This window comes from Argiope bruennichi, chromosome X1 (genome assembly GCF_947563725.1).
Source record: "Argiope bruennichi chromosome X1, qqArgBrue1.1, whole genome shotgun sequence".
Taxonomy (NCBI): Eukaryota; Metazoa; Arthropoda; class Arachnida; order Araneae; family Araneidae; genus Argiope; species Argiope bruennichi.
This window is the reverse complement of record NC_079162.1, coordinates 1,371,445-1,515,623: the sequence shown is the minus strand read 5'-3', so window position 1 is coordinate 1,515,623 and position 144,179 is coordinate 1,371,445. Positions and strand designations below refer to the sequence as shown.

At 32.3% G+C, this 144,179-nt stretch overlaps 3 protein-coding genes and 1 long non-coding RNA gene across 6 annotated transcripts; all 4 read left to right on the top strand.

The window, feature by feature from the left end:
• Positions 1 to 33,228: 33,228 nt before the first annotated feature.
• LOC129958768 (uncharacterized) lies at positions 33,229 to 89,416 on the top strand. 3 transcript variants are annotated; one of them, XR_008783302.1, is made up of 16 exons: positions 33,229 to 33,294; positions 42,141 to 42,171; positions 43,300 to 43,352; positions 44,759 to 44,824; positions 50,264 to 50,338; positions 53,313 to 53,334; positions 54,961 to 55,002; positions 57,314 to 57,355; positions 57,459 to 57,484; positions 58,496 to 58,541; positions 63,477 to 63,499; positions 68,104 to 68,356; positions 70,181 to 70,261; positions 76,778 to 77,046; positions 87,958 to 88,020; positions 89,269 to 89,416. XR_008783302.1 is itself a non-coding variant. In XM_056071441.1 (12 exons), exons 2-12 carry the CDS (start codon positions 42,141 to 42,143, stop codon positions 68,134 to 68,136), a joined length of 459 nt encoding a protein of 152 aa, XP_055927416.1. In that variant the 5' UTR covers positions 33,229 to 33,294; the 3' UTR covers positions 68,137 to 68,829. The 3 variants fall into 3 exon arrangements, 2 of the variants coding, with proteins under 2 accessions (XP_055927416.1, XP_055927415.1); XM_056071441.1 differs by lacking the exons at positions 70,181 to 70,261; positions 76,778 to 77,046; positions 87,958 to 88,020; positions 89,269 to 89,416 and having other exon boundaries at positions 68,104 to 68,829; XM_056071440.1 differs by lacking the exons at positions 68,104 to 68,356; positions 70,181 to 70,261; positions 76,778 to 77,046; positions 87,958 to 88,020; positions 89,269 to 89,416 and having other exon boundaries at positions 63,477 to 63,561.
• A 32-nt stretch (positions 89,417 to 89,448) lies between these two features.
• On the top strand, positions 89,449 to 99,157 carry LOC129958767 (uncharacterized). The gene is made up of 3 exons (XR_008783301.1): positions 89,449 to 89,530; positions 97,714 to 97,860; positions 98,771 to 99,157. It is a non-coding gene; the product is annotated as an uncharacterized LOC129958767 (long non-coding RNA).
• A 29,142-nt stretch (positions 99,158 to 128,299) lies between these two features.
• Positions 128,300 to 129,034, top strand: LOC129958420 (uncharacterized). The gene has a single exon (XM_056070905.1). It carries the CDS (start codon positions 128,300 to 128,302, stop codon positions 129,032 to 129,034), a length of 735 nt encoding a protein of 244 aa, XP_055926880.1.
• Positions 129,035 to 132,887: 3,853 nt separating this feature from the next.
• LOC129958419 (uncharacterized) lies at positions 132,888 to 133,976 on the top strand. The gene has a single exon (XM_056070904.1). The coding sequence runs from the start codon at positions 132,888 to 132,890 to the stop codon at positions 133,974 to 133,976; it is 1,089 nt and encodes a 362-aa protein (XP_055926879.1).
• Positions 133,977 to 144,179: the final 10,203 nt, after the last annotated feature.

The window sequence follows — 144,179 nt, the reverse complement described above, 5'->3', positions numbered from 1 at the left end:
GACCTGGTCTTGCATTAAAAAAGATGAATAATGATTTTTTCGCAAATTTTGCTCTTCAATATACAGCGCGAAAGAAACTGATTAAAATAGAACAAGAAGTAATCGCAAATATTAAGATGGGACTCATTTTAAGTATTATTCTATCATTCAAATCTACTATAGCAAAATAATATTTCGATGGAAAATTTGGTTAATTAGTGACTAATAATTTCGCAACATGAATTTAAAAAGACAGAAAGAAGGTTAGTTGTATTAACGGTAGTCTCAAGCAATTGGCACACATATCACATTTTTGCAGTGAATTAAACTGAAAAATTCCTGCGATATTTAAAACAATAGATTAAATATTTGACGTTCGAAGGTGTTTAAATTTTATTAGAAAATATATTTATCCAAGCTTTGAAGAATCCTGAATATTATTAAATTTATGAGATTTTTTTCTACAATTATGATCGATAAACTTCTTTAAATTTATGATTATAAACAGCTAGTTTGTTTTAAGTCGCCTTTCAAATAAAAACATTGTTTACCAACGGATTCTAAAATCCTCCGTGCTTTTGCGCATGCGTTAGGATGGGTTTAATTCGACAAAATAGAGGTGAAAAGAAAGGAGGATGATATCTATACTTATAATAAAGCTCAATGTGTGTGTGTGTGTGTGTGTGTGTGTTGGCGCTCTACAGGCCAGACCGTTTGACATACAGCTACCAAATTTGGTACATGTATACCTTGGAGGTTGGGAATGTGCACCTGGGGTTTCTTTTTTCGAATTTTTAATTAGAATTTTAATTATTAATTAAAAACTAACTTTCCCGCCAAAAAAATCTTCCATTTTCCCCACCGCCAACTTTTCCGCCAAAAAAATCTTCCATTATCCCCAGCGCCAAACGAGAAAGTCTTCAGTTTTTTTTCTCCCAACAGTAATGAGGCTAGGGTTAAAATTTTTCGGCGGATTATTTCAATCGGTTCTGTTTATTTTCTTAATGTTTGATGCATTTAAAATTAAACATTGTTAATGAATCAATCTTTCAGATTCATTCTGAAGTACTTTTGAATTAAAATAAAACAGAATAAAGGAAATTAAAAATTTCTAATCCGCATAGCGTTATCCCAACTGGCGTAGAAAAAATCACGTATTTGCGTTACGTAACCGGCGAAGAAAATTCACGCATGCGCATTCTGTTCTGATTGTTGCCATGACAACGTTATCAATGGATGATTTAAATTATTTTTGGGTTAGTTGCATGCGTTTGTAAGTAAATTGTATTTATGTTAGTTATATATTTTTTGTATATACTTATAGTTTTAAGTACATCGTTTTTTAAGTAGTTTTTTAAAAACCTGTTTTCAACCGTTTATTTTAAACGATTCGTTTTATTTTCTTAGTGTTTGATTCTTTTAAATTTAAACATTGTTAATTAATCGATCTGCTCATAATGAATCTAAGAAAATTTTGTTGACCAACTCTTGAGATATTACATAAATTAAAAAAGATATTCTTTAGTGCCCATAAAGTTTAAACGCTGAGTGACTATTTTCAGTAATCAGATTATAAAAAAATGCTTTGTTTCAGTAAAAAATATTATTATATTAATTGAAGATAAATTCTTTCCACTTTAATTTAAAGCATAAATTCTACGGGTGCTAACAGAAAATGAGAGAGATACACATTACGTTATGACTGAAGGCCTTTATAATATTATGAATGAATTATATGATAATCAAAATTTGAAGTTTTAAAATATTTTGATGAAGAAGCTATTAAAGTAGAAATTGCATAAAATATTTAATTATTAAAATTTTAACGAACATTAAGATTGGCGAACCGGCTGGTCGCCAAAGGCGGCTAGTTTAACAATAAAGTAAATTCTGGAAATGCGCACATCATTTTGCGTCTAACCCCTTAGTGAGATAGAATCATCGAATAATAGTCGTCTCAGAATACTGAAACGAACAGTAATACAATTCAGCCTTATCTTTGTCAAATAAGACTGAAGAGAACAGTTTATTATTACTTACAGCACATTATGAAACAAAAATAAGATTCGTGTCACATATATAATAATTTAATAAATATTGTTAATTTACAGAAAATCCAGTTTGCTCAAAAAGTTCTGAAAGCTTAATGTCATATTGATAATAAAATTTAGTAACAAAAAACTTCCTATCATTCCAAACTAGACATTTTTATAATAGTGATGCATTTAAAAGTTAAATTATTTCGTTTAATAAAATTTAGCACATCAGTATTTTTTCAATTTTTAATTATTGTAAAAGTATTACTAATAATAAAATTTATATATTTAAAGAAAGTGCACACACTGCATCATGTGCAAAAAAATAACGCTATATAACAAGACATTAAAAATATGCAATAAAGGCAATTTTTTCCTGAATCACTGTTTAGACAGTTTAAATTGTAAAAATCGCATTAATTATTGAAAACTGAAATGATTGATTTTTGGTTCAAACAATTAATAGATTGATAGCCTTAATGCCTCAAAATCCAACAATGAATACTTGTATATTTGCACCATTTCATTCAACAAAGAATTATCATTTCAAATAGCAAAAATCACAATTTTAGCATAAAAAACATTGTAACTCAGGTTTCCATACATTAGATCATTTGAACATGTTGAAATACATAGTCTTCTGATTCGATTATAATAGTCTTCAGATTATAGTAATTATAAAGAGTGATTCAATATTTTTACATCCATTTCCGCAAAATTTTCGTGGCAGTCAATGTGCTACAAGCGTCATAAACTTGAAATTGTTATAAAAAGAATATAAATATATAGTATGTTTTATAAACTAAGCACAAAATTTATGAAACATAAAGGAAATATCAAAATACACTGGTTACAAGTATAAGCATTTTAAAGAAGAGGGAATGGAATTTTCTTTTTCATTTTTTATTTTCTTTTTCTAATGATCATTTTTTTTTTTGCATTTTTTTTAAATTTCTTTTTTCTTTTTTTTCTTTTCTTTTTTTTTCTTTCATTTTTTTAAAATTTTCTTTCTTTTTTTTATATTTTTTGAATATTTCTCATTTCCCCCTTAAACATCATAAATACAAGTTAGAAATGCACAATAACAGCTACGAAATAACTACATTTATATTAGATTCTTCCACAAGTAACGTGACAAAGTTTTACCCCATATTGCACAATTTATTTTTTCAATCACAACTGTGTAAACAAATGTAAATGAATAGTTAGAATACATTGCAAATATTAACTTGTCGGCTTAGTTATTTAAAATTGATTTTTTAAAGCAAAACGAACTCAAATTCTTATAAATTAAACTAAGATTTCTTTGTATATAAGATTCCCTACACCTAATTTAAAATGTAACAAATTTTTTAAAATCATAATAAAAATATAAATGAATGAAAAATTTTAAATAATGTAAATAATTATGCAATATAGGGTTAATATATGAATTTTAATAAATAATATTTCATTAATCTGAACACAAATCATTACCATTTACAATAAAATGGGAAATAATGTGGTCAGATTTCTAGGAATAATGTTTTTTAGTTTAGCTGTCCTGCATGATTTTAATTTTCAATGCAACTTTTCATTCAAATATTTTTATCGATTTATAAACGTATTTCTGACTTGCAGGAAATACATAATGAAAAAACAATGAAATTCAGGAAAAGAGAAATTTTCTGAAATATCTAGAAGTTTCTTTTTTTAATTTTATTAGAAGCCCTCTATGAAAATGAATGTTAATAGAATTAATAAATTTCAATATAATTCGAATAGAATAAACTTCGATATCAATTAAAGTATTTCCTGTTTTATTAAAAGGAAATATTTTAAATGCAAGATTATAAACAAGCCTAAAATTCTGGCCTGTCCCATGCAGTCCGTTTGAACAGGCAACATTAAAAGATGTTCATGTCACTTGCACATGTTTGAAATTAATGTTGATTTGAGACTGAGACTCCAAAACATGCAAAGATTCTTAATATCTTGCATTTCCCCTAAATGGTAAGTTTTGGAAACGAATTAAAATTCCAAAGTATAAATCGGCTGGAATAGGTTTTATAGATTATGACTTGAGCAGATATACATAGTAAAAAGTCGGTTAACTTTGTGAACAGTTAAAAAAATATTTAATTAATGATTTTAATATTACATACTAGATTTTTTTAAATGATTACTTAAAAATATATAAAATTTATCAAAGAAAGTATCATAAAATGATTTTTTTTTTCATTTTCAGAAAAACATTTGCTGAAATGTTCATTATGTAAAACAGATTAATTCTTTTCGAATTAAACAGACATCGGAGTTATTTGTTGCACCAGCGCAATACAACTGCATTTTTCAAGTATTATCTCCCAATATTAAGAATATTTTAACGAACATTTTCTTTCAATTTCATACTAATTCTATGCTAAAAATATTTTTTTTATTACGAGTTTATAGCAAATTATTTTATAAAATCATTATTACGCTATTACACATAGTATTCATCCGAAATTGCAGCATCATAAATATATAATATGGTCAACAAGTATAAATACTATGAATATATGATATGGTCATTATCGCACATAAATCAGCAATATTTATACAAGCAGAGCAAAATTATTCGAAGAAGCAATGTTCACAGAAAACATCTTTTACAGTCTACAATACTAGGTTGAACACTGCAGCATTCAACTAAATAATGCAAAAAGAAGAACTACTTTATGAGACTGCTAGTGTGCCAAGTCCACTCCACAAGCATGGAAAAGTGCGATTAATTTGTCCGTAATGATGGAACATATATTTTTTGAAGAGATTGAAAAATAGCATTTTCAACGGATGCATAAATAAATTTTCGATGCAACGCTTTCGTTTTGATAATGCAATTTTAAGCGTTCAGAATCATTTCACTTCACAAACTTTCAGTGGTCGATACAATGCATTCGACTAATGAATAGCAGAAAGATGTGGCATTAACAGTTGCCTCCCACCAAATTGCCCGTCTTTCTTTTCAAGAATAGTTTTTTCTCGCCGTTTCCGCTTAAAGGATTCTAATTTACAGGCAATTTCGTCAACTAGTTGAGAAGTTCAAACTTGTAATTTTAAGACTGATCATCTGCTGGTGAAAGAAGGCCGATTTATTTCTACATACACGTAGAAATAGATTATGGATGTTGACCTGAGAGGATGGCTTTTAGAGTTCCCAGATGAATTAAGAGAAGATTTAACTGTGAAGAATCAGTCTTGAGCCTGGAAACTTATCTGCAGTAGATTTTATTCATGCAGCAGTTTCTTTCCTTTACATTAAAGTAGTTTTTTTTTTTTTTTTTTTTTTTTTTTTTTTTTTTTTTCAGCTGTGCAAGAGGATTTATTTTTAATTGTAGACAAAGATTTTTTAGTTTCTTCTTGCAAGATTTTTTTTTTTTTTTTTTAGTTTCTTCTTGCAAGATTTTTTTTTATTTGCAACAGTTTATTAGAGCCAACAGTTTTTCACTTGCAACAGTTCAGCGAAGGCAAGAGTTTTTTTTTCTTTTTCAGTTGCAACAACTCATCAAAGGCAAGTTTTTTTTTTTTTATTTGCAACAGTTCATCAAAGGCAAGTTTTTTTTTATTTGCAACAGTTCATCAAAGGCAAGTTTTTTTTTTTATTTGCAACAGTTCATCAAAGGCAAGTTTTTTTTTTTTTATTTGCAACAGTTCATCAAAGGCAAGTTTTTTTTTTTTATTTGCAACAGTTCATCAAAGGCAAGTTTTTTTTTTTTATTTGCAACAGTTCATCAAAGGCAAGTTTTTATTTTATTTGCAACAGTTCATCAAAGGCAAGTTTTTATTTTATTTGCAACAGTTCATCAAAGGCAAGTTTTTATTTTATTTGCAACAGTTCATCAAAGGCAAGTTTTTATTTTATTTGCAACAGTTCATCAAAGGCAAGTTTTTATTTTATTTGCAACAGTTCATCAAAGGCAAGTTTTTATTTTATTTGCAACAGTTCATCAAAGGCAAGTTTTTATTTTATTTGCAACAGTTCATCAAAGGCAAGTTTTTATTTTATTTGCAACAGTTCATCAAAGGCAAGTTTTTTTTTTTTTTTACTTGCAATGGTTAATCGAAGGAAGAGGTTTTTTCCCCTTGCAACAGCCATCATCACTTGATCACGACATATTCGATATATAGTTTATAATGGGTGGACATTCCATTAACCAATAAAGCCTTCACCAATTCATATATCTGATATCACTAACCTTCTCACATAATGCATTATAAGTTGAAGAGAAGACAAGAAAGTAAAGAAAGTAGTATTTGTGGTACTGAATAACATTCGAAATCGTGTTTGTTTTTTCCTTCCTTCTCTTCTTAAGTTGCATATTCGTTCGTGCTCACTTGTGGAAAAGCTGGTAATTTTGAAACATTATGCTCATGCGCATCACTTCTACGCATCAATACAAAACATTAGCGGCGTAAGTTCAGTTCATGTCACAATTAACTGGTAACCATGACAAATTTATTTCCATTACCGTAGGTGAATAACTGGTAAGGTACACTGATGCAGTCAAAGAAGAACTTTACAGTAATGAGAGTTCTTTTCCAATAATCGTTTTACTACTACTTGCAAAAATCATAAGTTTAGTGTTATATATACAATTGCAGAACAGAAACTAATTTGTACATTTAATTGAACATTTGAAATATACAGAAACAATTTTGATGCTGCAATTTTTAAAAGAGAAATATAAAGTACTATATTCATTTCACATGTATTTAACTTAAAATTTGGTTATCTGAATTATTAGAAATGCTATTTTTATTTAAAAAAATTATTTATCACCAAACACCTTCTATAAAATAAACAGAATTTCCAAAAAAAAACATCTTTTTTTACTGGGGAATAATCACATTTGATAAATATCCTTTGTATATTATTTGTATAATTATGATAAACAATAGTTTTTATTTCAAGACAATGTTTCGGAAACTTCATAGAAATGCTTAATGCACTGGTGCAAAAAACTATAATGTAAATTTAATTTCCTTTATAAATAATATTTTTGGAGTCTCAATGGTACGAGGAAAAATAATTACACATAATATAATTATATAATCAGTAATATAATTAATACATATAACATTCTCTAATTCAACGAACATAAAATATTGCAGAAACTATAAACGTAAAGCTTCGCACATAACATACACATATAATTTATATCATTCATCGATACAAACACTTTGATAATTTTTTCCACTTTCAAATTTACAATAAGTTTGCATTTCTAGATCAAATAATTATGGAATATACATTTACAATATGCATTTAATTGGTGCAATATACATTTAATAGTGCAAAATACATTAAGTAAAAAATAATTTCAAATAAAAAATATTAGATACAAGAAAACATTTAATAAAAAAAATTAAAAAATTAGATCAGAAGTTTCTTTAACATTTTTATATCCAATTACTAATTTTAAATATTAATATCTAAAATCACTTTTTAAAGTTCTTAAAAGTAAACTTTCGTAATTATTACTACTTCATGAGCAAACTAGCATTCATTTCATGAGACAAATGTCCTAATTTCAATTATTAATTTTAAAAATGCATAGAATTATTTATAATTATTATTAACCGAGTCATAATTAATAATAATAAATAGCAATCAATAACTTCTTTAATGTGCTGTAAGAATATTTAATCAATTTCATGAAGTCTTAACATACCTGCTTGTACTTATAAAATGAAATAATGCAGCAAACAAATAAACATTTGTTTTCTTTAGCAATTTAGATTTCATATTTGAGCTAATTCATTCCCATAATCCATAAAAATGAAATTGTGATCATAGAGAAAAATTTTCAGGATAACACATTTTTTTTGCAATAAATTCGAAACCGATATTTTAAACCAAAAATAAAATCTCACCTAAGCTTACTAATCATATTTTTGTCACACTATTCATTTCCGCAATTTTATATTCCTATATTTAAGGATGTCTCCTGGGACTTAAAATTGTATTTCCTATTGCTGTAATGACTGAAGAGATCTATTTATCATCAGCATTAAATGTACCATATTTAATTTTCAAGACATTTCCGTTATATCCATCTCGACAAAATTGCTCACAAATTCAAAATAAGGCAGTCGAAAATTTTATAAGCATAGAAAATTTCAATTCTATTACATGAATTTGAAGACAGTCCATTATAGTAAAATAGCCTTTGTTTAGCATTAAATACTGAAGTTCACTGCAAAAATGTTACAAAACAGATGAACATTCTAAATTGAATAAATTGTTGGAAGTTAAGCCAAATTTTGTAAGGATCACAAATTAAAATACAAAAACTAATAGAAGTACAAAAAAAATTGCTCAAGATTATCATTAGTTAACTTGATAATGATAAGATTTCCCACAATTTCGAACGTTTTCTTAAATCAAATACGAATACGTTCCATTATACGTTCAATGAGATATTTTCATGGAAATGAATGTTAATAATTCTTATAATCCACATCAGCGAATTACTTCAGCCTATAAAATTTCGGGAAGATGAAATCACTAACAAAGGAATACTTTAAGTATATTATTTACACATATTTCATTTTTGAGATTCATCCAAATATTAAATATATATCATTGTAATAATATAAATCATTGAGTCCCATCCAGATTTTTTAGACTTTAAAATTTTATAAATTAACAATTGACGAAAAAATGTTCTGTTAAAAAATAATTTCTATATCGAGATTCATCTTAACATTAAAATTTTAAGAAAAAATTACTATGCTTGATGAGTAAACCAGAAAAGGAATTTAGACAGGCAAGAATCGTTAAAACTACAATGAAATAATACGTCCTTTCTAGTTGTATAAATCCTGTCATCTAAGTTTCTTGTAAAAAAATATGATGCTAGAAAATCGCAGAATTATATTTGTAGAAATTTGATCAATGGTTGACATACACATGAGCAGAATCATTAATGTACTGAAGAAAATATGACGAAACTTACAACAGAACCGTTTCTTTAATTAACAAATGAGTCATGTTAACTAATAGTTACAGTATTTTCATGATTAACCCATCGACATTTGATATTTTTAAGATTTCGTTGCTAATGCGATTTGAAAACACGGCAAATTGAAAAGATGTCATTTAGATATTAGAAGAGAATTACCTTTGTTCGATTAAGTGATGGAATTAACATACTAATGAGAAACTAAATTGCGTATTTTTTTTTCAAATATGGAAATGTTTTAGTTTTGCACTAAAATCACAACGGAGGCAATTGCTATTACATATTTAGATTCATTGGCAGCCTTGTAAGATTTCCTTGCTTAGAATAGCCTTCGACTTATTTTTTTTATCTGTTTCACGGAAAACATGTATCGTGAAGTCAATAACTTCGATCGGTCGGTAGTTGGGAAATTGTTCTCCTAAAATTTGATTAAAATATATTTTATGGTTGAAAAAGAAGCCATAAAAATTAAAAGTAAATATAGATGCGCCATATTTTATACAGTAATCATGACTTTTAGTAATTGGTTGCAGTATTGACAAGATTCTTCATTTTTAGATTAAAGCTATGAAGAAAAATAAAGGTTGCTCGCAAGTCTTTTTGAGTAAATATATTATAATTATATAGCGGTTCCGATCATTTAGGCGCGTTTATTTCTTTTTAAAGATACGCTTGAATTCAAGGGAAACAATGCTACCATTCATCATTGAACTATTAGCATTTTTTTTAATTGTCTTGATGGAGTGAGAAATTGCTGCTCTTCTTTATAATAATATCCTACATAAGAACACAAGGATTATTTTGAAATAAATTTCGTAATTCTACATCGTGAACAGATGCCGTGGACGATACCTGAGCAAATTCCCCTCCAAACACAACGATTTGAAGGTAGGTGTGGATGTTAAACCTGACGTCCAAGGTCACCATGTCCACATATGTCAGAAATTAGATTTCGGACCTAGGACTTATGAAAGTCGATAATGTACTAGTCTATTTCTATTAAGTTCAATACTTATTTTTGTTATCAATGCGCAATCCTTAATATTTTGCTATCCGATATCGTTTTTACCCGGTTTATATATGAAATGAATATTGAAGCTAAAACTAGTTTCTTCTCCCCCCAAGAGACTCCCAAGGAAATGTTGAGAAAGGTTTCTTGGAATAAAACAGAAAACACCTTTTCTTAGAATTTTCTTTTTAAAGATCGCGAAATTTTGGTTTGGAATGGATCGAGTCTTTAGTGATGAACTTGATACCTAAATTATTCATTATGATCTTAATTTCCATAATAAAATTGAAAAACTGTACATTTTATTTGAATTTTGTTAGGTATTCAATCTTTGTCGGATTTCAGGCGAACCATGTTATCTATTTAGTTTTCCACTTAGTCAAAATACGCTTTTATATCTGTTAATGGCTATGCTTGAAAATTATCTTTTCGAATTTTCTACTGTTATTCGGGTTATTTACACTATAAAACGGTAAGATCTTTTCAATATCATTAGGGGGAAACTCTAGATATAAGGGAAAATAAGGAAAAGCAGAGATTGAATCGGAAAACGGAACTCTCTCAGCTAATCTGGGACAATGAGAGGTTTGAATACAGACAGAAATAAGATTTTCCAAACGCATTACTGATGGACATTCTACTGGATACAAAAATACTCCACTAAATGGTACTTTCCAGTTAACAGTAATTCAAATGAATAAAAGTAAGATATCCAGGTAAAATAATTTTAAAAATTATATTTTTAAATTAAAAATTAAATATTAGTGGCTTAATTCATTTTATTCATTAAGGATGATAAATGTAAGAAGTGCCAGAAGCGAAAATGTCAAAAAATCGCAAATATCTGCTTTTGCACATATCTAGGTATTTAAAAAAATTTAGGATTTTAATTCCCCCTCATGTGAAACTTCTTTTTGTTTCTGAAACAATAAATTAGTTTTAAATGCATTTAATACTTTCGGCGTCTAATTCACCCTGTAAAGAATATCTATCTTTATAGTCCGCTGAGAATTATTTAGAGATCTAATTTTTTTTTTCGTTTATGACATTATAAGGTATCATTTATATGCATGCAAGTGCAAAAACGAATCACAGATCAAAGCCTGTATGGTACATATCAGTCAGCGTGTAAGGCGTTACTTTAAAACTGCGAAAAACGGAAAGAATTTTTTCAAGGATTTGCTATAAAAACGTGAACGACCCATTTTAACTATTTATATATTTAAATTGATGATTCATGCATTTTAATATCGGACGTTACCAATTTTAGGGGTTTTTCTTTGCACTTAAATTTAGTTGCGCATAATAACTGATATTTATAACTCATTGATCATTTTGCACATCATTTAGTAACATTCATGTGTGAGTTCCTTCAGTTTTTTAAAAATAAAACCGATTCTGATTTTCGACTAGTTAAACAAACATGAATAATTATAACATTTTTAAAAAGACATCACATTAATGCTTTCAAATTTAAAGGTAGAATTCGACCTTTAAAATTATCTTAAAAATGAAGGTGGGTGGTAACAATAGATATGTCACAAAGAAAAATAGTATCGCATTTTTTTTTAAATTGGGGGTAACAGTTATTTTTAAAACATCTTTATCTAATTTTCACAGCATAACATCTGGAAAGATTAATAACAAAAATGGCAGCATACACAATTAATCTATTTCCAGAAAAATCAAATTACTCTTGAGAATAATCTCAGAAATTCGCCTACATATCCATACTAAAAATTAGTTTAGATAAGAAACGAACGTTGTATAAGAAATTCTTTTGAAAGTTTCGCATTGCATCATACCTAATTGAAGCATTTTTGAAAGACTTAAATTTCGAAGCTAGAACAGAAGTTATTGTCATAGTTTTTGAACTACAAAAATATATTAACATCTGGAATAAGATATTATGTAAAAAATCTTATGAAAGAATTATACTTTTCCATAATCGTTTTCATCGTGGGTTTTAACCTCATATCAGTATAACCTATTCCATTCAAGTGCCATACATTTCAATACTTCTGAAAATGTTTGAAATTTTATCCCTACAATTTTGGGAAATACAAAATGTTCACTTTGATAAATATTCTGAAATGGAAAAAGAATCTAGATCACTACAAGAACATTTTCTGTTGAACAGCAAATCGAATTGTAAATGAACGGAGCATTACTTTCGAGCTCATGTTGTTCAATGGCAAAAAAGAACTGAAGTAAACGCAAGAAATGAATCAAATCAAAAATAAAATTTAAAAAACCAAAGTGATTATGGTTGCATGTTTAAACTTTGCAACGACATCATTTCGAAAAATGTGCACATAATTCAAGCAAAGGAATAAAACATTATCATTAAGTGACAAGGCCTTACAAATCATCATCTCGATGCCTGACAATTATACACCAAAGAAAAACAATTTTCACGAAGGCATAACATCTAAAACAAAATCTAAAACAATTCCCATTTCAAACTCCAGTTTAAAGCATCTACTAAAGAGAACAGAAGATCCCTTAGATTTACATTTTCAAGAAAACAAGAAGCAACGTTTATTTCTCTTCAATATTTTTATTTAACATCAAAAGATTCAGTGGGGCAGAAAAACTGAATTTACTTTACTGAACTTTAACCAAAAAATTATAATTTATTCTTTTTATTCCGGACAGATTTAAATTTCAATTGAAGAAATACGAAAATTTTCGAAGCTCGTCAACTAAAGCATCAAAATATTAATTTATCAGAATGGAAACAAAGCTTAAAATATATAAATAAAATTTATATATTTTATCTTCTACACAACACATTATTTCACGTATCCATCCAATGAACATGTCTAAATTATTATACCCCGAGGAGATAGCACAAAAAACAGGAGTTATGCAGGCTATAAAAAATACGAATTCAAAATTGCAATGCATGTAAGAGTTTCCGAAACGAGGTAAGATTTTGTTTTAATCTCAAACTTCAGATCAGAGAGAATAACCTCTCCATCAAAGAATTAAAAACATATAAACGTATCAAAAAATAAGAATCCAAATAATGCATTTTGATTAAAACTTTGTCATATTCATTAATTAAACCATTCCGCCATGATTTTCATGAATTTGATTTGATTCGATTTTTCTTTAATATAACTTCGAATAGGCAGGTTCTGTACATAAATAAAACAAATAAACATCGCCCACTATTTTAAACTAAGAATTTAGACCAAGTTTTTGTGTAAGAATATAGACAATAATTTTAAAGATTTTTTAAAGACTCAATTTAATGATATCATCTAAAATATTACACGAGGCTTGAAAAAATTTAGTTGTAGATAACAGTCATTCTAAATGTAAATCAATATTTAGTACAACGTCAGAAGGTTAATAATGTATTTTACTGTCGTAACTGAAAAAAGTGAAAATAGTGGAATACTTTCGAAGTCAATATATATATTTCTAACTTGTCAGCTGGCACATATTTGACTATTCGTTAGATTGAGAAGTCAATGCACAGTCACTTCAAAAATTTATATTTTTTGAAATAATGCAAGGAATTTAAAATTTTATTTTTCAATATTTCACCATATTAAAAAAAATCCTACATATATTTAAAAGAGTTTTAAATGATTTTTCAATATTTTTGAAAAAAATTTCAAAATTTTTCGTAGTTTAATTTTTTTTCACACTATCATTTTAAATTTAGTTAATTTCTAATTTATATAATTTAGAAAATTTTACTTTAAAAAATCTACGTGTTACATTAAATAAGCAGAAAGCGATTAATATTCCTGCTATAAGATCTCATTTAATACATTTTATTTGAACTGAGTGCTTTCATAATCTTATTAAAAAAATTTACAAGACACTAATAAACATTGTATATTAGACATATCATCACCTAATTTAATAATAAGCATGAATGATCAAAAATATTGTGCATTCTCATTGATAATTCAACTGTTATATAATTTTGATTAATTTAATTAATGACCAGTGATGGTCTTACATCTATTAAATTTTGAAGCATATTGATAATTAATAATATTCAGCTTTTATCATTTTATTTTATTTATTACTAGCCGCCTTTGGCGACCAGCAGGTTCGCCAATCTTAATGTCCGTTAAAATTTTAATAATTAAATATTTTATGCAATTTCTACTTTAATAGCTTCTTCATCAAAATATTTTAAAACTTCAAATTTTGATTATCATATAATTCATTCATAATATTATAAAGGCCTTCAGTCATAACGTAATATGTATCTCTCTCATTTTCTGTTAGCACCCGTAGAATTTATGCTTTAAATTAAAGTGGAAAGAATTTATCTTCAATTAATATAATAATATTTTTTACTGAAACAAAGCATTTTTTTATAATCTGATTACTGAAAATAGAGTCACTCAGCGTTTAAACTTTATGGGCACTAAAGAATATCTTTTTTAATTTATGTAATATCTCAAGAGTTGGTCAACAAAATTTTCTTAGATTCATTATGAGCAGATCGATTAATTAACAATGTTTAAATTTAAATGCATCAAACACTAAGAAAATAAAACGAATCGATTAAAATAAACGGTTGAAAACAGGTTTTAAAAAAACTACTTAAAAAACGATGTACTTAAAACTATAAGTATATACAAAAAATATATAACTAACATAAATACAATTTACTTACAAACGCATGCAACTAACCCAAAAATAATTTAAATCCATTGATAACGTTGTCATGGCAACAATCAGAACAGAATGCGCATGCGTGAATTTTCTTCGCCGGTTACGTAACGCAAATACGTGATTTTTTTCTACGCCAGTTGGGGTAACGCTATGCGGATTAGAAATTTTTAATTTCCTTTATTCTGTTTTATTTTAATTCAAAAGTACTTCAGAATGAATCTGAAAGATTGATTCATTAACAATGTTTAATTTTAAATTCATCAAACATTAAGAAAATAAACAGAACCGATTGAAATAATCCGCCGAAAAATTTTAACCCTAGCCTCATTACTGTTGGGAGAAAAAAAACTGAAGCCTTTCTCGTTTGGCGCTGGGGATAATGGAAGATTTTTTTGGCGGGAAAGTTAGTTTTTAATTAATAATTAAAATTCTAATTAAAAATTCGAAAAAAGAAACCCCAGGTGCACATTCCCAACCTCCAAGGTATACATGTACCAAATTTGGTAGCTGTATGTCAAACGGTCTGGCCTGTAGAGCGCCAACACACACACACACACACATTGAGCTTTATTATAAGTATAGATTAAAACATTATTGCTCGAAAAGCTTAGCATTGTTACCTGAGAGAGGTTAGTTATTTCAATTCTGTGCTATTTCCAGAAACATTTTTTCAAATTACGTTATTTAAAATCACAAACAAATCGTTAATTAAAAAATAAATAAAGTTTGTTTTTTACCATGTTCTAAATTTCAGAAAGAAAACCAGTTTTCTAATTTCAATAAAATACTGTACATCGTTTAACGGATTGGTATAAACTAAAACGCTTAATTAACTTTGATTATTAAGCATTTAATTTTATTAATACAAAGACTAACTACTAATATATTTTGATATATAAAGATACTCTAATATATTATAAAGAATTTTTAAGATAATACTAATATGTTACAAGTTGGCATTGAGAATAGGTTTTAAAATTAAATAGTTAAGCTAATAAAAGTGAAAATTCATACTTAAATTGCTTATCTTGCTTATTAATTATTATGTTCTTAATGCATGAGATTTAAATGCATACAAATAAGCGTTTGATTTAAAAAACTTAATCGTCTGACATTCTAACTAAGTATTAAGAATAATATGTTTATATTAATACCGTGTTTAAAAGTAAAACTGAATAGAATAAATCGAATAAATGCATTTAATATTTTTTTACTGGAGTTCTGATAAACAAAATGAGTTCCAGGTTTTTCAGTAGATTCTGCAGTGTCCTTAGAATAAAAGTGGTGCAATTTTACATTTTTCTTTATTATCTTTTACATTAATACTAGACAATTTGGTCTACGATTATTGAATTAAAGATTTCTCCTTTAGTAGTCGAGGAGAAGCAAGATTAAAGCTGAAAATTTATAAAAAGGAAAACGTATAAATGAAGCTTTGAATCGTCAATACGAAATACATTGTTAGAATGGTAACAAATGAATCAGAACTGCTATGAGATAACATAAATGGCAAACGTAAAGAACGATATTTTATAATCTCATTTTTTGCTTTGTAACTTGAAGATTTTAAGTTTTTATTCAAAACTGATTGAAATGAATATTTAAAAAGTGAATAAAATAGTTGGCATCCATTTTCCGTATTCTATTAATTTCAAACTGCACGATGTGACTCGATTATGGTATTTTAGATGTCATGAGAAAACATCATTCAACTATCAAATTCCCACGAAATAACTATGTGTACATATTATATCAAGCGCAAATACCTGAATGGAATGAATTTCCGAAAAATTCCAATGCTTCATTTCAAACCGAATGATTTGGTTCATTTTAATTCAGACTTCCCAAAAATTCTTTACAAATGATTATAATATTTACTATAAAATATTTCAACCTCTCTAGCTGTTGGCTATAATATTTTGTTGATACACATTACAGCAACTTTCTGTTATTGAAATTCCAATACTGACTCGCCCAATACGCTAAAATCAATTTCTTTTAAAAGTTATTCGTTTATTCGATCGAGATGAGTCATTGCTATCCCTAGCATGAGCATTGTATTAATTAGGATGTATTATTTAAAGGCAATAACTCCAAATTTTACAAGTAAAAACCAGTGCTTAACTAATGCTAGTTCTGAGACAGATTAAGAAACGCAATGACATTCCTATTTATTCGTCTTTTCAAACTTTTTTTTTTACTGAAAAAGCTTCAACTCATTTTTTTCTCATCACTCAAAATTTTTGCTACTCGAAATATGGAACACAATAAAATTCACAACATTTCAAGTACGAATGGAAATGAGATGTGAGTTTTCAGGCTTTTTATAGTTTAATTGGCTTCATAACTTCATTGTACAACAAAAAATTTCTGAAGACTGTATCTGTTTAAAATATATAAATTTTATTCAAGCACTAAAAAAAGCATATGCAGGAACTACAGTCTTGGCAAGATGGTGAATTTTTAACACTCCATTCCCTCTAAAAGAACGAAAATCTGTTGGTGCAGCCTTTCCACAACCTATGAAAACCACATCTGAATCCATTTTATAATCAAGTGTTTAATCCAGAGCTGGAAACTTTTGTGAGCATTTCATTCTTACACAAGCGTGATGCGATTTGATATGCTTCATGTTTACCGACCTCTTCAGGCAAATATTGTGCTTTAACTACATAAAAGCTTAATTAAGTGATTCACATTCGTACACTAGTAAGACTTGTGTACTTAAAGATGAAAGACATCGCATTTTTATCAATGATAATATTAACTGCCGGTTTAAAATTCAAAAATTTGTTCTTTTATAATATTAATTTTGAATCCGAATTCATTTTGAAATCATATTAATTAAAGCCACAATTATCCAATACGTTGAAGGCTATTTTAAATAGGGTGCAATCTGATATGTACTATTTATAACAAATGAATGAAGTAGAGCTTCTGATACTAAGTCATAAATTTTCTAAAGCTCTAGTACAATACCTTTTCGAGTATTCGGATTTTCAATTAGGCAAATGATTAGAATTGCTGAGTTTCAGGAATGATGGGGGGGGGGGCAGAATGCAGGTAGGTCTATTAAAAATATACATCATTGTAAATAAATTCGTCAAAAGAATAAATTCCATGAACTATAAAATATTAGGGCTATAATGTTTGTTAACACTAAATCCCTAAAATCATAAAATAAAGTTGAGAATAATTATTTGAATCTTAATTATTAATTGGTTATGGCATATTCAATTTTACAAGTCTTATAAAATAATTTTTAAAATTACATTTGTTTGAAATTTATTATTTCTTCATAATAAAAGTTCGTTCTTTTGATCTGATATAGCTTTAACCTTCTTACTGCCGCATTTTTAAAATCACTATTTAAATGCTGCGTTTGCTAACAAATTCAATTTTTTAAAGAATGGAACTGCTGTTATATGGCACCCGATAATGATATGATACGATTCAAATCTGTAACAGTAAAAAAGATAAGCACATGAAGATAAAAAAATAACGGGATGCAGTAAAATACTGACTGAATTACAACCTGCGAAAATGAGGGATAAGCATCCGAATGATGAGGGTCAACATCTAAAATATAACCTTTGAAAGAAAATAACTCGAAATATTTTTTATTCAACAAAATATCTGTCTTTAGAATAATTCAGTTCTGAAATTTTAAGAAAATATGCATATAAAACTGAGCTATTGACTTCTGAATTGAACACGAAAATTAGTGAAAGCTGAGTTGTTTGGATGGCAAAAAATTAATCTATGTATTGCCACGAAGCTATTTAAAAAATTAACAATGATAAGTCAAAAGTTCTGCTAAATGTCTCACTAAATTTGCTAGTTTTTAATGAGGGGGTTATAATTATTATTGGAACAACAAAATGCCTGCATCCGCCCCCCCCCACGATTTTAAACAATTCGGGCGATTGCATATTTATCGGCTATGATACACATTTCATTGTTAAACAGTAGTTAAACCCGATCCCATTATTAAGTTAAACTGGCTTTAAGTTAACAGAGGCGGCATTAGCAAGGGGGCATTTACTCTGTTGGCAACCACTTCCCTCTCCCCGTCTGCGAGAAATTTAAGAGTTCCATCATTTCAGAATGGTTATGGAGAGCTGAGTATTAACGATTATAACAATTTAAAAACCATCTTAAAGTTAATATACTGTATACAATCGAAACATCCGAATAAGGTTTAAGAGGTTAGACTACATTTGGCAAATTGATAAGCTGTCAAATCAATAGGATGTCGCTTTTATCGATAATCTTTGGTTGGACGTTTGATATCACCGATAATTTTTGGTTGGCGTTTTTTGGACAACGACGTCAGGTCCGCAGATTTTCCGCAGAAAAGAATCTGAGTATCTGAATTAAAAAAAAAAGGCCAAATAATATTTAATGTCCTTTAACTAAATTGAATTATTATGAATTATTTTAAAGAGAAATAAGAGAAAATAAGCTTGCCCTCTTGTTGGATTTATCGTGCTCCCCCCACCGTAGACTATCTTCTGCCGCCGCCTCTGAGTTACCCCCCCCCCCATCGTGTATGTTTCACCACTCTTGGCCAAGACTGCAGGGGAGAAATAATCTATACCGTTCAATTCCCTGCAAATGTGATGAATATTCATTGCATACATTTCATTTGCTGAGCGGAGATGCAAGAACAGAAACTGTGGTCTGCCGAGCATTGTAGGATTCGTTCCCAGTCACAAGGAATGTCGTGGTGGGTGAATCCCCCGAAACGCTCGAAGAACGATAGTGATGGGGCGGAGTCAGAAGTCGAATCGAGACATGAATCAGAGGGATAGAACTCCCTCAACATTGAACATGCACAGTTAAGCAATTGCATTAAAACATTCACAAGTGCATAAATGTATATTTATAAATATAATTTCATTATAAAAACATACAAAGCTATAATTACAAAATTCAGAATTCAAAAACCTTTGCATTTTGAAGGCAATTTCTTTTGGTCTAATATCTTACAAATGTCGCAGTTAACGTCATATTTGACTTAAATTTTAAATAGATTGTTTTTAACAAATGCATTCCATATTCAATACAGGTGATTCATAGTCTATAACAATAACTGTTGTTCGTTCATTTTCTTTTAAATCGTTTAGATGAAAAAAAATACATAGTGTTTAAATTAATATTCTTTTAACTAAGTTTTTTTAAAAGCAATATTGAAACAAAATAAATTTTTCCAAAAATTACAATCTAAAAATAGATTGTTTCAAAATTTAAAATCACAATTACTCATTCTATTTGAATTAATGAATATGGTTGATATTCTTGCAAATATAAACAATATGATAAATAGATAATGCACAGTAGATTTCAAACCGTAACTACTTTGATTTTGAGAGATTAACCCTCTCGATTCCAGCGGGGCGGTTTGGAGCGGCTGTTAGCCGTTTTAGGGGAGATGGGTATTAAAAGAGGCTACTCTACTGAACACTCAATGAGGTCCTCGTTATCTTCGACAATCGCGGCTTTTTCACAGTAGTTTCCCCTCTGCCTTAGGGCGGTAGGGGTTGAGGAGGAATTCACTAAATAGGTTGTTGGCGTACATTTTGTATTTTGAAAGGGTTTTAGTTTCTATTTTCACGTGTTGTTAGCTCAAAATTGGAAAGATTTTATGGCCATTTATAAAAGAAATGTTCCACTGAAGTTCTCTGGTAACGATGAATGTTATACAAGGATACCGACACGTTGTTTATTTTTCGGACAAGCATCAGAAGCCCTTTTCAGTAGTAAGACTATTGTAATGATATAAAGACAAACCATTGCATTGTCAATGCGGCCTATTCACATCGTAGTTTTCTCACAAAATGGGTAGCGACACTTGTTACTATGAAAGGAAGTCGTTTTACACTCCAAGCATCTTATTCTTTCATCAAAGGACTGTCGGAAATTCCGAGGCCGTGTACAAACTACCGCTTTTAAAATAGAATTAAAAGACAAAAAAAAAAAAAAAAAAAAAAAAAATTGGGAGTATTCTTTATCGCCCTCTTCAAAGAGTGAGATAAGTTATATAAATACGGAGTTCCTTTTTAGAATGCCATTCTGAAAATTTCTCTTCAGATGTGAATTTCTACTCTTTATTTTATGTACTGTGAATCGGGTGTTTGGATTATCAGAGTAATTTTTCTGTTGAAACGCTTATTATTTCTTCATTATGAGTAAAAGAAATCGTGAACACACTGAAGAAGAAATTAAAGCAATTTTACTTGATTCTGATGAAAGTGACAGTGATCTATTAGCGAAGATGATGGTTGGCCAAAAAATGATACTTTAGCTGATCTCTCATTTATTCTAAGCAAAGAAGCAGGAGATGAAACTAACGAGTGTCAGGTGAACGAGAGAGATAGAGATGAGGAGTAAAAAATGTTATATAATGTATATATTATCAAAAATTTGCAAATGATTCCCTCGTGTGTAAATTTGTGGAAGTTTAATATGAAGCTTTCGTTCAAAAATTTATCTTGTCTTAACAATACTATAGAAAACTTCACATAACATTTTAAAATCAGAAATTCAGCTTGAAAAATTCAACATGACAGTTCATACTAAAAAAGTAATATTTATGATTAATGTAATTTTAAATGTGTTAAATCTTCATATTTAGTTTATGAAGAATAATGTTTTAGTAAAATGTTCTGGCTGAAAACTGAAGGAATGTATTTTCGAAATATATTTCACTGAGTAATTTTTCCCCCGAATTTTATTTCATAAATTTTTGTATTTCATTATTAAATGAAGTTTTAAAAATATGTTATCTCATCTATCGAAACAATTTGATAGATGAGATATATAACGTTTGACGTAATATATTCCCTTGGTAAGAAAAAAATTTTAATAGTTATATTTTAAAAGATTAGTAAAAATGAGTGGCAAAATAAAGATATTTTTGGAATTTATATTCACCCTACATTCTTTTTCGATTATTTAATGTAAAAGCAAGAATGCGTAAGGTTTTGGGGGAAAAAAATGTGAAAACTTCTTTAAAAATTTAATTAAAGTTCTAAAACTTTTCTCTTAGTATCACTATCGAAAATGAAAAATAATATTTTAAATTTAAAAATTCAATAAAGATAATCGTTTATACTAAAAAAAATGCCAAAGACAATAATAAAAAAAAAAAAATCTTAGCTGAGTGTCGAAAGAACATATTTTCGAAACATCTTTCAAAAAGAGCAATAACATTTTTTTTATCCAACGATTGTTTTTATTTCGGTATTAAATGAAGATTTAAAACATTATCTTGTTTATCACTGAAAAGCATTGACATCTATACTATGTAAAAAAATGTACTAATTGCATCGATATATGTATAATGTATGTTTTACATTACTATGTAAAAAATTTTTACATGGTAATATATGACATATTATTTAATTTTGGCAACAAAAAATGTAAAAGCCTATTGAGAAGTAAATGAAACATAAAGAGGTTTTTGAAATTGCTAGTAAAGCCAGTTTTTATTTAAATGGTTTGGAAGCCTAACATGAAACTTACAAAAAAAAAAAAAAAAACTATTTTCTAAATTATAGAATAAATTTCAAATTTTTTGTAAAAAAAAAAATACCCCACAAAGATGATGAGCGAAACATTTCACACTAAAAAATATAAATACATTAGAATAAAACTCTTAAGCTGATGGAAAATGAATCTCGTTGCCGAAAACCGCAAGGCAATTATTCAAGGTAGAGCGTCGACAGTTTTATTACTTCAGAGTGCGGGGGGTAACTGCCCCTCAGCTAGTAAGAGTCCATGTCTTTCAGAGACCCGCTGAGAAAGTCTGGATGTTAAAGGGAGTGCCACTTGAAAAGTGCTTGGATTTTAAAGAGTTAAAGGGCGAACCTTAAATTTGGTTTTCTAAACTGTCAGAGTCCGAGCCATGACCATTGAGGAAATATGTGGCGTATCTTCGATTCTATGAATATGAAGTTAAAAGGACAAAAATCAAGTTTCGCGACGTTTTAACAGTTACTGCTATTGCATTCCAAGATTCATAAAGTAATTCCAGTGCATTAAGAGGTTAAATATTTTTAAGTTTGAATTTAACAATGTAGAAAATAATTTTATGAACGTGCTAAAATGAAATAAAAAGCATATGCATATATATTATACCTAAAATAAGCATTAAAATATCTTAAGACTTCCTAAACAATCGTATTAGATCAAAAAAATCTACAGATTCAAGATTCTCATATGATATTGCAGAATTGATTAAAAATATTGTATAGCATTTTATAATATACCGATGGCACGAATTTGCAAACTTCCGAGTCTAGATATCGACAACATAACTCACAAGCAACTTGCAAAAAAAAAAAGGTACATATATTATATCCATACCAGCATTTAGAAATTATAAAAATTGTTAGAATAGAGTGTTTAGTTGATATTTTTAAATTTAAGTTTCTAATAAAATCAATGTATTATACTGTAAAGTAAATAGCAGGATTCTCATAAGAAGCAAAAAAAAAAACTGTTTTCGCATAGCCAGAACCAGTTTTAATATTAGTTTACAATGCTAGGTTTTTTCCAATCTTTACATTTTGTACTACATAATTAATAGCATCATAAAAATATTTTCAAATAAAAAACGAATGCATTTTAAATGCTTTAGTTATATATCAAATAAAACATTTAAAACTTCTACTATTCAATCATTATTATTAAAATTTCAGCATTTTAATAAAATATAAATAAATATATGTTCAAGTTAAAACGTAAGTAACAAATAATATTTAATATCAATTACTAATTTTTTCCAATAATCCAATAGTTTTATTATTGGATTTTATTATTATTTATTATATTTAACCCAATAGTTTTATTATTAGATTAAGACATGGTTTGTTTAGTTATATTAACGTCCCGTTTTAAAGCAACACTAGGAGTATTTGGATTAATGCATGGATTCAGACAATGACTAAAAATGATTAAAATTTAGAATCTAACTCATTACTTTTAGACAAGCTGTGATATAAAATACCAATAATTTATGGGTAATACCGAATTAAATTCTTTTATATTGGAATTACCTACTCTCTGGTAACTTGAAAGTTCGATTAATAAATTTGAGAGCCACCAATTCCATTACAAAGAGATAAGCAAACGTTCATTACGCACAAATTTAGCACTTTCTCTTATATTGTCTGCAATGTAAAATATTTATCTCTGGTCATCTTCATTGTTCTTATTTACACAATTAAAAACATTTTATTAACAACTTACGCAATTACAAATTTGAACCGCGTTTGAGATTGACACGTTATACTGAAGACTGCTTTTATCAAGATTTAATAAAAAATATTTTACAAAATTTCAGAGTTTTAAAACATTAATCAAATGGTCATATTTGATATGCTATGTTAATAGAATTTTCATTTAATTTAAGCTCAAATAAGCTATCGCGGAGAAATAGAAAAAGTATCATAAAAGAAAGGATTGAAAAGTGAACAGGAAAAGTTACTTCATTCACTTAAAAGAAAATATATGGATGCCAGTCGAAGACGTTAAGTTGCGAAAAGCCCAAGAAAAACACACCATAATTTTGTGAACACACTTTAAGCGACAACCCCATGTGAAAGACATAAAAGAAACTTAATAAACTCCTGGTGTTTTACAAGAGCAGCTATAAAATATTTCATTTTTCCACTTACACCTAATAATATAATTGCTGTTTAAAAAGATCTGACAATTTAATATTTTTCATTTCGTATACTAAAAGATTTTTTTTAATCTTTATTTAAAAAATGTCAAGAAGTGAAAACTCATGAAAATGGATTTTTTAAATCTTCCAAATAATTTTCCAAACAGGAATTTATAAAATGTTTAAAACGTTTAACTGTACAGATGTAAATTTTGACGCTAGGGATTTGCAGTTTATGTTAAAATTTGTTGCTCTAATACAATATTCAAGATCCGCTACTGTTAAAAAAGTGGAGTTAAAATTATTCTTCGAAAATGAACGGACATTCATGTTTGCTAAATATTTTATACTGAGCCGTCAAGAATTGGGCCTTCAAAATGCACAGGTGTTTAAAAGTACATTATAAAGTTTGTAAAAACAAGGATACTTACCTAAATATCTAAAAAAATATTAACCATTAAGGGTTACTTACCATTATTAGAATTAATCTTTAACAATTATAATAAATAATGATTTCAACTTGATTATTGGTTAGTTATTTTAAAAACAATATCTGGAAAAAGAAAGCTAGAAAAAATACCTTAAGGTGCTAAAAATGTTCATTTGTTCTCACCTTCCCCCCCCCCCCAATTTTTTTCATGATTAAAAAAATACACGAGCAAGATAGCAATTTTGCACTTATTCTTGAAAACTTTCAAAGCTGTTAAAATGCAATCCAAATGAACTACTTTTAATGACTTGATATGTGCTATTATCCAATTATGCACTAAGAAAAAAAACTCCACAAATAAGAAATAAATTTACAGATGCAATTCTCTCAAGGAAGTCCATGAAACTAGAAATACATAAAAAACACATTTACCATAAAGGTGACTGCTTTTCCAGTCAAATTTATGTCAGCCTTTGTTTATAACTTCATGAATGTTACTTAGAATAGGTTCCAACCTTCTGTCATAGTTAGTTTGAAAAATTCATTCGTACTAAATAAACAAAACTTATACAAATGAACAAATATTTAAGTTACACTGAAATCTGAAATCAAGAAAATAAAATGAAAAGATTTAGTCTATTTGATTATTCGATATATTTTATATTTGATGTTCTCGGAACGATTACTAAAAATGAAAATTCATCTAATATAATTCACACGTTTATGATAAATGTTGCTGATTATTAAGAACTAGTGATCGCTTGAAGCTTTCTATTAACACGAATCAGTTGCAAGAACCGAATAAAAAATATCAGAACAATTAAAATACACAAGCATTAATACTCCAAACTGCTTCTAAAATCAAATTATTAATTGTAAACAGTCACATATTGATGTACAATTTGTAAAATTGTATATAAACTACCGAAAAGGCAATTAGAACATTTTACAAGAGAAGCCCAAAGAAATTCTAAAGGGTCATGCATCGCATCCTATTTTTTTCTAACTCAATTTTTGACAACATTTTTTATTTTTTATTTCTGTAAGAAATGTGATCAGGAAATAAGTAAAAACCTTAAAACCAACTAAATTGAATTTATCACAAGATACAAAATTAACTTATTAACTAGAGGTACAAAATTGTAGTCGATACAAAATCCCTGAATCTCGTTTTGATGCATTCACAAATTTTAAATGCTACTTTTGTGCAATATAATTAAATGCTTTATCGGAAATTGCAGTCAAATAATATTATATCATAACTTCCCACATCTTATCAATGGCAGTACATGGAGTCTACGACCATATTTTCTATTTAATAGATACGATACATAGGATGAATAAAGAGATCTAGTTGGGTTTTACAGATATTTACACTCGTTTTAAATGAATTTGAGCATCATTTTGAGATGGACCTCATAAATTCAAACCGTGGTCAAATGACTAGAATGGATTCTGAGAATGCACTCGTTTCTCCAAACTTCCGCGTCACTTCAGCGGTGTGGCATTTGATTCCGCTTATTTGAATACAGACCAGACTTACACGACAGTTCTTCAGTGGAATGGAGTTTCAAACCTAGTCGCGAAGCTCCAATAATGAATATTCTGAGAAATCGAAATTTTAAATCACTGACAGAAAAAAATATTCGATTCAGTTTAGAGATTCTTAGATTCTTTTAAAAAAATGCTTCTAAAAATATTAGCACAGTTCAAAACTTTCAGAGATAAAACAGTTCGAATTTATTATTCAAGCCCTTTTTAAGTGATTTAAAGAATTAATATAAACATTTCTTAGACATTTTTAACAAAATTTCATAAATTTTTGGCATAATTTTAAAAAAATTAAACATTTTAATGTGATATCACTATCATGTCTTTTAGATGAAACGCAATCCATATTTAATATATAATTTATCTTAATACTAAAGGAGAAACTGTATATGTCAATCCACTGGCATATTAGATCCAACTATTTGACCAAATTTAATCAAACTTGACACTAATCGATTTTGGATGGCAGGAAGTTACACCTTAAAGCAATTTTTTTTAATTTCAGTTTTAATGAATCAAATTAATAGAAATCTCTTGTCTTAGACTTCTGAACTTCTGAAAACATTACTACACAAAAATAACAGTGTAACATTTTTTTTTTTTTTAATTTAAAGATAGTGTGACAAAAAAGTTCTCTTCAATGATAGATAGTTGAACAATGTTTCCAATTTTAACAACTTTTTGAGAATATTTTTGGATGCCATTAAATTGCCTATTATTCCATTTGATCGCATTGTTCGAATTAACTTGCCTATTATTCCATTCACTGTTCGAATATAAATTGCCTGTTTCGTTGTTCCATTATTCAATGAACTTGATGGATTCACTAGCTGCGATTTTAAATTTATATATAAAATTCCTGTTTATAAATATTTACGAAAAAAAAAATCGTTTATATTAGCTTACGATATTAACTGCTTCTTTCATTTATCATTTCACTTTCATTGAAAGAGCGCATTCATATTTTGCAATCTGCCTGCATTTGTATTGCCACTATTTCAAAAAACGGTATTAAATTCTGGAGAAGTTCATTACTAAAACTTTATTTCGTAAATGATTTACATGATTTACTTTTAAAAGAACATTATAGTAATTTTCTTAAGTTTTTGATGAATGGTAAAGTTTATTCTCTCTCAATTTCTCCAACTTCCACAGTACGTAAGAAGACAGTCACACTAATATGACCACACTAAAGAAACGATTTATTAAATATTTTTATTTATTCGTTTAAATCTGAATTTCATATGAATTTTGTTAATTATCTACAACCAACTGATTTTTTTACTCTGATTTTGTTTCAAATTTGCATTCTAAATCGACTAGAGATTTTTATTCGTTTCGACACGATTTGAGTTGATGGCTGCAGCAATTATGCAATTCGGAATCTACCAATTAATCTATTTTAATGCACGTAATTATTTAAAAAAATAATACATGTATTAAAATTACAGGAAAAAATGCTCAGAAATTTATATCACAAAAAAACTAATTTTTTAAACTTTAAAAAGTTTGTGTCAATATAATCTTTAGAAATATTGTGGAATAATGATAAAATTGAAGATAATTTTAATTAAAAATAATTAAAATATTAAAACGGCTCTTCCGAATGAGCACATACTATTCAAAAATATTTGTAAAATTAGGTAGTTTTAGAGGCTAATCTCGTATGGTGTCGTTTACCAATAAAGCAAAAGTTTTAAAAAATTACGTTGAATTTAATTAAAAATAAACATTTAATAAGAATTGATAACATATTCAATACAAGAATTACAATAGCCTCTCACGAGTCTAAAATAATTTAAAAATAAAAGCACATAACCTAATAAGGAACAACTAGTATACATAGGAATTAAATTTTGTTCATGAATCATTTTTAGAGTAGCATTTACTAAAATAGTTACCTTGTTATAAGTCGGTAATTAGTATAGTGAAATATATTCTTTTAAAAACTGAGTCTAGATTTTCTTATTGGATATTATTGTTGTGATTGAAAAATAATTCTGTAAATGCTAGTAATCAATTCATTTACTATTAATGCTCCAGGATTAATGACCTTTTATTTTACTAATTATATTTGATAAAAAGTGCTTTAATAATTAATAAGTCGTTTTTCTTCAAACAGCATGGCTGGCATTTCAAATATTTTATAATATATTAAATTAGTATAAATAAAATTTACATACATAAACAAATTTCAATCAATTTCTTTTCATAATCTTTTATAAAAATTATCAAAATTCGTTGAATATAATTTTATTTCTGTTTTTAAATAAGACGGTAAATTCACACTGATTAGCCGAGCTTTTGATTGATTTTAAGTAAAATTTGAAAATGTGTGTTCACCAAACTATACCGATAAAAAAAGTGATTGAAAGACCAAATGCAAAAATGTTATTAACTTATTAATTATTTAGTTAACTTAAAAACTTACGCGATAATTCTTTAAAAAGAGCTCCATGCATTAAAGCTATAAATTTTCGATCATTCCCAAGTCTCGAAAATAATGACATAAAAAAAAATGTGATCCTATGAACTTTAACACCAATTTACAGCAGAAGGTTATTTTCTTAAGTCCAAAATAAAATTCTGTAAATGCTAGTAACTGTAATTGTAGTGCAATTCATCAATAGAAATGTGGATTCGAAATTTCACACCTGTAGGATTAAGGTCAAGATTTATTACGAAAATGTCATCTTTACGAACATGAAATAAATAAATCTGATATGGAAGCTTCAAATACATCATCAAAATTTGAAATCAGATTTTTTAACATTTTCAAAATATCAAAAAAAAAAAAAAAAAAATGGTAAAAGTGAATTTTAGTGTGCACCCAGCTGCGCCAACAATGCCAAGTCGCCAATAAAGATGGCGGACAAAATAAACAAATACTTCCGCAGAACAGTTACGGTTACTATTTCCCGCCATCTAATTAGAACTTTTTACTGATAAGCATTTTTTTTTTTCATACTGCCCGGTGCCTTCTACAGATGCCTTCGGCATCTGTAGATGGCACCGGGCAGAATTTTTTAACTTAAAAAAAAACATCCTACGGCTTCGCTAGCAGCGGGAGCGGGAACCTAGTAGCTTCGCTAGCACATTGAACATAAAGACTGTGTGGAAAACAGAAACAGTACATAACCAAGAGAAAAGAAAAAACGGAGAAATAAGCAATCGGAACATTCTCCATACAAAATTTCAAACAAACATACTTTCTCCACCTTCATCAACTTGTAAAAAAATATATTCCACTCACCTTCCATCCATTCTGCCGGTTCGATATCAAACCATTCTCAATACAAAATTTCAAACAAGCATCCTTTCCTAATTTCATTAACTCGTAAAATATATATGTATGCATATTTAAGTCGCCCTTCATCCATTCTACAGGTTCAAAATAATCCCGACATAACAAATTATGAAGGGAACCAACCGTTATAACACCAAAAGAATTACGAGAACTGCGAAGAATTCCATTTGCAGCTGTCTTTGAAAGTGAGAATGCAGACGATTTTTTTAAAGCGAATACTGACAATTAAAAATTGCAAAAGAATAAATATTTTCTGTTCGTATTCACATTCAAAAAAGAAAGAAGAAAATAACTTTTAATTATAAGCTTAAATTTCTTTATTTAATAAATTTTAATTATAATAAAGAACAAAAGTAAAATCTTTAATCGATATTTTTTTAATATTTTTAATTTAACATTTTTCATAATTTAATTGTAGTTTAAGTACAACTCAACCATTGCAAAAAGTAGTAAACAAAACAGCAGTACGGTTGCTATAAGAGGGATCCGATGGGTTGCAATATTGGCGATAATCGGCTGGTGCACACTAATCTTCACTCAGGCCAAAAAATTATAAAATGCTTAAAAAAGCGCGAAGCGATAAAGCGTTATGCGTTTCATTTAATCTCAATACTTTCAACAAATTCTGCAAGAAATATTAATCATTTTCCTCAGACCATTATTATCAATCCAAAATTTTTAGGTCATTAAAACATTCTAATTACGAATTACATGCAATCCTTTAAATCAGGCAAATAATAATCGAAATCAATGTAGACACTTTATATGCAAAAAAAAAAAAAAAAAAGAAAAGAAAATAAACACATTCTGCAAACAACTAGTAACGTATCAAACTTAACTAAAATAAACTACATCAATTCAAATTTTAACTTACAACAAATGCTCATAGAAACAAATATACAGCTCGTAACGATAATTTTTTTAAGAGTGAATCAAGAAACAAAAAAGTACCGACGCATAAAAAAAGCAAAGAAACTTACCGAATGAATTTTGTTAAAATAACAGCAACGTCAGCCTATATACGAAATTATTAAGTTGAAATGTATAATCCATTTTATAAAACACAGAATCGCTGACAGTTTGCTTTCCCATCGAACGACGAACTGAAAAAAAGTTTCAAGATTCAACTGCCCATGTGATGCGCGCGCATTTATGATAATTTTTGACGCCGACTCTGGGAAATAGAAAGCAAAGAAGACTAAAAACAAGCAGGTGGTTTGAAAAATGCTAAACAAAGTGGATCTCAGATCGGAATTGCCCTCTCTCCCTCTCTTTTTTTATTTATTTTTTAATCCTGAAAGTTATTATTCGTAAATGAATTGGAAAACAATGAAAACTCCGATTTTTTTTAATCCGTTTAGAAAGTTTTTCTGTTAAAAGATAATTCGATGGAACATTTATTTTGGAATTTTAAGTTTTCAAAAGCCGGCGTCCTGTCATAGGGATAATGCATCTTCCCCCTGATCTGGGCGTCCCGGGTTCGAATCCCGGTTCGGGCATGACGGTTGAAGAACGCAGAAAATACTGCAATTATGAATTGAGGGATTCGAACCACCGAAAAGACTTCGTTTCTATGTAGTAGCAGCGATTTCTTTTGCCGTATTTTTCGTATTTTGGATGGAAATTTGCATGTGAATGTGAGATAATGATGTTTGAAATTAATAAACTTAAATTCCGGTTCAAATTGCGTACTTTTCAGAAAAACACTCAAAACAAAGATTTTTCTCTTTCGAAAAAAAAAAAAAAAATCAACACTTAAATACACTATCTTTTAAAGTAGCAATTTATATAGAAAATGTTGACCTTTACAATTTTAAGCAATTTAAAATAAAATCACGAAAATTCTAACGTATCCTTTTTTCTTCCCTTTTGAAATTATTGCCTTTAGCGAATTCCAATACTTTTTATTCAAGAACTAGAATTTTTCAAACGTTGGTAAACATCATAAACAATTTTCTCGGATCAACTATTTCAAGTTTCACGATCGACTTTTCGAAATAGTACATGAAATAGCCAAAAATCCTGTTGTCTGCCCGAAACTGTTCAACTCCTTACCTCTGACACTTTAGTTTAGTTATATTAACGTCCCGTTGTAAAGCAACACTAGGGCTATTTTGGGACGGATCTCGTAATTTTGAACCATGGTCAGATGACGAGGACGACTCCTGAGCTAGCACCCCCCCTCTCCACACCACACCACACCAGTGGGAGGAAGTTTGGCATGACGGATTTAACGTGCAACAGACCCCCTCACACAACGGTTCTTTGGTAGAATCGGGTCTCGAACCTGAAACCCTACTTTTCACAAGCCGAGACCTTACCACCAGGCCACCGCGGCCTCTTACCTCTGACACATCAATTGAGGAACGAAGATTAATTTGGTTAGCATTTACTACTTTGCTTTGATTGAAAAAAGTTGTAATATTTTTTATTTCCTAATTGCTTCTTTTGATCGTATTCAAAACAAGGCGGTTTTGTATGGTTATAGCATGGTTAGCATTCCGAACTCTATCGGTGCAAGCTGGATCTCCAATGTTGAGTTGCACATCTAACAAGGGGAGGGCATGGGCTGGAAAATTGAGTTCGGGATGAGCTGTAATATAAGGATAAAAATATTAAAGCGCAATAGCGAAACGATTTTTAGAAAATAAACTTCAAACTTTTGTATTAGCTTACATACAATTAAATCGTCGCCAACGCTGAGCAGCCGATTAGTACAGTAGTCGCCAAGAGGTCTGTATCGCCGGTAAATTTAAAAAAAAAAAACAAATTTTTTTTTTTTTTTTTTTTTTTTTTTGCAAAATTATTTGTAATTCGTTAACTCTTCTTTTTATGCAAAAACAAATATTTATTCTCCCAAAATTTGAAGGTTGGCTTTTAAGTAGGAAAATAACAAATATGATTGGGTATTTTTCAAAATTACTTAAATTAACAATTCAGTGGCTAATCAGAATTGTAGCTGAAGTAGTCGTTTAGAAATCGGGAAGTCAGGATTCAACCTCAGATATTTTTTTTAATTTCAAACTATCAATTTGCAAATGTATCTAATTTAAGTTATACGTTTTTTATACAAAAATAAATGTTCATTCAACTAATACTTGAATGATAAAGACAATTTAATTTTTAACATGTGAAACAATTATAAATGCAATTTTAAAGCTGATAAATTTAAATTACTGTAGCCATTTTAAAATCGTCGAAAGTTGTAATTGTTGGATTTTGTGAGTCAGAAATTATTTACTGTTCAACCGTGTACTATGTCTCCGAAATGAAAGAGAGCAGATGAAAATTTATAAAACATTTATTTTAGCAAACGTTTCTTACTTTGATAACCGAAAAGAAATAGTAGAAAGCAGGTGTTAATCTATTGAATTCATAGACAGATGAATCACAAATTTTGATGATTGTGCAGTTCCATCGAAGACTATGAAAACAAAGCCTTTTCCAAACATATTCTTATCGCCATGTGATCATAGCCAAGGCGATGAAAATTAAATAAAGATGCCCCTACTCATGTTAGGGTTACTCTAATCGAATAAAAAGTTTATACTTTGAAGATTCTCGTTATTGCAAATCGACTTTGTTCGTTTGTGCTCTTACTATAATTCTTTGTGCTATATTAATGCTATTTTTGAATTAATTTGAATTCCATCATTTTTGAAAATTTGTAAAAGTAAGTAAAATTTAACCACCCTTCATTCACAAAATAAGTTTCATCAAGATATGAAATTAGCTATCCATACTCCATATTTATATCTGAATGATAGTTTTGTAGATTTTTGTTACTTTCCATTTCGTAATTCAGAACAACTATGTTTAGCTAAAAGGCTTTTAACTGATTCGAACTTACAATTTTAATTAGTTCATTTTTTCATGTTAATGTAATATTTGAAATGTTGTATTCCTCGATTTCCAGTTTTTATATGATGATGCATGCCATTAAGTGCCAATTGATTAAAAGGATATTTTGCATTTTTTAGCATCGTGCGGAATCGTAGGTTTATAATTTTTATTGATATAACAAACCGCAGTCCGATTCTTATTTATCGGTATTACCGTATAATCGGTTATGTGTTTTGATTTCAAATGGTAATTCCAGTCAAATCAATGCACTACATCCCTCCGGTCAACTTGCTCTTAGATTTCTAGTAAATTAGTGCTCTCTCTTGTAAAATAATTTCCCTTCATTCATATCTGATGGCATATTAAAAAGCTCCTCCGACCTCTGTTTAATGCGAGATCGACACGCGTTTTTGAACTAAAAACAATAAAGCACCGAGAAACTGCACGAAATAAATATTAGTTAAGATATATATGGATATTAACTTATTTGGTGTTTCTTGGTGTTCTTAATTTTTAATAAACTTTATTGAGTCCTTTAGACTACTGCGATTTGCGTATCTGTTTTAAATATTTGTTGATATTTGTGTCTTTTTGCTTATTGGAATTTTCTGCTTTAAAAACAAAAAGGTTTCTTGCATTAATTTTGTTTAAATTTTTTTCCTTAATGTATAAATAGTTCCATTTCGTATAAAAACCGAAAAACTTCAAAGATTCTATATATAGCTCGTTTATTATGTTTTATATATTTATCGTTTATATTATTACTCTTTTATATATATTATTACTCGTTTATATGTTATATATATAATACAGAAAAGCTTCGGATTATCGAAAAGTAATTTAAACTTGACTATGTCAAGAAATTTAAGGCATTTTATTTTATCTGTATCAGTCGATGATTAACATTTCCAATTTCGCGATTTGGCCCCCGAAAAGTAATTTCGTATTTGCCACAATAATTCACTTTTAAATTATAGTATTGAATGATTTATAATTCCAGTATCTTCTTCCCAACGCTTCATTAGTTGTATTCCGCGTCATCAATGTGACGCAACTCTACTTATGCTCTCAATGAGTCTCCTCATTCAAGATTTATTTTGTTGACTGTTTAAATGGAAGTTTATAAATAGTTCTACAGCCATTGATATTCCATTCCTTCTTTTATTAGATTATTTGCAGTTGGAAGGTAATTAGATGCAATGAAAGTTTTAGAATTATTGAATTTAGATTGAGAATTTCAGAATGTAGATGTATTAAATTATTCATTGCTCATTTCATTACTTAAAAATAATAAAATTGTAAAAGTGACAAAACATAATGAACGAGCTAGTGGTCTGAATATCTATATTTATTCGGGATTACTGTAATATATAAAACCTTTTTTTTTTTTTTTTTTACTGAAACCATGTATTTTTTTTATATGAAAGCAGAGCCTTTCGGCATTGAAGTCGTCACTGCAGAATAGTTTTCGTAATTTATGTATTTTAAAGAGTTATTCAACAAAAATTTCTGATTCACCGTAAAATTCTACTTTCAAAATATTTAAATGATATAAATAAAAATATATTTTATTTCTTTCAATAAACTTTATAATTTTTTCATAAATACGTTTAAATTTTACAGTCCTTTTGTATTAAGAAATTATATTCTGCCAAGTATTCTTTACACTTTGACGTTTAAATAGATAAATAAACATTTCTATCTTCTGCTATCAAATTTGACTGATTTATGAAATTTCTATATATCAATTTTAGAACAATCAACATTTTCCTAATCATAGGCCAATCACTGTTGAGAAACACTGGCAGAAGATTAGTGTTTCTTCTTTAAGACGGTCGATGAAGTGGCCTGAAATTGCCAATTTTTATCGAAAAGTGATTTATTTAGTTGATTGGAGTTCAATAATTTTTATTTAAAATATTGGTATCTAAAGTATATTTTGTTAAATATGATTCAAAGGGCAGATGGCCTATGTAAAAATTTAAAATTTGTAATCCATCGAAGCATTTATTGACTCAAGTTGCAAAAATTAGTCGATTTAGACCATTTTGTTAATAGATGTATGCCCCAAATTAGCTGATGGGCGATGATTATTGTTATTATTATTTATACATTGAACTATGCTTACCTTAAATTAAACGGTTTCAATTGAATTAATAATCTAGATGTTGTAAAAGATCATAAAAAAACTTTTCCTCCATTTTTATTTTTTAGAAAATATTATAATTCAAATTTTTTTCACTTCATACAGATATGTGCTGAAAATTGCACTTTTGTATGTTTAATTTGCAATAATTGTGGATTTATTTCTCAATGTGATAGCAACACGTTGATAAAAGCTAATTTTACCCTTAAGAATTTTCCCCTTATTTTTTCCCATTCCCTTTCCAGATTAAGTTTTATTATTATTTCGTGAGAAATATATTAAAAAAATTCGTTGAAAATCGAAACTTAATTTATAAGTTGGTATTTATTTTATTATTTATTAATTTATTGGTATTATTACAAAGATAATCTTTTGAACATTAATTTGATGCAAAAATTTTGTGCTGTAATATTTTCGGACATTATTGCAGAAAAACACTGAAATTGCGCTTAATGTTTAATTAAAATTCTAATTAAAAATTCAAAAATTGCTCCGAGGTTTCCCATTCCCAGCCTTCAAAGCATACACATGCCAAATTTGGTGGCTGTTGGTCGAACGGTCTGACCTGTAGAGCGAGCGCGCGTGCACACACATAGAGCTTTATTATAAGTATATAGATAAGTGTTTGCAAGAAAACTGTTTAGCTTGAAATATCCTTTTATTTGTACAAATTTGTATCACATTTGTATGCAATTTTTTTCTATTCTTACAATTCTGAAATTGCTATTAAAATACAATGAATTGTGTAAGGACTATAATAAATTTTAAAAATTACCGTTATAGCATGTCTTTTTTATTATTGAATAATTGCTAAGTGCTTGCATGGAGACTTTATACTGAAGATACAAAAACTGTTAAAGGAAAATCTTTTTTTTTTCCTTCTTGCAAATAAAGCAATGACATAGCTGTAGGTTCTGGACTAGTATAAAATAAAATTTATAGAAGAAACTATTTTTTATGCAATTAATTAGAGGATATAGTGTTAATTATTTTGTGAAACAAATTTTTTATGAATAAGAATAACGTCTTTTTATTAATAAGCCAGATTAAATGTTCAATGTCAAATCTATTTTCAGAATAATAGTTAATGACCAAGTTTATGATTACCGTTATTATATAGTTTAATGAAAACTCATTTGCCTACCTTTCGTCTTCAAGGCTCTATCCACCTGTATTTTTTGTCTTTTCATTCAGCAAATTTTGAATTAGGTCATCAAATTCGATTCTTCTAGCTACGCTTTTTTCAAACAATGAAGTGGCTAAACCAGAGAACCGCCTCGTTCTCTGTGGATGGGAAACAATTCTTAGTTTGAGGTTCGAAAAACTCCTCCAACAGAATGTTAAATTGAGAAAAATCTCAATAATACTAAATTGAGATCGAAACAAAGTCGAAAATTTCATATTCACCTGCAAACAAAGTCGCGTTAATACAAAACCGACAATTTTTGACTTTTTTCCCCACAACTAATTATGTTTTGTACTCGAAAGGATCATTTAAGATACCATGCTAGAACTCATTATAATCAGAGTAATTATGCAACTTAAACTTTCTATTTTTTAAAAAAAATTTTTTTTGAAAATCGGATATGTACGTACATTAAAAAGCCTGTTACGTAAAGGCAACTCAAACATTCTCAGTCAACATCCATTTTCACTGCACTAAAGTTAATTTATAATCTTGATAGTTAAAAGCAAGCGCATATAATATTGCAAAAAATTACAGCAAATTTTTTTTCAAAATAAATAAATAAATCACTTTACGATTTAAAAGAAAAAAATATTTTTATATAAAGCTTTGCAGTGAGCCCTTACGTCAAAGGAAATATGCGTCTGCGCAACACTTTTGTACTAAAGGCTGAAAAATAACTCTTCATTTGCACCTCTGTCAGTGCAAAAAGTTCAAAATACCCCGAAGTGCATTGCGGCGTTTCCTTTTTAAATCTGTGCAGGAATTAAATTCGATTTTACTAAGGACCAACACTTGCACACTTGTGAAAATTCCCAATAGTTTGGAAGATATCGACCATAACAACTACTCTGGTAAAATTTTCAAGTTTACAAAACTAGTTTATCTAATGCAGGGATTAACTCCAGTAAGAGTTACGCGTTGTTTCGGTGTATTCGTCTAAAAAGTGCAATCGAATGAAATAGAATAATTAAGAGAATTTTTGTGTTATTTTAAAATTAAAAATAAAACAATAATTCTAATAATTTTTAAATCGCTCTCTAAAATATTTTAGTTTAATTATTGATAATGAATTCAGAGGAATTTTAGAATTTCCTGAAATATTTTTGTTCTTTGATTGCCATTTGAATGCATTTTTTTACCAAGTCCTTACACAAAATCATCGAGCTTTAACACGTGGAATTCTCCGAGCAATGCTTGGTACATGTTGGTTTATATGCATTTCAAACGATGTTTTCATTTTCAAAAACAAAAAAGGAAAATATTGTTATGGCGAAAATATCGACTTCCATATTTCGATAAGTATACGACGTTTATATCATTCTCCCTCCCCCACACGAGCTCAAAAATTGCATTTTTTAATTATGTGTATGAAAATGAACCGATGTATTTTCAGTTATACTAATGAAATTCGATATGCTGTTTATACAAAGTGCGTCTAAGAGAAGTCGTGTGTATGCGAACGTAATTCAAAGACGCATCTCTCTGTATAAGTGAAATTTGTTATACAATTTCATCATAAAAGTGAGATCTATGCTTAAGAATTACAAATTTTTAATTCTGAAGTGTTCCTACTTAAAATGACTCAGAGAATTGCACTGAAAAGGATGATACTCGGATTTTCCATATTATATTACATAGTAAAAATGTATTAGTAGCAGCATTATACACGAATAATATTGGGAAGTAATGAAATATTTTTAAGCTGATAGTTGATTTGCAGGCTTTATTACTCCCCCCCCCCCCCACCCTGCGTCCCGTCCTCCGCTGATACCACTGAGAAAATTCACTCTTTGTAAAGTGTTATTTTGTGTAAGTAAGCTAAAGTATCGAAGGATGGTTGTTTTGCCCTTTCAAAAAGGGCTTCGAAACTGAGCATTCTAATACCTTTAACCCTTTGCATTCGGTGAGATAATTTGATGCATAATTATTCATTTAATTCATGGATCTGTTTATTAGACCAAAAAATAAATACATACAAATGTTTTATTGTAGATTTAATTTTTAGGGAAACTCATCTTTTTAACATTCTGTAGGTATTTATAACAATTGTAATTAAATAAAATGTCAATGATGCGCCATCTTGAATGAGGACTGAGAGAAGACATTTGAATGCAAACGGTTAAATGTCGTCGTATTTTATTAATTCAATATTTTTTGGCCGTTATTCTTTCTGCGAATTTCCTGATATATATAAAAAAAATCGATGTTCTCAAAATGCAACGGCTGATTGAATCAAGGATTGAATTAGCCGAAAATCAAAGGAATTTTCAGTGGTTCGAAATTTAAGGATTTTTTTGACAATAAAATTGAAGTTCTCCTTTGAAGTGATTGCTTTTTCCGTTTTATGATAAAAATAATATTATACGAAATTGAAGATATTCCCAAAAATTTGATCATCAATGTAAACTGTTTTCTACACGTTCAAGGACAATAGGTTTTGCACATCACTTATATTAACAGATCGTTTACGAAAACGAGTTAACACGTTCTCTTTCAAAAGAAAGGATCACGCATCTTTTAATGGAAAACTCGTATTAGAAGGCATAAAAATGACGCATTATATTGCATTTTACAAATACTTCACGATTCATAGAATCAGGTTCTTAGGACGCAAAATAAATCGGAGGACATGAAGCGGTAAATCTATTTGCCGTTCCTTACATTGCTTCAATATCGTTTAGATAATAATGACGCATTTGTCGAATTCGACAATACTTAAGATGGGAAAAAATTTCAGAACTTTAATATATTATAACAATTTTTTCAAAACTTTGATATTGGAAATTTTATTATTTTTATTACAATCAAGAATTAAATAGAAAATTTTTTTAAAAAAATCTGAATGTTTATACGTGAAACGTAATTTCGTGTATAAGTAGAAAAACTGCTTTTCCTTCTAAATTAACGAAAACTACCCACAATCAATTTTTTAAATTATATATAATATCACGAAATTCGTAAATGTTGGATATATACGACTTAATTTGAAAAAAGTGTGCAACATGCCTCCCCCCCCCCAAAAAAAAAAAAAATTCCTAGTTTGTAAGTTAAAGAATTCCTCTTTATACAGAATTCTGAAGAGTGAAAAATTGTAAAGGATAAGATTCAAAATTGACGAAAGACAGAATTTTTCCCTTGTACCGTGATTCACAGATCACTAGAACATCTCGCTGTCATTAAGGTATCGAGAACGAGCACACAAATTCTGCAGAATAAAATCGCAATGATAAGTTTTCAATTGTTAAATCTTCTAGGAAGTATATTATTTCGCCAAAAATTCAAACTGGTTCTGAATTTTCGACTTGGCTGTATCTTTTGCAATCCGACTTGCCACATGTTTGCAACAAATGTTATAGCTTTTAACTAGCCAGTACCCCAACAAGTCATTTACATGTGTAAGCAACCACAATTTACAAAAACAAGCTGTATTGGAATAATTTTAAAATATAGCTTGAGATTAAATGCAAAAGGTGGTTGCTACGCTGCGAGGGAGGGGCCTCTTTCTAACTGAATTGTAATAGAAAAAAATGACAGGTAAATGATGCAATCCATGTTTAACCGAACATACATGTACAAGAGCATTTCAAAATCGATAAATAATGGCATTACAGCATGTCTTTTACAATGGCAAGTAGGAAAGCAGTCTCCGGAGTGTTCAAAGACTTGAAACTGTCTAGGTTTCAAATTTTTTATAGAGATTAATTGTTGTTGCGACATTGGAAATTTTCATTGTATTAAAATATGCGTTGTACATTTTATCCTTTCATGTTCAATAGCAAAAATGATGTGCTTCTTCAAGTATGACCTGCCTTTTAAATTTGCTAACAACTTTATGGAGGACCTTTTTGAAATAGATTCTATGTGAATACGAACATATTTGAACTCAATGTATAGGCCATTTTAGAGAACCGAGATTTTACAATACCATCTTCATGTAAACATATTTGCTCATTTAAATTCATACATTTACGTATTCAAACGATTCGAAATTGACAGTTATAGAAAAAAATATTAGGACCTCAACTATACCGAAATAAACCTATTTATTTTAGTGAAGTTCATTTTTACTTTCTCGCATGTGAAATATACAATTTTTGAAAATACTGTAATCATTACAAATATTCGAACTCAATATTCAGACTTGCAAGAATTGAGAAAGGGCATATTTGAATTGTCCTTAATTTGAAATTGTAAAATATATCTATACAAGTACCGGTAAACACTATAATTCAAAATGAATGAGCTATATGGATGAAATTTGTGATGAAAAGCATTCGGTGAAGATGAATATCATCATTGAATGTTCGTCACATTTGTAGATTTCTGAAAAATTTATAATGAAATTCATTCAAAGTCTGTTTGACCAGCTGTCCGATTGCAAATGAATGTGATATTTAGGAAAGGGTAAAGAGCTAGATAGATAAAATTTGGTATCCAAGTTAAATATAAAATGTTGGGAGGTATAAAACTTTGAAAGAAATCCATCCATCTTTCTTTTCATTCGTCTGTATGCTAACGCAATTACTTAAAGGAAATTTGTGTGATCGTGCGACTACAATTTTAGCTCTGTGCCAAGTTTTGGTTTCAATCGGTTCGGAAACATTCAGCTTTCTGGCACTTGTATTGTATTGCTAATGATTAATCGTCACTAAAATGTCCAGTCATCGCATTCTAGATGCAAGCCAAATGTCAGTACTCTGAAATTATTTTTTCGCCATTTAATTATTACACAAGTACCGATACTCTAGCACGAAGCTCACAACTGACGTATATGGGATTCAATATTTGAGCACTCGCCCTTTCTTTTACGCCCTTTCACAGGGTATGCGTTATGATAGGCATAATATCTTCTTTAGGGAGTATGCGAGAAGGTTTCGAGGAGATCACTGCCCTGGTTATCCGTGATAGAATTTTATTTTAATATCTGAAACACGAATTCCTAATGAATAAGCCAGACTAAATGCCTCAACTGAATTGAAAGTTAGGTGAAGTAGAAATTACTAAAGAAATATTTGCAGGTATGCTTTAATGTAAAACAAATTTTTATTCCTTCAGTTGAATTAATTTAAAATATTTTTCGTTCAAATATTTGAAAGCAAAATCTAAATATTTCTGGTTCAGAGACTGGTGAATTGTGCTTATGAAATTCGAAAACGTTTATCGGGCACAAAATTTGGCAGGAAAAAAAAGTGTAATGCAAATTTTGAATGCAAAATATCATTATAATTATTCTTCTCCATTTCTGTTTATCATAAATTTAGTTTCTAATAAACTAAGATATTTCGAACTTAATGTATCTGAATATATATTTATTCCTTAAACAAAATATTTTGTCTTTCAGATGAGTTCCGACAAAAATGATGGAAATGGACGTAAGTCACCTTCATTTCTTTCAATTTCACTTCTCATTTTTTTAAATATTTTTGCATGATTGTTTTTCACTTCTGAAAGTTGTCTTGCGTTATTATATATAATTATCTACCACAGTTTTTTTTTCTTGTCTTACGCTGTGAAATCTTTCCACAAATTTATTTAAATTCTATTGACGATCTGTTATATCGGTTTAGCAAAAATAAGTATTGATGCGTTATCAAAATCTGAACAATGAAATGTCTTGAAGCAAGTTCTGTCTGCGTAGCTTTGAAAAAGAAAAAACTATCATTAATTTTTAAGTTTTTGGAGGATAAAATCTTCTAATAAAAACAATACTTAAAAAAATAAAAACCCTCATCAAAACCTCATCAAAAATAAAAACGTCACATCATGAAAGATAAAATTAAATGAATTTTCACCTTTTCTCAATCCTGTGATTCCTAGATTTTCTTGAGGTGTCTGTAATTGATAACAATCAAAATCGTTCGAAGCGGTTTTCTCTCCTAAGGGATAAAAAGAAGTCCAAAAAAATTGCCATCTGAAATTGTTTAATATGACGAAATGATAGCTCTAATTTGAATCATCGTTCACTCTTCAATAATAAGTTGTAAGGAGATGAAAATTCAACCACGCTCCTCCTATGAACAGGATGGCCCATTCAGGAGATCGGGCGATATTTTCACCCTTTACTAGCTTTTGTGTGGATTTAAACAAGGGTTTTAAATTACTCTCGGATGAGCGGAGCACCTCTGTGTATCAGGGATCGCACGGGAATGGCATCGGGTTTAAGTGTTCTCTTTTGGGAGCGGTTGCTCCATAGGGTTTCAACAGTCAAAAGTTTGGCTTTATCACCGATGGCTAGTTTCAGACCTTGCACACATCTTGGTAGACTCGGTTCATATGGGCTTTCACTAAGAAATCGTTAATTAAATGAATCGAACCATTAGTGGCGTCGCACCATAATGAGAAAGTGAATCGAGTGTGGCATGAGAACCTTTCCATCTGATTCGAGATAAACAATAGTAAACTGAAGAATAAAAGAACTTTTGATTTAGTAATTTAACAGACACGATTAAAAATTTGTGTTAATATTTCTGGCATTCCTTATAGAATTCTTGTCTTTGCAGAGGGGGACAGAAGAGAATCTTCCGAAGAAGATCCACAACGGTCCAGACATGCGGTAAGTCGAAGCCAATTTTATTATGCTTATTCCCTTCTCCACTTGAACCCTTTAAAGGGCCATTTTTTTCTAGTCATATTATGTTAAAATATTTTTAGGCTTGAAATTAGAATAAGGAAAGGGATTCATTTAGCTTATTAGATAAATTTAATTTCATTAATTAATTTGGTTCATTAATAAAGTAACAAATAAAGGCGCACCATTTTGTCTGAGATAAAGAACTGAAGCATCTAAAATTCTGTCCTACTAAAAAAATGTGTCAGAACTTCCAACCTACATAATTTCATACAAAGATTGATAAATTTGGTGGGAAGCTTACTTTCCATGGCCCTAGAAAGGGTTAAGAGAACTCGTTAAAAATATTTGCAATTCATGATAGTCGGGACAGATCATCAGATTTATATATGAATTTATAATCGGGTTATATATTATCAGATTGATATACTTATATATACACTTATAGCTTTGCAGTAAACTGATTCAATTGAATACATGCTTTTCAGTATTAACAAATAACAAGAAGAAATGTCTTGAATCGCATTTCAGAAACCATTTAAAGGCCTAAAAAAGTCAGTAATCTGGGCGAATAAGCTAGTTGCTGAATGAAGTTTTATGAATGCTTACAAAAATGGTCCATAGAAACCAAATTTTAACACTATTCTGTTCACATGTCTAATTGGGATTCTTTTGTTTGACTTCGGTAGATCGTTTTGGTTATGTTTAGATCAGATAGTTTTTTTGGAGGTCACCAACGTAGTGTCACCGGATTGTACAGTGTGACCTATTTTAATTTTCAAGAAATTTTGATGGTTTCTTGCTGATCGATTTTAAATATTCGCAACACATCCGATTGGTTAATTTTTTTTTTCCTTTGCTTAACTAAATGCCTTAATTTCCAAAATTGAAAAACAAATTCTTTCAAACTTTAATTTATGTCACAATGTATCTTTCCAAAACATCTAGTGTGCCAAAATAATATTTGAGTCCTTTCCTTGAATGTTTTGTGGCCTATAATTTAAGTATGAAATCGCTTGAAAATCTTTTTCTTCAACTTTTTCAGTTTAATAAATCTTGCAATTCTAAACTTTATTAGCCATGAATTTAGGATGAATTCCCTTCAATAACAAATACAAGTTGGACGCTTTTAATTTTTCAATTCATGTAGTTGATCCTTTATTTCCCTTTGTCTTTATACCTGAATTTTGGTAAGCATCCTGTCATTTAAAAACCATAGAGAAGCAATTTTTTGAACTAATTACCAGTTCAAAAAAACAATTACCATTTTTTTAAATCGATCACCAATCGATTAACATTTAATCAGATTGTAGTTTTCTTCGTGTGTTGTTGTGATTTGCTTAATTCGAATGTTTAAAACTGTAATAATATATTTATCTTTTTATTTTCAGCCTTATGACATCAGGCGATTTTTGAGGAGGCGAACGGGCACAGGTGGTCGACCAAGACCAGCCCGGGTATGTTTCTTGCTCTCGTACTTTTTATTCTTGATCCTATAAACGGACATAAAAATACTAAAGCTGATTTCTCTACATGAATAGCTTTGTCATTTTCCTGTTGAAAGTGCTGGAAGAAGTTTTACAATACCAGAAAATTAAGTAAAATTTGGCACTCTAAAATTTGCTTTCTTTGTATGCATCAGCTCGAATTAAAATTGTTCACAAGAAGTTCATGATCATAAAAATATTGCAGCCTAGTATTTTACTAAGGCTGTAAATTATGACTCAAAATAATGTGTTAATTTAACTATAAAGTAAAACAACCTCATATTGAAAAAACTCGAATTAATTAATCTTGAATAAATTAAAATTTACAATAATTGGCAAGAATGAAAGTGTGTAAGTATGGAACATTATCTTGTATGGATTAAAAGTTACTGTAGTGCTATTTTAAATTTCGTACCGTGTCTCTGGATTTAATGCTTACATATTTTACTGCATCTTTCGGGAACTTTATGGGGAATAATTTAAGTGTTAGAAGACATCTACACAAACTGCATAAAGATATAAACATTGAGAATCTTAAAAAGTAATTCTGCTATGATTTCATTAAATCTCTAAATTCGTAATTTCTCTTAATTCTCACCATGATGGAAGAATATATAGTGGTATATAGTCCAATATATAGTGGCCAATAAAAAAAATAATGGGACACATCTGTAACTTTGCTCTTTATTATCGCATCTTCATAAAACTGGTTTCGATGAAATTGGCCCAAGTTGACAAATTTGTTTGGATTGACACATTGACTAATTAAAATGGTTAATATCTCGAAATTTTCCCATTGCGCCTACCAATCATTTTAACTCAATCAATAACTTGTCACGAAGTTTGTCACCACAGATTCTCACCAGCATCTGCTGAAACTTTCTGGAGTTACGAAGTTTCGAAAAATGACACGTCTAATTTAAAATGAATAAAAAAAAAAAATATCGCATATACCTTGAAAATTATTTCTGATTTTTTTTATGGATGGGTGGCTCATTTAAAGAGCATAATTTTATTCATTAATGAGTGAATAAAATTTACAAATTAAAAAAAATTACTATTTTTTAAAAAATTTTAAACACTATTGTGGTAAATTTTCTGACGTTACAATTCATTTTATGGGAAAGCAAAGCTGGAATATTTAAACATCGAATTCCTAAAATTACATGCATATCTGTAAAAGTTTTTGAAACATTTTCAAAAAATGCAACTGCAAACTTCCCATCGTTGATTGGTAACAACAATGTGACATGCTGCTTGTTGTAGGGCTGTTATTTCTAATTTTCTATAGATCTGCATATCATAATGGGGAATTTTACGTATTATAAAATCACTAGATAATTTCCAAATCGGATGATTTTATCCAAAACATTTTATTTATCGGATTATATTTTATCGAATCATTCATATTTAATTTTTCTAAATATTGATAATCAATAAATAATTGGGCAAGTAATGTAAATTTAAGAATTTTTATGTAGAATTTAAGCATTAATCATATAATCTATATACTTCCGATTTCAGTTAACATAAGGATTTGAAATAGGGCCGATAAAAGTTGTCTTGTTTATAAAAAGCCCTCAAAGATTGTTACAAGTTTCTGTTTTCCAAATAGTAAAGTAATACTAACCGTAAATGAAAGAGAATGCCGTTTTATGATTAAGGTACTCTATTGATTGTAATCACAATCTTATCAGAATTTAAAGTTGATTATATAATTTTTTCGGAAATACGCAAATTAAGAAAGTTTAACTTCAAGGAATTAAATCATTAAATCTAAGTGAAATGGTAGTCAAACAATTATCACAAAGATTGAAATAAAAGAATTTTTATCTTTACTTTTTTCCGTCGCAGTAACAAGACCGCGTGCTTTCGACTGATAACCACATTTTTAAACAGTTTCGTTTTATAAATTTGGAATATAGATAAACAAGTAAAGATTCTCATGCAAATTATAAGTGGAGTCCATTAAACCGGTTTTAGAATTTTCCTCTAATCCGACTCGGACGTGGATTTTTTTTCCTCTTTCAAATGCATTAGTTTTTGTATTCCTCTCAAGGCTGAATCAGCGATCTATTAATGAATCTATCATTTTATATAGCTAAAAATCTGCACCCTTATTCTTTTACGTTAATTTAATGTGTGATTAGAAAGAGTAATGCAAATATCATTCTCGTGTAAACTAGACATTCAATACCTTGTTTTAACACATCTCATTGCGTAACGATGATTAAAATAAATTTTTTAAAAAGGACGAAAATTATACAGCCGTAAAAGAAGTATATATTTTTTCTTAAAATCTGATAATTCGTAGTTTATATATCATACAGTTCTGCTATTTGAGTACCCGCACTTCTTTCTGTGGGTTTTGGTTCCAGTAATAGAATTCAAACTGGGAGATGCAATATAACAAAGCCCGTATGCAAATTAATAGTTAATTTGTTTCTTTTTTTTTCCTTTAATGCTTTCTACAAGTGATTACCTTCCGTGGCCGTATTCAAATTGTGACTATATTGCAGATGAATATTCTTATTGAAAATATTCAAAAATTGATATTTTAGTTACTTTATGAAGTAAAAATGAATTTCTTATTGCTTTTAGACATTAACTCTTGGATTAGAAAATCGACACAGGAGTACCATTTTAGTGCCAAAACTGCATGCCAAATTTCATGCGTCTCGATTGTTGCATTTCTGAGCAATCTCATTTGAACGCTCGGGAATTGACAGACAGGTAGTCAACCATTGGCCAATGAATTGACCCAAAATTTGAAACAGATCTTTAAGTTTTATGATAAAACCATATATCAGATGTCATATATAAGACATAATACTAATTTTCACAACTCTAACCAGTACTATTTTTGAATTTCCGTTTTCACAGACAAGCGGATATAGTTCCAAATAAGTTTTTTGCTTCTTGGAATTCCAAAACATGAAGATTCTCTTAATTCACGGAGACAAATTATTAGCCCATTACAATGCATAGTGTTGTATATTTCGCATACGACAAAATAAGAATTTAATTCTAGCGAATAAAAAAAATTATATATAAAATTTCAGTGAATGGCTTCAGCGCCATAAATATCTTCCGTATGCGTTTTTTAAAACCGGAAGTCAATTTCCTTTTGTGAATCAACCTTTATTCCAACCTCAATACCTAAGGTATTCTGTAATTTCAAATCCTAAACTTGCTTATTCTATTGATCTTATAAACATATTGTTGAAATCAATTGAAAATCAAAAGTACTTCTTATCTTAATGAATTTTCTATCTGATTCACAATCGCTCATACCTGAAAACAAAATATCTTCTTTTAAATAAAGGCTGATAAATTCATTGGCGTAAAATGCCATTATGCGAATTATTTTTCTACCAATGAAGTAAAATTTCACTTGAAAAATTTCACCTGCTTTAACCCTAGAAAATCCATGTTTTTCACATGGCAAGTTGTATGTTGCATGCTCACGAGTCGGACGGCCACAAAATTTATTTTTTTAGCTGAAGATGGGGAAAAATAAATACTGTTTATCTTAAGACACTCGGAAAATAAAGTTTAAAAAATGGAATAAATATTATTTATACTTCACCTTTATATATCATTCAATTTCTATAAATCACTGTCGAAAAGAAAAGAAATATCATTATTTCTATCTTTCCTAATCAAATAAGATAGTGATTCAAACGATTTCAAAATTATTTCTTCTGCGGCAGGAACACACCGGGTACTAGCTAGTTCACAATTAAAATTTCTGAGTGTCATTAAAATGTCTAAAATTGAAGCGAATTCAAAAAATATTTTGAAAACTTATGTTTAATTTATGCTTAAGCTTTGAAAACTATGCTTAAATTTCCAATTGCAACTTTCTATATTATTTGAAAATGAATATCCATGTTAAAGATCTGACTTATCTGAATTTGTTCAATTTTTTGGAATATCGATGGAATAAAACCGAAGAATGCATTTTTTGCTTTTTGTAAATGTACAAAAATTATATCTACATGGTCCAGTCACATTAATGATTCGCAAGACAGCTGCGAAACGTGCAGAAAGTCACTTAGATTCCTCAAGGTGTTCACTGAGATGTTGAACCATGCCAGTTCCAGTGCCGTGGCCAGCTGCTCTAGGTTACGCGGTGAGGATCCATGGAGCGAACAAGCCTATCGCGATGATACCACAGATACTCGATTGGGTTCAAGTCCGGGGAATTTGCTGGCCAAGGGAGTACGGTAAACTCGTCCCGGTGCTCTTCGAACCACGCACGTAATCTGTGAGCTTTATAACTCGTCGCATTGTGCTGCTGGTTAGATTCGCAATTTTGTGAAAATGTGATTCTGAATAAAAATGAGATTATTTTTTGCGACCGTATCCATTCTATTCATCTAATGAAATGGTATTTAGTGTCGTTTATCAAAATTCAATTCAATTTTAAATTCAGCTGCATCTTGAGCTTTAAGTTTAAATGCATCTTAAGGTTAAATGGAAAGATTGCTGAATATTGCTGTTTGGATTACCACGGCACAATAAAAAGAATGAAAAAGTTTTAAAACTTTCGAAAGAGGAGTAAAAGAAAACGGAAGTACCTTTTTTTTCTCTCAAATATTCACTTTTACTGCCACAATAAATATTTATTATATAATAATTTTGCCACAATAAATCGCGAAAGAACCGGATTTAATGAGTTTTGAAATCCGATTTTCAAATACATTTTTCAGGCATTTATTGCTGACGACTGTTTGCTGAGGTTATAAGCTAAAATCTGAAACGTTTCTGAAAATTAAAGGCGACGCATATTTAAATTCTTGTTTAGAAAATCATGTATACTAATCTAAGTATCAACATCAAAAGTTTGTTCTCCCTCAGTCAGTCCGAGTTGCCAAGTTTCTTCAAATTTTGTAAAATTAAATTATTAAGAATGCAACTTTTATAATGTGTATACAGGCAACGTTTACCAATTTGAAATGGTAAATGAAAGAAATATTTTCTTTCTCAGGAAAAAGGTTATGCAAACGCTTTACGCTTTTTGTGTAAACAGCGAAATATTTAGTGACACATAAATCAATGCAATGCATAAGGGGCAATAATTATTGCCACTGAATGAAAAGGTCAAATCCTTTCAGTAATATTTTGTGTTCCATACTTGATGAGAATGGCACTGCTGTACTTTGTTTTACGATTAATTATGTAATATAGAAGCAATGGATTTAATAGTATGAATTTTTATAAATTTCAAAATAAAAATTGGATATCCCGAATTTTTTGGGGAATCTTGAGCAAAATAATAAAAAAAAATAACAAATGGGATAACCGAAATTGGAAAGAAAGTGGGATACGGATTTTCATGTACCCACTTCATGGTGGATTAAAAAATTGAGGAAATTATCACTAAATGGCATATTATTCTTACAGGGAGCACAAAGAGAGGCTCCACCAATTGGATTTGAGGAGCAGAGAAGAACCACACGTGAGGAGGTTCGAGCTGAGGTAAGACTTTCCGCCTTCTCCTAAGTAACCATGCTAGATCTTTTGCTTTTCAGTTTCTGCATATTGCTATTTCGTCCTTTGTTTTTCATTAATTCATGAGAATGTCTCTTACTGCATTACTTCTTGGGACCAGAATATATCGATGTTTCTTTTTCTAAGTGAATTTTAATTCGTACTTTACATTCATGGCTATTTTTTAAAATATTTATTGCACAATCGTGGGCGGAAAAAAAGAGCCATAGAACTTTATCTGTAGAACATCGTATGTGAAAACTAAAAATATTGTTTTAAAGTGAATAAAAATATATACTAAAAGACAACGCGTTCTAAGATACTCGTAGAAGATCGTCAGCAGAGTTCGTATAACTCTAATTCTTTGACTACACACTTATTTGAAGCGCATTTAATTATTTGAACACGTGAAGGCAGTGGCTTTTACGTAAGGATTCGTTTTTTTTTTTTCTTATTCAGAATATATACTTATGCTTGATACTGAGTTGACTTAAGCTAATTAGAATTATAGAAAGAAAAAAAAAAAAATACGGAACATTCTGATACGTCAAATGTACCCAAAGGGTTAAACCCTTAAGCGTCGTTATGAATAAATTCCCAGTGAGTATCTATTTTAGTTAATATACTTTGATTAAAAAGGGAGGTATTGAATATTTTTCGTTAAGGAATATTTTCCATATTTATAAGGGCAAAGTTTAGCATTCTCCTGACCTCGGGTCTTTTCCTTGTGACACTTCAAAAGTATCTGTAATGTTGCAATTTACATGTTGAAATCAATTCCTACAGAATGCATGACAATAGAATGAGAATATTACCTATGAACATTGCTGAGAGAAGTTGGATTCTTTTTCCCAAAGAATTATTAAAGAGTACTGAAAATGTTGTTTAAATCACACCGAGTCCGAGTCACCATTACGCTCAAAATAGTAAAATGTAAAGTATCATTCATGAGTGAAGTAATTGAGAAATAGAGGGGAAAAAATTCTTTTTGAGCTGTAATTTTGTATTTCTTTATCGTATGTGCTATTCCTAACCTCAATGCTTACCACTCAAAAACAGACGTTAAACAATTAACTTCTTGATTTTATGAGTAGAAAAAAAATTAGAGCATTTCATTCGACGATAAATAGAAAATCGGTATTCTTCTATGCTTTGACGACCATTTTGTGTAGAACACTGCTTCTTAATTGCAAAAGATTTCAGTACATGAAGACCTTTATGCATTATATAAGCATGCTATAAACACGGAATTCAAATTGCATAACATCACCCAGTTGTATATGTGTGTTTTAATGCATCAGTCCACTTGGATTAGCTTAATCTTTTTATTCTTGATTAACAAATGATGAATTTTACAAATGAGAATCTGATAATAAAGAAGGAATTTATATTACATGAAGATGGACAGTTGATATTGTTTAAAGGACCTTTCCCACCTATGTGTGGTACACAGGCATTTGCAGAGGAATTCTTCTTCGCAAGAATTCCAGTTTCGGCCCTTTTTCAGAGTTTCACGTCTTCTCGATTTCCGGTCGCACCTTTCTCGGCGGACGTCAGTTCTCTCCCCCTGTCCAGTGAACTCTGAACTCTGCCCTCCGACTGCTAGCTATCACCGGAAGAACGCAGAGCGCCCTCTCGTGGAGTTAATATACCACATATATACATCTTTAATTTACATCAATGTGTAGTTAAGATAGCGATTCATCACTTATTTTGCTGCTTCTAATAAATGAATAGAAATTTGAACGCAGGAAATAATAAGTATAAATATATTAGTATAGGTATAATATTACGATGTATATTTACGAGGATAATTATTTCAGAGAAAGTCCTTTCAGAAGTAACTAGCTTTAAGGATTTTTCCATTATTAAATAGAAACTTTTTGATTAAATTAACTAGGCATTGAAATGTAGCATTCATCAAGCAAATGTATAAATGGAGTAACAAAATCAGTAAAACATATAAATCGTAATAATACGACCAAATGCAAGTTATCAAAAACATAATAATTTATACTTAAAAGTCTAAAAATAAATGTTGCTTTAATTTTTATATTCGCTCTTAAAAGTCCGTAATTTTTCAAAAGATACAAGAACAAATTTATAAATCGGTATTAATTATATAACTGAGATAAAACAAATTAAACGCAAGTATTTAAAGTCATTTTTAATCCTGCCTGCTCTGTAAACATTAAATCTTTAAAAAAAGTAATAACACACACTCAAACATTCGAATGAAATTCATTTTTATCTTGTAATAAAACATTTGTTTACCAAAAGAAATTCTAACAAAGGTTTGTTTTCCAAGAAGTTTATTTTGACATTCAAGTACACTTTTATTTTATTTTTATTTGATCTGTTCCATCATTTATTTAAATATTAAGTAAAAAGTGATTTCACTCATAAAAGGGAACGCCAATAAATATTTCGCAAATTATTTGGAGTTCTTCGTTTTTGCACGTGCTAGGAATTCGTATCGGACTTGTGCATCTAAAAAATACGAAATAGCCAATCGAATGCCTGAATTTTTCTATTCTATTTACGATTATATACAATATTATAATAATCGGAAATACGGCAGTTTCATTTCATGGGGACTTTTATAAAAAAATTTTTAGCACATAAACAAGTTTAAATAAATAGCCTTTTCTTTGATTGCAAAATATGAGCCCTTTGTGTATCAATTGTAAAGGGAAATAATTTTTGCAGAATGTTTATAAAAATAGTTGCAATCCTATAAATGCAATTTGCAATTCTTGATTGCAATTAGGTTTTTATTTGAAGCAATTCTTTTTTTTTTGTGCAGCTTTCAAAATGATCTATAAAATATTTTTTCATTATTAAACAGATGAATAATCTATTTAAATTTTTAGCTCGGAATATAATTCATATAAGAGTTTAATTTTATAATTCATATGTTTTATTTTTGAGTATCTGATAATTTTTTTCTTTTTTGTTGCAGCCTCCCGTGTTGGGACAGCTAGGTAAGATCCCCATCTTGCTTTGTTAGGTTTTTCAGCCCTTTTCGGAACACACGCAGAGTTGAATCGAATATAAATTTGACAAGTTATCCTGTTATCAATTTTGCTAATTTAAAAAAAAATTGCTTTTAATATCTCCATATTTATTTTCCGCACCCATAAATAATTAAATTATATTTTGGACACATATTGAAATAAGGGTAAGAAATGTTTTCATCGGTTTTTCCATAAATTTTTCAGTTTCCTTCCTTTTTTAGCCCATTTTTTTCCATATATAAAACCTATTTGCAAATAATGCGATAAATAAACGTCTATTTGTCTATTATAACATATCTTTCTAAATGGGCTGCAGTATGGTATTTGTGTGTGCCCTACTGCTGTCCACTTCTATATCAACGCTTAATTTATATATCGCTCTCTATCAACTAGTTTCAACGGTAAAATATTACAAATTTTTAAAGACATTTAATGAAACGATAAAAATTTTTGCATTTAGTAGAATTTCATCCAAAAAAGAAATCTGAAATAATTATTGCACAAAATATATTTATATATTATCATAAAGATAAGAGTTCTTTTTTTAAAAAATAACTTAATTACCTAAAATTTTTTTTTAATTTTGAAAAGTTTATAAAAATTAATGCTAAGCGCAATTTCCAGTAATATTTTCTATCGAACTCAAACCAGTTTTGTTTCGTTAAAACCCGCATTCGCGTGTTTTTTCCACTTATAAAATTAAGAATAAATCTCTTTTTTTCTTTGAACATTTTTAAAAAAAACTTCCTCCTTTATTTAGAGGAATGCACATTTTTTATTCTGTATGCATAACAGTCAATGACATTAATTAAATAATTCTTCATGTGGAGTTCCTTTGATTTTTTTTTTTTTTTCCAAAATTATTGAAGTCTTTGGTCACTAAGAATTTTGGAAAGGAAAAAAAAAAAAAAGAGAATGATACTTTGGGAAATAGAAATGGGACTCAATAGTAATAAACAGCCATAAGAAGGCATTCTTGTTATCGCTCTAGAAATGATAGAGAGCGGGAAAAAAGGAATATCTTAGCTTGTTACAGAGAGAGAGAGAGAGAAATGAAAATCAACATAAGACGCAATAAAAAAAAAATCTGTTTTAGAAATAACAGTGTTATTTACGAATGCAAAATATTTGTAATCGAACCTACATATTTCGGCTAGTTATGCCGAAAAGAGTTTTCATACGTGAAAGTATTTAATTCAATAAATATCAATATTTTACAAATGTATATTTTTTTTCATGGCCAGGAAGTTAAATTAAATGAAAATGATACTTCTGCACAGTCACAAGGTAAATGTGGCTTTTAATAAAAAAATGACCAACATGATTCATTTAGCATTTGTTACTTTGATCAAAATACCTGTTCAGAATTCCTAATTACATTCCAAATCACCTATAGTAGTTGTAAATTTTGAGATGCTATATATTATTTTAACGAAAAGAAACCCTACGCATTTTTTATACATTAAATATATCTGTTATGGCAAATGTAATAAAGCGGCGATTATTGTTACTCTGCATAATCGCATTTGCTGTAGCGTAATCTATATTTTTCTGTTATTTTCAGTGTGAGTAATAATTCTTTTCTTGATCTAGGACCGTCCGCCAGCGCGGTCTTTCAGGGGCCCTGGGTATCAGGTAAGTTTGATTATCCAATATATTTTTCTTGCAAATAATTAATTTCCAAAGATTATTTTCCCCTTTCAAGATTTGTTAAGTGACTCTACTATTGAGTTCCTCAAAGCAAGATGCAAAAGAATTGCGCAGGTTTTAAATGTTTTTTAAACGTAATTCTTCTATAACACAAAACTCTCTCATTTTACCGTTTCCCTGTAGTAAAATTCGCTCAAATTTGCACAGTCAAAACTGGAACTCCTTTAAAAGCAGAAGGTATAAGGCACCATAGAATTGAGATATAAATGGAGGGAGCTAATTTCTAGTTTCTAGAAATAATCGTACCCAACATGAGTCGTATGACTGGGGAGAATTTTAAAGAAAGAATACCTTTCTTGGCTCCATATCGCAAATCTTGGCATACTCAAAAACTGTTGCGCACCATTTTGCTTCCCGATATTGGGTCCGCTCATTTCCTGAATTTTTTTCTTCTTGTTTTTAGATTATCATTCTTTGAAGACTAAGCATACTGGCTTCGTACATAATGGTTTCTTTTTCTTAACATCAGTAACTGAATGTGTTGATTTTAAATCGTGTTTAGTTTTTTACTTTGTTTTTTGCATTAATTAAAAATGGTTATACTTCTTTAAGTAACATTTTAATTATTTATCTAAAAACTCTTAATTTTCCAGTACATGTTCAAATACTTTGATAAGAAAAAAGAATGTATTATGATATAAAGTTATATTAATAAGAAAAATTGTATGAATCTACAAAAATGTACAAAAACTACCAATCTGTATGCCAATTATATATATATAATCTGTAATTAAGTAGTGAGATTGCAAGTTTTTTCTTTAGAGGAGCATCGTAAAGGAAAACTGTCCTGTATGGTAAACATTGTTTTGCAAAAGTAAGATACTGATTGTAACGTAACAGGATAATTGCAAAGTAAATTAAGGTTAAATGACAGTTCTTTAGCATAAATAACTCAAACTGCTGTTTGGTCACATTTTTAATATTTCTATAACTTAAAATCAGTTTTTAAAAATTTTGTTTTTGGTTTTAATTCTGCCAGTAACTTTGCTTCTAAAAATTGCAGAAACAAAAGTTAAACCGTTTTGGAATCTTAAATGTATTGGCTTTAATACAAATTAATACAAATATTCGAAATTTTTACGAAAACGTTATTTTTTAGGTTATGAGCACATTGTAAATCATTAATAAATGTTTATGGATGAAACTTTTGTCTGAATGTCAAGATAACATCTTTTTGCCTTTAACATTTACTGATTTTTACATTATATGTTAGTTTCTTTTTAGATTTAAATTAAAATATATAAAAACGTGCAATTATTACTTGAACATTTATAAAATTTTAACATTTTCAATAAAACATACGTTTTAGTTTCACTATTTCATTAACAATGATTATTTAATGTTATTCACGGCATAAAAAAATTGGATATTTATAGTAAAACAGAACTACATATTAGAAATAATAAGGAAATTTATTTGTATTAAAATAATTACACAATTATTAATCAGTCAATATGGTTTATATGTACATACGTATTAGTGGAAAAAATAATCACCCCAAGCTTGCAGCTATGCTCATGCAACAGATTTGAGATTAAAATAAAGCATCAAAATATAATGCAGTTATATCAGTTTAAATGAAGCTTAGTAACAAGTTAATTAAATTAAATACAAATAATATACAAATAGAGGTATGAAATATCATTCAGTTATAACATCAAAATCACCGAGTGATCCAAGTTGCAAATTTTAAATTGATTTAAAATCAAACGGATATAAATAGTATATGTCTATTGTGCATAACTGTGAAATGATACAGGACTATCCTATGAAGCTCTTTCTTTTCATACAGTTGCACAGCAAAAATGAACCATGGATTAAATAAGCTTTCAAACTTAACAATTAACAATTTTTTTTTTTATCGAGCGTATAAGTAATTGTTTGATAAGATTCTTTTTCTTTAGCAGTAAATGTCTGATCCTATTATTTTATTAATGTATAAACGCCATTACTATCTTTGAAAATACCAGTTAGTGTATCAAAAAACTTCCTTTTCAATTCTGAAAAACCAAATATTTTTACGAATAATTTGTATAAATATTATAAATGGACGTGAACGATCAGAATAAATTTTCAGAAAACGTTTTTTAGTGTCCCTTTACAATTTGAATCGGATTCTTTATTGATGCTACTTTATTTTCTAATAAGATAACTACTTTCTTAAGGGAGAATTCTCCTGTGAAAATTCTTTTTTTGTTGTAGTTGTTGCATATTCTCAAAGATTTTGTTATTTTAGATGCCCCAGCCACAGAGTCACCTCCTGTAGTGGGAGCCACAAGTAAGCATATTCATTTGTTTGTCAATTCATTTATTTTATTGTCAATTCATTTTTGTTCTCAAATTTAGCGAGTACGATTTTTAAAAATTGTCCTCTTTTGCAGGAACACTACAGGAGATTCTGGACCAGGTAACTATGCTTTATTTTCTTCCGTATATTTTTGTTTCAGCCATTTATAAAATGAAAAGGCAGTTTGCAAAATATCTTATACATACAGTATTTTTTAAATTCGAGCTTGTTCAGCTTCTAAGATCGGTACTGCTAATGGAAAACAATCAAAATAATTAAAAAGAAATCTGAAACGTTGCTTGCTTTGTCTTGTTACATAGAAAAAGGATAAACTGCTTTTATACATGGAATTTAATAACAGAGTTCAAAGGATGACGCATAAAACACAATGAACTAACTCATAATAAGCAAAAGGGAGAAATCCCTTTGAGAAAGGGAATGCATCATGGAGAAGCATTCCTTTAATTCTTTTATTCGAAATTCATGGGTGCAGTGAACATTCGGAGCAAAGTTTCTTAATTTTTGAGCCACTGCCATGAATCTTGGATTTAAAAAAAAAATATCGTGCTGCTACTGCAAAAAAAAAAAAAAAAAAAAAAAAAGGCAAATGTTTAGTATTTTATATAGGAAATGAATAAATATGTTTCAATTAATCCATGAACATTACATTTTGATATTTTATAAATATTTATTTCCTTAATTCCTTTTAGTTCTTGAAAAGTATGTAAAATATTGCACAAACTAAAATTGCAATTTTTCATTTTTTAATCGATATAAAAAGTAATGAATGATTTGTGTGCAAAATTTTATAATAATTGAAACTTGATGCACAGGGGTCGTTTCAAAGTATGGATGTCGTCATAAAATTTATTTTTAAAAAGAAATCATTGAATATAACGTAATTGGATGTAATCTAGAAAGTGCCACATAAAGTTAGTTTCCCATGGACTTCAATATACTAAAACCTTCCCCAATAAATGCCCTACAAAATGGTACAAATATCTCCAATATCAGTTAACTGTTTTTCGAGTTCAAACATACAGACGCTTTCAGGAGAGTTCATCGTATACTATGTATAGATTTGTGTTCATGTGTTAATTTCAATCAACTAAATCTTTATTTTTTTTTCAGCTGCCAGATCCCATTTCTGCTGTTCCAGAGCAACGGCCACCTCTGCGTAAGTGTCCTTGTTTTTAGCGATACAAAGTTTCAACTAGATGTCCTTTATTTCAGAAATGGTTTAATTTTTTATTGCAAAGTAGTTAAAACTGCAAAAACGTCTTGTAACGTTCGCCAGTTGCTTAAAAGGAAGCAAAATAGTGGGAATATTTCTTGTCGACTTCGTCGCATGCTTTGCATTCCATTTCGAGACGGAAATAAAATATGTATTTCCTATCCCCATCTTTTCGCTCATCTTGTGGGAACTCCGATAGATAGGATTTGGGTGTCAAGGCCACGTATCAAGATCCATTTATGTACATTTTTATTAAAAGCTTTACGTGCGCAACAGTGTAGACAGTTGACTCTTTGGCATTACATTTCAAAAACTAACACTGATTCATAAATTTGGGTTTTTTTTTGTTAAACCATATGCCAAGTTTGAAACTTATCTTTTATAGGAATATTTAATTATCAAGTCGTTGGGCAGGCAGACAACTTTCCAGCGATATAATAAATGAAACGAACAAAAATTTTTAAGCAAAAAATTTATTAAAATATAATTTTGGTATAACGAGTTATCGTGATACCAAACACACTCAAGACCAGTTTTTTCCAAACAAAATTGTATGTCTCCACAATAATAAGGCGTGCTTTGATTTTCTGCTTCGTTTCTAACCTGTTTTTTGGGATTTGCAAGATTTTATGTGACGTCTTGTTTATAGAATGACCTGCAGAAAAACTGCAATATAAATAAATTTGATTTTATCTTTTAAACATATTTATTTTAATGCGGTTAAAAGTTTTCCTATCTTCTACTTCTTAGTCTTAAGGTAATTATCATAGTTCTCGTAAATGCACAAGCGTGTAAAATTTCAGATCGCTAGATCTACACAAATAAGTGGAAAATCTATTATAAAATTCTATCTCTGCAAATATATGAAATAGCAAGTGTCTTTAATTAAGTGACAAGATTTTGTTATTGACTACAAACGAAGTTTTTTTTTAAAGAAAATAATAAACTGTTGTGCATTACATGAAAGAGACGGTAATTTATTTGATCGAATAAAAAAATCAATTTAGCAGCCAGACGGTATTATTTTAGGAATTACACATTTAAGATCCATTATTCAATTAGATCTCGCCACTTTTTTTAATCCATAGGTCACTCGAGTTCATATTCATTGAATTATACAAACTCTAAAGGGAATATAAATAAACACTTAACCCCCCCCCAGGATACACCTTTGATAGCAACTGCCATCGAACTCGTTGCTCTCGAATAAAATTTATATTAAAAAATACAGTCACTTTGATAGTTAACAAGAAAAAAAAAAAGACATTTGAGAAGCAAAGTGTCTTTGACGATTTCGCTTAAAAGGTGAGTTTCCACTGAGAAATTTATCTTCGCGTGCAAAAGCAACTGTGAAGCATTAGGTCTTTTAATGAAGTATCGTAATTTCACTTGATCGAAAACTTTTTCGATTATTAATTTTCATCCGAAATATTTATAAACGTTCTTTTTTATAGTTGAATTGTTTTATCAAAGCGATAATTCAGCAGTAGTTGCTTTACTGAAATATCTGAATCGGAATAGGATGCGAAAAATGTCCATTGAAAATCATTCTTTAATGGAGTTGAAATTTGAAAAGAAAAAAAGTTCGTTTAATGTTTATTTTGGAGAAGGGGGGGGGGACCTTTTCCCGCAGAAACCATATCGAAGTTCGCTTATTTCGATGTTCCAAAAGCAAGAGCACAATTTCTGAAGTACAGGCTAGCACGAAGTCCATCGTGTTTCAAAAGGATTGGATAGCCTTTTCTACTGCTATGTTGCGCGGCAAGGTACATCCATACGATTTCAAGTCTCGACATCAGTTCATACTTCAGTTTCTTTTTGTCTTTGAGGTTGTTTCAGAATGACCTTGAAATATCATCTGGATTGAAGAAGCCTGCTTTCATTTGGAGGGTTCGATGACTGTTGGCAACTGCCGAATTTGAGAATCTTCATGTTCAATCTTGTAGATTTCATTGCAATCCTCAAATGCAACGGAGTCGTGTGGTAACTGGGAAATCTTGGGTATGTCGATTATAAGCGACCTTCGTTGTGACATTCTGGAACTAGGAATGGAGAAAAAAGTGCGCAAAGATTTTTTGAGCCGGATGATAGTAGGATTTAGGATGTTCTTTTGTAATTTTTGAAGGCGTGTCATCAGCCACCAGTTTTGCGATCTGTGGCCTCCCTGATCTCTAGATTGCAATCCATGCGGCTTTTGACTATGGGAGCATTTGAAACATCTTTATCTAATCGTTAAAATGACATTTCACGACTTGTTCTTAGCATTTCTATAGAGCAGACTTGCCAACCCTGGTGTTGTTAGGGCAGTGGAAGTGACACCTCTATCCCCAGAGCTCATTGCTGGTGGAACACTATTTTACGATCTCTATTAGTAGATGAAAATGCTGCCTGCCGTCTTGAAACATTTTCTATAGTAAAGAACTTCAGAATTGATCGTAAATGCTAAATGTGCAATTTTAAAGCGTCCTCTGGTGACGACATTTTGAACTAAATTATTATTAGATCAATAAAATTCCCATCCTTTCATTGGTCCTATTAAATTTCGTAACTTCCTGAACAATAGTTGTAGTATGCTTTGTAATAGGACCGTTTAACTATGAACATCCTGTATATCAAATAAAATATGTACAAAAAAAAAAGTAAATTTGGCCGAAATTTCATTTGAATTATTTAAAAATATTTTAGGAAATGATAGAATAAAAGCACATTGCAAACAGTGTAAAGTAAACCTAGTCTTAATCGAACAGTATATCTCTCGAATTGAGTATGAATTTCAATGTTGATGAGGATTATTTTCGATTCTCATTTACATCTTGTTAATACAACTGTTGTTGAGCACACTTCTTTCATTGGCATTCTTTTAATTATAAAATTTGAATAGAGATTTTAAAATTTATTGAAGTTAACGTTGTAATATATTATGAGATAATAAAGGACTAGGAGATCTCCGCTATTAGCAGAAGATATTGTACGATATCTTTACAATGTTATCCAACATTTTGAATACTCGCCAGTATCGCATAGATATCATAATAACGTCGTTGGGCATTTTCTACTAATAGGGTTGACTTGCTCGCTTGCAAGTCATTTAAGAAATGATAGAAAGTCAAATTTTAGAGAATTTTCTACTTTTTGGTTGCGCCAAGTGGAATTATAGGCAGCTGCTGTCTCACTCGAAAATCAATAAAGAAAAAGAACTGCAGAGACTATGTCATCTTAATTCTACACCTTAAGAAAATAAATAGGAATCAATGGTTCATCTATCCTAAACATTGATTACCCTCAAACAGAACTAATCATATTTATTAAAGTTTGTTCGGTAAATTTTTGTGCCACCTGAAATACTTATTGTTTAATCTAACCTAAATGACAATAATTAACTGTTTTTATGAAATCAAAAATTTATTGAAGTTTTACTCCGGGGACTTGGAAAAATATTAGATTTAGTAATAGGCCAAGACGAATTAAGAAGTTTCAAAACTTCTTCTCTAAATCTTTCTTTCTTTAAACACAGAGGTTTCTTCAGGAATATAATAACATTATTGAACGTTTATCTGTAATATAAAATGCCATTCAGCAAGAATCTCTTTATTTTGATAGTTCTGTTCTAATAACGCAGGATGGTTGAAGATGTCCATTCCTGTAGATTTTTTTTATTTTAAGCTTTACAGGAAATACAAAGGGGAACATACTGCAAAAGCTTATTTGTGGCCCAATTTCGATATTATTTCAGCACTTAGTATCTTATTACACAAAGTTACGCATTCGAATACCATTGTTATTTTATATTCTAATTTTAATATTCAAATGCATGATTTTCTCGTTAAAGTCTCGAGTCAGTTCCTCTGAATTTCTGAATGATTCCAATAATTCTTGTGAAAGAAAACGGTGTTAATGCGCATTTCATGCGTTGTCTTCCAAGCAATAGTGTGCACACAAATTTCTTATCAAATGAATGATACTTTACAATTTCGAAATGGAGTTTTCCTTGTTTTTAGAGTGAACACTGGTTCCTAATGTCGCTTCGAGATGGCTCTGGAATTACCGGGCAGCCACTTTAACCAGCCTACACTACAATCATGTTAAGTGCTACTGCTACACTTACATAGAGAGTAGAGAATATATGCATCTTATCGATGAATATATATATATATATATATTATAAATGAAAAGTATGAAATAAATTCAATACACCTTTTTCGTTTTACAAATCCCATAGGTAAGACGGAATATTTGTAATCAATGATAAGTAAAATTTTTTCAAGTCTAAGAACAAGGCGTTGGTTTGTGCAGAAGTTTTACCTAGAAAAATGACTCGTTCATTATACGTATTCGAAAAATTGTACTCGTTTATTTTTAATGAACTCTCCTTTTTCTGATTATAACAATAGAATTTTGGAATCTCTATTTTTTTTAGCCTCCTGATGAGTTGGGGTTTACAAATCTGATATTTATAATCTGTAATAATTTTGTATTTTTCATGGCAGTATTCTATCTAAAATTTACAGAATTTACCAATTAATTTAGCAAATTAAAATTTCATGTAATGCATCAGCCACTTGATAATGAAGATTCCGAAATATTTATAACATTTAATTACAAAGTAAAAAATTAAAAGCAGAAAATAAGAGTAATTTCATTAGTGTACTTGGTACTTTTTAGTACACTGATGAAAGCATGTTGTAAAACATAATTATAATTTTAATTTTGTTATCGGAATTTAATATTCACTGAAATCCTTTAATGGAAATACATTCATTTACTGACTTTTAGAAATTGTTTTCCTATATTTATATAATTCCAGTATATTAGTGTCATTCTTTAATTTTCAAAAGCTTTTTAAAAAAAAATACTTATAAATGTTTGTTTATTTTCCAGGGGGTGACTCGGATTTGTTGCAGGTATGTATAAATGTTGCAATAAAACTTTTTACACTAAAATTTGCTTACTAAAATTTTTTCATTCCGTCAATAAAGTAAATGAATTCTTTGTGTAATTAGAGCGGATGATTATCACATAATAAAATGTAGCTTTTTCTGTTGATCTGGAGAAACAGTATTTAAAAATATGGTTATGGTTCGTGCACATCTTATTAAAATTCATACTTGCTAAATTTTTCTCAAACGGCAGACTTTTAAATATTATTTTAGACAAATAATAATACAGATTTGACGATTATTTTTTATTTTCCCGAATAATTCAAGAAGGGAGAAAACGAGAAATTAATTCCACAAATCGATTCAATTTCATTAGTATTCGAAAGAAAGAAGAGCCCTGTATTCATAAAATGAAAATTGAATAAACGAAAAATAAACAGAACTGTAAGAAAAACGATTAAGGTAAAGATATGAAAAAAAAAAAAAAAATTGAAATCTATAAATGGGAACCTGAAGAGGAATCAAACGTTTACGAGTATGTTAAGGAATTACTCTTACGACGATTTAAGTTGAGTGCAGAAACCTTTCGATTGCGGTTTGTGCAACATCAAAAGAGAATGGAAAGTTCATGGAGGGATCTGGCCTTTGAGTTGAGAAGCTTCTTGGAGGAGTGGTTGGATGGTGTTAACGTAAAGGATTTCGAATCATTGAAAGATTTTATGGTTGTAGATCAAATTAAAAGAAGAGTTGGAAATGAAGTTCGGGAACATTTTGTCGACACATGGACAAAAATCTCGTCTTCATCTAAGCTAGCCGATCTCCTTGATGATTACGACGGCGTAAGAAGAAGCTCAAAAACTGGACATATTCCTGGTAATGATAGGAAACGAACAAATGGGAATTTTGAAAAGAAAAATCCAGTTGTCCATGACAAAAATGCAATGAACACTGATTATAAGAGACCGAATAGTCCTCGGAATTGGAAGCAAGAACGTTCCGATCGGCGTCAATGTTTCGAGTGCGGATCATCGCAACATTTAAGAGCCCAGTGCCCAAAGCTAGCTAAGATGAAGAATTTCTCAAGGATTAACCGCGTGACAAGACGTTTGGTAGAAACGACAAGCGAGAAAAGTGGATCGCAGAGATTTCCAGAGAATGTTGCTGAAAATCAGACTGATGAAGGTACGATTCTCACAACACAGTTAAAGGCACCAGAAAAAGAAATAACACGAATCAGCCCTCTACAGAAAATACCAGTGAAAATTGAAGACAATACATTTGAAGGTATCGTGGATACAGGTGCTGAAATCACCGTCATCAGACAGGATATAATTGATTCTTGCTCTAAACAAGGAGAGGGCAGCATAAAAATTATATCAGCCTTTGGGGAAGAGGAACTTGCCCCATTAGTTACTATCAATGTAAAAATTAATGATGGGAAGCATGGCAATGTTCCTGTTACTTGTGCAGCATCGAAGAAACTAATAAGCGACATGCTGATCTCCTCGACTACATACGAAGCATTATGTAAGAAAATAGAGGCACATACCTTATTACCCGTGATAAATAATGTAGATTCGGAGCAACCTGTCCATGAAGAGCCAAATCAAGAAGATAATGAAGAAAGTCCATTGGAGGAGAAAATTTGTTTCTCGAAGTTACAAAAAGATGACTCTCTGAAGACGGCATGGGCATTTGGCAATTCCCAACAGAATGGTTATTCAGTTGAAGATGGCATCTTATTGCACTCTGAATGGGTATGTGGAGAAAAGGTGAAACAGGTAGTGTTGCCAGAATGTAAACGGAAGTGTGTGCTTAAGGCAGCGCACGAGTTACCATTGGCAGGTCATCTGGGAGAGAGAAAGACGAAGGAAAGAATAAAGTACTCATTCTACTGGCCAGGAATAAAGAAAGATGTCAAAGAATTTTGTCAGTCTTGCAAACAGTGCCAAGTTAGGAGGGCAATTACATACAGAGATAGGATCCCAATACAGCCTATCATCAGACCAGAAAATCTTTTTGAAGTTTGGAGCATTGATTGTATAGGTCCACTGGAGCCTCCGTCCAGGAGAGGACACAAATTCATCATCTGCGCTATTGACCTGTGTACACGTTGGGCAGAAGCTATCCCAGTAAGAAATATTACCGCGAAAACTACGTGTGACGTGCTCATGAAAATTTTTACAGCTACAGGATTTCCTGAAGTCGTTTGCACTGACCAAGGTACTAACTTTACATCGACTTTAACTAAAGAATTCCTGAAAGTGATTGACACCGCACCAAGATTTGCTACTCCCGGGCATCCGGAAAGTATGGGTGCAGTTGAGCGATGGAATAAAACCTTAAAAGAAATGCTCAGCAAGAATATCCAGGAAAATGGAAAAGATTGGGACATACATCTGCCATATCTGTTATTCGCGTATAGGGAAGTACCACACAGTACAACAGGACTGTCACCATTTCAAATGGTCTATGGAAGGTTACCCAGAGGGCCCTTGTCTCTGATGAAAGATTTCTGGACCGGAAAAAGAAGAATCCCCGTAGGTGTTTCCAGATCCATTGAGAGTTATTTAGAAAATTTGCAGGAAAATTTAGGAAAGGCTCATGGCATTGCCATGGAGAATGCCGAAAAAAACCAGGCAGAATATGCAAGAAGATATAACTTGCGAGCTCGTGAGAAGACCTTTCAAGTAGGAGAAAAGGTTCTGATTTTGGATTCAGCTTCTTCTCATAAGCTGTTAAAGAAATGGATCGGGCCAGTGAGTATTGTTGCTTTTACAAGACCCCATTCAGTACTCGTCAAGATGGAAGATGGTACGAATAAAGAGATTCATGTCAATAAAATTCGACCATACATAGCACGACTTGAGCAAGTCGGAGTGATATATGACCAAGACAATGAATTTGGAGAAATATTTCCTGCCCCAACCAATTGCAATCAGAGAAGCAAAATCAGTCGTGATATATGAACGCAAATTCATAATCAAGAAGAGGAGTTATCATTACAACAAAAAGCTGAGCTGATTGATATCTTATCTAAGTACACAGACAGTTTCAGTAAGTTTCCAGGGAAAGCTAAGGTGCCAGGACATAATATTAAGGTAACTGATGACTGTGTCCCTAAGCGATTGGCTCCATATCGTGTCCCAATTGTTTTGCAAGGGGAAGTCGAACGCCAAGTTCAAGAACTTTTAGAAGCAGGACTCATGGAACATAGCGAGAGTGAGTGGGCACATCCCGTAGTGTGCGTTGCTAAGAAAAACGGTAGTATCAGACTGTGCGTAGACTACCGTCAACTGAATAAATATACGATTGCAGACGCCTATCCAATGAAACTGGTTACTGAATTATTGTATGAAATTGGAAAAGCTAATTTTATATCCATATTAGATCTCACCAAAGGATATTGGCAAATTCCCATGAAGCCTGAAGCGAAGCATTATACCGCTTTTATCACTCATTCTGGGTTGTACCAATGGAATGTGATGCCCTTCGGTATGAAAAATGCAGGAAGCACATTCCAAAGAAGCATGGATAAGATCCTCTCAAAGCATCGAGAGTATTATCGTGCATATATTGATGATGTCGCCATTTTCTCCAAAAGCTGGGAAGAACATAAAAAGCACATTATGGAAGTATTTCGTACGTTTCAAGAGTCCAACCTTACCTTAAATCTAGAGAAGTGTGAGTTTGGCAAAAAGGAAGTGAAGTTTCTTGGCCATATCGTCGGATCAGGAAGGCACTCCCCAGATCCCGAGAAAATTGAAGCCATAAAGAAGTTATTGAGACCTACAAATAAGAAAGAAGTCCGTAGTTTGCTAGGACTTGCAAATTATTACAGGGACTATTTCCCAAACTTTTCTTCATTAGTATTACCACTAACAAATCTCACCAAGAAAAATGTACCCAACAAAATTCCATGGGCCAAAGAACAAGAGCAAGCATTCCAAATCTTAAAAGAAGAATTAATCAAGATGCCTTCATTATACACCCCACAACTGGATAAACCATTCCAGTTATACACGGATACCTCAGCAACAGCCGTTGGAGCCTGCTTAGCTCAGATAGGGGATGATGGGAAGGAAAAACCCATTGCATTTTTCAGCAAGAAATTGACTGCAACTCAAACACGGTGGGCTACTATCGAGAGAGAAGCCTACGCCGTACTGGAGGCCTTGAAGAAATACGACACATGGATATTTGGTGCTCGTGTTCAAGTTATCTCCGACCACAACCCTTTGACGTATCTCACTCAACAAACGCCTCACAGCGCAAAACTTACACGATGGTCGTTAGCCTTACAGAGATACGATGTGACAATATCATATCGGAAGGGGAGTAAACATTGCAATGCAGACTCTCTATCTAGATTGCCATTGCAGCAGTAAGAAAGAAAAGCTTTCCAGAAATGTACGAAAACATTTGTGCATCTGCTTTGTTACTTTTATCACCAATTTTGTGCATATTTGATATTTTTTTTTATACATATTTGTTTGTCTTTATATTTTGAATTTGTGTATGTGTTGTTTCTTTTCTTTGGGAATTGCATATCAGTTGCTCTCCCACCCTTTCCTGCTCCTTTCCTAGTTGTAGCGACAAATACTGCTTGGAACTATGTTTCATTTCAGGATCAACCTTTTACCATGAGAGATGATCAGTGATAAGCAACCCGTCCAGTTCTCAAGACGCAGCATTGTCTCTAAGGTGACAATGTGCTTCTCCAAGGGGGGGCGTGTAAGACCCGCTCCTCCGCTCCCAACGACGAAGCTTGCAAAACCAGTCAGGAGGGGAAAGGTCACGTGGTATCCGAGGGGGTGAAAACCAGGAGAGACGAACAGGAAGTGGACTAGACAAGATAAGGACGAGGGACGACGAGCGAAGGTGGCGTGGTTCGCCATGAACGAGAGGCTTGATTCACTTTTATGTTTTATATTTTAAACCATTACTGTAAATATGTAAATAATATAATAATCTAGAATATGATGGGTTCCTGTATTTATTTCTATTCAATCAACATGATTGAACCGGGCGATTATTAAGATTGAACTGGATTTAAAATAATCACTCAGGCCTAGACGTTAAGTAGGCGCCAGCCGTTGTTGGAACAGCCACAAGAAATACACGTAGGATGTGTAAGGAAATCTTACTGTCATCTTTAAAAATTTATGGGAAATTTAATGATATGCTAATTTACTTTCATATTTGCTATTTTTTTATTAAAAAAGTACTTGAAAATTTTGTCATGGCATTGATATTTACCTTTTTTCTATTTTGGTTGAAAACTATTTTAAATATATTTCGTAGATAACGTATCTCATTTTAGTTTATGCAGTTTTAATCTTTAAAATTATCATTTTTAAACTACTTTTAAATTAATTTTGATGAAGAAATGTTATTTCATATTAAATATTTACATTTTTTCTGATATCAGGATTGTTAAGGACAATGACCAATGTAACTGTGATCGGACTGTTATGGCACTTCTCCATATTACGTTCTTGCAGCCAAATAACGAATCAAGTGCCCATAACTTAAATTCGAAAAAGAGTTGCTGAGAAAATTTTTCATCAACTTCTCGAGGAAAGAAAAATCATAGGATCATTTATCTCTAAAAATGGATCGCTTCCTGTCTCTTTGGTCTTGAACGCCCAATGTCTCGCACTCTGTAATAAAGGAAAGAAACTGCACTACATCTTCCATATTCATTTTCATCTTTATTATCATTATAAAAGAAATTTATTTTCTTAGTAGCTATCGTTGAAATTCTTTTTCTAATTTATAATGGGTTCTTTTACCGATTTTTACCTGCCTCAATATGGTAACAATCGAATTAAGCACTGGGCCACTGACTTTTTTAAAATTCACAATTCATAGATAATTCTTTTTCCATTTTGCAAAGAAAATTGTAGCCATTGTTTACAATTTTCTTTATTGTTATTTTAAAAATTCTCGTTTTAAATTTCAATCGTCCCGTCCATTAAACCGTCAGTGACCGCAACGGGAAGTGCGAGACGATGTTTTAATTGCTAACAGCATTTTCTGTCATCTTAAAATTTTCTAATTCATTATAAAAATGGAATTCTCATTTTACTTGAATTATGATCTGAAGAGTTCACTTGATGCAAGTTAAATCCGATTTCGTGGAGCAAATATTCTTCCAATGGCGAATACGAAAGTTTGGAAAGAAAGTTAGGTCACTATATCTGTTCTGCAAAGCTCTCAAACCTTTTTAAATTTGAAACTATTATGATTAAATACTAAACTCGAGGAACATTTGTGTGATCTCTAAAAATAAATAAAATAAAAAATATAAATTGTTTTATGTTTACTGTGAAACCATATACAAAAATGCATTTGATATTAATGAATGATTAAAACTTCTTGAATTCTTCCTGCAACGAGAATCGCTCCTCTGAATTGAAATAATTATTATTAAACTCCTTTGCAGAAGAAATGAAACGGCTCTCATTGAATGAAAAAGGTAATTGCATGAAACTGCGCATGAATGCAAATTTAATTCCTGTGGATTTCTAGCAGTATGAAATATCGAACCATTTCCATACATTTTTACAAGATGTAGTAATTTTTATTTTAAATGTAAATTTGAAATTGATATATTTCCAGAAATTTACGAATTATTTTTAAAACTTTGTAATTTCTTTTAAAATTAATATGTTTCTGATGTTTTATCTTTTGCTATTCTAGAGGATCCAAGCCTTGGAAATCGAGGCTTCATTCTGGAAGCACAAATACCAGGATGCCCAAGGCACAATAGCAACGCTGCAAGTAAGCTGCTTTAAATTGGTAGATGAAAACTTATATTAATACCGCATATTAAAAAATTGACTGTGTAATAGAATCGGTATACCGTCAGTCAAATGACAATTACTTACACTTCAGGGTTCGAAGCATTGAGTACTGTCCAATGTGTAAGCGCCGAACTCATACTCATGTATCTCATGCTGTGCTAATTCTGACAAAAAAAAATACTCATTTTATTCAACTTTTGAAAAATTTAATGGAAAACCAGAAAAATGAGAACTTTTTTTAGATTTCCGTAGAGCAATCCTGAATTATTAAAAAGATAAACTGTCGAAATTTGAAATCGTTTTTTAACGAATGAAAAATTTTCACAGAATTCTAGTTTTTAATAATATTTATAACAGAAAATATAGTTTGCTCACAATTTTTTAACCATTTTATTATAACTGAAATAGAAAACGTTTTAATGATTATTAAGATCAAATGACGAAACAATGTTCAATTAACTTTGTATATGCATTTTTACATTTTATAGAATAAAATTAAATTCGATAAGATTAAAAAGCATATACAACTGTTTTACGAAGTCATGCTGCATTTAAAAGCCATCGGATTTCTGTATAGAATTTTCAAGCACTTATTTCGGTACTCTTCTTAATTTTCGCTTGTTTTGCTTTCATGGCGCTTTTAAATCTCGGTTACTTTCGCTCACTCTTCTTCCAGAGCTTTCGTAACCATTCACTCACCATTTAAAACTTTCAATCGCACCTCTCGGTAATCTAATTTTTGTATTTGTTTAATTAGTTAACATACAATCTATGGTAAAGAAATGCTGCATTTACTTATAGACTTATTTAAAATACGTGATCATTAAAAATACGTGACGTGGCCACTGCGAAATCCCTATTCTTGAACTGTTATTTAGTTTAATTTTAATTGACAATCATTTTACTGTTATTTAATTTCATTTTTAATTCTAGAGAATAAAAAAACATTCTAATAATAACTTAATACTAGGGTTTATACAAAAACCGACTTTTGAAAAACCGGTTTTCAAATTCGATATTTCTAAAAAAACCGGTTTTAGCCGGTATCCGAATTTTTGCCCAAAAAAATTGAATAGGGAAAAATATTTTTCCCTATTTTGGGATAGACAGTTATATTATATCCGTCAATTATTTTATGAACTGCTTTCAAATGATTATGTAGATTGCTCGTAGATGATCCTTTGCAACTCAACATTTTATTACAATGATTTCAGATTGCCTTGTCTATCCCGAACATTTTGAAATTATCCCGAACTTCCAACTAACTTCTCAAACTTTATTTAAAAATGAAATTAAAGTTATTGAATAAATATTTTCGAAGTTTATTTTACAATTTTATTATTTTAACTATTAATATTAAGGCAATTTAAAATAATCTAATCTATACATTTTCTAGGAATTTTGAAAAAAATAAACACTTTTTAATCTAATTCCGATGCTTGCTAAAGACATAATTTATGTTAAAACGTTGCGAAAGAAAATATGGAATATTTTAACGCCCTGTGTTTTATTTAAAATTCCAATTTTATTTTAATTGAATATTTCTTATTGATATGGCTAGTTCAAGTGGTGTAGTAAAAAAGCTTTCAGGAGTGGTACGAAGAAAATTTTAAATGATATCATTAAATATTGTGATCAGGAAGCAGAAAACGGGGAATTATTTATTCCATTCACACGTTCTTCGAAACGAGCCAGTCAAATTGCTGACGTATCTATTGGCACCGACTTCATACCGATAGACAAAACATCCGATGAGAAGTGAGATGAACTTTATCAAACTTTTGTTTCACCTAGAAAAAAAAGTGAAAAGGGATGTTCATGAAAAACATAAACTGACGAATTCGAGGCGCAACTGGGCAGTGCACAAGCACTGGCCAACGCAACTTGCAACGTTGAAAAAATGTTTGCTGGCCGTTACATAGAATGAATAGCAAATCAAATAAGTTCAAAATTAATTTTTACATAATAATACGAATTTTTAAAACCGGTTTTCTTAATTTAAAAACCGGATTTCGAATGTGATAAATTTACTTTAAAAAACCGGTTTTTTAAAACCGGGTTTGAAAACCGTCAAACCCTACTTAATACTGTATAATAATATATTTAAATTCGACTATTTCTATTTTTTTAATTATTTACAAAAAGCATTAAAGAATTTCTTAACTTCAAAAGTTAAAATTAGAAATGATGATGTGAGGACAGAAAAAAATAGATACAGAAGTTTACACGAGCAGTTGATGAAAAGCGAAAGGAAACCGATAAAAAAAAATGATTAACATTATTACTATAAGATATCGCCTTATTTATGACAAATAATAAATTCCTTCATGCTCTTCAAATCTTTCTGGTGTCGGCAACGAAAAGAAACATCTACTAAAATCCTAAATACTCCTCAGTTTTTCTTAAAATCTATTATTTATTGAAAGTGGGATAAAGAAATGACATACTATTTTCAAAAAACATCCTATCATACTCATACATAAAATATAAGATATAAAATTCAATATGAATTAACAATATTCGGAGGATTTAAAAAGTTTTAATTCTATTAAATCATCTCATCTCCCTAGGGGGTAAAAGGTAAAAATGGAGGGTCGAGTATCAGTAAATGCAGCATGACTTTTCACCCACCCTAAGCTTTGAGTTACAAAGTTTTTCACTTCAATCTTTCAAATAAAATAAAATGCATATATAATATACAGGGTTATTAAAAAAGGAATAGACTTAAAATATTTATTTTTAATTAACAATAACTGATAGATAACCTCATGAGTTACATTACTGAATAAAGGGGATTTTGAAGTTTTATTGTATGCATTTAACCTGAATTCAATTTATTACACGGCAAAGTGAAATCGGAAATCCATTTTTTTTTCTCCTGATGAAATATTGCTGGTCCCTGATTATTGAATTCACTGTTGTAACAGTTTAATTTTGCAGATTAGATAAATTTCAAATACACCCCGTATCTGTAGATTCGAAAGCTCGTGTTTTCTCTGCTTTTGTATGTTTTGTGCATTGTATGTTCGAAAGCAGTTCCGATAAGCTTGCCAGTTCCATCTGGCATGCAAGGATGACAAGAATGAAACCATCTCTTTCCACATTCAACCATCTTCTACGAATTTCTTGCATCGGATGTAATTCTGTTTATAAAGATGCGGATATTAGCATAACAATGAAATGCATGCTGCAGTGCAACAGTCGATAAATCCTTTGATTATTAAAGAAAACATTACATTTTATTTATTTATTTTTTATTTTACATAAATATTCGAATTTTTATATATAGTTATGCACTGCATTTCTATTTCTTGTCTTTAATTTAAAATCTCGCATTTATACCCTCTGTTTTTGAATAACACTCTGCGTATTGATTTAATATAAGTGGCGGACAAGAACCAAATTTGGGATTTAACTTCAATTTATTTTTGCATGAGAGGGCCTGGTTTGTACTCGGGCAGAAGCAATGACATACGTTTGTTCACCTCAGGACCTAATCTAAAAATGAGAAATTACATTGGTGCTTTTGCTAGGAGATTTATATGGTTTCCTTTTAACACATGTCAATTCATTATAGGGAATCTTGGATATCTTTCAAAGGAATTCCGTAGGCATTAGGGATTTTTATTTGCTTGAAGTCTGAGAATTAGTTAGCAATTTATTAGAGTACATGTTAGAAATAAAAAGAAAAGTGAGATTTGGATCAAAAAATAAGAGAATTGTAGAATAAAGTAATATGGACAAATTAAAAAAAATTATTAGATTAAGAGATATTATTTGTATTGTGCTTATTTTGTACTTAACAGTACTTATTTTGTAACGGTATTTGTATTGTACTTTTTTGTGCTTAACGGTACTTATTTTATACGGTATTATTTTTGCAAATCGTAATTACCGTGATCGATTTTATGGTGCAAAACATAGGTTAGTAAATTTCAGTGTATATTTTTATACCTTTAAAAATGTGAGTGTGGTATTCTAATTACCACAACATTAGATCAGTATTTGTTATTCTTACCTTCAATGTATCGTGAATGAGTGTAGCAAAGTCTCCTGAAGCAAGTCTAATCTTGTGATAAATTATGCGCTATGCAACCTTTTATTTAAATCATACATTGATGAAATCCTTGCTTTCAAACAATGTCTAAATTTAGAATTAAACAATTTCAATATTTAGAAAATTACAAAATGCATAAATGGGTTTCAGTCTTCAAATTTAAATTTTGACCACACATTTTATTTAGGAGCTATCTGTTGCATCTATTCGATGACAACAAACTTTTTAAATAAAATTATGTAATAAGAAAAATGAAAATTACAATTTCCACCATTGACTTCTTTTCGCCGCAAAACATTCTGCACTTTTCCTGCATAATTTACATAATTTAAAACCGAGAACATGTATATCATTTCATGAATAAAAATAAAATAATTTCAAGATGGAGTTTAGTGCTCGTAAATCCAGGAAAGAACGTAACGAAGGGAGCCCAGCCGTAACCTAAAAAATCGTGTTGCGCTTTTGTGAGGAAATTTCACACCAGTTTGTTTTTAAATCTTTTTGAAGTCATTCTGACAAATTATACGAAAGACCACACTTTAATCTGAAATCAAACGCGAAGGATTCTTCGTTCTTCCTATCGCAAACGAAATGCATTTCTTTTAATCCCTTTCATGGGGGTTATTCTTCCTTTCATGAATAATTCGCAACTGATGTCACTTGTTTGTCAGCCATTTCAAGATATTTGACGTGTTCAGCACCTCGCACAGTCTTTTTATAGAATTCGTTCAAACCTTATCAAATTGGTTTTATTATATCTCGTTTGATAAGCTCGTACGTCATACTATTCTTATACAGGAAAAGTTTCACGATTGGAATTTCGAATGCATATTTTCTTCAAGTTGAAATTTCATCAGATACAGAATGTATTTAGAATCTGAAAGCTTCTAGTGAAGCGATTGTGACTCCACTTCTGGATTCGAAGTTATAAGCACCGATGTGGTGCCGGTCTCGACTTATTCTGATGAACTCGTGTCTCTGCAAAGAGACATTCATTTCAAATGGGGAGAATATCGTATTCCCAGAATTAGTTGGATCGTTGATAAAATATAGTACAATATCTTAGACACTCATTTTTCCAAAAGAATTGTAAAAGTCTATTGAACCTTGGTAACTTCCAGTGAAAGGAATAATGACTAAACATTTTAATAAAGTGTTCAGATATGAATAAAAACACTTCCAAGGAAAATTATTGCAGACAACGAAATTTGGAAGGTACTGACAATGAAAACTTAAATGTTTTCTTTACTTACGCGTCTACATAAAATAATCGTGAGAAGTTATTAGAATGGGATATATTATTTTTAGGTGTGTTTATTTTTGGTGTATTGACTAGTTATACATTTAAAATATAATATTCATTTTTATGTTGGTTTGTTTACTTGTAGATACTAAATTATAGTGCGACAAATTAAATATATCATTTCATCCTTTTCATACATGTTCTCAGATTAGCTTTCTTTGATATTTTACGTGCTGTCACATAGCCATGCACAAAAAAAGTACTTAGTTTCGTATCATAGTTTAATAATTTTTTTTATTTGAAAATGTATCTTCTGAAGTGGTGACAGATGTTTACCGATTGGGGGGTAGGGGTGGGAGGGAGACAAATCATTCAAGTGGTCAAGCACTGTTTCTCTAATTTAGTTTCAAATAATTCCAATCTCATAGTTGATAAAGCGTATACTTCTAGTTTGAAAAAATTACTCTAAGAGAAATAAACAATTATATCGTAAAATCATTAAAGGCAATGTTGAAAAAAATCTGGCAGTCTAAATTTGTTTCTGTCCGCTGTTTTTAATTTATATAATTTCTTGTTCAACTTGCATTTGGATCAAAAAAAGATTCATTATTGAGACTAAATTTCTCTAATTATGAACTTTTGAATATATCTGGAAAAGAGACCTTAAAAGACTTGAGAAATATCCGCAATCATTTCAAAGCTCTTCCTTCAGGCGATTGTTAAATTGTTCAAAAATGAAATTCAAATCATGATATTTCGTACAGTTTTAATAGAAGAGTGATACATTTTTGATTAAATTGTTACCGTGTTATTTTACTAAATTCCAACAAGAGTCGACCGAGTAAAATTCACCAAATTTTTCATCAATGCATTTATTCATTAAAACATGAAACACAATCATTTATATATCATTTAAAGTATATTTTATGCTAGGACATATTTCTAGTTTTAGGGAATTAATGAGTGCTTAATTGTGAACTGCAATCGAATAACACAGAAATGAAATCGAAATCCAGTTCTAATTTCTGAGAAACAAACAGAACTAATCGAATAGTCGTACCTACTCATTTAATTAAGCAAAAGCAGTTGGTTTCTTTACGACAGTATTCATCTCTGAAGATTAAATTGCTTCTATTCTATTTCTTCTGTTTCATAATAATTCTGAAATTTTAATTTGTTCTCATTAATTCTAGCAAACCATCCTGCAGCTGGAACAAAAATCGGCTGTGCAACCGCCGATTGTGACACGCCCAGCAACACCACAACCGTTGCTGGTTTCAGAACCAGAACCCTTGAGGGTATCCACGCCGGTAGGGACACCGGAAAGTGTGTTCACAGCGGAAATGTCTCCCACAAGTGTTCCGCCTCCATCACCAAGAGCGTCACCCCCCCGGCCACGCAGGCAGCCTTTCCTGCTAGTCCACAAGCAGCGCAACCTTCACCTAGGCGTCTTCGACAAACAGTAAGAGTAGTTTTTATTATACATTTTTAATTTGATTAGTTTCGTTTTAATAAGGATGGAACTTTGTACATTTGCATATTACCAATAGCAATACTCTTTCAAAATATTTTGATTATAATTATTAATCAATTTATGAAACTAGTAACTATTTTAATCCCAATTCGATACCTGAATTTCAATTCTATACTAGTGTTGAAACGTGGTAGTACATTTAAATAAAAATGTAGTTTCATAATTTATAATCCATTTTTTTTAATTTAAAATTTAAGAAAACTAGTGTGTGTGTGTGTGTGTGTGTGTGTGTGAATAAAGAAAAGAAAAGAAAACCCTTAAAAATGCTGAAAATCGAGGGTAAACCAGAGTAGAGAAGAAAAAGTGCTTAAAACTTATAATAAATAGGCAATGTTGTACAAATTAATGAGTTGTTAGGTTTCATATTCTATTTCCATTTTTAATACTGATTTAAAATTAGATGTAAATATTAAGGGGAGGGGTGTTAGCGAACATCTGCTATTGATAATTATAACTCGAAATTACATGATTCAGATCATTGGAATTTTGATACTTTGGATACTGAATCTGAGCAAATGACCAGTCATGTCGAAACATTTGGTGCAGAATCGGACCAAAGACAAACTTCTGAAATGCATGAATCAACTTTTCTTTATGCTACAATGGATGGAGTGCATTGAACTGGCCCCGTAGGATTAAAACAAGAACAATTCCGCTTGTATTGATGTCATTTTTCAATTGTCTATTGCGCCTTCTAATCTCGTGACTCGCTTTGCGGACTATTATATGCCTCGGAAAGGAAGATCCTTGTTATGAAAAATTAACCAAACAAATCATTGTTTTTTCATAGCAAGGAAGTTCTATGATGAAAAATAAAGCTAATCAAAATCCTCGTTAATTCAAGGATTCATTACACACTCTCTTTTTCTTTTTTTTTCTCTGCCTCTTTTCGATTCATTAGAAGGAAATAACTGCTTCGAATAATTGAGTTGAATTTGCATCGCTTGTTCCTGAAAGGTTTTAGTGCTGACGTATTTGATGCTTCTAGGTTATCAGCAAGCAACAGTAAAAATGAGATGTGCAGTAATAATAATAATAATTTTAGAAATAGCAAATATGTCGCATATTTTCCCCAATATTGAATCAATGTTAAATATAAGACTTGTATACACTGAAGTGCCAGAAAAACTGGCACACCAATCTAATATCGTGTAGAAGCCCCACGAGCACGCGGCATTGATTCAATTAATTTCTGAAGATATTCTGTAGCACCATGAGGTCTGCTGCAGAACAGGCACCTACAGAACAGTTCACAAAGACATGGGAGCGCGAGGTCTCCCAAGGACAGCACGTTGCAAAACATCCCAGGTATTCTCGATAATGTTCATGTCAGGGGAATTAGGTGGCCAAGAGAGGAATGAAATTTAGAAGAGAACTATTCGATAGCTACTGTAGACCGGTGGGGTGGTGCATTATCCTGTTGGAATTGTCCACACATGATATGCACGGAATGCACACATGATACGAATGGATGCGGGTGGTCAGAAAAGACGTTCACGTACCTCTGACTTGTCATGATCGAGTGTAGACGTATCAACGGTCCCATTTCATGCTAACTGCACACGCCCCATTCCATCACAGAGCCTCCTCCAGCTTGAACAGTTCATTGTAGGCAAAAGGGATCCAAGAATTCATTGGGTTTTCCCCATAATCGTACACGGTCGTCAGCCCGATACAATTGGAAACGTGACTCGTCAGACAACGTTTCTTCAATCATTGAGAGTCCAATGACGATGTTGGCGAGCCCAGGCAAGGCGCAGAGCTTTATGCCGCCGAGTCAACAACAATGATACACGAGATGGTCTGCGTCTGCGAAAACGGATATCAATTAGCGTATGTTGCACAGTACATGCACTGACACTTGATGAGCCTGCATTCAAATCCACAGCAATCTGAGGAAGTGTTGAACGTCTATCTCGTGTAACGATGCTTTTCAGCCGTCGCTGATCTCGTTCTGTCAAGATCTATTTCCGGCCGCACCGCTGTCGGAGATTTGAAGTTTTACCGGAAGCCTGATATTCGCGGCATACCGTTGAAATAGCCGTGTGCCAAAATTGAAATTTCATCGCTACTTCGGAAATGCTGTACCCCATCTCTCGTGCGCCGACGATTAATCCCGTTTGAAAATCACTTAAATCTTGATAATTTGCCATTGTAACAGCAAGAATCGATGCAATAGCTTCCTCAGATACCTGTTGTCTTATATATGCACTGTTGACCGCATCGCGTTAAACTGATTGGGGGAACATCTCCATTATTTGCATACGACCTGCTACACTGTTTTTATGGCTCTTCAGTGTATATTATATAGTATTTTGAGCTTGTAAAATGTTAATGCTGTAAAATTTTTAAATATAGGGTAATGTTATACTGCATTAAATCTTGTATAATAATGAAAATTTTTAATTTTCCTTTATGTAAATTAAAAGAGAAAAATTTATACACTCGTAATATTTCCTTATAATTCTTTTCGTTTATCCTGCCGCTATTCTTATTATAATAGAAAAGTTTATTTAGAGTATCGAAATTGGACAAGCTAATCAGCATCTTAGACATCCTATTATTGAGATTTGGAAAGGCCAAGATTATGATATCAGTTACCGAATTCCGGAGTTTAGGGAATGTCTGCGCTTCCCGATCGAATTTTAAGTAGACATTTTAATTCCGTAATGATCTCTTGTTAATTTGGAAATTTTGGGGGGAAGAAAAGAGAATTTCTCAGCTTATTATAACAAATTATGGATGTTACATTCAAAATTATTAAAAGCGTAATGTATTATGTAATATGTACTTTTTTACTTTTGATTTATTTTATAAACAGGGAAATTTCAGTATTAATTATAAGAGATGAAATAGTTCTCTGTGAAACGGAGTCTTGTTGCTTTAACTGAACAGAATAATTTTCGGAGTCGGTAACTTGAAAACTAAAAATGTTACTAGAATTCAGTTTGGAATAATGGAATATTCAACATAACAGAATGCACAGATTAATTTGACTATTTATTTCTTTTTCAGTGCATTAAGCGGCACTTTTAATATTTAAAATGTCTCATTCACTTCGGTACGTTATTCAACACATACATGAAGTTCCATAAACATAGAATTTATTTATTTTTTTCATAGTTTTGCGCCACATACTTGGATTCCATTTAGCACAAGATGCGGAATAATGCTTCGTGATAGTTTATGGCATTTCGAATAACGTGGAAGATATTGTGGAGAATTTTTTTTTTTCTAACGGGGTATACTGTTATCTTTTGGAAGAAAGAATAAATTCATTTCAGAATTATTTGATTTTGAAAAATTGTATTTTAACTATAACCTTGTCTTATTTATTAAAAATTTTTCATCTTTCCTTCTTTTTCTGTGTATTTTGAGGAGTCTTTAAAATATGTATTTTTACAATATTGAAAGTCAAATTTTAGTTTCTAATGCACTCGTATATTTATTTCATTATATTATCAAACACATTTTATGCAACGTCGATAGACGTTGAATTCATATATCGTTTTTACCGTATTACATGTATTTTACAGTAAGAAGTGTAATCAGCACTGTAAAGAATAGTTTTTTTACATGAATTCTTTTATGTAATACTTCAAATCAAATAATAGCTGGCGTGAAAATCAATATTTATGTACAAGTCCTTAAAATATTTTTGAAAATCTAGGATTTTAAAACTTTGGTCAGATATTTTACAATATCTTTCTTGCAGTGTTCGGTATTCCCAGATATTCATAATATTATTCAAATATTACTTAATGGGCTTACAATCATTATGCCATCTTTTCCTCATTGAAGTAGTAAAATTTTAAGATTCTTCCATGTTATGATCATTTTTAAAGGTAAACATATTCCTAGGCTAAATCTAATTATTTGCCTTCAGAAAAATGTTTTTCCATTTCTTTTTCAGTATTTGCTGTTCTGATCTACTTTTAAAATATTCATTGAGCATTCAAAAGGAATAATCTTAGGTATGAAAGAATTCCAAATATAAATGTTATAAAAATAATAATCTAAACACTTGTACTACATGCTAGTTTCATCTTAGTTTTCTATACTTGTGGAGATTTCAATATTTTCATTATTATAAAGCAGACAGTCGAAACGTTTCTCCTTTGCAATTTTATGTGCTTTCAATTGAGCACGTGGTCTCTCCGGAAATAAAAACTTGATATGACATTTATAAATTCTGTGACTGTCATTCTCGTTTACCTTGAAAGCTCCCGAGTGGTTTGAAGAGTTCTTGATCAAGCAGCAACCCTTCTTCATAAGAATGTCTCGCAAATGTTTCAGTATTTTCATGTTAGAAGGACATGCTGTTCACGACATTTCTTATATTTGAGCATTTGCCTGGGCTCTTTTCAATTCAAGTCATCGGACAAGAATCTTTTTTAAATCTTTTAAAGCACAAATCTCTCATTTTTGTTTCCTTGTATCGTGTTACCGTCATAAAAAGATTCTTTGCATATAAGCGGCTGTCTTTTTCTTATTTGAATTGGCTGTTAAAGGTAGATTACGCTCATTGATACAGTTGCATCTCGTAGACAGGATGTGGTAGAAAAACCCGAACAAATTTTAATATAACTTGAATAAAAATTAATAAGTTAACAAAATATAACAAATGATAATGAGTAGACTTTTACTGATAAATAAATTTAATTGGTTTCAAAGTGGCCTGCTTTTGCAGCGATGCAGAGGCGCAAACGTTTATTGAAATTTTCAGAAATGGGCCGCAATGAGAAATGAGACCAAATTTTTAAGTCCTTTAGTGAAAGCCTTAGACTTCAAAATGGTCCATACACTTTAATCATGTTATTGAGATTCTGTGTTTGTTGTGCCCATTTTCCAGATGTTATCACGTCCAGAAATGTTCTTTCCATCACTCTTCTGTCTTTAGCCTTGTGAGCTGATGCAGAGTTTTGTTGAAACTCACATTTTACATTTGTGTTTCGGCTCACGGAAATATCTTTTAGAATGTCCCACTGGTACACTTTTTGAATTTTTTTAGATTCCTCATCTACAAAAACCAGAGAGATTTTGCAATTTTCGCAAATTCCACCCCAGACCATGACCGACTTTGGATTTTTGCGATGTTCACCAACTGCTGAAGTGCTTGGTGCGTCTATAGACCAGATCCTATAGTTCTTGGAGTTACGAAATTTTGGACGGTAAACAGCTTCTCATTAGTAAAAAAGAATCTCTCAGTTCTGATAAGCGGCCCGTTTCAAAAGTTTTCGGCGTCTTTCGAGCCGCACGAGTTTGTTTTCTTCAGTGAGAAGCTGAACTTTCTGGACTTAGTAAGGCTTCAAACCAAGTTCTGATTTTGCCATTCGTTGCTCTGCTCTGTCTCTTTTTTTCAGTTCAGAGCGATCTTTTTCATAGAAACCTTCGAATTTCATTGAACTCGCTTTTTGATAACCTACGGCTACTGAAATTGTTCACCATATGTTTTAGTTCACTTCCTGTACTTTTACCATCATTGCCAAGCTATTTGAAACGATAGATTGCATCAGACACTGTTTGCCGAGGCACATTAAGCAAATGAATGACTTCATACTGTTCGTTTTCCCAACTTTAAAATAGCATATCTTTTGCTTGGCATTGTAAAAAGACCAAAAATCAGTACATAAACTAAAAGATACATTATAAAATGTTACAACTGAAGTGGTGGTTGTATGATTTTTGCGTGCAGTACACTTTGCATACCAGTCATGAAATTGTCAATCAATAGTCTTGTTTACAATGCGGTTGCGTCACTGATGAGGTCAGTTCTAGAAGAGGTTACAACATTTTAAACGTTATCTAAAAGTGTCATATTTGGCAAGAGTTAGCATGATGTTTGACACAATTTCGAATACTTAACGATACGTCCATTAATCAATTTCGTGCGTTTTAATTCTATATGAATAATTTCCACTTTGTTTTTTATGAAAGATGAATTTCTTTTCAATGCATTTATTCAAAATATGTATGATAAAAATCATTCATGAATGATATTTCTTCTCATATAAATAGTGTATCCGCTTCGAAATAGCTATTTCTTCTAGATTTTAGATATAAATGCATTACTTTACATAAATAAATAAGTTTGTGTTTCATTAGCTTTTGCTTTATTTCTTCTTGATTCGTTTCTTTAATTCAATAAGTTCGAGCTTTAAAATGTATGTTATTTAAATATAGGCATTTAAAAAAGTTATTTCTTAAATTTAAAGTACAATTAAATGTGGTTAGTGGTATTGGAATGATTTGTAAGGAGGGAAAAGTTGCAAAAGCAATTATTGAAATGCCGTACGTAGTAAGAAAACCTTCCAACTACGGATGTTAAGTTTCTATGCTATATCAGTTTTAAAAAAAAATTAGTTTCCAGAGTGGAACGCCATTACAAATTTAAACGTTTCTGTTTATTCATCGTGGATTTAATTTAAATGTTGTTACATTTTTTTAAATCTGTACTCTTATGAAGATAAATTATTTGTTCATTATATGTCTTTGCATTTTGTATATAAAATATTGTAAGTATACGGTGCGTAAAATAAGCAGCTTACTAAATCAGAAGTATATTAATAGCTGGTTAACTGATCATTTGTATCTGCGAAAATTTTTAGGGGATATTTGCTGAATTCAAATTTAATTTTCTTCTAGTTGCACTATTTATTAAATCATAATCCAAATCTACTATTAAAAAATGAAACAGAATTAATAAAAATTACTTTTTTATTAATATATGTAGTATATGTTCTTTAGAAACTTTAATTTTATTAAAGATCGTTCTTATATGTACAATAAGTCATTAAAAATAGTGTTGAATAAAGTTCTGATAACACTCTTCAACAATATACAAATACCCCTTTATTGAAATGCTTAACTATGCGTTTTTTTCTCATATTTTAAGCAATGTAAATATTTCGAATTTCAGAAGAATTCATGGCCGTTTTAAACCTTCCAGGGGCTCTGAGATAACGAAAATCTCAAAGCCCTCCTTTCCCTCCAAATTTTTTTACTGACTTCAATTTAATTTTAATTCAGCAATTTTAAGTAGTACATTTTTAAAATTGAAGTTGAAAGTCCCTTTCTAAAAAGTCCATATCAATATTGTACAAATAAAAAAAAAAAAGGGCACAGTTAAAATGTAAAATTAATTTTAAGCAAAATATTGAAAACAAAAGACAACTTTGTAAACACTCTAAACAATTTTGTAAAAGAGAATATATTTTTTTAAACTGTAAAGCTTCCAATTTTTTAGAATTAGAAAATAGCATAACGAATAACTTGTAAATGGTAATTAGGAATATTACTAGAATAAAGTTCTAAATTTAATTTAATCAATACTTGATTATGACTTGAATAAATTTGATTGCAGGGCCCTCTATCATTAAATGAAAGTATAAAACTAAATACCTTTCTACAAATATTAAAAATTATCAAGAGCTGACAATTGCCAACTTTACCTATTTAAAAAATCTTGCCCCCCCCCCCTTGATTAGAATTAGTTAAATAATTTTTTGGACTGTTGGCAATACAGCTTCTGTATAGTAGATTCAAATTTCTTGTGAATTTAATCATATTTAATAAAAATGGCTTCAAGGGCATGTTTCGATGTGCCCATTGATTAGGATGTTCTTAAGCGATTTTTTTTCGGGGAAACAATGCACAAGTTGCAGGTATTTTGCTATGGGCAAAAGTCTGGTTATCTCAAAATGAGCCCATAGTTTTCAGAAGTCCAGTCGAGATCAATATAAGATTTCAAGAGCAAAGGAATTTAGAACGTTAGTTTCTTTATTAAAAGAAATAAAGTCAGATTTCTGTTATTGCATTGCATGAGAAATTCTTGCTGTAACATAAAGAAGTTTTTAAAGAAATATTTTATTTCTTCGTAACTATATAAGTGTACATTCACTGTAATTTACTTTCATTCATAATTCATTAAACTTTGATTAAATATTAAGTATATTTCCATTATAGAAATTTGTAATCGTTTTATTAAAATGAAATGAATAAATTCTTACTTATATATTGCTAAATAAAAGAATTGCATTATAATACTTATGTAACAGTTATAATTTAATTCTCAACATAGGCTAAAAGTTTGGTGGTTTTCTATTGGATTTGAAGGAATATTTAACAGAGAATTATTCTTTAGTTTTCCTTCTACTATCCACAAAAAAATAATTTAAATTATTTCTTGTGTCACTTCTATATTTAAAAATTACCGAAATAACCTCGCACCAGAAATGTTCTAAATACTTAAAGTATAAAAATATTTTTACCATTGTTCAGCATTCATTTATTATGAAATTTATACATGGCTAATATTAAATATCATTTGCACAAAGAAATGCTTCCCCTTTTTCCTAATGCAAACAACAACAACAACAACAACAAAATACAATTTGAAGATAAAGGATACAAAATGAAGAAAAGCAAAATAAACTCGGTTTGTAACACATGTAGTAGCTAAAGGTCATTTAGTATTTAATGTATTTCTTTTAACATAGAATAACTTTTTATTTAATGTTGATAGTTCATGAAACATGGTATATCAGCGAGTTTTAATTTTCATAATATATTCTAGAGAAATCATTTTAATTTGTATTTACGTAAATGTATATTATTTTCACTAAGATATACTTTTTTAAAAATTTGTTCCAAACAATCACGGATTTATTAAAGAAAACATATTTGAAAAAAAGGGCTTAATTGTAATTTTACAATGTTTCACAGAATCTTCATCTCTTTTGAATAATCTTTTTTTAAAAATTTTATAGGCTTTCTGCAATGCAGAAAACTCGCATAGATGCTATACTAAATCTACGCTAGAAAATTGCATGAATCTAATTTGCTTGTTTGGAAAAGTTTACAAATAAAATTTCAGATAGAGCTGTTAACTCTAAAATATGTTTTTAGAGAACGAGCTTTCTTTTAAATATATATATATATTTCTGAACTTAAAAACAACTTTTGTGCAAATAAAAATACAGCTATTTGGTTCTCTAGTAACACACGTATATTTGGGTGAAGGGAATATGCAATTCAGTACATTTAAAAATATTAATACAAAAAAATGTTATCTCTGACTTAAACTAACGAAAAGATATAAAGTTTTCATATAAACGAGAATACTAGATTTTTAAATATAAGATAAGATGTATTTTTATAACTATACCAGGCTTATTATTTCATGCGTGTATGAATTATTTATTTGATTACCAGAAATTTAAAAGCTTTGAACAGATTTAATTTCAAAAAATAGGAAATTTATCAACTGTTAAATTCTCTTATTGACTTGTGTGCTATTAATTAGCTGAAATGCACATTTAAATGATCCACTTATCTTAACCCTTTAAAGGGCCATTTTTTTCTAGTCATATTATGTTAAAATATTTTTAGGCTTGAAATTAGAATAAGAAAAGGGATTCATTTAGCTTATTAGATAAATTTAATTTGATTAATTAATTAATTTGGTTAATTAATAATTAAGTAACAAATCAAGGTACATCATTTTTTCTGAGATAAAGAACTGAAGCATCTAAGTTTCTGACTTACTAAAAAAAATTTGTCAGAACTTATACCAACCTACATAATTTCATACAAAGATTGATAAATTTGGTTGGAAGCATACTTCCCACGGCCCTAGAAAGGGTTAAAACAGTTGGCATAGTTTGAGATGGTAATAGTTAAGTTCAGGTGTCCTTTTTTAGAATGGAATTTCTATTTCGGATTTTCTTTATAAAGTTTATTGATTTTCATTTGAGAACTATATTTAACATACTTTGACTGTGAATGAATAATGCAGGAAATTGATATGATTTGCCAGTAAAAACTATTTTTTTACTGTAAAGTTTTAGAAAGTTATCACGGAAAAAAGTCAATATTTGTCTTAATTTTTGATTAATTAAAATTATAATTAAAAATTCAAAAAATCACTTTCCTACACTCCAAAGTATATATTGGCCAAATGTGATAGGCAGATGGCCTGGTGTGTACAGAGCCAGCATACACACATTGAGACAAAAGTTTTTTCCTTGTGTTTAAGCATCAAAATTCAGTTAAAATACCAATACATTTTCTCGCCTTTTATCAAACCTAGACTAATCTTTCCCTATCCTCTTTTTTTGAAAGAGCTACGCATACTTTATTGGCCTTTTAAGACCCGTACGCATCTGTCCCACTAAAATAAAAAGATGTGAACAAAAATTTAAAAAAAAATTAATTTCTATTCTATGATGTAATAACTTTGTCCGAGTTTTTGTTCCGCACCCTGTACAATCAAGACTCCTATTATTTCAACTCCTATTATTTCCAGTGGATTACGTTTTGAGAAATGTTGAAGAAATTTTCCATTGGTCTTTATAATGTGTCACTGTACAATCCACCCATTTCTCGACAAGCAGTTAAATATTGGAAAAACATGATTTTGAGACATTGCTCAAAGCTGTTATTCAAAAATTATTGCCATCTGGTTGCGCGAAACAAACATAATCAGGAATTCTCAGTCTGTGGGCTGTTTTCGTGAATTCTTGCTTATGCAGTTTTCGTACTGAAACTCTTCTTGTATTTTTTTTTTAAAAATACGGCATAAAAATTCAATAGATAATGAGCAAAGAGAATGTTAGAATGCATATTAGATGCCGGATAATAAATAGTACATATTAGATGCCAGTATTAACAGGATCATATAATTTGTTTGATATTTTAATCTCTTTTAAGCCGGATAGTATAGGATAAGGGCATACTAAAGCACACACACACACACACACACACACAAAAAAATAGGTATTTATTAAAAATTTGGCGCTCATGATTGAATCTTGCTGATGAAGATAATTATTCCTTCAGGCCACCAGAGCAGCTGCCAGGCAGGCACGAATAAACATCAGAAGGTGCCTGGAAATCGAAGAAGTAAGTGAAATGCAATTCGTTTCAAAATTTTAATATTTTAAACGCTTTTAGTACTTTCATACCCATTGTTTCAAAGCGCAGCATACTTTATATTGAAATCAAGGTATATTTAAAAGTTCGCTTTCTTTATTTCGTTCATATGTTCATCACATGTAGCATTCTTTTCAAAAATAAAATCCTGTTTCCCTTCCTGTTAACGGGAAAAGTGGCAAATTTCATGTCATTCATTATTCTATATGAATGATATTTGGAATATTGAAATGGAAGGATTTTTCTTTTCTATCAAAACCTAGTGCATAAATGCAATTATAATTAAAGAGAAGACCTTTAAATACGGGCAATTTCCGATTGTTAATCTCATTATTTTGGTAGAAATTCATTGTTCTATACATTTTTAAAATTATACTCTACCCGATTAAAAATTCTGCAATGATTGCGCAGCAATAACAATTCATTGGAGGCGTTTTTTCAATTTGAATAAAACCCATTCATACGAATCCCTTTTGTGATTCCAGACTGAAGTTTTACGGTTTTACATAGATTTTGTATTCAGGCTGTTTTATTATTTCGGGATGTGGGATTTCAGAACCGAGTATTCGCTTACTTTCAGGTGCACTAGAATTTGGGAATATCGAAAATCCATTTTCATTTTCTCATGACAATCTACCTTAAATAGTTTCGGAGTTTAATGAATTCATTTAATTGGTTAGGTTATTAAAATAAAATTAAATTAATTAAAAGATTAATATATTAAGTTCACTTCTGTCGTCTCTTAATAGTAGAAAAACTGTAGATTGATTCATAACCTTACTGACAAATAATACACTTTGAAAAAAATTTGATAATAGCGACAAAAATTTATTTTCAAAAACTTTTTTTAACGCATTTTGTTATATATGATATTCTGAATTGAGAACTTTTTTATACAGAATTTTTTTATATATATATATTAAACTAAAATTATATGCAAGTGAGAACTAGATTTAAAAAATGTAGGTTATTAAAAACAACAAATGAAACATAAATAATAATTTAAAATTGAATCTTTTGGCATGATTAAACAGCTATATTCCAAGTTTTTTTTCTTCTGATGTAATGGTTTTTTTAGTGTGCTGAAATATACACTAAATATATCTCTGTAAGAAGGCACTTGCCTCTCTTCAGTTTCTTCTAACACATGAACACATCCTTTTTATAATTCTCTGCTAATTATTAAGTTAGTTTTGACTCTGCCTTTTTCAATCTTAGGAGCCGGAAGTGAGGGAGAGACTTGACATTCCACGAGCTACATTTAGGCGCATTATAAGAGAAATGCTTGGAGAGCTAAATGCTGAGTTGCGAATCGAAAATGACGCTATTGAGTTGATGCAGTATGCTGGCGAAGATCACATTGGCCAGCACTTCGCCAGCGCATCAAGCTTAGCCCTGCAAGCCGGACGAGTGACGGTCCGGAGGGAAGATTTTGACCTCCTCGCCAGCTTGCAGGATGCCATGGGTGGACGTCGCTGAAGTGAGTGCAACATCTTTATCTTATGTGGATGATTTCACCTTATCAGCGCCCTCTCTTGCGATAATGTCTTTCCTAAAAAAAAGGCAAACTGTCATCCCTTAAACATATATTGTTAAAAAAATTGTTTATTCTGAAAAAATTCAAATAGATTTAAATTACAATGAGCACAAATATTTTGAAAGAAGCATATAACTCTACATATAATTGTTTATCAAGTAATTCAAAATAGTTGAAATTAAGAAATACTTGAACCTATACACAAACTGCTAACCACAACATTTACTATACATTTTAACGTTATGTTGAAATGAGACATTTCTTTTTTTTTTTTTTTATCAAACAAAGGTAATATGAACTGTACTAAAATAGCATTTTTTTTTCTTTTTGCACTTTATTTTTGCTGATATATAAATGACAACCTTAAATTTAAAATAAACATATCGATGCATCCATTTTTGCTTTAAAATACAATAAGTCTAGTTCAAGTGAAGAAAATGGTATTATAAAGCAAATGCTAGTTGTTTGAATATTTGTTAAATGTTTAAGCATCCTATTTAGATTTGCAAATGGATTTTTAGATTTTTCGTACAAATTATAATTAAAAAAATGCTTCCCACGCGTTATTAAAACAAGTTTATTTACTTTTTTAGTGCATAAAATTTGACGCTTTATTTTATGGCAAATTATCCTGCTATAAAAAAAAAGAATCCATTTCTTTTATCCCTTTTAATTTAAATTAACATAGGGGAGATACATAAATATATTTAATGGAGGCCGAGAACAGAAGAGATATTACAACAAGAACAGTTACAGATAAGATTACTTATCATGCTTTGGCAATTGAACATGCAAGATGTGCCGATTACTGTCGGCACGTACCAATGTTAAATGTGAAACGAATGGAATGTAAAAGGCAAATGACAGAAAGATTTGATTTATACAGAATAAATGTAAAAAAATATTAACAAAATTAAACTATTACTGTGACAACGGCGGAAAGTACATAATTAGAATATTTGCTGACTATTTGAAAAATCATAGTCTTTCTCGTCAAAAGACGGTACCAAGAATTGCACACAAAATAACATCGTTAGAGGATTAACAGAATTCTCTATATGACACTCTGTCAGAAGCTCCATACAATCTCTGAGCTGATGCAACAAACACAGCTAGATACATATGACCAACCACAGCATTGAATCGTAATCTAATAATATTTATATTATTAAAACATCAGATATTGAGCACTTAAGAGCATTTGGTTACAAAGTACATTCCAGGCAAAATAGAACACAAATTAAGGAGAAATTAGTTCCCAAAGCCGAATAATGTGTGATGATTGTGTATGTGGAAGGCGTGAAAGGATACAGATTTTAGCCGTTGAATGTGAGAAGAGTTAAGTTCTTACCAGCAGAAGTGTGAATTTTCAATAACATGTTTTAAATACAAAGAAAACTCTTCTTGGGTACTAAACTAAAAAATAGTTTTATGCTACCTGTCTATGAAAGGAGTATCCCTTTTTAGACCCCTAACATGAACTCTCTGAAAGTGATTAAGAAAGAATTGAAATATTACGAGGCAATGAGTCTTGTTGATCAAATCGGAGAAGAAATGGATTAGACTCCCTAGTATAACTGCTACAAATAAAGTTAGATAAAATAATAAAATCCGTAAATCGCCAAAGCATTGAGACGATTACATATTGTACGATATAAAAGAGATCGTAAAAATAAATAAAAAAAACACCTCTATATTAAATTAAGAGGATTCTATATTTTTGAAAGTAGCTATGGATTCCTTCTATGCTAAAAATTGGAAAGAAACTATTAATGAGGAAATAGACAGCTTGAAGCGAATTCAAACCTGGCAACTAATCCCAAACACCAAAATCGTCGGCTGTAGCTGGGTGTTTCGAAGGAAATATGACGAGGCAGAAAGCTTCTTAAATGCAATACTATTTACTAAGGACTATTTCCAGATTCCTGGTACTTATTTTAATGAATTTTCAACAGCCATGAAAATCGAATCAAATCTTTTCGAATTCTGATGGTATTTGCTATTGAATTAGATTGAGCTGCATCAGATGGACATTACTGCTTCACAGATTCTTGGTACTCTGAAGATATATTACTCAGCCTGAAGGTAGTTCTGAAAAGGGAATGAAAGAAGCCCTTCTTATTTGTCGTTTGAAGATATTACGAGAATCGAGTCTGGAATATTTGGGTGAAAACAATTTGGATTGAAAGGTTCCATGGCAGATCCATATATTTATTGTAATTAAGAAAGGGAACTTGAGGGACTGGAGTACATGAAGACGACTTCCCGATCCTTGGAAAGAAGGCAAAAATTAAAGACTTCAAAAATAAAAAAAAACGTTTTGATTTATCGAAACGTTTATTTTTAGAGATTAGGCGATGTGGATATTGTCCATTAGACTTGATAAAAAAAAATTGAAGGGGTCGTTAACATCAGATCAATCATCCTATGCCGAAGAAATACTAAACAAATTTAGAATGGGAAAAATACTAAAGTAGTATCAACTATGTTGGATTCTGGCATGAAATACCATTTTCTTGATCGCTATTTCCAAATAATAAATATTCCGTACATACAAGCAGTTGGCAGTCTGCTGTACTTTGCTCTTGCGGTATACTACTAGTATGTCGCATCAACATATACGAATCAGTATACAAATCAAACGAAATTTGGAGAAGTATACACACATTCAGTTACTTAAAAGCAACCGAAAACTAACCTTCAAGAAGCCAGGAGAAAAAGTAAAAATTTTCTCTTATGTGATCGAATCAAATGAAAAATTTTTTAAACAGGTGCCTCATTGTATTAGGTGAAACAACCATTCATTTATTTACAACCGTATGTATTTTCAAAAAAAGCAATTTGTTTTCATCTAGATCAATATTATTTACAAATATCAAATAACAGTTCAATCACGAAATAGCTCCTTGATCAAATCGAAAAATAAGTCGCCAAAAGAAAGAGAAAAGAAAAACCGGTAACAGGCTGTTAGCTCTAAACGGCTATTCCAGGGGCCATTCCGGAAATCCACCGATCTTTATCGGGTTGGATCCAAACACAATAAACCCAATCATACGGACCTTCTCACAAATTAAGGAACAATTTCTCGGGACACCGACATTTCTCCGAATTCTATTCGAAGTCTCTCACTGTTCTCATCTCTGTCTTAACAATACATATACCGCATTTTATTGTCGTGAGATATCCACCTCAGATTTCCTCATTGGTGAACTTGAGTTACCTATCACTCAACAGCTGATCAGCAATGCTTCCTCAATGGTGTCCACTTGATTGTGGAAGTGTCTGTTAAGGGTCCATCTTTGTGGCTGACCCCTCTGGCTCATAAAAAAACGTTTAGTATCTGGATATCTTGACATGAAACGGATCCATTTTCGGTTCGTATGCACTTAACTATGTGTGGGAAAACGGGTGATTCTACAGCTTGTCGGAATGCCAATTGCCATTGAGGAAAACGTTACAAAGGGACTGGACAACTTTCACCGATGAAGTTGAATGGAAATTCGGCAATGAAGATCGATCGAAAAAAAAACACAACTAAACAGCGTTTTTAACCATGCTCGGCCATTATGTGTTTCTCATATTTCGAACATGTAAGCTATAGGAAACCAACATCTCTCATTGACTTCTATACTATTGTCCAGCAGATTATATGAAGCTTTTAAGAAGTCCAACACTGAATGCCTATTTTTCTCCTATGAAGAAGAAAAGTAGGCTAATCATAAAAAAAAAATAATCTACAATTAGATTTTCTCCACGTTTTAGTCCTTCTTCTCTCGCAAAAGTAAATGCAACAGCAATGACAAAAGTAAACTCAACGAGTTGGATTTTTAAATTCAAGCGAAATTCTTGAACGGAAAATTTATTTACTTGTCGTTCATGCGCATATGAGAATGAAAACTCGGGAGAGCTTCGAGTGAAATGTCTGAAATTTAGGCTATATCTTTTTATCAACAGAAGTTTTTTTTCTTTTTCCTTTGAGCAAAGATTTTAAAAATTCAATAGTACATGATATTCTGGATTGAATATCGGGTAAAAATTACAGAAAGATATCAGCATTGTTTTTCGTAAACCGATTCTTGAAAAACGGTAGGCAGGAGGCTTGTCGAATAGGTTATAAATATTTTATTTAAATTGTTGGAGCGAAAAAACTTTAATGTTGCTTCCCAATTTTAAATGCTTTCTGTATGATCATTATTCAATTGAAAGTGCTAAGGCTCACCTCTCTGCATTTTCTGATATTCCAAGCTACACGTCGTGAATAGTGCTTTTAAATGTTTTTCCAAAAACAATTGTCATAAGATTTTTCCCAGATTTAACAAATGGAAACATTAAAAATTATAGAAAATATTCAGAACAGTACACATAAAAAAATAATTTAAAACTGTGTTATATGTGTAGTGTTCTCTGTTTTCTTTTATCTTATTTTTAATTTTTGTACATTTAAATTTTTGTAAGATGGCAACATTGGTTGCCCAGCAACAACGGAGATAATTGTTTTGATAAAAAAATCAATTGTGTTCTTTTTCTAAGTCATCGTGTAAACTCAACTGACGTAAACTCAAGAATAGAAAATAGTAGACGAAACATTGATCGCTCGAGTTAGTATTAAAGTCCCAGCGTTTTGGAAACCAAACCCAAAGATATGGTTTCTTCAGTTGGAAGCTCAATTTCGAAATGCTGCAATTGCGACGGATCAAACGAAATACGATTATGTCGCGAGTTCGATTGACGCTGAAATATTATCACAAGTGTCGGACATTCTGACCAATCCACAAGGGACGACAAGTACGTGACTATTATTAGTGATTATTATCTTCACTGAAACCGAAACGCAAGACCCAAAAGTTATTAACTGAGGTGTAATTCGGCGATAGAAAACCTTCGCAGTTATGTGAAATGAAGAATTTAGCTTCAGATAAATAAGTAAAGATATTTGAAAACTCTCTGGCTTCAAAGATTACCCACGGAAATCTCGAGCATTTTATACATCAGTTGCGACGATTTAGTCAAATTGGCGACAATGGCCGCTAAAATGTGGGAGATAAAATCCACGTTTCATCAGAATACCGCTGTAGTTTGCTGAAGAGATAACAAGGTTTTAGTTAACTACAAGAACAGATTTCAGAGACATACACACAAGTTAATGAACTGAATAAAAGACATTATTCTAGGCGTCAACAGTCCAGATCCCTCTCTAGAAGTAATTCTATTAAAAGGCGTAGTAGCGGAAATGAAAGTATATTTTGTCATTCAAGGTTTGGCAATAAGGCTTTCCAATGCAATAATCCTTGCAATTGGTCTAACAAAACCAACGTTCACTCACAGGAAAACTAAATCCCCGACGCTCGCAGATGACAGAGGGCCAAGGGGTTGAGATGTGTTGTCTTTTTATTCGTGAGGAGGGGAGCGTCTGCCAATTTTTAATCGATACTGGTGCAGAAATTTCCATTACCGATAAATCCACCATTACCGATAGAAAAATTACTGTTGCAAAGCTGGAACTCGTCACTGCAAAGGGAACCAAAATTAAAACTTATGGGCAAAGGTTGCTAAAATTGGATTTGGGACTGAGAAGATCATTTGATTGGCCTTTTGTGATAGCTGATGTCAATAAACCAGTAATATTTATTGACTTCTTGTCTCACTTTCACTTTTTGGTTGACAGCAAAAATCGTAAATTGATTAATGGCCTCACTTCATTGTCCTCTATTGGTGTCGTTTCACTAATGCTTCATGCAGTGCAGAGTCCTTACGAAGGAATCCTCAAACAATTTCCAGATCTTTTGCCGCCAACACTCGTCAATAATAAAATAAAGTCATAATATTGAGCCTCTCATTGAAACTAAAGGGTCCCCAGTTGCGGCCAGGGTCAGAAGACTCTCAGCCGAAAAATTAAAAGCAGCAAAAGCTGTATTTTAGTTTCTGTTGCAACAAGGTCTTTGTAGACCATCAAAACTTTATGTCAGTCCCCTACAACTCACACTTAAGAAATCAGCTGATTGGAGATCATGTGGAGATTACAGGGCCCTTAATAATATCAACGCTATTTCCAGAATTCATACCATTTCTACACCATCTCCAATTGATTACGTAACTATTGCAGAATTTCAAGATAAAGATTTACCAATTTTAAAAAACAACCCAAGGTTGAGAAGGGTTCAGATTCCCATTCCATACACCGACAAATCGATTTATTGTGATGTCTACAAACAGTAACCTCCCACACATCCCCTTGAAATTTCGCCGACAGATATTTTCTTCTATTCATACCTTATCTCATACCGGAATTAGAAGCGCAAAAAAAAAGTTAATCACGAAAAGTTTAATATGGCCAAATATCAATAAAGATCGTCAGTTATGATGTAGGGAATGCATTGAATGCCAACTGAATTTCAAAGACATACAAAGTCGGCTCTTATAGACTTCAAGGCCCCACCAGAACATTTTCACAACGTTCACATTGATATCGTTGGTCCCTTGTCTTCATGTCAAGATTTCAGATAATTACTAACGATGACTGATCGTTTTTCAAGATACGTGAAGCACTTCCCATGACGGATCAATCATCTGAAACAGTTGCAAAGGGCACGTTTTTAACCTGGACTTCTCGTTTTGGAATACCACAGCGTATAACGTCTGATCAAGGAGGTCAGTTTGAAAGTAAACTCTTCTCATCTTTGAGCAAATACTTTGGTTTTCAAAAATCCAGAATAGCAGCATATCATTCGCAATCGAGCGGATTGATTGGGGGACAACACAGGATTATAAAGGTAAGTTTGAAATGTCACTTACAACAAAACAAATCTTGGGTAGACGCTTTACCTTTGATTCTTCTCGGATTACGTTCGGCACTGAAAGAAGATATAGGATACTCTTCAGCTGAGCTTCTTTACGAAAGTCCCCTCTGTTTACCCAGAGAATTTGTCACCCCGATCCCTAATATCATACACTCAGAATTCGTGCAAAAGCTACAAAATATTATCCGTATCACGAAACCTTCTGCAAAACCTCCTACCCATCGCAATACAATCGTATTCGTTTCAAAACACCTTTTGAATGGCTCGCATGCTTTCGTCTACAATAACGCGACCACTTTATCTTTGCAATCAGTTTCTTGGACCTTTTGCTGTCAAACACCGAGCACCGAAGAATTTTGACACTGGAATTAATGGAACTGTCAAAAGAATTTCGATTGATAGACTAAAACCATGTTTTACCATAAAAGACAATGATGAGCAGTCTCTTGAAAACCACAGGCACATGCATTATCCAGATCTGCACATCCAGTGTGAGCCGCTGGGAAAAATTTCAACGCCGGTCAATCGCAACCATACCACACGCAGTGGAAGGACCGTCAAGTTTTCACCCCATTTAAAAGATTGTCTCCTAATCGTTTTCACTGGGAAGGAAATGTTTAGAGTCCTCTGTTTTCCTTTTCATCTTATTTTTAATTTCTGTACATTTTAATTTTTGTAAGATGGCAACATTGGTTGCCAAGCAACAACGGAGATCATTATTTTGATTTAAAAAAAATTGTGTTATTTTACTTAAATCATCGTGTTATCTAATTTTTTTTCATTTAAAGATTAGATTTTATTCATTTTTTTTAATATTTTACCCGTAATAAACTTTTAATATAAAATATCCACTTCAATACTTCATGTTTATCTGATCATTTTTTAAAAATTACATAGAATTTTATGTTTTTCCAATAATAAAATAAATTTGCTATAAATAAAGGAAAACGAGCATTATGAATTCAATGAACAATAGTTTAAAAATGGCATCCAAATCTAATGGCGAATATGGGGAAATAAGCATAAAAGTAAAAATAAAAATGAGTTCGATTTACATTTTTTTCTTTTCATCAATGGTCTTTTTTTTTCTTCCTTCCAAATAATTTAGCACCTGTGGAAACGTACTGGTGAAATCCGTCACTTGAAATTTGTTTTAAATAAGTTTTCTTTGAAATGCTATAATGCCTTCCTGTCTTGTTCTGTATTTAAATTACTGAAATCAACTTAACTTTCTTTTTCAACCGAAAATTTATTGCTCTACATTTTTGTCATGCAAGAAAACAAATAAGTTATGGTGGTTCTGAAATTTTTCTTTCCTCCTTTATTTAGATTTGCGTCACCTGTCTGTTTGACTTTTCATCACCTATTAGTTTGTCATTACCTGTTCGTCACCAAAGGCCTGTCACCATTACCTGTTCGTCACCATCTTGGGAAAAAAATCGATAAAAAAGCGGGGGAAAATTATTTTTTATTCAGGTAAATTTTTAATTTTAAAGCATTTAATTTTTTTGTGACAATATGGTCATTGGCAGCTTTGAAAGCTCACTTTTTTATAGAAAACTTTTAAATAAAATAAATTTAACGAAATTGATTATTTTGACATGCTTTTTTTTCAAATGCTGTAAACAAAAACTTCCCTTAAATTTTAGGCATTAATTTCTAGAAAATGATTAAGAACATTTTTTAAAATTATTTATCTTTGGAAAGTTATTAATATTTAATTAGGTATTAATATTAGGTTAGTTAGTAATAATAGGTTAGTTAGTAATATTTAGTTAATTATTTATAACTTGATGAAGATGAAAACAAATTGCAAAATAAATTGAATTAACTGTGTGAATAATTATGTAAGGAACATTTAAGAGACTGATAATATCGTATAACATCTTAACACCGTAAAATATTTTAAGCTATTTTTTCAATAGTTTATCAAAAATATATTTCTTGGATAAAATAGATCTATAAAATATAAAAAAATAAATAAATTTCAAAAAGTATGTAAAAATTATTTTTAATAAAAAAAATTTTTAGCTGCCAATGCACCATTAAAATATACATTAAAATAATACATTTTTAAATTTAAGATCTCATCATTTGTGCCAATAAAAAATAACTTAAATTTCTTTGTGAAAATATAGAATAATTTGAATTGTTTGTTATCAGATATGTTCAAAAATTGCAATATATAAATAGTATTTCCTAATGACAGCAGAATATTTGAATAGATTCAAAATAAATATTATTATAAAGATTATATTGCAAGAACAATTATCAGTAAAATCAATGATTTTATAACTAAAATGAAATCAGTATTTTAGGTTTATAGCTGACTTGTTTGGATAAAACATGAACAATTATAAAGTGAATTTCGTTTTTGTATCTCTAGATCCTTCTTTTAGCGAGTGCTACACAGAAATTGGGAATCTTGCATATCCAGATGAGTGTCTGCTGTCCTTTACCATATTGGACTATTTTCTGCTGTATAAACTGCACGTATACTAAAGAAAGCAAAAAATAGATAAATAAATAAAAAATCCTTCTTTCAGCGAGTGCAGCACAGAAATTACCAACTTTGCGTATCCAGATCAGTGTCCGCAGGCGTATACCATATTGGACTATTTTCTTCTCTTTGAACTGCACGTATGCTGAAGAAAACAAAAAAAAATGGACTGAAATCTCTGTCTGTTGCCTGACAAAATATTTCCTACTGTCTTGCCTGCCAAAATGTGGACTGAACTGTCTCACTGTTGCCTGACAAAATGCGGACTGAACTGTCTCACTGTTGCCTGACAAAATGCGGACTGAAGTGTCTCACTGTTGCCTGACAAAATGCGGACTGAAGTGTCTCACTGTTGCCTGACAAAATGCGGACTGAAGTGTCTCACTGTTGCCTGACAAAATGCGGACTGAACTCTGTCTTGCCTACCAAAATGTGCACCGTCTTGCCTGCCAAATTAATTACAAATTTGAAAAAAATCCTTCTTTCAGCGAGTTCTGCACAGAAAGTGGCAATTTTGCGTATGCAGAATAGTGTCTGCAGTCCTTTACCATTTTGGACTATTTTCTTCTGTTTAAACTGCACGTATGCTGAAGAAAGCAAAAAAAAAAAAAAAAAAAAAAAAAAAAAAAAAATCCTACTTTTAGCGTGTGCTAAAAAGAATTTACCAGTTTTGCGTATCCAGATCAGTGTGGGCTGACCTTTCCCATATTGGACTATTTTCATATGTTTAAACTGCACGTATGCCGAAGAAAGAAAAAAAAAATGTTTCTTCCAGCGAGTGCTGCACAGAAATTACCAATTTTGTCTGCAGGAGTCTACTATTTTGGACTATTTTCTTCTATTTGAACTGCACGTATGCTGAAGAAGAAAAAAATCCTACTTTCAGCGAGTGCTACACAGAAAGTGCCAATTTTGCGTATCCAGATCAGTGTCTAGTGTCGTCTACCATATTGAACTATTTTCTGCTATTTGAACTGCAAGTATGCTGAAGAAAGCAAAAGAAGAAAAAAAAATCCTTCTTTTAGCGAGTGCTACACAGAAATTGCCAATCTTGCATATCCAGATCAGTGTCGCCAGGCGTCTACCATATTGGACTATTTTCTTCTCTTTGAACTGCACGTATGCTGAAGAAAACAAAAAAAATGGACTGAAATCTCTGTTTGTTGCCTGACAAAATATTTCCTACTGTCTTGCGTGCCAAAATGTGGACTGAACTCTGTCTTGCCTGACAAAATGTGGACTGAAATCTCTCTGTCTGTTGCCTGACAAAATGTGGACTGAAATCTCTCTGTCTGTTGCCTGACAAAATGTGGACTGAAATCTCTCTGTCTGTTGCCTGACAAAATGTGGACTGAAATCTCTGTCTGTTGCCTGACAAAATGTGGACTGAAATCTCTGTCTGTTGCCTGACAAAATGTGGACTGAAATCTCTGTCTGTTGCCTGACAAAATGTGGACTGAAATCTCTGTCTGTTGCCTGACAAAATGTGGACTGTCATCTCTGTCTGTTGCCTGACAAAATGTGGACTGTCTTGCCTGCCAAAATGTGGACTGTCTTGCCTGCCAAAATGTGGACTGTCTTGCCTGCCAAAATGTGGACTGTCTTGCCTGCCAAAATGTGGACTGTCTTGCCTGCCAAAATGTGGACTGTCTTGCCTGCCAAAATGTGGACTGTCTTGCCTGCCAAAATGTGGACTGTCTTGCCTGCCAAAATGTGGACTGTCTTGCCTGCCAAAATGTGGACTGTCTTGCCTGCCAAAATGTGGACTGTCTTGCCTGCCAAAATGTGGACTGTCTTGCCTGCCAAAATGTGGACCGTCTTGCCTGCCAAAATGTGGACCGTCTTGCCTGCCAAAATGTGGACCGTCTTGCCTGCCAAAATGTGGACCGTCTTGCCTGCCAAAATGTGGACCGTCTTGCCTGCCAAAATGTGGACCGTCTTGCCTGCCAAAATGTGGACCGTCTTGCCTGCCAAAATGTGGACCGTCTTGCCTGCCAAAATGTGGACCGTCTTGCCTGCCAAAATGTGGACCGTCTTGCCTGCCAAAATGTGGACCGTCTTGCCTGCCAAAATGTGGACCGTCTTGCCTGCCAAAATGTGGACCGTCTTGCCTGCCAAAATGTGGACCGTCTTGCCTGCCAAAATGTGGACCGTCTTGCCTGCCAAAATGTGAACTGAACTGTCTCTCTCTCCTGCTTGACAAAATGTGTGCCGTCTTGACTGCCAAAATGTGTGCCGTCTTGCCTGCCAAATTAATTAAAAATTTTAAAAAAAATCCTTCTTTCAGCGAGTGTAGCACAGAAATTACCAATTTTGTCTGCAGGCGTCTACCATATTGGACTATTTTCTTCTAGTTAAACTGCACTGCTGAAGAACTCACCCATCCAAAAAAAAAAAAAAAAACCTTTCTTTCAGTGAGTGCTGCACAGAAAGTGGCAATTTTGCGTATTCAGATCAGTGTCTGCTGCCCTTTACCATATTGGACTATTTTCTTCTATTTAAACTGCACGTCTCCTGAAGAAAGCAAAACAATCCGTCTTTCAGCGAGTGCTACACAGAAATTGCCAATCTTGCATATGCAGATCAGTGTCTGCAGTCCTTTACCATTTTGGACTATTTTTTTCTATTTGAACTGCACGTATGGTGAAGAAAAAAAAAATCCTACTTTCAGCGAGTGCTGCACAGAAAGTGCCAATCTTGCATATCCAGATGAGTGTCTGCTGTCCTTTACCATATTGGACTATTTTCTGCTGTATAAACTGCACGTATACTAAAGAAAGCAAAAAATAGATAAATAAATAAAAAATCCTTCTTTCAGCGAGTGCAGCACAGAAATTACCAATTTTGCGTATCCAGATCAGTGTCTAGTGTCGTCTACCATATTGAATTATTTTTTGCTATTTGAACTGCACGTATGCTGAAGAAAGCAAAAGAAAAAAAAATCCTTCTTTTAGCGAGTGCTACACAGAAATTACCAATCTTGCATATCCAGATGAGTGTCTCCCGTCCTTTACCATATTGGACTATTTTCTGCTGTTTAAACTGCACGTACACTAAAGAAAGCAAAAAATAGATAAATAAATAAAAAATCCTTCTTTCAGCAAGTGCAGCACAGAAATTACCAACTTTGCGTATCCAGATCAGTGTCCGCAGGCGTATACCATATTGGACTATATTCTTCTCTTTGAACTGCACGTATGCTGAAGGAAACAAAAAAAAAATGGACTGAAATCTCTGTCTGTGTTCTGACAAAATATTTCCTACTGTCTTGCCTGCCAAAATGTGGACTGAACTGTCTCTCTGTTGCCTGACAAAATGCGGACTGAAATCTCTCTGTCTGTTGACTGAGAAAATGTGGACTGAAATCTCTGTCTGTTGCCTGAGAAAATGTGGACTGAAATCTCTGTCTGTTGCCTGAGAAAATGTGGACTGAAATCTCTGTCTGTTGCCTGAGAAAATGTGGACTGAAATCTCTGTCTGTTGCCTGACAAAATGTGGACTGAAATCTCTGTCTGTTGCCTGACAAAATGTGGACTGAAATCTGTCTGTTGCCTGACAAAATGTGGACTGAAATCTCTCTGTCTGTTGCCTGACAAAATGTGGACTGAAATCTCTCTGTCTGTTGCCTGACAAAATGTGGACTGAAATCTCTCTGTCTGTTGCCTGACAAAATGTGGACTGAAATATCTCTGTCTGTTGCCTGACAAAATGTGGACTGAAATATCTCTGTCTGTTGCCTGACAAAATGTGGACTGAAATATCTCTGTCTGTTGCCTGACAAAATGTGGACTGAAATATCTCTGTCTGTTGCCTGACAAAATGTGGACTGAAATATCTCTGTCTGTTGCCTGACAAAATGTGGACTGAAATATCTCTGTCTGTTGCCTGACAAAATGTGGACTGAAATATCTCTGTCTGTTGCCTGACAAAATGTGGACTGAAATATCTCTGTCTGTTGGCTGACAAAATGTGGACTGAAATCTCTGTCTGTTGCCTGACAAAATGTGGACTGAAATATCTCTGTCTGTTGCCTGACAAAATGTGGACTGAAATCTCTCTGTCTGTTGCCTGACAAAATGTGGACTGAAATCTCTGTCTGTTGCCTGACAAAATGTGGATTGAAATCTCTCTGTCTGTTGCCTGACAAAATGTGGACTGAAATCTCTCTGTCTGTTGCCTGACAAAATGTGGACTGAAATCTCTCTGTCTGTTGCCTGACAAAATGTGGACTGAAATCTCTCTGTCTGTTGCCTGACAAAATGTGGACTGAAATCTCTCTGTCTGTTGCCTGACAAAATGTGGACTGAAATCTGTCTGTTGCCTGACAAAATGTGGACTGAAATCTGTCTGTTGCCTGACAAAATGTGGACTGAAATCTGTCTGTTGCCTGACAAAATGTGGACTGAAATCTGTCTGTTGCCTGACAAAATGTGGACTGAAATCTGTCTGTTGCCTGACAAAATGTGGACTGAAATCTGTCTGTTGCCTGACAAAATGTGGACTGAAATCTGTCTGTTGCCTGACAAAATGTGGACTGAAATCTGTCTGTTGCCTGACAAAATGTGGACTGAAATCTCTCTGTCTGTTGCCTGACAAAATGTGGACTGAAATCTCTCTGTCTGTTGCCTGACAAAATGTGGACTGAAATCTCTCTGTCTGTTGCCTGACAAAATGTGGACTGAAATATCTGTCTGTTGCCTGACAAAATGTGGACTGAAATATCTCTGTCTGTTGCCTGACAAAATGTGGACTGAAATATCTGTCTGTTGCCTGACAAAATGTGGACTGAAATATCTGTCTGTTGCCTGACAAAATGTGGACTGAAATATCTCTGTCTGTTGCCTGACAAAATGTGGACTGAAATATCTCTGTCTGTTGCCTGACAAAATGTGGACTGAAATATCTCTGTCTGTTGCCTGACAAAATGTGGACTGAAATATCTCTGTCTGTTGCCTGACAAAATGTGGACTGAAATATCTCTGTCTGTTGCCTGACAAAATGTGGACTGAAATATCTCTGTCTGTTGCCTGACAAAATGTGGACTGAAATATCTCTGTCTGTTGCCTGACAAAATGTGGACTGAAATATCTCTGTCTGTTGCCTGACAAAATGTGGACTGAAATATCTCTGTCTGTTGCCTGACAAAATGTGGACTGAAATATCTCTGTCTGTTGCCTGACAAAATGTGGACTGAAATATCTCTGTCTGTTGCCTGACAAAATGTGGACTGAAATATCTCTGTCTGTTGCCTGACAAAATGTGGACTGAAATCTCTCTGTCTGTTGCCTGACAAAATGTGGACTGAAATATCTCTGTCTGTTGCCTGACAAAATGTGGACTGAAATATCTCTGTCTGTTGCCTGACAAAATGTGGACTGAAATATCTCTGTCTGTTGCCTGACAAAATGTGGACTGAAATATCTCTGTCTGTTGGCTGACAAAATGTGGACTGAAATCTCTGTCTGTTGCCTGACAAAATGTGGACTGAAATATCTCTGTCTGTTGCCTGACAAAATGTGGACTGAAATCTCTCTGTCTGTTGCCTGACAAAATGTGGACTGAAATCTCTGTCTGTTGCCTGACAAAATGTGGATTGAAATCTCTCTGTCTGTTGCCTGACAAAATGTGGACTGAAATCTCTCTGTCTGTTGCCTGACAAAATGTGGACTGAAATCTCTCTGTCTGTTGCCTGACAAAATGTGGACTGAAATCTCTCTGTCTGTTGCCTGACAAAATGTGGACTGAAATCTCTCTGTCTGTTGCCTGACAAAATGTGGACTGAAATCTGTCTGTTGCCTGACAAAATGTGGACTGAAATCTGTCTGTTGCCTGACAAAATGTGGACTGAAATCTGTCTGTTGCCTGACAAAATGTGGACTGAAATCTGTCTGTTGCCTGACAAAATGTGGACTGAAATCTGTCTGTTGCCTGACAAAATGTGGACTGAAATCTGTCTGTTGCCTGACAAAATGTGGACTGAAATCTGTCTGTTGCCTGACAAAATGTGGACTGAAATCTGTCTGTTGCCTGACAAAATGTGGACTGAAATCTGTCTGTTGCCTGACAAAATGTGGACTGAAATCTCTCTGTCTGTTGCCTGACAAAATGTGGACTGAAATCTCTCTGTCTGTTGCCTGACAAAATGTGGACTGAAATCTCTCTGTCTGTTGCCTGACAAAATGTGGACTGAAATATCTGTCTGTTGCCTGACAAAATGTGGACTGAAATATCTCTGTCTGTTGCCTGACAAAATGTGGACTGAAATATCTGTCTGTTGCCTGACAAAATGTGGACTGAAATATCTGTCTGTTGCCTGACAAAATGTGGACTGAAATATCTCTGTCTGTTGCCTGACAAAATGTGGACTGAAATATCTCTGTCTGTTGCCTGACAAAATGTGGACTGAAATATCTCTGTCTGTTGCCTGACAAAATGTGGACTGAAATATCTCTGTCTGTTGCCTGACAAAATGTGGACTGAAATATCTCTGTCTGTTGCCTGACAAAATGTGGACTGAAATATCTCTGTCTGTTGCCTGACAAAATGTGGACTGAAATATCTCTGTCTGTTGCCTGACAAAATGTGGACTGAAATATCTCTGTCTGTTGCCTGACAAAATGTGGACTGAAATATCTCTGTCTGTTGCCTGACAAAATGTGGACTGAAATATCTCTGTCTGTTGCCTGACAAAATGTGGACTGAAATATCTCTGTCTGTTGCCTGACAAAATGTGGACTGAAATCTCTCTGTCTGTTGCCTGACAAAATGTGGACTGAAATCTCTCTGTCTGTTGCCTGACAAAATGTGGACTGAAATCTCTGTCTGTTGCCTGACAAAATGTGGACTGAAATCTCTGTCTGTTGGCTGACAAAATGTGGACTGAAATCTCTGTCTGTTGGCTGACAAAATGTGGACTGAAATCTCTGTCTGTTGGCTGACAAAATGTGGACTAGACTCTTTCTTGCCTCCAAAATGTGGACTGAACATTTTCTTGCCTACCAAAATGTGCATTTTCTTGCCTACCAAAATGTGCATTTTCTTGCCTACCAAAATGTGCATTTTCTTGCCTACCAAAATGTGCATTTTCTTGAATACCAAAATGTGCATTTTCTTGCCTACCAAAATGTGCATTTTCTTGCCTACCAAAATGTGCATTTTCTTGCCTGCCAAAATGTGCATTTTCTTGCCTGCCAAAATGTGCATTTTCTTGCCTGCCAAAATGTGCATTTTCTTGCCTGCCAAAATGTGCACTGTTTCGCCTGCCAAAATGTGCACTGTTTCGCCTGCCAAAATGTGCACTGTTTCGCCTGCCAAAATGTGCACTGTTTCGCCTGCCAAAATGTGCACTGTTTCGCCTGCCAAAATGTGCACTGTCTCGCCTGCCAAAATGTGCACTGTCTCGCCTGCCAAAATGTTCACTGTCTCGCCTGCCAAAATGTGGACTGAAGTCACTGTCTGTTGCCTGACAAAATGTGGACTGAAGTCACTCTGTCTGTTGCCTGGCAAAATGTGGACTGAAGTCACTCTGTCTGTTGCCTGGCAAAATGTGGACTGAAGTCACTCTGTCTGTTGCCTGGCAAAATGTGGATTGAACTCTCTCTCTCTCCTGCTTGACAAAATGTGGACTGTCTTACCTGCCAAAATGTGGACTGAACTCTCTGTCTGTTGCCTGGCAAAATGTGGATTGAACTCTCTCTCTCTCCTGCTTGACAAAATGTGGACTGTCTTACCTGCCAAAATGTGGACTGAACTCTGTCTGTTGCCTGCCAAAATGTGCACCGTCTTGCCTGCCAAATTAATTAAAAACTTTAAAAAAATCCTTTTTTAAGCGAGTGCTTCAAAGAAATTACCAATTTTGTCTGCAGGCGTCTACCATTTTGGACTATTTTCTGCTGTTTAAACTGCACGTATACTAAAGAAAGCAATAAATAAATAAATAAAAAATCCTTCTTTCAGTGAGTGCAGCACCGAAATTACCAATTTTGCCTGCAAGCGTCTACCATATTGGACTATTTTCTTCTATTTAAACTGCACGGCTGCTGAAGAACTCACCCCTCCAAAAAAAAGTCTTTCTTTCAGCGAGTGCTGCACAGAAAGTGGCAATTTTGCTTATCCAGATCAGTGTCCTCAGGCGTATACCATATTGTACTATTTTCTTCTCTTTGAACTGCACGTATTCTGAAGAAAACAAAAAAAAATGACTGAAATCTCTGTCTGTTGCCTGACAAAATATTTCCAACTGTCTTGCCTGACAAAATGTGGATTGAAGTCTCTCTCTCTCCTGCTTTTCAAAATGTGGACTCTCTTGCCTGCCAAAACGTGCACCGTCTTGTCTGCCAAAATGTGGACTGAACTCTGTCTTGCCTGCCAAAATGTGGAATGAACTGTCTCTCGGTTGCCTGACAAAATGCGGACTGAACTGTCTCTCTGTTGCCTGACAAAATGCGGACTGAACTGTCTCTCTGTTGCCTGACAAAATGCGGACTGAACTGTCTCTCTGTTGCTTGACAAAATGCGGACTGAACTGTCTCTCTGTTGCCTGACAAAATGCGGACTGAACTGTCTCTCTGTTGCCTGACAAAATGCGGACTGAACTGTCTCTCTGTTGCCTGACAAAATGCGGACTGAACTGTCTCTCTGTTGCCTGACAAAATGCGGACTGAACTGTCTCTCTGTTGCCTGACAAAATGCGGACTGAACTGTCTCTCTGTTGCCTGACAAAATGCGGACTGAACTGTCTCTCTGTTGCCTGACAAAATGCGGACTGAACTGTCTCTCTGTTGCCTGACAAAATGCGGACTGAACTGTCTCTCTGTTGCCTGACAAAATGCGGACTGAACTGTCTCTCTGTTGCCTGACAAAATGCGGACTGAACTGTCTCTCTGTTGCCTGACAAAATGCGGACTGAACTGTCTCTCTGTTGCCTGACAAAATGCGGACTGAACTGTCTCTCTGTTGCCTGACAAAATGCGGACTGAACTGTCTCTCTGTTGCCTGACAAAATGCGGACTGAACTGTCTCTCTGTTGCCTGACAAAATGCGGACTGAACTGTCTCTCTGTTGCCTGACAAAATGCGGACTGAACTGTCTCTCTGTTGCCTGACAAAATGCGGACTGAACTGTCTCTCTGTTGCCTGACAAAATGCGGACTGAACTGTCTCTCTGTTGCCTGACAAAATGCGGACTGAACTGTCTCTCTGTTGCCTGACAAAATGCGGACTGAACTGTCTCTCTGTTGCCTGACAAAATGCGGACTGAACTGTCTCTCTGTTGCCTGACAAAATGCGGACTGAACTGTCTCTCTGTTGCCTGACAAAATGCGGACTGAACTGTCTCTCTGTTGCCTGACAAAATGCGGACTGAACTGTCTCTCTGTTGCCTGACAAAATGCGGACTGAACTGTCTCTCTGTTGCCTGACAAAATGCGGACTGAACTGTCTCTCTGTTGCCTGACAAAATGCGGACTGAACTGTCTCTCTGTTGCCTGACAAAATGCGGACTGAACTGTCTCTCTGTTGCCTGACAAAATGCGGACTGAACTGTCTCTCTGTTGCCTGACAAAATGCGGACTGAACTGTCTCTCTGTTGCCTGACAAAATGTCGTCTGAACTGTCTCTCTGTTGCCTGACAAAATGTCGTCTGAACTGTCTCTCTGTTGCCTGAGAAAATGTCGAATGAACTCAGTCTGTCTGTTGCCTGAGAAAATGTCGAATGAACTCAGTCTGTCTGTTGCCTGACAAATTGTCGAATGAACTCAGTCTGTCTGTTGCCTGACAAATTGTCGAATGAACTCAGTCTGTCTGTTGCCTGACAAATTGTCGAATGAACTCAGTCTGTCTGTTGCCTGACAAATTGTCGAATGAACTCACTTTGTCTGGTGCCTGACAAAATGTGGACTACACTGTCTTGCCTAGCAAAATGTGGACTGAACTCTTTCTTGCCTAGCAAAATGTGGACTGAACTCTTTCTCGCATCTCTACACGGACTGGTGTATAAAGTGTATAAGAAACAATCTGCCCAAAGATAAATGTATTGTATATATGTGATGTATATAATCTTGAAGTATATATTGTATCCTACGTTTCTTCATTTATGTTCAAGAATTATGACGATTTGGTATAACAATTTTCGATTATGTATCGCATTTCTATTGAGATGCATTTAAAATTATTTTTTAAAAAAATCACTGATTAAATGCGTAAAATCTAGTTTATTACCTATTGCTCGACATGTGAAGAAATGTATTAAAATATGTAAAGTTTATAAAATCAGTATTGAAAGATATAAAATTTACTATATTTTGTCATATTATAGATCATGTTTTGGAGACGAATTTCTAATTTTTGTAATATCGGCTTTTATTTCTAAACGTTTTCAAAGCTTTGAAATGTTTGACGATTTATGTGTTAGCATAATGCTGTTTTTTTTCTATGTCGCTTATTCAATGTCTCGTATTTTCATTGATGTATATAAAGTTTTCATTTAAATGCCTTGTAAAATAACATGGTTTGCTTTTCTTGTTTAATGTGTATATTAAAGTTATCATATAATCTGAGCGTCTTTTTTTAAGATAGTTTTAAATACATTGATACATAATACTGCTAAATGTTAAATAGGAGATTCTGGATTTTTTGAAAATAACTTAGTTCGATTTCTTTTATAAATCGGTATGTTTCTGATTTTGATGTTTTCAATTAATAATTTTATAATCGATGTGGGTTACTTTCCACAATGCGTTTGTACTCGTTCACTTCACTCTAGCAAGAAAATTTGTACATTGCTCGACTTCGATGGTTCTTTATCTCGGGAGCTGTTAACATTAACCTGTTTGGAGAAAGTGGTACAACAATTCAAGTACTCAGGAAATGTGAAAACATAAATGAATGCACAAAGAGAGAATATAACTACAACTTGGAGTTAAATTTTAAAAAAAATGTTTGCGAAAGTTGAGTGCTTACTAAATGTATCAGCAATTTCGCTTTCAGTCATGTTCGTGAACCGTGAGTTTACAGAGGAAAATTTCCAGAGTAATATGCTGGGACTATTATTTTTTGTGTTGTATAATTCGGATACCCATTTTTAGCACCAGTATTTTCGCAGTTATATTATTTTTCAAATTCTTCTTCAGAGTTTTTGGAAATCGTTAACTATTGATAACCTGTAGGTTTTTCTGGGTGTCCATGATTCATATAAACGACGGCATGTTACTAATTTATTCTGAAGTTTTTCTAATTAATCATTCGTTTTTGCAGCAGTTTTTTAAGATATGAGATGAAAGGCCAAAAATAGTTCTATAAGCAACCAATTTATTCTTTCTTGATAGATGAGGATTTGAGTTTGTGCTGGGATGAAGTTTAGATTTCGCACTTGTGAATATATATTTAATTATTTGAATGAATTTAATCATTATTATTTAATGAATTTAATCAGTGTTAAGTCAATATATGCGATTTCATTGTGTTGTTGGTATACTGGTTTTGAAGAGTTTTAAAGAACGAAGGTGATTTTTTCAATCAAGAATAAGAACTTTGCTTTAGTATTTCCGTAATGGCCATTTTTTGTCGAAGAAAAATTGGGCATATATAGTTCATTAGAGCTATTATCAGCGCAGAGCAGTTTCGGGACATCATTTCTGAAGACACTGAACCTCGTAAGATCTAGTTAAAAAAGTTCCTGGACAATTCTTGATGTTTGCTGGATTTTAAAGTGAGTTTTCTATTAGGTAGACAGAATATTAGTTTTGCAATACAATCTAACATTTTCATTTGAATCATTTCAAAATCGGTCGAATGCTTTTGAGTTATCAAGGAAGACTCAGTGGCTATTTTTGACAAAATAAAGACACAGGAGCTAAATTATTTTGATGCCTGTGGAAATATGTGTTATATAGGAGTCAATATTAAATAAATTTCAGATTATATTTTCAGAAAAAAATTTGTTGGAAAAACTTACTTTTCTATCTACTTGAATAAGTTTTATCCTAAATGTCTTCTACAATTTTTAATAGTTCAGTGTTAAATTTAGGAAAGAAAATTACTTTTTCTGATAGCAATTTGTCGAGGAACATTAAAAAGCAGTATCGGAAAATGAGGTGTTTTTTTCCTCACTGCTGAATAACTTCCATCGGAGAGCATTTGAGAATTGCAAAGCAACCTTCTCAGTATTATTATTATTATTATTATTTTGTCCTCTAAATATGATCTGAAACTTGTACCAGGACTTTCTCCTGCTTAGCATGTATTTTAGTGTAGTTACAAACTTTCTCTCAATTAAAAAATTCTGGCTATAAAACTGTTTATTTAGTCCAAAGTGTTTTCTACTTTTCGTCCTCTCTGGTGGGCAAGTGGACATACTTGATTTATTTCAACCAGAATGGAACATAAATCCAAATGTCCACAGACATTTACTTTTCGGAGAGGGCGTCCAAAAGCTTAGAGAAAACCTCGAAAGAGAAATTTTTGACAATCACGGTATTTTTCTTGTATTAAAAAAAATTAAAAATATCACTGTAGAGATTCTAAAAACTTTGATATAACTTGTTGAGCCATGGATTGTATAAAAAAGTTGTATTAAGAGAGGATTTTTTTTTTTTTTTGCAGCTTATGTATGCTAATATCAAGACTTTGTATTTATCAATGGTGTAATCCTAAAATATAAAGTGCCTGAAAGTGCTGACCTGAATGACTATTGTTAGGGAAGGGAAGGGAAGGTCTAAATAGAGTAAAATATTTTTGGCATTTAAAATGTATATTTTATTTAAATATCAAAATCATGAAATAATAAAATATCGACCAAAGAAGCAATGAATACAGAGACAACACAAATTCGAAAGCCGTATATTTTTCAACTGATTTTATGCGTGTTTCATAATATAAAACAAATGACATGCCTATTTGCCCATTAGTTCTTATTTGCGAGATATGACAATGCCGTCATTCACATTAAAGTAGGTTTAGGATAGACGTTAGATTAAAATGTTTTGCATAATTATATCTAAAGAATTCAGAACAGAAAAGTTATTTTATTCCACTTTCAAATAATCTTTTGACATTCTTGAATGAATTGTATTTAGCCTCTTTGCGGATCCTAAACTGCGACGTAGACAAACATGATGGAATTCTTTCAAAATCTGATAAAAATTCACAATTTTGAGTTCGCAATATTTTATTTGATTCATTTTCATATTTGCATGAACAAACTGATATAATTTCAATTTTTCTTTGAAAAAGGAATTACTGGAGTTCTAAAATATGAAGATTCATCAAAATTTCGAAATCGTATACTTTAAAAATTAAGAAATTTTGATTTTTTATAATTTGTATTCTAATTAATCAATTTATGGTAGATAAAATACATTGCTTTTCAGTGAGAATGAATTCAATGACGCTGCTTTAAAGATAGCATTTCTTCATTTTTCTTTCTTACACGTGGAAATATAAATGTTATTTTTGATTTTCTTTGTTTCTTGAAGTTGTTCCCGTTTATACAATCTAATATACAAAAATCACATTGAAATCATAAAAGAAAAAAAAAAAAAAAAAAAAAAAAAAAATCGAAATTGAAATTTTGCGAAACTCTACATTTCATACCTAACAGAGTCCGAAAAACGCATTTATAGAGTGATGCTCGTACAAGAACAGAGTAACTCAAAAACACAGAGCTCGAAAGTTGAAATTTGGGAAATAGATTTAATTCGAAATTTATAGACTTCTATCAAATTTGAAACGAAATATATTCCCCTCTAATCTGCCGAAACTATTCAAATATAAATTAACTACAAGAGAGCTAGATAAATGAAATTTGGTATATAGAATTAGCATAAAAGTTATTCGCGTTAAATTTGGAAATAAATCGTGAACGCGTTGACTATCTATACTTTCACAATCATATAAACGCAATAACTCAAAAATGCAATTACTTCCTTAAATATATGAAATTTTGTAACCATAATAATAGTTCTCTGTCAAATGTTGGTTTCAATCGGTTGAAAAGAAGAAAGCCACAATTCACATTCGCTTTTCCCGTACTTCCTTTCTTTCGCCACAGAATATCCCCGAACGTGGAATCTCTAGGATTCCCTGTCGGTTGAAAGGATATACGTGGGAGTATTTATTAAGATAAAAGAAATACACATAAAAAGACAAAAAAAATCAATATACACAAAAAGACATAAAATGTCATCAATACACATAAAAAGTAACTATATACAATATTATAATGATGAGGGAGGTGTTCGGTGGGGAGTATGAGTAGATGAAATCTATTGAAGGTAATATATTCTGGAGAAGAGCTTGGTTGAGAAATGAAACGAAAATTTATACTGGGCTTGGGTCTGGAGAAATCAATTCCTCGTTCTCTTGTAGGAACCGCACAAGATTTCTAATTTTAACCTTGGACATCTTGTTTCTCATAACGTTGGTCCACCAGATATTTTCTAGGTCGTGGATGGGTTTTTTGAGATGAAAAGATGTGGTGAGAGGGCAACTAGTGGCATAATGATGGGGATCGCCTACTTCGCCGCAGCCACATTGATCAGATCCTTTAATATGGAATCTCTTGAAATATGAAGGGAAAGGGCCATGGCCAGTTGCAAAGATAATGTCAAGCCTATTCCAAGATGATGGGTCAAAGGACACTTTTGAGATGATTTGATGGATGTGTCTGCCAGTTGAGCCATTATCCCATTCTTCTTGCCATCGCTGTAGGCTCAATTCATTTACAATACTTTTCAGATGGCTTCTAGGAGCTGGGTATTGAACGGGCGTACCTGCAGAAATGGCCTGTTTGGCTAGGGAATCTGCAACCTCGTATCCGTTGTGGCCTACATGTGCTTTAACCCATCCCAACTTAATAGAAGGTTGGGGGAGCAGAATGGCTTGAATTTCCTGAACAATTGGGCTTGAGGTGGAGAATGAACTGATCGCTTTTAAGCTGGACTCGCTATCACTCCATATTTTAGCGTTATGATCGTATTTGCTAGCCCATTTACATGCTTCCTTAATGGCCAACAGCTCTGCCTGAAAGACAGAATTATTTTCGTTCAGTTTGCCGAGCCACTGATGAGTAATTTGTTCGTTTTGGAATACGCAGTAGGCAAATCCGGTTTTCCCCTCGATTTTGGACCCATCTGTAAAAATATCCGTCTTGTTTGTAGGTTGGAATTCTTGTTTGAGGGAAATTATGTCCTCAAGAAGAAAGTTTGAGGGGAAGATTTTTGTGTGAGAGCATTTCATCTCGAAGTTCTCAGGATGGAATGTTATATTCTGAAAATGGCTAGGTAATTGAAGACGACTTTCTCTTACATAGGTTGCTTCTGCTTGCGCTTTGATGTGAAGTGGAAGAATTCCTTCTATAACTTGCAGTGCTGCCGTGGATGTTGTTCGGAATGCTCCAGAAATACTCAGAAGAAATTTTCTCTGTATTGAGATTAGGATTCTTTGTTGTCGGGATGAGAGAGGATAGGCCCAAGCTGATGCTCCATGTAGGATTATTCTCTCGGCAACGGTGAAGTAGAGATGACGCCTGAATTCTTTTTTCAGACCCCATGTGGAACCAGCAATTCTGCTGAGATTTTGGTATAAGAGAATCGCCTTCGTTTTGGTGTTAAGGAGGTGAGGAATCCAGTTTAGCTTATTGTCGATAGTAACACCGAGATATTTTAAAGATTGTTGCCTTTTTATTGTTACGTTATTCTATTTAATTGTTGGGCCATTGACTAATTTGCTTATCAAGATATTACATGCTTTTTCTACGGAGATTTGAAGGTGATGCTTGTCGGTCCAGCGCTTGAAGATTGAGAGAGCATCCTGGGCGACTGATTTCAATTTTGCTCTTGTTGATTCGGCTACTACAAAATGCCTGGAGCATTTGTCGTCTGCAAATGCCTGGAGGTGAATGTTAGGCGGCCATTTTTCAGAAAGAATTTCGTTTGCGACAAGATTCCAAAAAACTGGTCCAGAACAGGATCCTTGCGCGCAGCCTTTCTGCTGTGACCAGGCGGCGCTTTTCCCGTACTTACGTTTTAACCATATCCCATTGACTAATCGCCAATATCGCAAGCTAATGAGCTCTCTCGCAACTATTGTTCACGAATGGCATTACGGTTTATAATACGCTAATACATTTCTTGGAGTGAACGAGTAAATTCTGGCGAAATAATTCCCAGGGGTTTTCTTTATTTCTTCTGTCCGATTCTTAATAGTATTGAAAAGAATAAGATTGTAATATAAAAATATTGTAAGCACTTTCTTGTAGACATATGTAAAAAGTGAAAACATCTTTGATAACATCATGAAACCTAATTAGCAAAACATCAATGATTTTTTTTTTCAAAAAATTGTTTGTCGTTCCTCACGAAAATAATATTTTTCTCCCTCTACAAAGCAGAACTACATCTTTTCAAGTGGAAGTCCTTCACTTTTGGTGTTTTAAAATCGCAACTTCAAAAAAATTCCATTCACACATTTAGATCTGAAATTTGTAGATCGCAGAAATGAAGTAACTTCCGTTTATAGTCCAGAGAAATGTCAAAATTTAGACATTTTTTTTGTCAGCACTTCAGCCTTTGGACACTAAAAACTAAATAACTTGATTGAAACATTTATTTTCATATTTTTAGAACATCTTGGCAAAAACCTGTATTCCTGGGAGAAAAGACTCTGGCTAGAATAATTATATGTGATCAGATAGCTGGGATACTATGTGGAAGAAGAAAGAATTCTTAGAAAATACTGCCGTTTACTTTACTATATGCAAAATTGAAATTTCATCGAGGGGAAAAAATCTATGTATTGCAAACCGATAAATGTTAACAGTAGGTGTAAAAATTAATTTCATATCAGTTTCAATAATGGTTTTCATGCATTTATCAAGTTTGCGAAAAAAATAAATTCTTTTCTTAATGCCACATGTCAGCTACTTAAACGCGCAAGTGAAATTCTTCTATTCCATTGATAATTTCAGAAATACAGAACAACATAAATTTTAGTTTTTATGGTTTAATAGAAATACACCAGCGTAAATATTTTTAAGAATTGAGAGCAAACTCCATTTCAGCATTAAAAATGGGAAACAAAACGACAAATATTAGCACATTCGCCAAGAAACTTTCGTAAAACAGTTTGCATACAAACATTGTCTAAAAATTACTCCCGTGCAAAAGCCTTCAGAAATAAGTATTAAACTTGATTGGTCACGCACAAATATATGTTTTGATTTTCGCGGTAGAATTTAAAAATCGTTTTTCTCAAGAATACAAAGATGGACGTCCTGGTTTTTAGAGAAGAATTCATTTAGTTTGCTGACGGAATGGAATAATTATAACTGCAATGCAAATTTCTGAATGCGTTGAAAATTCTATTTAATGCAAAGAGAATTCTTCAGTGGTATTTTTGAATATAGACTTTAATAATACTTTCGATTGTAAAGAAAATTCTAAAACATTTGAAGGACATTTTGTTATCTCTATTTACTGATGAGTTTTTTTAAAACACAATATTTCAGAGAAGAATTCAAAAATATTCTCTCTAACGCTCATTAATGCACGGAATTAAATCTTTTTATCTATTATTGCACTTGGCCAATTTTAACATTTAATAAATATCAGTTCAAAGGTATCAAATTCAAGGTAACTTTAACCTTCGATTGTAAAACGATAAAGAACTTTATAAATATTAATTATCGTTTTTCGTAACGTAATGTCTGGAAGTGTCAGGACAAACATAGGACTAAAACGTTGTTCTGTGTGTACTATTTTTCTTTAAGTTATCCTACAGATGATGTTGTTTTTTCCAAAGAAATAATCGAAATGTTTCACGATTTAATTTTGTAGCCTGTTATGTAAGCTTTCTAAAACTGTTTTAACATTTGCTCTGCATGAATTAAAAATAAAGTTATAGCTTATTATTACCGCCAGCAAATCTAAACTAGAAGCTGCATTCAAAAAGCTGCTTTTATTACTAGTAGGCAAACATCACATTCATTTTTCCCAATTCCAGCTCTACCTACTTCAGTCATAGATTTTAAAAAAAAGTAATTAAAAAAAGTGTCTGCATGGTAGAATACAGAATCGCAACAAAATTCTCAATAATATTGTGTGAAGCGATGTCCCATAGAAATAAATATATGAATTGAAAACACTCCAGTCAGGAATGAACACTGCCTTAATTCTTTCCAATTCTGGTTTCTCTACTTCTTTTTTAATTAGATTACCTACAGGTCTCTACTTATATTATGTTGAAACCTTGATAGTACGGAGATTGTGATTCAACGAGACTGCCTGAATCATCCTCAAACCATTCAAGGAAGAGAAAAAAAAAAGAACCCGTAAAAAATAACTATAACATTTAGGAATTTGAGATTAAGGAAGGCACTACCTATAAACCTGGAAAAATTCTGATTCGTCCAAAAACATTCTTCTATTGTTCCTTAATTGATGTGTTTTGATATTGTCCTGTTCGACGATTTTCTCTAAAACAATGTCGATGTTGAATTAAGTAACATTTCTTAGCGTAAATAAAAAGTGTTTTTTATGAAAAATCGCCAGTTAGTAAATCTGTACAACTATATCTCAAAATCATCGCTATTGCCAAGAAATATTTTAGAATAGAAAACAGATACAGTCACTCCAGGCCCAACTCGGACACCACAGAAAAGATACTAACACTATCAAAATTTTTACATAGCTAAATGAATTTTCAATAGTGTATTTATTACAATTATAAAAAATAATAATTATTATAAATTAATTCATTTTAAAAAAATTATGCACAATCCACACTCTGACAGATAAGATTTTGAAAACTAGTTAAATTTTAAATTAATTAATATTTTGTATGAGAGCCCTTGTTTTCTATCATACTCTTTCCAATTCATCCTTACTGGAAACGAAGTGTTCTCGATCTTTTTTCTTAAGGTATTCACATGAATTTTCAATGGGATTTATATCTTGGCTTTGGGGGGAGGGAGTGTCCATGACATGATGATAATTATATAAGAACCTGGAACACACCCAATGAGCTTTATGTTTTGGATCATTATCCTGATAAAATTGCCAGTTGTTACAAAGAGAGTTTCTGCATACATTGTGGCAAATTTTTCTTTAAAAGGTCGAGGTCTCTGATCAATAAAGTGCAGGGTTCTGGGCTGAAGCGACCCTCAGACTCTTATTGATCCGCCGCTATGCATCATAGTTTCTTTCAAATTTTGTGTGGGCAATTCTTTGTTCGATTTTCTTAAAATTGAAGGGAAAATACCGAAAAATGTTTAATTTGCTCTCATCAGTAAATACGTCATTTTTCAAATAAAAAAAAAATCCTTGTGTCCTCTCTCCTTGCGTAATTAAGTTCTTGTTTTTGCGAATTCGATTCTTACATCCGATTCCGCTCATTTATCAAAGGTTTTTGTCTAAGTTTTCTTCCATTGAGCCTTAAGGAGCACATTTCTTATTGTGGATAAGTTAACTTTTTCTTCCCAATTCTTTTTTAACCGTAATAGTTAGTCTTGGTGCGAAATTCGCGGGATAAGCAGCTGTAGAGTTAAAAATGAATTAAATAAAGATTAAAACCAACAAACGAATTACTTTTTTTAAATGTTTAATTATAAGAAATAATAAGAATTTAATTTTGATTATAAGAATCCGTTGGAAAATTCTTACAGATCTCCATTTCTGGACTCCATTTTATGTGGTTAAAAACAAAAGATTTTTATTTCTTATATTCTTAATGAATTATGTTTCGGGTGATCTTTTTTTAATTATATAAAACAATTACAAATCCGAGTTGCAATTTTTTTTTATAAATTGTCTATAACTTGAAAACTTAAAATTTAAAGAATAAGACACTGTATTCTTGTTTTAAAACATCTCTAATAGAAAAAATTGTGCAAATCAATCATTATATGTTCAATATATATTTTATACTGATGATGGGTTTATATGTTTTTTTCTGTTCACAGAGATGGGTTGGAGGAGTTGCGGTCAATAATATCGAATTTTTTCGGTAATTTCTCGCCAAATGTGGCAATCATGATACATTACTGAAGTTGAAATTAAAAGCGAGTATTTGATCGGTTGGCATGAAAGCACATCCTTTTACCAGAGATATTACTTTAAAACAGCACGATAAACGAACTTTTCTTTTGACTTGATGCCTTTTAGCTAATGAAGAGCAATATTTAGCAAAATATTAATTATGCAATTTATTCATTTCTTTTACATTTTTACTTGCTTTTTTATTTAAACAGATTAAACAACGGGTATAAAATTTTACAGTGTTTTATAGAACACTCCCTAATAGCAGACATTATTATGAGTCTCCATGGCCCTTAATTGTTTAAAATAACTCATTGCGTGTTATCTACTACAGATAGCGGATAGTCCGAAGAGTGCACAACTATTTTAATTTCACAAAAAACATTTAAAAGTTATTCGGAACATTTTTAAGTTGGAAACCTCAGATATTTGAACTTTTGAAGGACAAAGATGAGATTAGAAAGATATGGATGGTGAATTCTAATTAAAAATAGAAGAATTTGCAGTTTCATAAAACTGAAACAAGGGAAATTGACGAAGTGGTGATAAAAATGGATCTACTCACTAAGCGGCGGATGCTATGCACCGTAGCCCCGAGATTGAGAGGCTCCAAAATGATCAAGAACTAAAATAATATTCTGAACTATAATTGCGGAATGGAAAGGAGAGAAGAAGAAATTTAACTTTAAAAATCGTTGGGTTTGGAAATACACGAACCTATTATTGTCTAATGCAAGTATACAACATATTACAAACCTAAGGCAATAATTTACCTCACCTATTAAGTAAGACTGCATATAGTGTTTGAAAATTCATACTATAAAATATTTAATACTGTTAGATCTTATCATATCCATGATAAGAACATATTCTTCTGGCTGTCAAAAAAGAAAATTAGAAGAAAAGAAGGGGGGGGGGGTAAGCCCGCTAAACAAGTAGATATGTTTTCTTGACTATAAAGTTTTTCTGGCATTGAAATTGCTTCGACTTCAGAAATTACGATTCAACTGGAGAGAAAAGATCCGCACAAACACAATCTTGTAAAGAAAATGCAAAAACTAAAATGCGTCAAAAAAAAAAAAAAAACGTGCATTTATACGAATATGATCGAATCAGAAAATAACGATGAAAATGACGATGACATATTTCATCAAATGAATGCAAGTAATCCATATTTATGGTCAAGTACAATTAAAACGAATAATTTTAGAATGTTGTGTTAAAACCGGAAGATGTTTTGCGAAGAATCCTGAAGATAGATCATTTCCCACTACGTATTATTAAAAAAAAATGCCAGATGGTGAAACTTCATTAAAAAACGCAAGACTCTGTATGTTGTTTTTATTGTATACTGTTTTCGAAAAGATGTGGAAATGAACAATCTGCACGATTTATTAGGGATTATAATAACTATAGATAGCTGTCAAATGTAATTCAAGATCATGAGCGTCCTATTGGCCCTTAAATTCGTTTATTGTTTGGAAAGAATTACTAAAACGACTAAATTTATGTTCGACTATTGATAAAAGGAATCAAGTTACTATAAAAAATGCAATTGATTCTAATTATAGCATGCAATACTTTTCCACTTCGAGGAACTCAAGAAATAATATGTACCCCTAATAATGGAAATTTTTATTTATTTAATCGAATTATTAAGTAAATACTATTCTCTGTCAATGGATCAAATAAACAGAATAAAAAATGAAAAAAAAATAAAATTGTGCATCATTTAATACATAGCTCACAAAAACAAATTATTTCTGCGTTAGGAAATGAATTAATAAAATTAAAGACGGTATAAACGCATCCACGTACTATAGTATTTAAATGTACTCTTGATATTTCCTATATAAGGAGCAAATTTCGGTCATTATTATTTATACAAATTTTGAAGAAAAAAATTAACTATAAATGAGTCATTTACAGAGCGTTTATAGAAATAACTGATGTGACTGGAGAAGGACTATAAAAAATTCTATTGAAAAGATGAAGTAAACTTGATTTAGCTATCATGAATTGTAGAGACCAGGCATACGACAACGGTAACAACATGAAAGGAAAATATAAGGTGTACAATCTAGAATAATTGATCTGAACCCTCGTGCAATTTATGTGCTTCCCAATTACATTCTTTTAATTTAATAATTTGTGATGCAATTTCCAGAAAATCATATTGCAATTTTTTTTTTGAATATTTCAAAGTTTATATTACTTATTTTCTGCTACTACAAAGAGCGGGGAAATTCTACAGAAACATTACTCTTAAACCACTATGTCACACTCGTTGGGAAGCCAAAACAGATTCGCTATAAAAGTGTATATACAGTTTGAACAAATTTGTAATATCCTAAAAGAATTTGTTGATGCCAATACCGCTCCCGAAGCTGTAACTTATTTGAATTTAAATCTACTGAAATGAAATAGAATAATTATTTTAAATTTATAATTTTGTCCTGTAGATAGCGACAACTCATCATAAATGCATTATTGATTTTATTTATTTATTTATTTTATATTCCGTTTATTAATTTAAAAACAGCTTGCCAAAAGCGCCCTCAACTGAAACGAAGTAATTTGTTTGAAATTTCTAATTTTGTCCTGTACATGGCTACACCCAACCATAAATGCGTTATTAATTTTATTCTTAATGTTATTTCGTTTATTAGTTTAAAAAAGCTTTTGAAAAAAACCCTCTTCAGAAACGAAATGAAATAATTTTTAGAATTTTTTTCCTGTAGAGAATAATGCGTATATCTAACCATAAATGCGTTTTTGATTTCATTCTTTATGTTATTTCGTATATTAATTTTTAAAAAAGCTTGCGAAAAGCGCCCTCTACTGAAAAAAATTAAGAAAATTATTTTCAATTTATAATTTTGTCCTGTAGAGGGCGAGAACTAACCATAATTTAGTAAGAAATATAGTGGAAAGGAAGTAGCACAAAAAAGTAGAAGAATTTATGTGAATAACCTACCACATTCTTTTAAGTTATTAATTTATGATGCTACTTCCAGCAGTAATTTTTTTTTTGTATATTGTAACGTTTATATTACTTATTTTCTGCATCTACAAAAAGATGGGAAATTCTACAAAATCTTTTTAACATTACTCTTAAACCATTATGCGATACTCATTAGGAAGCCAAAATAGATACGGTTAAAGCAGTGTATATACAGTTCGAACAAATTTGTAATGCGTTAGAAGAATTTATTGATGCAAATAATAAAATACCGCGGTATTCAAAGCTAAAAGTCTATAGAATGTTTAATAATATGATTTATAATATTGTCCAAAATTAGCCCTATCAATAAACTACTTCAAATAAAAACTATTCTTCTCGACTGCGCTTTTAATTTAGTCAATAAAATTAAAACTAATATACAAAATTTAATAACAAAATTTAACACATTTTTAGACGAAGCAAAGGCGATTGCATGTAATTTGAATTTTTCAGAACATTTTCATGAAAAAGAATTCGAAAAAAAGAAAAATTATATCTCTAAACAGCGGAAGATGAAATTATAAAAAAGCCGGTTGAGGAATTTAGATGTTATTTCTTAACCCTGTAACTGATACTGTTATTGTACAGATAAAAGATAAATTTAAAAGTATTTCAAATGAGTCACTGTTATAAAAACTTTAGGAAGACATGAATTTGAAAAATGTTCCCAAAACTTTGTAACGTTTTATAATAACGATGTAGATGAAAATCCTATCAAATAATTGCTTTGCTACGGAATTTGAATTTGAATGAAAGGAATGTAAATAATGTTCTACGCATATTGCAGCATATATTAATTCATAATTATGATGATTTATTTTTAAGTGTATTAAAACTTTTCTTTACATTACCAGTTACTAAAATAAATGCTGAGAGCTCTTTCAGCAAATTAAAATTAATAAAGAATTCTCTTCGGTCAAGCAAGTGTGCATAACGCTTAAATGCACTTGCAGCGAAAAAGAAATTGAAAAGAATTGTAATTTTGCTGAAATAGTCAATAGCATCACGCATTGAATAAACATGCAGTAGTAATTTGTGTTCGTACTTGTATATTTTTGGACTTTGTAAAAAATATAGGGCCCCAATTGGCTTCTTGTACCCAGACCTCTTCAAAGAGAAGGCCGGCCCTGCCCGTGAACAACGTGTAACTTAAGAAATTCAGGGGTAACTGGGCTCTCTTATATACAGTTTCCCAAGTCCTCAATCATTTTTTCCCCTCAATTACCCTGAATCAATTTTTGGAATGCAGCATCTCTTCATAGTTTTTACTTTCTCATATGCGTGATTTAGAGAAAATAGAGTAATCGTCAAAAAAAAATCGAACTTAAGATTTTGAGAATTTCTGAGTTTTAGACTTCCCTGAGAACGCAATTGAAGAAAATGTCTGCCTATTTCTGTGTGACACAGATAACTCAAAAAACCTTTGAGCTAGATAGCTGCAATTTGGTATAGAGACTTTAGACCAAATTTGCAGATTTTTATCCAATTCAAAGTAAAATCTGTTCAGAGGAAGCCGTCTGTCTGGTTTTTTGAATATGTTAACACGTTAATTATAAAACTAAGAGCGCTAAATAGTTACAATTTGGTACACAGATTTAGCATATATAGTGTAGGCACCTGTCAAATTTTTAGTCATATCCAGCAACAGGTTGAGTGTCTGAGGTCTTTAACGTGAGAAATATGTAAACGAGATAATTTAAAAAAAAGCAATGACATAAATATATCAAATTTGGTATGGGATTTTATGACTACAATTGTATTGCTTGCCAACGGATACTAAAACCCTTCGAACTTTTGCGCATGCGTTAGGATGGGTTTCATTTGATAAAACAGGGGTGAGAGGAAAGGCGGAGATGTTTACATTTAAAAATAAAGTAAATTCCGCAAATGGCGCACATCCTTCCGTGTGTCACCTTCAGTGAGATAGAACGGCCGAAAAGTGGTCGCCGCAGAATACTGAAACGAACAGTATTTCTGAGAAAATTTTTTGTTTCAATCGATTGAGAAAAAACGCATATAAAGCACAAATTTGATTTTTAACGCACTCCAGGGATTAATCGCCAAAAACTATTCAAGTATTTCACGATAGATTCAGTCAGAATGCTAAATCTACGCTAAAGGTTAATATTTTAACCATTGTATGCCAATACCATGCAAGGCGTTCTTTGTCATAAAAATTTTATTAGAAAGTGTACGAATAAGTTTTGTGGAGACCAATACAGCTGGTTTTTTCCAACACAAAAAATGGAATCGACAGAAATTAATGTTGTTTATAATAATCGAAATTCCCTAATTGTTATATTGGACGGAAGGAAATTAAGCGAAATCAGGGCATTTCTTTAAAACTATTTTAGTTATTTTTATTGCTATTATATAACATTTAATATTATAGTTTAAACTGAATAATTTCTGGAGTGGTAAGAAAAATATCTTCTTTTCATAAACAACACCAACTTAGCTTAACATTTTTACTGTAATTAGTGATTTGACTGCCATTTAGAAGAGAAGAAAATCAAATGGAAGTGGGACAAACTTAAAACTATTTTTAAAAATGCAAAACAAGAATGGAATGCCCCTATAGTTCGTTACTTCATTTTACAGAAATAATATTCACAGGGTGAAATCGATTAAGATCAAAAATGAAATCATAAATTTTGAATTTGAAAACGAAACAAATTAAGGAAATATTAAATATTGAATTGGGGGTATCTGGAAAAGGAATAAGAAAACAATTTCGGTGCATTAATGATAGTTATAACAGTTGATTGAGACTTTGAAAATTTTAATAATGAGAATCAACTTGAAAATATAATCTATAAAATTTCAGATAAATGTTCGATCATTTTAGCTAAAAATCTTAAAACTTGCTGTTAATATAATTGAATAATAGTTGGTTGGCATTGTAATCACATGAGAATCAAGATCAATCTTCATGATGTTAGAATTACTGAATGTAAAAAGAAAAATCTAAAGGAAAATAAAATTAAATTCATGATTAAATCGTATTTGGTTAAAGGCAACAAGGAATAAAGAGGGGCTTGTAGAGTCGATCGGTTTACAATAAAAAAAATTGGTGGTGTGTTGTGTCAAATTTTTTAATTCAAAGCTAAAATTAAGAATAATTTAAAATGTTATGAATTTATGACAAGATATACTGTCTAATTTTATGAAAAGCGAAGTTCTTAACAAAATTTTTCCATAAATTGACTTAAAGAGAATATAGGGTGACTTTTACTTCTACCAAATTTTTATAGTACATGATATTTTGAAAACCTGGCAGAAGGGATTCTTTAGCAAGAACTACAAATTAAATAGGGTCCGTTGAAATCAGCGCTGTTTCTCTCAAATTACCAAAAAAATTCCAGACAGCTCATCAAAAATTCTTAGCTCTGACATTTTACTGTGTTTGGCTGTTTCTTCACATTCTATCTTTGTTATGCTTATTCATCTTAAAATATTTTATTTGTTCATTTTTATTTTTATATAGTTATATTTATTTTATTTTTACCTTAATAATTAATTTAAATTGAGTTTTCTTAATTAAATATTTTTTAATTAAAAGAAGATTAGGGTTTTTTCTTTTTTATTAGTTTTTAATTTAATTAGTTTAGCTTAAGACTTAGCACTTTTAATTTCCCAAAGATGTATCTAAATTAGCCGAAATATTTTCAAAATATCATAAACTTCCGTTTGATGTTTCAAATATCCATTACATGATATGCATATTTCATGTTCTATATTTTTTTGTGAATCTTGTCTTCAAATTTTCATATGCTGTATAAACTCTTTACTTAGAAAGTGAAACCAAACAGATGGAAATGAATAAATGATATCAAAATATGGCTTTAAAATGAAACATTGTGCCTTGAAAGTAAATGAATGGCAATTACTTTAAAGGCACGAAAAAATCAAATGACCAGTGGCGGATTTTAACAACATGAGGCCACAGGCGCTAAATTATTTTGAGGAACCCTTCTAGGTAAATTATATTTATAACAAGAAATTAATATGAATTAAATTTATTTAAGCTTTTAATTTTAACTTTTAGCGATTACTTTTTAGCAATTTCTACATTATACGTATATATCAAACATGGAAATTTTACGAGTCAAGTTCACGCACATGCGCAGAATTCATTCATATTCTTAGCATTGTGCTTTCAGACCAAATTGACACCGTATTTAAAATTTTACGGGACAGTCGTAATGAGAATCTTAGACCCTTCAGTAGCTCTCGGGTTACGAAGCTTGGTGGCCGAATCGGCAGAGTGTGGAACTTAGTTTTGCTGGTCTTCAGTTCGAGGCTCGGAGCCGTCAAATGTTTTTATATATTTTTCCTTTTTTAAAAATGTATTTTAGTCAATTTCATCTTTCATTACTAGAGTTAAAATGAATTATTCCAAATCATATACGTCGAAAATAGAATTTAATTTCAAAATATTTCTATGTTTATTCGAAATTTTACGAGTCACGTTCAATCACATGCGCAGAATTCATTCGTATTCTTAGCATTGTGCTCCTAGACCAGATTGACACCGTATTTAAAATTTTAATGGACACTCGTAATGAGAATCTTAGAAACTTCAGAAGCTATCGGGTTACGACGCTAGGTGGCTGGATCGGCAGAGTGTGGAACTTAGTTTTGCAGTTCTTCAGTTCGAGGCTCGGAGCCGGCAAATGTTTTTATATATTTTTCTTTTTTTTTAAATTTATTTTAGTCAGTTTCATCTTTCATTACTAGAGTTAAAATGAATAATTAAAATCATATACGTCGAAAATAGAATTTAATTTCAAAATATTTCTATGTTTATTCGAAATTTTACGAGTCACGTTCAATCACATGCGCAGAATTCATTCGTATTCTTAGCATTGTGCTTCTAGACCTAATTGACACCGTATTTAAAATTTTAATGGACACTCGTAATGAGAATCTTAGAAACTTCAGAAGCTATCGGGTTACGACGCTAGGTGGCTGGATCGGCAGAGTGTGGAACTTAGTTTTGCAGTTCTTCAGTTCGAGGCTCGAAGCCGACAAATATTTTTATATATTTTTCGTCTTTTTTTTTAAATTTATTTTAGCCAGATTACTCCTTCATTCCTAGAGTTAAAATGAATAATTCCAAATCCTATACGTCAAAAATAGAATTTAATTTCGAAATATTTCTATATTGATTCGAAATTTTACGAGTCAAGTTCACGCACATGCGGAGAATTATTCGTATTCTTAGCATTGTGCTTTTAGACCAGATTGACACCGTATTTAAAATTTTACTGGACAGTCGTAATAAGAATCTTAGAAATTTCAGAAGCTCTCAGGTTGCTAAGCTTGGTGGCTGGATCGGCCGAGTGTGCCATATAGTTTTGCAGGTCTTCAGTTCGAGGCTGGAAACAGACAAATATTTTTATATATTTTTCTTCTTTTTTTAAAAATTTATTTTAGCCATATTTCTCCTTCATTCCTAGAGTTAACATGAATAATTCTAAATCCTATACGTCAAAAATAGAATTTAATTTCAAAATGTTTCTATATTTATTCGAAATTTTACGAGTCACGTTCAATCACATGCGCAGAATTCATTCGTATTCTTAGCATTGTGCTTTCAGACCAGATTCACACCGTATTTAAAATTTTACTGGACAGTGGTAATGAGAATCTTAGACCCTTCAGAAGCTCTCGGGCCCTTAGGGGCTCACCTACTGTAGGTGAGTACGGGTGTCCCAATCCTGATGTTCCCAGGGATCTTTACTCCCTTTCAGTTCGCTCTCCTCTACGCCTTCTGCTTTCTGCTGTGTCTTTCCTTCCCTCGACGGCAAGCGAGGGAGCTCTCCATGAGAAGCTGTCGCCGCTCTGTTTGCTTCTTGCTTCTCATGGACAGCCAAAACCCCACGTGTTTGCCGTGCGTGGCGACCCATTTGAAAGACGGGTGGTGCACTGTGGTCCCAGGTGCATCAATCGGCTGGTCGCTAACCACCTAAGTGGTTAGTTCGCTAGGGATCAAGCGAAGGGGTTACTCCTTGGGCTTGGCGTTAAGGGTGGTCACTGTCCCCGGGGGTAACTCCCAGCGTATAGGTACCGATTAGCACTAGGGTGGATGCCGAGGCTGGGAATGACCAGAACCGGTAATTGCCTTCCCATGTTGGGCTCCGTGGTGGGCGGTGCCGTCGGACCCGAATCACTTATCATATCGTATGGGCTCCTCCAAACGTGGTCCCTTCAGTGGGCGTCGCATTGTACCAATCAATTCAAATTTTGAGACCAATTCGACAGTTTTTTTATAATCAAACGAGTTTCTGATAAAAATGAAACCTTTGAAACAGTATCACCATTTCTTGTCCAGAAGGCCGTCTCCGCAACAGTTGGTGAAGTAACATCAATTAAAAAGATGCGTTCTGGTGACTGGTTAGTAGAGGTCAACTCTCGAAAGCAAGCCCAGAACATACAAAAATTGAAAGCCCTTGCAACTATTCCAATCAGCGTCAGCCCCCATGCATCCTTAAATACCTCTAAAGGAGTAATCACTTGTGGGGAAATCTGGAATCTCTCTGTTGATTATATAAGAAATGAGTTAAAATCACAAGGAGTTGTACATGTCCGGCGAATTACCATCAGGCGTGATGGAGAAATCATTGAAACCAAACACCACATCCTAACATTTAAATCTCCAAAAATACCAGAATATATCTATGCAGGTTACATCAAACTACCCGTAAGACCATATATCCCGAACCCACTCAGATGCTTCAAGTGCCAGCGCTTTGGCCATTCAAAGACAAACTGCCGTGGTGCACTCACTTGTGCCCGATGCGCAGAAAAAGGCCACTATAGCCAGCAGTGTGCCGCAGCTGAAAAATGCGTGAACTGCGGTGGCGATCACACGTCCTACTCTCGATCTTGCTCGCGATGGCAGCTTGAAAAACAAATAATAACTCTCAAAATCAAAGAAAATTTATCCTATCCTGAAGCTAGGCGTAGGATTGTAGCTCAAACTCCTACTCCTGGCATAACATATGCTTCCGTTGCACAAAGGTCATTTTGTGCAAACTGTTCTTGCACAAGCTCTGCTAAAAACAACACGACACCCAAGCAACTCAAAAAAAGTTTCCACTTCAGATACTGAAAACTCCATTAGTAGTACCCCTGAAACTCCTCCAGTTTTAAAAAAGAAATCAAAGAAAAAAAGCTAAAAACTCGCTGACATTGAAACTTGCAAAACGCGGCCTTTCATTACAAGACGTTCCTCAAAAATTGAAAAAGTCAACATTAAAAAATTCCGTCGCTCTCGGGCTTGCGACGCAAGGTAATGTCCATAAGGACTTAACGTCCATATTCGGCATACCAAATAGCCCTGATATTAAGTTACACCCTTCTGATGATGAGGATGACTTGCAGATGAGTTGCGAGTATGAAGCAACTCAAACAAATACTTCTAAAGCTTCTTCAAAACCGCTTTCTTAATAGGTACCTTCATTTCTTGGAATCGTCGCGACCTTCGGTCCAAACTTCATGACATTAAGTCCATTTTCAATATTTTTCATCCTATTTGTTTCGGTGTTCAAGAAACCTTCTTGACACCCAACATTCCAATCAAATTACGCGGATATAGCTGTGTTCGGAAAGATGCAGACACTGGATCGCATGGTTCTGGTGGTGTCTGTATCTTCACATCTAATTTGTATCCGAGCACGCCTCTCAGTTTGCATACTCCTCTTCAGGCTGTGGCTGTACAAGTTCAAACACGAACACTGGTCACAGTCTGCAGTATTTATCTTCCGCCCAGTATTGTCATTTGTCAACGAGATTTTGACAATTTAGTGGACCAACTTCCTTTGCCTTTCATTTTATTTGGCGATTTCAACGGGCACAGTACTCTGTGGGGCTCGGAAAGTACCAATTCTCGTGGGCAGCAGATCGAACAGTTTATTGCTAACAACTGTCTCTGTCTGCTCAATAATGACGAAAAAACATACTTCCATGCGCCCACACGTAGCTTCCATTGTCTTGATCTGGCTATATGCTCTCCTGAATTGCTACCGTTGTTGAATTTGGCTGTTGGGGATGATCTGCACAATAGCGATCACTTTCCCTTAATAATCTCCCATGCTGATAGCGGCGGTGCGACTCTTTGTCCTCCGCGTTTTCTATTCCAGCGGGCAGACTGGAATACATTTTCCCAAACAGCAGTTATCAATGAGGCTATGGTTAGTAATGTAGACATTTCGAAAGCAGTACAAAATGTCATTGATTCGATAATGAATGCCGCTCACGCCACCATTCCTAAAACCACCCCACGGCTAAGAAAATTTCGTAGACCGTGGTGGAATGAAGCCTGTCGCGACAGTCATAAGAAACAAAGAAAATTCTGGAATGTTTTTAGAAAGTACCCTACGACTGAGAATTTTATCGCTTTTAAAAGAGCCAAAGCACTTGTCCGTCGCATTCGGCGTCGTAGCCAGAGGGAATCTTGGATAAACTTTGTTTCATCCATCACATCATCCACTTCCTGTAAACTTTTATGGAGAAAAGTAAAAGCCGCCAATGGGATCTATCACGAAACTTCTATCCCGGTTTTAAAAACCGGTAATATGATGTATTCGAACCCATTAGATGTTGCTAACCTTCTCGGCCAAGCGTTTGCACAAGTTTCCGCGATTGATTCTTACAGCCCTCAGTTTCTGGCAATTAAGAATCGAGCGGAACAGTTGCCTCTGCGCTTCAAAGTTCGAAGAACCATTCCATATAACTGTGAATTCCGGATGCATGAATTGGAGATGGCTCTGTCTGAAGTCCATGATACCAGCCCTGGACCAGATGGAATCACGTATAACATGCTTCGCCATTTGAATACCATTTCCCTTTCCAATCTGTTACTCCTTTTTAACAGAATATGGACTGAGCAGAAATACCCTTCACAATGGCGAGAAGCTATTGTGATTCCTGTCTAAAAACCTGGCAAAGAACCATCTGTCCCTCTAAACTACAGACCGATTGCTCTTACAAACTGCCTTTGTAAGACCTTCGAGGGCATGGTCAATGCTCGTCTAATATTCGAATTGGAAAAACAAGGCTGCATCTCCCCGTTGCAAAGTGGTTTCCGTAGAGGTCGTTCTACTTTTGACAACCTCATATTACTTGAAACTCAAATTCGCAACGCATTTGTTAGGAGGAACCAAATTGTTTCTATATTTTTCGACATAGAGAAAGCGTATGATCGTGCTTGGCGCTATGGTATACTTTCCACACTATTTAATTTAGGTTTTAGGGGTAACTTGCCCATATTTTTAGAAAACTCTTTAACACAACGTACTTTTCGTGTTCGAGTTGGTAACTTTTATTCTAACCATTTTATTCAAGCTGAGGGAGTTCCGCAAGGAAGTGTCCTCAGTGTTACTCTTTTTATTGTGCATCTAAGCCAAATTTTAAATAAGTTGCCTTCATTTGTTCAGGGAACACTTTATGTTGATGATCTGCAGATCTCATGCCAAGGCAGTAACATGACGCTAATAGAGCGACAACTGCAAAACGCAGTAAATAAATTGGTAGCTTGGTGTGATAATAATGGTCACACTATTTCCCCAGAGAAGAGTAATTGCATTCACTTCTGTCGGAAAAGAAACATTCACCAGGATCCTTGTATTCGAATTAAAAATATTCCGATTCCTGTGGTGAACGAAGTACGGTTTTTGGGAGTGATTCTCGATCTGAAACTCACCTTCCTTCCCCATATATTATATTTGCTGAAGAAGTGTGAGAAATCATTGAATATTTTGAAAGTTCTCTCAAAAACATCTTGGGGGGCCGATCGAACCTCCCTTCTCCGTATTTATCAGGCAATAATTCTCTCCCGGATAGATTATGGATGTATGTTGTATGGTTCCGCCCGCTCATCTGTTTTGCGGCGACTGGATACTGTCCATCATTCTGCATTACGCATTTGCTCTGGTGCGTTTCGTACGTCTCCAGTTGAAAGCTTATATGTTATGTGTCACCAACTACCACTTTGTTTAAGACGAAAGAAAGTGTCTGCCTTATTTTATTTCCGTACTAAATCTGTTCTCAAACATCCCCTAAGCGATAATTCCTTGCCAGTCGGTCTCCGTCGACTATATAATGCCCGCCCCTCTCACATTCTTCCATTTTGTGAGAGAGCCAGATTGCTCCTGCATGACTTGGAGCTTAATACTGTTCGCGTTAAAGCTGTTGACTTTCTTAGTTTCCCTCCTTGGGATATCCCACAATTTTCATACTTGAATCCTTTCACAGGATTCGACCCCTCAGGGGCTCACCTACTATAGGTGAGTACGGCTGTCCCAATCCCGAGGTACCCAGGGATCTTTACTCCCTTCATGTTCAAACTCCCCTACGCCTTCTGCTTTCTGCTGTGTTTTTCCTTCCCTCGACGGCAAGCGAGGGAGCTCTCCATGAGAAGCTGTCGCCGCTCTGTTTGCTTCTTGCTTCTCATGGACAGCCAAAACCCCACGTGTTGGCCGTGCGTGGCAACCCACTAGAAAGACGGGTGGTGCACTGTGGTCCCCTATGCATCAATCGGCTGGTAGCTAGTCACCTGAGTGGCTAGTCTGCTAGGGATCAAGCGAAGGGGTTACTCCTTGGGCTTGGCGTTAAGGGTGGTCACTGTCCCCGGGGGTAACTCCGAGCGTATAGGTTCCGGCTAGCATCAAGGTAAGCGCCGAGGCTGGGAATGGCCAGAGCCGGTGGCTGCCTTCCCTTGTTGGGCTCCGTGGTGGGCGGTGCCGTCGGACCCGAATCTTTTCTGATATCGTATGGGCTCCTCCAAACGTGGTCCCTTCAGTGGGCGTAAAGTTTACCATATTACCACTAATATTCATTATTTTGATAAGTTTTTTGTAATCAAGCGCCTATCGGATAATAAAGAGACCTTTTCTTCTGTTTCACCGTTTCTTGTGCAGAAAGCAATATCAGCTACAGTTGGTGATGTCCTATCTATTCGGAAAATGCGATCTGGTGATCTGCTAGTGGAAATAAACACCAAAAAACAAGCACAACAAATTATCAAACTCAAAGCTCTTGCAGATATTCCGGTTTCCGTGAATTCACATACATCTCTAAATTTCTCCAAAGGTGTTATTACCTGCGGAGAACTATTCAATGTGTCTTTAGAAGAAATATCCCATGAATTGAAACCACAAGGAGTGACGCAAGTTCGCCAGATTACAATTCGGCGAGAAGGTCAAATACTCCCAACTAAACACTATATACTTACATTTCACAGTCCTAATATACAAGAATATATATATGCGGGCCATATAAAGTTACCAGTTCGACCGTACATTCCGAATCCATTAAGATGTTATCAGTGCCAGCGATATGGTCATTCCAAAGTAAATTGCCGCGGGACACTAACTTGTGCCCGTTGTGCTGAAAAAGGGCCTGACAGCCAGCTGTGCACCGCAAAAGAAAAGTGCGTGAACTGCGGTGGTGATCACCCTTCATATGCTCGATCTTGCCCACGCTGGAACTTGGAAAAACAAGTGACATCATTAAAAATAAAAGAAAATTTATCATACCCCGAAGCCAGGCGTAGGGTCCAAACTCAAACTCCTACTCCTGGTGTAAGTTATGCTTCCGTTGTCCAAAAATCGTTTTGCATAAATTGTTCCTGTGAGAACTGTATGAAGCAGACTACATCGACAAAACCTCCTGCAAAAACTTCTGAATCTGATTCTGAGAATTCTGTTAAAAGCCTTCCAGAATCTCCTAAACCTGACCTGTCAACATCGAAAAAAATTCGGAAAAAAAAACCTCAGTCCTCACTGACATTAAAACTCGCAAAACGTGGTCTTTCACATAAAGACCTTTCCTCGAAACTGCAAAAGTCTACTTCACGGAATTCAGTTGCTTTGGGGTTGGCGAAAGATGGTATAGCCCATAAGGACTTAACGTCCATTTTTGGGGGCAAACCAACCATTCCCGATTTTAAGCTCCATCCATCGGAGGATGAAGATGCACTTGATATGAGTTGCGAAGATCAGGCAACTCCAATAAATGGCCATTCTCTCTCCTTTTCCAAACCTCGCTCGTAATGGGTACCTTCTTTTCATGGAATTGTTGCGGCATACGTTCCAAACTTTCAGACATCAAGACAATTTTAAACAAATTTCATCCAATTTGTTTAGGTATTCAAGAAACCTTTTTAACACCCAGTATTCCAATAAAATTGCGCGGTTATAATTGTACCAGGAAAGATACAGACACAGGATCTCGGAGTTCTGGTGGTGTCTGTCTCTTAACCTCAAATCTATATCCAAGCACACCTCTTACTTTGCATACACCTCTACAGGCTGTGGCAGTGCAAGTTCACACACGAACATTAGTCACAGTCTGTAGTATATATTTACCGCCTCATGATGTCATTAATCAACAACATCTTGACAATTTAGTGAACCAGCTTCCTAGACCACTTATTATACTAGGCGATTTCAACGGGCATAGTGTTTGGTGGGGTTCAGAAAGTACTAATTCTCGTGGGCGACAGATCGAGCAATTTATTTCTAATAACTGTCTCTGTCTCCTTAATAATGACGAGAAGACTTACTTTCATGAACCCACACGCAGCTTCCATAGTGTTGATTTGGCCATATGTTCTCCTGAGCTCATGCCATTGCTGAATTTTGCTGTAAGCAAAGACCTTTACAATAGTGATCACTTCCCCATTATGGTCTCGCATGCTGATAGCGACGGTGCGACTCCTTGTCCTCCGCGTTTTCTATTCCAGCGAGCAGACTGGGATGCTTTCTCTCATTTGGCAGAAATCACTGAGATCATGGTCAATACTAACGATATCACGGACGCTGTGCAGCAAGTCGTTGACAGCATAATAAGTGCCGTAAATGCCACCATTCCAAAGACCTCCCCACGTCTGAGAAAATTTCGCAGACCGTGGTGGAATGAAGCTTGCCGCGATAGTTATAAGAATCAGAAAAAACGCTGGAATATTTTTAGAAGGTACCCTACGATAGAAAATCTTGTGGCTTTTAAGAAAGCCAAAGCCTTAGCTCGACGCATTCGCAGACGTAGTCAGAGGGAATCTTGGATCAAGTTTGTGTCTTCGATCACATCCTCAACTTCCACCAAACTGTTGTGGAAAAAGGTAAAAGCTGCAAATGGGATTTATAGTGAAACTTCCATTCCTGTTTTAAAAACAGGAAACTTAGTGCATTCCTCCCCATTAGAAGTAGCTAATATTCTTGGTCATGCTTTCGCACAAGTTTCCGCAATTGATTCCTATAGTTCTGAATTTCTGGAAATTAAGAATCTTGCGGAGCGACTGACTTTGCATTTTAATGACCGAAATACTTTAACATACAACTCTGAATTCAGGATGTTTGAATTGAAAACGGCTCTGTCTCAAGCCGGAGACACAAGCCCGGGGCCAGATGGAATAACTTATAGCATGCTTCGCCATTTAAATGAAACCTCCTTATCTAATTTGTTGTTACTTTTTAACAGAATTTGGACTGAACATAAATACCCTAAACAATGGAGCGAAGCTACTGTAATTCCAATTCTAAAACCTGGAAAAGATCCATTAAACCCTCTGAACTATAGACCTATTGCCCTTACCAACTGTGTTTGCAAGACCTTTGAACGCATGGTCAATGCTCGTCTAATCTTCGAATTGGAGAAACAAGGATGCATACCCCAGTTTCAGAGTGGTTTCCGTGGAGGCAGATCAACTTCTGATAATCTCATTCTATTGGAAACCCAAATTCGGAACGCATTTGTCAGGAGGAACCAACTTGTCTCCATTTTCTTTGATATTGAGAAAGCATATGACCGTGCGTGGCGCTATGGCATACTTTCTACACTTTTTAAATTTGGTTTTAGAGGAAACATGCCTATATTTTTACAGAACTTTTTATCTCATCGTATATTTCGAGTTCGTATTGGTAGTTTTTATTCAAATCATTTTATACAAGCTGAGGGTGTTCCACAAGGAAGTGTCCTCAGCGTCACACTTTTTATTGTGCATCTTAGTCAAATTTTAAATTATTTGCCTTCATTTGTTCAAGCCAGTCTCTATGTTGATGATCTGCAGATCTCATGCGAAGGTAGTAACATGAATTTAATCGAACAACAATTACAAAATGCAGTCAATAAAGTGGTTACTTGGTGTAATAAAAATGGTCACGCTATTTCTCCTGAGAAGAGTCAATGTGTTCACTTCTGTAAGAAGAGAAATATGCATTTAGATCCTGTTGTAAAGATACGTGATACACCAATTCCAGTTGTGACTGAAGTAAGATTTTTGGGAGTGACGTTCGATCGTAAACTCACTTTCCTTCCACATATATTAAACTTGAGGAAGAGATGCGAAAAAAATTGAATATCTTAAAAGTTCTCTCCAAAACATCCTGGGGAGCCGATCGAACCTCCCTACTTCGTATATATCAAGCAGTCATTCTTTCACGAATGGATTATGGCTGTGGGGTTTATGGGTCTGCCCGCCCTTCTGTTTTGAGACATCTTGATACTGTCCATCACTCTGCTCTCAGGATCTGCTCTGGTGCTTTCCGCACCTCTCCAGTTGAGAGTTTATATGTAATTTGTCACCAGTTGCCACTTTGTTTGCGGCGTCAAAAATTATCTACCTTGTTTTATTTCCGTGCACAATCTGTCCCAAACCATCCCATTCATTGCATGGGTTTTCCTGAAAACCTTCAAAGAATTTATGATGCCCGACCTTATCATATTCTTCCTTTTTGTCGGAGAGTCAAAAATTCCCTGCACGACTCGGACCTTAATAACGTTGCCATTAAATTTCTTGATTTTTATTCTTTTCCTCCTTGGGATATTCCCAATTTTTCCTTTTTGAACCCTTTCTTGGGGTTTGATAAATTTTCAACTAATCCTGTTATTTTCCAACAAATTTTTCATCAGCACCGCTGTCAGTATTCTTCTTTTACCCCAGTGTTTACAGATGACTCAAAATCAGATGGATATGTTGGTTGTGCCATTGTAACTCCATCTAATACACTCAGCTATCGGCTAAACAACGTTTGATCTGTTTTTACTGCTGAGGTGGTTGCAATATCTCACGCACTACAGGAAATTTCACTCTCTACTCAGCGTAGTGTTATCATATATACCGACAGTATGAGTGCTTTGGAAACACTTTCTCATTTCCGCAACCATATGCATCCAGTCGCTTTTGAAATTTTGTTTAACCTGCGGATACTGAAAAGCAGGGGCTTTAATATTCTTCTCTGCTGGGTTCCGAGTCACGTGGGTATTTCGGGCAATGAAAAAGCTGATGTTGCAGCTAAATCTGCATCAACATCTCTGTCTCTGGCCCTCCCATATTGTGACGTCAAAAAGTTATTTATTTATCAACTCTTTAAAACTTGGCAAAAATCATGGGATCTGCAGATCCAGAACAAACTACATTTAATAAAACCCACGATTGGTTTGTGGCCAGTTTCACCTATACGAGAGAATGATGTTAAATTGACTCGCCTCCGTATAGGACATACTCGCTATACTCATCATCACCTCATCGTCGGTGAAAGGGTGCCAATGTGTACCACTTGTAATATTGCTTTTAGTATTAAACATATCTTAATCGAATGTCCCAATTTTAATGTTCATCGTCGTAATATTTTCTACTCGTCTTCTGTTAAATTACAGGACCTGGTGGGTGAAACACACCACCCAAATATTTTCAAGTTTCTAAAAACCATTGGCTTTTATTCTTGTATTTAGTAATTTTGACTTTTGTTCATGTTCCACCTTTTACTTTGCTTCATTGTAACACTTTCATCACATCAGTATTTTATTTAAATCATTAACATAATTGCACAGTAATTTCCTGCATTTTTATGCTGATCATTTTCGCTTTTATATTTTTTAATGTGTTTGGTTTTATTGTTGGCCTTTTTTCTTACCATTTGCTTGGCGCAGCATGGCCAAATATGGCTCTTGCGCCAATAAACCGCACAAACCAATTAACCAACGAACCTTCACAGGATTCGACAAATCATTAACTGCTCCTTTTGTTTTCCAACAGCTATTTTTATATCATCGCTATCGGTATTCCTCCTTTGTGCCAATTTTCACGGATGGCTCAAAATCGGATGGTTATGCTGGTTGCGGCATCATACTTCCATCTGATACACTTAGCCACCGTCTGCATAATTGCTGCTCAGTTTTTACTGCCGAGTTGGTAGCAATTTTCTGCGCTCTTCAGAAAATTTCATCCTCTACTCAGCGTAAATTTATTATTTACACCGATAGCATGAGTGCTCTGGATACACTATCGCATTACCACAATCGGATGCATCCGATTGCCATTAAAATTTTATTCACCTTGCGACTTTTAAAAAATGATGGATTAAATATTATTTTCTGCTGGGTACCGAGTCATGTCGGCATCTTGGGGAATGAGAAGGCGGACTTGGCCGCAAAATCTGCGCATGGGAATTCCCTTCTGCGACATTAAAAGGTCCATCTATCACCACATCTGTTCAAACTGGCAAATGTCATGGGATCTGCAGATCCAAAATAAACTACATTTTATAAAAACGGACGTTGTTTCTTGGCCTGTTCATCCTATACGTGAGATGGATGTTAAATTGACTCGTCTCCGTATAGGGCATACGCGCTTCAACCACAAACATCTCATTTTCGGGGAAAATGCGCCTATGTACAACAGCTGCCATGTTAATTTTACTGTTCACCATATCTTAATTGAATGTCCTGCTTTTAATTCGTATCGTGCTCGTTTTTTTAACTCGTCTTCAACATTACAAGACTTGGTGGGTGAAAAATACCACCCAAATATTTTTAAATTCTTACGAGCTATTGGCATTTTTACTTGTATATAATTTTTCTATTATTCTATTTGTGTTGAACATTTTTGTGTTCTTGTTCGTTCTTCTTTGTTTCACAATTTTATGTTTTTAAATGTTCAGATACCAAGATAACTTTTTAAATTATGCAATTTTATCTTTGCACACTTTTTTAAAACACTCATTTGTTGGTTCAGTATATCTTTTATAATTTTACCATTTGATTGGCGCAGTATGGCCAAATGTGGCTTTTGCGCCAATAAACCTCACAAACCAACAAACCAACCAATCAGAAGCTCTCGGGTTGCGAAGCTTGTTGGCTGGATCGGCCGAGTGTGCCATATAGTTTTGCAGGTCCTCAGTTCGAGGCTCGAAGCCGACAAATATTTTTATATATTTTTCGTCTTCTTTTTTTTAAATTTATTTTAGTCAGTTTCATCTTTCATTACTAGAGTTAAAATGAATAATTCCAAATCATATACGTCAAAAATAGAATTTAATTTCAAAATATTTCTATATTTATTCGAAATTTTACGAGTCAAGTTCACGCACATGCGCAGAATTCATTCGTATTCTTAGCATTGTGCTTTTAGACCAGATTGACACCGTATTTAATATTTTACTGGACAGTCGTAATGAGAATCTTAGACACTTCAGAAGCTCTCGGGTTACGAAGCTAGGTGGCTGGATCGGCAGAGTGGGGAACTTGGTTTTGCAGTTCTTCAGTTCGAGGCTCGAAGCCGACAAATATTTTTATATATTTTTCGTCTTCTTTTTTTTAAATTTATTTTAGTCAGTTTCATCTTTCATTATTATAGTTAAAATGAATAATTCCAAATCATATACGTCAAAAATAGAATTTAATTTCAAAATATTTCTATATTGATTCGAAATTTTACGAGTCAAGTTCACGCACATGCGCAGAATTCATTCGTATTCTTAGCATTGTTCTTTTAGACCAGATTAACACCGTTTTTAAAATTTTACTGGACAGTCATAATGAGAATCTTAGACCCTTCAGAAGCTCTCGGTTTACGAAGAATGGGGGCTGGATCGGCAGAGTGAGGAACTTGGTTTTGCAGTTCTTCAGTTCGAGGCTCGAAGCCGACATATATTTTTATATATTTTTCTTCTTTTTTTAAAATTTATTTTAGCCAGATTACTCCTTCATTCCTAGAGTTAAAATGAATAATTCCAAATCCTATACGTCAAAAATAGAATTTAATTTCAAAATATTTCTATATTTATTCGAAATTTTACGAGTCATGTTCGCGCACATGCGCAAAATTCATTCGTATTATTAGCATTCTGCTTTTAGACCATATTGACACCGTATTTAAAATTTTACTGGACAGTTGTAATGAGAATCTTAGACCATTCAGAAGCGCTCGGTTTACGAAGCTTGGTGGCTGGATTGGCAGGGTTTGGAACTTAGTTTTGCAGGTCTTCAGTTCGAGGATCGGAGCCGTCAAATGTTTTTATATATTTTTCTTTTTTTTAAATTTATTTTAGTCAGTTTCAACTTTCAATTCTAGAGTTAAAATGAATTATTCCAAATCATATACGTCAAAAATAGAATTTAATTTCAAAATATTTCTATGTTTATTCGAAATTTTACGAGTCACGTTCAATCACATGCGCAGAATTCATTCGTATTCTTAGCATTGTGCTTTTGGACCAGATTGACACCGTATTTAAAATTTTACTGGACAGTCGTAATGAGAATGTTAGACACTTCAGAAGCTCTCGGGTTACGAAGCTAGGTGGCTGGATCGGACGAGTGGGGAACTTAGTTTTGCAGGTGTTCAGTTCGGGGCTCGGAGCCGTCAAATGTTTTTATATATTTTTCTTTTTTTAAAAATTTATTTTAGTCAGTTTCATCTTTCATTACTAGATTTAAAATGAATTATTCCAAATCATATACGTCGAAAATAGAATTGAATTTCAAAATATTTCTATATTTATTCAAAATTTTACGAGTCACGTTCACGCACATGCGCAGAATTCATTCGTATTATTAGCATTGTGCTTTTAGACCAGATTGACACCGTATTTAAAATTTTACTGGACAGTCGTAATTAGAATCTTAGACACTTCAGAAGGTCTCGGGTTATGAAGCTAGGTGGCTGGATGAGCAGAGTGGGGAACTTAGCTTTGCAGGTCTTCAGTTCGAGGCTCGAAGCCGACGAATATTTTTATATATTTTTCGACTTCTTTTTTTTAAATTTATTTTAGCCAGATTACTCCTTCATTCCTAGAGCTAAAATGAATAATTCCAAATACTATACGTCAAAAAAAGAATTTAATTTCAAAATATTTCTATATTGATTCGAAATTTTACGAGTCATGTTCGCGCATATGCGCAGAATTCATTCGTATTCTTAGCATTGTGCTTTTAGACCAGATTGACACCGTATTTAAAATTTTACTGGATGGTTGTAATGAGAATCTTAGACCCTTCAGAAGCTCTCAGATTGCGAAGCTAGGTGGCTGGATCGGCAGAGTGTGGAACTTAGTTTTGCAGGTCTTCAGTTCGAGTCTCGGAGCCGTCAAATGTTTTTATATATATATTTTATTTAAATTTAGTTAATCAGTTTCATCTTTCATTACTAGAATTAAAATAAATTATTTTAAATCATATACGTTGAAAATGGAATTGAATTTCAAAATATTTCTACATTTATTCGAAATTTTAAGAGTCAAGTTCACGCACATGCGCAGAATTCATTCGTATTCTTAGCATTGTGCTTTTAGACCAGATTGACACAGTATTTAAAATTTTACTTTACAGTCGTAATGAGAATCTTAGACACTTCAGAAGCTTTCGCGTTACGAAGCTAGGTGGCTGGAACGGCAGATTTTGGAACTTAGTTTTGCAGTTCAGTTCGAGGCTATAAGCCGACAAATTTTTTTATATATTATTCGTCTTCTTTTTTAAAAATTTATTTTAGTCAGTTTCATCTTTCATTACTAGAGTTAAAATGAATTATTCCAAATCATATACGTCAAAAATACAATTTAATTTCAAAATATTTCTATATTTATTCGAAATTTTTCGAGTCATGTTCGCGCACATGCGCAGAATTCATTCTTATTCTTAGCATTGTGCTTTTAGCCCAGACTGACACCGTATTTAAAATTTTACTGGACAATCTTAGACACTGAAATAAAGAATCTTAGACACTTCAGAAATTCTCGGTTTACGAAGCATGGTGGCTAGATCGGCCGAGTGTGGCATATAATTTTGCAGGTCTTCAGTTCGAGGCTCCAAGCCGACAAATATTTTTTTATATTTTTCTTCATTTTTTAAAATTTGTTTTATCCAGATTTCTCCTTCATTCCTAGAGTTAATATGAATAATTCCAAATCCTATACGTCAAAAATAGAATTTAATTTCAAAATATTTCTATATTGATTCAAAATTTTACGAGTGAAATTCACGCACATGCGCAGAATTCATTCGTATTCTTATCATTGTTCTTTTAGACCAAATTAATTATTGTGTAAATCTGGTTTTAAAAGCACAATGCTAAGAATATTAATAGATTCTGCGCATGTGCGCGAAGTTGACTCTTAAAATTCCGATAAAATATAGAAATATATTAAATTTATAATATTGTTTTGAAATATATGATTTGGAATGATTCATAGTAACTCTATGAATAATGGAGAAATAAAGATAAAATTTATTTAAAAAAAGAAAAATTATAAATTATTTGTCGATCTCGAGATTCGAACAGAAGACCAGCAAAATACAATGACACACCCTACCGATCTAGCCACCAAGACTCGTACCTCGAGAGCTGCTGAAGGGTCAAAGATTCTCATTGCGACTCGGCAATAAGTTTTAAGTATTGTGTAAATCTGGTTTTAAAAGCACAATGCTAAGAATATTAATAGATTCTGCGCATGTGCGGGAACTTGACTCTTAAAATTCCGATAAAATATAGAAATATTTTAAATTTATAATATTGTTTTGAAATATATGATTTGGAATGATTCATAGTAACTCTATGAATAATGGAGAAATAAAGATAAAATTTATTTAAAAAAAAGAAAAATTATAAATTATTTTCGATCTCGAGATTCGAACAGAAGACCAGCAAAATACAATAACACACCCTGCCGATCTAGCCACCAAGAATCGTACCTCGAGAGTTTCTGAATGGTCAAAGACTCTTATTACGACTCGGCAATAAGTTTTAAGTATTGTGTAAATCTGGTTTTAAAAGCACAATGCTAAGAAGATTAATAGATTCTGCGCATGTGCAGGAACTTAACTCTTAAAATTCCTATAAAATATAGAAATATTTTAAATTTATAATATTGTTTTGAAATATGTGATTTGGAATGATTCATAGTAACTCTATGAATAATGGAGAAATAAAGATAAAATTTATTTAAAAAAAAGAAAAATTATAAATTATTTGTCGATCTCGAGATTCGAACAGAATACCAGCAAAATACGATGACACACCCTGCCGATCTAGCCACCAAGACTCGTACCTCGAGAGTTTCTGAATGGTCAAAGATTCTCATTACGACTCGGCAATAAGTTTTAAGTATTGTGTAAATCTGGTTTTACAAGCACAATGCTAAGAATATTAATAGATTCTGCGCATGTGCGGGAACTTGACTCTTAAAATTCCGATAAAGTATAGAAATATTTTAAATTTATAATATTGTTTTGAAATATATGATTTGGAATGATTCATGGTAAATCTATGAATAATGGAGAAATAAAGATAAAATTTATTTAAAAAAAAGAAAAATTATAAATTATTTGTCGATCTCGAGATTCGAACAGAAGACCAGCAAAATACAATGACACACCCTGCCGATCTAGCCACCAAGACTCGTACCTCGAGAGCTTCTGAAGGGTCAAAGATTCTCATTACGACTCGGCAATAAGTTTTAAGTATTGTGTAAATCTGGTTTTAAAAGCACAATGCTAAGATAATTAATAGATTCTGCGCATGTGCGGGAACTTGACTCTTAAAATTCCGATAAAATATAGAAATATATTAAATTTATAATATTGTTTTGAAATATATGATTTGGAATGATTCATAGTAACTCTATGAATAATGGAGAAATAAAGATAAAATTTATTTAAAAAAAGAAAAATTATAAATTATTTGTCGATCTCGAGATTCGAACAGAATACCAGCAAAATACAATGACACACCCTGCCGATCTAGCCACCAAGACTCGTACCTCGAGAATTTCTGAATGGTCAAAGACTCTTATTATGACTCGGCGATAAGTTTTAAGTATTGTGTAAATCTGGTTTTAAAAGCCCCCTCAGGGGCTCACCTACTATAGGTGAGTACGGGTGTCCCAATCCCGAGGTACCCAGGGATCTATACTCCCTTTATGTTTATACTCCTCTTCGCCTTCTGCTGTCTGCTATGTCTTTCCTTCCCTTGACGGCAAGCG

What these genes read in the sequence shown, in the direction of transcription:
- LOC129958768 (XM_056071440.1), top strand. Translation starts at nt 42,141, where the DNA reads ATGAGTTCCGACAAAAATGATGGAAATGGAC. An exon ending in GTGAGGAGGTTCGAGCTGAG is followed by an intron (nt 50,339 to 53,312) that starts GTAAGACTTTCC and finishes TTTTTGTTGCAG; the next exon opens with CCTCCCGTGTTGGGACAGCT. An exon ending in AGAGCAACGGCCACCTCTGC is followed by an intron (nt 58,542 to 63,476) that starts GTAAGTGTCCTT and finishes TTTATTTTCCAG; the next exon opens with GGGGTGACTCGGATTTGTTG.
- LOC129958420 (XM_056070905.1), top strand. Translation starts at nt 128,300, where the DNA reads ATGCGTTCTGGTGACTGGTTAGTAGAGGTCAACTCTCGAAAGCAAGCC.
- LOC129958419 (XM_056070904.1), top strand. Translation starts at nt 132,888, where the DNA reads ATGCGATCTGGTGATCTGCTAGTGGAAATAAACACCAAAAAACAAGCA.